This window comes from Trachypithecus francoisi, unplaced genomic scaffold (genome assembly GCF_009764315.1).
Source record: "Trachypithecus francoisi isolate TF-2019V2 unplaced genomic scaffold, Tfra_2.0 Lachesis_group2, whole genome shotgun sequence".
Lineage (NCBI taxonomy): Eukaryota > Metazoa > Chordata > Mammalia > Primates > Cercopithecidae > Trachypithecus > Trachypithecus francoisi.
In genome coordinates this window covers 139,286,720-139,427,600 of record NW_022681465.1, presented here as the reverse complement: position 1 = coordinate 139,427,600, position 140,881 = coordinate 139,286,720, and the positions used below count along the sequence as shown (strand labels likewise).

Below are 140,881 nucleotides of genomic sequence, written 5' to 3'. Positions count from 1 at the left end.
TTGACCAGTTGGAAGGCCTTCCCTCCCTTCCTTCCCTCCTTCCTTCTTCCTTCTTTCCTTCCTTCTTTCCTTCCCTTCCCTTCCTTCCTTCCTTCCTTCCTTCCTTCTTTTCTTTTTCAGACAGAGTCTTGCTCTGTCACGCAGACTAGAGTACAGTGGCATGATCTCAGCTCACTGCAACCTCTGCCACCCAGGTTCAAGCAATTCTCCTGCCTCAACCTCCTGAGTAGCCGGGATTACAGGCGCCTGCCACCGCACCCAGCTAATTTTTGTAGTTTTAGTAGAGACGGGGTTTCACCATCTTGGCTAGGCTGGTCCTGAACTCCTGATGTCGTGATCCACCTCCCTCGGCCTCCCAAAGTGTGAGCCACCACGCCCGGCCTGGTCTTCCTTTCTTTTGAGGAGCTGGACTCTACATTCCTGGAAAGCTACCACTGGTAGCTTTCCAAGACAGCTTGGAAGACTGTTCATCTTCTCCAAGTGCTCCTGACCCAAGAGCGACTTGAGGAAGAAAGAGGAGGCGTGGGGTGAACTGGAGGCTGCATCCAGCCTTGCCCAGCTTCCAAGCCCTGCCTGAACTTGGGCTCCCCCAGAAATCCAGGTTCCCAAGGTTCCCTCCCTCTCTCTGCAGCTGCTTCTTTAAGAAGCACCGTGGGGGCTGGTCCTTGCTACTGTTCTTGGATCCTGTCCAGGGCTCTGATTTAAAAGGTATCACAACGTTTTTAAAAAACAAACATGTGTTGTAACCCAAGGCCCTGGTAACCACAACACTGCCGGCCGACCGCTAGCTGCCGCCTCCCAGGCTAAGAGTAAAGGAAACTGCTCTCCGCCTACCCAAAGGCGCCCCACACTGCTGCGCACCGTAGTTACCTTATTATATCAGTCCGGGAGCTCTGTGAGAACAGGGCCCAAGCTGGACCTCAAGGCTGCAATCATTTTGCACCAAAGTGCCTTTGGGATCCTCACCCACACTTTCATGAACCATTCCAGCAGATGCTCCACTGCTCCAGGACAGCGTTTCCTCTCCATTCTCCACGTGAGCCCCAGAGTGACCTTGGATACCACCAATCTGACCACACCACTCCCACTCCTACAGGATAAAGGAAAAATGTCTTGGCCAGGCCTTCAAGGCCTCTGCCTATCTGTATCTTCCTCACTCCCTGCATTCCCCCAGCATTCCAGCTGCACTGAGCCTCTGAGAGTGCCATACTGGGCATAAAATGTTCTTCCCACTTTGTGGACAAGCAGAACCCCTGCTTAATCTACACAGCTCAGCTCAGATATCACATCCTTGGAGAAGCCTGCTCCGACCTTCACTCTCCCAGACAGAGTTAATCACTGCTTTTGCTTCCATGGTATTTTTCCATAACCCTTGTTGCATTGTTTGTCTACCTGGAATACAGGCGATGTAACCTCCTGCAAATATTTTGTTTAGCTTACATGGTGATTTGTGTGCTTGTGTTTGTGTAAAAGAGAAAGATTTTACATTAAAAAGGAGTGGGGGGTGCTGGACACAGTGGCTCACACGTGTAATTCCAGCACTTTAGGAGGCTGAGACAGGAGGATCGTTTGAGCCCAGGAGTTCGAGACCAGCCTGGCCAACATGACAAAACCATATCTCTACAAAAAATACAAAAATTATCTGGGTGTGGTAGCATGCACCTGTAGTTCCAGCTACTCAGGAAGCTGAGATGAGAGGATCGCTTGAGCCTAGCAGGTTGAGATTGCAGTGAGCCATTATTGTGCCACTGTACTCCAGCTTGGGCAACAAAGTGAGACCTTGCCAAAAATAAAAATAAAAAGATTGAGCTGGGCATGGTGGTATATACCTAGAGTCCCAGCTACTTGGGAGGCTGAGGCAGAAGATCACTTGAGCCCTGGAGTTTGAGGCTGCAGTACACCAAGATCGTGCCTGTGAATAACCACTGCACTCTAGCCTGGGCAACACATCAAAACCCTATCTCTTAAAAAGAAAGAAAAGATTTTCAGTTTCACTTAGAAAATTAGAAGGTCAGGCCAATCAGGGCCTCCATTTCCTTCTAACACCAATCCACTGCAGTGCAGCCACCTGTGCTCCTTTTGGATGGGTATATGGCCCCCAGTTTGCACCTGTCCCCAACTTATACTAGCCTTTTCTAATTTAGGTACCTACCTAGCCCTATAGACATTTGGGTTTTAACCTGCAGACCTAGGTGTATCTCCCATATGTTCTGGGCCACTCCTGTTTACAAATATTATTCTATCTCCTTATCCCTCTACATGTCCCAGAAATTCCAATATTTTGGCAAACAGTAATGCATGAATAGAATCAGATCAATAAAAATATACATAAGTCACAAAATTTCTTTGCTAACTCATGTGGTCCAGTTTTCAGTCTGGAAAGCCCAGTTGCTGACCTCACCATCCTCCAACTCTCATTCCCATTGTTTTGTGTGGGTAAGACCCTCCCACTAGGGTAGGACAAGGAAGATGCATCAGGACCCAGCACCAGTAAATGCCAGGTTTTCCAGAAGGAGGGGTCAAGGCATAGTTGTCTGTTGGAAAAGGGTTGCTTAAGTTATGATTAAATAGCAGGTTATATAGGTTGAAAAATATTCACTTTTCAAATCAAAGAATGAAGTGGGCTGCTGGAAATGAGGATCCACTGAACAAGCCTACACAGTTAACGTGTTTGCAATTGGATACAATTGAGAGCATGACGTCAGTGGGAATATGCAGAAGGTGCAGACAGTCCCCTGATGAGATGTATATCAGGGGAGGCAAGGTAGAGGGGTAGGGAGTTTACTGACTGTGTGCAGCCAGATAAGTGAATACCCAGCTCTGCTATGAGCCTGGAAAGACCCAAGCTAATGTTGGAGTCCTGCTCACTCAATTGCATGTAAATCAACATGCTGCTCATCAGAAGACTGTATCCAAAAGGGAGCCTCAGAATCTCCAAAGCAAGGAAGGATTCTCCTATGGTCTCTAGATGTGGGGTGGCTCAGGGCCTGGCTCATGGAACAGTCCACCATGTTTCATACGAAGGATGCAGGTAGGGGTGGTCTAGACACTAGACACCCAGTGCTGCCAAGGATGTCTCAAACCTAGAAAATAGTGCTTACCCCTCAACTCACTGAGCCCTGGACCCTACTTTGTCCCTTATCTCTGTGTGCATTTTCTTTAAGTCTACCAGACATCTATCAGACATGAGGAGGACATGAAGGTCTAAAGCAGTGGTTCTCAAACATAAGCACACATCACAATTATGGGGAGAAGATGTTAAAACACAGATTGCTGAGGCCCACACCCAGGGTGTCTGATGCTTTTGTAATAATTTCCCAAGAGATGCTGATGCTGTTAAACCCTGGTCCACATTTTGAGAGTCACTGATGTAATGAAATCTTCACTCCTGTTCATTCCTAGTGGCCTCCAGACCCTAGAGCTCACTTAAGGCGGGCATGTGCAGTTTCCCCTAGAGAATATTCCCAAGCAGCTGGACATGGTGGCTCACACCTGTAATCCCAGCACTTTGGGAGGCCAAGACGAGAGGATCACTTGAGCTCAGGAATTTGAGATAACCCTGGACAATATGGCAAAACCCTGTCTCTACAAAAATATACAAAAATTAGCCAAGCATGGTGGCACATGCCCATAGTCCCAGCTACCCAGGAGGCTGAGGTGGGAGGATCACCTGAGCCCCGGAGGTCCAGGCTGTAGTGAGCCATGATTGCATCACTGCACTCCAGCCTGGGCAACAGGGCAAGACTTTGTCTCAAAAAAAAAGAGAGAGAGAGAGAGCATTTCTAGGTGATGTTCTGTGCTCCTCCTACTCTTACCATCCAAGCTCCTTAAGGATCTTTATCGGAACCTCACTGAACAGAGAAAGCACTGGGCGACCATGATTTACATGAATTGACTGTTGGTAAAGAAAGTGGTAAAGTGAATCTTTTGATGCCTCTCCCACGGCAGCCCAAATCCCAAACCACAGCTCTCCTGGGAAAGTAGGCATGGTTGGCTTCTTGCTAAGTAGTGTTACTCAGATTCAATTCTCCTTTCCAAGGACTTACCCTTTTATTTAATTCAACACAATCCAATCCAATCAATGTAGTAATTCAGTTCCCTGGCAAGGAGACCCACACAAGCTTTGGGGCAGTAAAGCTCAACTTTGAATGTGAAGATTCCTCTGACTCAGTCCTCCCAGTCCTGATTCAGTGGATGGGGAAAAGAGAGAGAATTCCGAGAAACTGCATTTTAACCAATCCCTGATGCTTCTGAAGCAAATGAGCCTGCCCATACCTTGAGAAATACTCCAATAGAACTCTAAAGACTCAACAATTTTAGGTGTTCTCATTCTTCAAGTATATTCCAAGAGGAGCCTGTCAAAACCAACCTTTCTTTTTTTTTTTTTTTTTTTTTGAGACGGAGTCTTGCTCTGTCGCCCAGGCTGGAGTGCAGTGGCCGGATCTCAGCTCACTGCAAGCTCCGCCTCCCGGGTTCACGCCATTCTCCTGCCTCAGCCTCCCGAGTAGCTGGGACTACAGGCGCCCGCCACCTCGCCCGGCTAGTTTTTTGTATTTTTTAGTAGAGACGGGGTTTCACCGTATTAGCCAGGATGGTCTCGATCTCCTGACCTCGTGATCCGCCCGTCTCGGCCTCCCAAAGTGCTGGGATTACAGGCTTGAGCCACCGCGCCCGGCCCAAAACCAACCTTTCTTTATAGGCTGGGGTGCAGAGGTACAATCTTAGTCCCTGCAACCTCCGCCTCCTGGGTTCAAGAGATTCTCATGCCTCAGCCTCCCGAGTAGCTGGGATTACAGGCGCATGCCACCATGCCTGGCTAATTTTTGTATTTTTGGTAGAGACAGGGTTTTGCCATGTTGGCCAGGCTGGTCTTGAACTCCTGACCTCTAGTGATCCACTTGCCTCAGCCTCCCAAAGGGCTGGGATTACAAACATGAGCCACCGTGCCTGGCCAAAACCAACCTTTCTATCCAGAGTCCAGAAAACCCAGGAAACCTTAATCAACACAGCCTCATTTCCCATCTCCAGAACTGAAGCTGGAGCTTTACAGAGTGTCCCTAAGAGTAAATTATTCTCATTAAATTTAATATAACCAATCTTAATTAGTGACATATGTATTGGCTAGAAATTGCACTCTGTTGCAAGTAACAAAATCTCAACAGCACTGGCTAAAACAAATTTCAAAAAATTTTTGTAAGTTGATATATAATAGTTGTACATATCCGGGGTATACATGTGATACATGTGCTATTTCATACATGTACACAATGTGCAATGATCAAATCAGGGTAATTGGGATATTCATCCCCTCAAACATCTATCTTTTCTTTGTGTTGGGAACATTACAATTCTCTTCCAGCTATTTTGAAAAATACAATTAATTATTGTTAACTATAATTTCCCTACTGGCTTAAACTAATTTGTTGTTCATTATGTGAACACGTTTGGAAGTAGTTGATCAAGGCTGGTATTAGGACACCATAAGTTAATCAGAGATCAAGACTCCTTCCTTATTTTGGCACTGGGTAATAAGATGGCTGCCAGGATTCAGCCATCCGGTCTGTATTCCAGGCAGGAAAAGGGGAGCACAAAATAGGGGAGTCCTGCTTCCAGCTGAGTCATCCTCTCATTAAAAGTTTTCCTGGAAGCCTCAACCCATAATTTCCCCTTCTATGTCCCTGGCCACCCCTAGGTGCAAGGAAAGCTGCGTAAGTAGCCTGTTAGCCCAATACTTTGCCGGCCCAAAGAATGATCAGGATTCTGTAATTACGGAAGAGAGAAGAATGGAAGTTGAGTAAGGCAACTAGCAGTCTCCCAGTGGGATGGGATGGGGTGAGGAGGGAGGAGACAGAGCTGTATAGCCCTTCATCCATTAGGGAGGAAACCCAGAGCACACAAACAACTACAACTCAGAGGAAAACTGCCACGTGTGCTCATAGAGCCACAGAACAAGTGCTGCCAGGCTCTTGGAAGGAGAGAGCATTGGAACCGCTCCTCGATGTATGGATAGAACTATAACCCACAGAGGTGGATTGTGAAGAAAGTCACTCTGGGCAGAGGACATGTGCTTGGGGAATATTTGGGCCCAATTAGAAGAACCTACACAGAAAAAGCTTTAGGGCTAGAAAGACCTTTAATAATTGTGCATATTTTGGGCATACATGTGATATATCATACATGTACACAATGTGTAGTGATCAAATCAGGGTAATTGGGACCATCGAGCTGACCACTCAGTGACCACTGAGCCGAGAGGTTCTTCACCTGGGATCCAAGCACAGCCCCACTGCATGGGCTGCGTGGGGTCCCTGAACTGCCTGAAATTCTATGCAAAATTTTTTACGTATGGGTATATTATATTTTTCTCATGAAAGATGCTGAGAATAATCCTTGTATTATTTCCAATATGCCCCCCCAAGAGCCCACACCACCAACTTTTGTTCTTTTACACACAACATGAATCCCTCCTTGCCTAACTCACCAGCCTCCGTGCCCTAACCCGACTTGACTCATGCTGTTCTTCCCTCTTATAATCACTCCTCCTTGCTTCTCCCCTCCCCCAAGATATGAAAAGTTGGGTAGTGATTTCCTCATCACTGAAAGTATAAACATAGGCTGCATAAGCGCCTAGAAAGGAAATTATAACAAGAGATTTATATTAGTCAGTGTTCTTAATTGCAAGCAGTAGAAGCCAAGCATCAAATTCCAATCCAACCTGATATTCTAGAATTCCTTTTGGTATGAATATCCTTTGGCTGTAGTATTCCCCCATGAAGTCCTCCTTGACTATCCCCACTCACCTTGGTATCTTGTCTCCCTTTAATGCCAATACCTCCTGCACACAACTTGGTATTAGCTTTATAAAACCTATTTCGTATTGTTTCCCATTTTTTCTTATGTATAGATCAAATGTCAAACGAAAGCACCCCAGATTATAACTCATTCAAGAACAAGAACTGAGTCTTCTCTTGCACCTTGACTATGCCTTGGCCATAGGGTGACCAACCATCCCAACATGCCTGGGACTGAAGAGTCTCTGGAGACATGGGACTTCCAGGGCTGAGTGGGAAAATCCTAGGCAAATCAGGATGAGTCACGCAACTTGCCCAAGAAGTAGTAGCTGCTTGTTAATTGCTAACTATGGTAGACATTATGCTATTTGCCAATATTTCTGATTCTCCTCTCCTTCTGCACACACATTGCACTTTCCTGTCCTCTTAAAGTTGAGCATGATTGTGTGACTTGCTTTGGCCAATGAAATGTGAGTAGACCGAATGTGTGTCCCCTGCAAGTGGAAGCAGTTAAGGCCCTATGCACTATTCTCTGTACACTCCCTTTTCTTTGCGCAGCATATCCTAAAGCCATCATGTTGAGAAGGCTGTGTTGTATGATGATGTGGAACTTCTCTGTGAAGCAGAGCCCTCTGCCTGCCCATTCTGGGCATGTAGTGTGAGCAAAAACTTAGCTTCTCTTGTGTTAAGTCACTGAGATTTTTATGCTTTTTATTATCTCAGCAAAACCTAACCTGACTGGTATGCCAACCACCAAAAATCTCATTGGCAACTTTGTCAAACTCATGCTACTCAAGTTTCTCAGGCATGAACTTCAAACACATAACCAAAAATCCAGCAGTGGGAAAATGTGAAATCTGAACCTGCTCTCCCAGGAGGCTTAAAGAGGCTGGAGGCAAGACGTCTTGAGAGCAGAGGCTCCAGGGAAAGGACTTGCCTCCTAGTTCCCACCCACCACTCCAAGCTCTTCATTTTATTTTCTTCTACTTTATTTATTTTTAGAGACAGTGTCTTGCTCTGTCACCCAGGCTGGAGTGCAGTGGCATGATCATAGCTCACTGTAATGACAAACTCCTGGGCTCAAACAATCCTTCTGCCTCTGCCTCCTGAGTAGCTGGAACAACAGGCTCGTGCTACCATGCCCAGCTAATTTTAAAAAAATTTCTTTTTTACAAGGTCTCATTATGTTGTCCAGGCTGGTCTCAAACTCCTTGCCTCAAGTGTTCTGCCTGCCGAGGCCTCCCAAAATGCTGGGATTACAAGTGTGAGCCACCACGCCTGGCCCCAAGTTATTAATTTCAATTGTAGACATTAAAATTTGGGGTCAATTTTGGAGAGTTCGACTCTTCAACATATAGACGAGAAACTCTCAGAAAGGAGAAATGACTGGTTCAGGATCACTTTATGGGTTTGGATCTCATGCTCACAGTTCAGCCATCTTTGCCCTTTATGTTGCTTTTCTACCTAATTAATCACAGTCATTGTCCATTTCTTTAGGATTTCATGGAACTGCCCATGGCTTGATGATGAAAAACTAATGATAGTTTCATGCATGGGTTTAAAAACATATTAAAAGTGAAGTTTTTCATATTAAAATAGTATTTTTTATTATAACAGTAACAAGTGCATACTTTTTTTTTTTTGAGATGCTCTGTTGCCCAGGCTGGAGTGCAGTGGCGCTATCTTGGCACTGCAAGCTCCGCCTCCCAGGTTCATGCCATTTTCCTGCCTCAGCCTCCCGAGTAGCTGGGACTGCAAGCACCCACCATCACGCCCAGGCAAATTTTCTGTATTTTTAGTAGGAAAGGGGTTTCACCATGTTAACCAGGATGGTCTCAATCTCCTGACCTCGTGATCCACCTGCCTCGACCTCCCAAAGTGCTGGGATTACAGGCGTCTTGAGCCACTGCGCTCGGCCCTCATTTTTTAATACAAGAAAATGAAGCCAGGCTCAATGGTTCATGCATGTAATTCCAGAACTTTGGGAGGCTGAGGTGGGAGAATTGCTTGAGGCTAGGAGTTCGAGAACAGCCTGGGCAATATAGTGATACCCTCTATAAATTTTGTTTGTTTGTTTGTTTGTTTGAGACGGAATCTTACTCTATTGCCCAGGCTGGAGTACAGTGGCACGATCTCAGCTCACTGCAACCTCTGCCTCCCAGGTTCAAGTGATTCTCTTGCCTCAGCCTCCCAAGTAGCTGGGATCCCAGGCATGTACCACCAGGCTTGGCTAATTTTTGTATTTTTAGTAGAGACAGCGTTTCACCATGTTGGCCAGGCTAGTCTTGAACTTCTGACCTCAGGTGATCCACCTGCCTCAGCCTCCCAAGGTGCTGGGATTACAGTCATAAGCCACTGAGCCTGGCCTACAAAAACGTTTTTGTTTTGTTTTGTTTTGTTTTTTTGAGAGGGAGTCTCGTTCTGTTGCCCAAGCTAGAGTGCAATGGCACAATCTAGGCTCACTGCAACCTCCGCCTCCCAGGTTCAAGCAATTATCCTGTCTCAGCCTCCCGAGTAGCTGAAACTACAGGTGCGTGCCACCACACCCGACTAATTTTTGTATTTTTAATAGAGACAGGGTTTCACCATATTGGTCAAGCTGGTCTCGAACTCCTGACCTCAGGTGATCCATCCACCTCGGCCTCCCAAGGTGCTGGGATTACAGGCAAGAGCCACTGTGCCTGGCCTACACATTTTTTTTTTTTTTTTTATTAGCTGGGCTTGGTAGCATGCCCTTGTGGTCCCAGCTACTCAGGAGGCTGAGGTGGGAGGATCACTTAAGCCTGAAAGATTGAGGCTGCAGTGAGCCATGATCACTCCACTGTGCTCCAGCCTGGGTGATATTGCAAGATTCTGTCTCAAAAAACAAACAAACAAACAAAAAACAGTTTTAAAATTTCAAAATCTCACCAATACAGTGGTAGTCACTCAATACTTTTTTTTAATGAAAATGAATTTGTTACGTTTTGTAACACAAAAAAATTCATCCTCGGTATTTTTGCTGGTTATGTGGCATCCTATTTTTATGGATATAGCATAAGGTATGTAACCAAGCTTCTTTTCTTGGCTGTTTAGGTTGTTTTGTGTTCTTTGTTTTTAATCACGAGCACTGCTCCAATAAACATTGTTAATTTAAGTATAATTTAAGCATACTCTGTTTCTTCAGGACCTGTAGAGCACGTCTTATGGCAGGGGTTCTCAAATGTAGCCCGGGCCAGACATGCCTGGAGTACTCACGAAGCTATAGATTCCTAAGCCCCGTTCCCAGAGTTTAGGCCAGGGGTGGGGCCTGAGAATTTGCATTTCCAACAAAGGCGGCTGGTAGTGCTGACACTGCTGATTTGGAAATCACACTTTGTGAGCCACCATTCTCTATTATACCTGCTTTTGAGAACCTAATTTCACATTTCCTTAGTTTCCTTTCTTACACACTTTTGCAATTGGTTTTGTACTCTATGGAGGGAGCAATTTTTTTTGAGGTCTCATATTCTTTCCCCATTCATGAGTCTAAGCACTTTTCACAGCACACCTTTCCAAGAGTTTTGGCCCTGAATCTAATATTCCAATATACATGCAAATAGGCATACACACTGATTTTCAAAATTAGTTATCTTTTTCCTGCATTGCCATTCCAGAAACCTCAGCTAATAACAAAGGGAAGATAAACAAAAGCTCCTTTTCCTAGACACTGACATTTTATGTCCCATAGTCCTACCATACCTGGCCTGCCTCAAGCGGTTATTGTGATGAGTAACATCCATCCAAGATGCATAGAGTCAAATATTACAGATGCTTGTGAGGTGGAAAAAACTATCAGCCCAGAGTAAGGAGGTATTAAAATTAAACTTAGTATTATTGGCCAGGCATGGGATCCTAGGACTTTGGGAGGCCAAAGCGGGCAGATTACCTGAGGTCAGGAGTTTGAGATCAGCCTGGTCAAAATGGCGAAACGCTGTCTCTACTAAAAATACAAAAATTAGTTGGGTGTTGTGGTGCTTGTCTGTAATTCCAGCTACTTGGGAGGCTGAGGCAGGAGAATCACTTGAACCTGGGAGGCAGAGGTTGCAGTGAGCCAAGATTGTGTCACCGCACTCTAGCCTGGGCAACAGAGCGAGACTCTGTCTCAAAAATAAATAAGTTAATTAATTAAATAAACTTAGTATTATTATTTATTTGTAGGCCATTGAGTCAAAGCTTAGGTTCTGGAGTTAGAACTGTATTCTGTGCAGTGGCTCAAGCCTGTAATCCCGACGCTTTGGGAGGCCAGGGTGGGAGGATTGCTTGAGGGCATTCGTTCAAAATCAGACTGGAAAAAAGAAAAGAAATTAGTTGGGTATGGTGGTGTGCCTCTGTAGTCCCAGCTACTCAGGAGGCTTAGCTGGGAGGCTCGCTTGAGCCCAGGAGTTTGAGGCCGCGGTGAGCTATGATAGCGCCAAAAAAAAAAAAAAAAAAGGAACTGGATTCTATCTGGGCTGTGGTAACTTACTAGCCATGTGACCTTAGGCAAATCATTTTGCATCTCTGAACACCATTTTCCTCACCTGTAAAATGGAGGAAGTAATACCTTTGTTGCACGGATATGGCAAGAAATATAAATAAAATGTATAAAACAACCGGGACAAAAACAGCCCTCAATAAATGATAGCTGTTAGTTTATCAAATAATTGTTTTAATTATTTTTTCCCATGGCCCTTGCTTAGCTGAGGGTTTGGAAAAGCATCTGTTGCTCCTCAAGGTTTTTGTTTCTGCCCTGACCAGAGCTTCCTATTATTTAGAAAGATTCTGGTCACCTGCCTCTGGTGGTCGCTCCGCTGGCCCTGCAGGCTACGCGGAGGCCCCGCTCTTCGGGTATTTACGGCGCGCGGCAGCCCCAGCTCAGGCTCAATACAGCGCTTACAGGTTCAGTTTCAGGGTCTCGCCGGCAGCCGCAGCCGGCGGGCGCGGAGCGGGCAGCGGGGCCCGGACCGCAGGCTCCTCTGGGGGCCCCGGAGTTGGGAAGCGGCGTCCGGGAGCCCCCGGAGGAGGATGGGCTGCAGACATAGCAGGCTGAGCAGCTGCAAACCCCCGAAAAAGGTAAAGGGCGCCGGCGGAGAAGTTTGCTTTCCGAGGAGAGGGGAGTGCGGAATCGCTCTGCCTAGGGGACTCGGCGCCCCAGGTTCTCTCTGGTCGGCCCAGGGTACCGGACTGAGAACCTGGAGAGGCCGGCTCAGAGACGAGGGAGGCTCTGCTGGGAGGCGCCCTTTACCCCGACCGGAGCCGCACCAAGCAGCCGAGTTTACAAACACGGCACCCGGGCCAGGCAACTGCAGCTGATTCCCGCTGCCTCGGGTGGGGAGATGTCGTGTGTCTGTGGCAGGTGCCCTCTGCTTTCGGTCTGGGGCTGTTCGCTGTGTGGCCATGGACAAGTGACTTGACCTCTCTGGGCCTTCGGCTTCCTCCCCGCGGCGTTAGAGGCTGATAATCTCAGGGCTGCTCGAAGAGTGTGCCACAGACTCGCAGTATCGGCATCACTCGGGACCTGTTAGAAATGCAGAATCTCAGGCTCTGGCCCAGTCTTGCCAAGAGAGAAGCTGCGTTTTAACAATATGCCCAGGTGATGACGCTTTAAAGTTTGAGGCGCTGGTCTTAGGGCTCTTGCAGGCCCCAGAGCTGGTGAGTGTGGGCTGCCCTTGGGGTAACTGGGAGGGGCCAAAGTGGGAGGAGATCTACTGCCTTCTGTGGCCCTCTCCTCCCTTCCTGTCCTTCCCCCAAGGGGCCTTGGAGCTGGGTTAGGGCCCAGGGGACAATTCTCAGGTTTCTTGTAGTGAGACCAGCTGCCCCTTGGGGTCTGCCGAGCCCAGAAGGTCGGAACCTGGAGCTAGAAGGATAGTCTTCTGGGGGACACTGTGAAGCAGAGGGGAAGGAGGACCCTCAAATTCTGGCCCCCTTTCTTACCACTGCCTGCCCCCTAGACAGGTGGGATTAGATGATCCCCATAAACATTATTATCATTCCCCCTTGAGACCCAGAGAGGTCCCAAACTGTGACAATATTTAATAGTTTTGTAATGAACTTTAGTTCTCCCTCTGCTCCTGCTTTGCTTGTGCCCTGAGTACAGGTTTTTCTGCCTAACAGTACTGTCCTAGCCTGGAGGATTCTACTCCCTGCTCTGTCTGATACCTCCTGGCTTTCCTTGCTCTCCCTTTATTACCAGATCGAAAATCCTCACCAACCCCTGACCTAGAAACCCTCATGTCTTTCCTCACTCCAACAGGGAAACTGAGGCTTGGCTCTATCAGTCGAAGGAAGGGGCTGGCTGACGGATAACAAGGTGGAGAGACCTGAGCCTCGGCTGAGACTTGTAACTGAGCAAGTGGTAGGCAGACATGAGTCCTGGGTGTAAGTCCTAGTGGTGCCACAAACATACTGGGTGACCCCAAGCAAGCCCTTGTGGTTCCCTGGGTCTCAGTTTCTCCCTATATGGGAAGTGATGAGCAGGATGATCCCTAAGCATCTGAGAGTCTGTGTTCTCTACACCTGTGTCAACCTTGTAGCTTGCAAAGTGGACCAAGGTTGAATTCCGTCTACCCAGAGGTAGAGGAAGCAGGGAAGAGCTTGACCCTTCCACAGGCTGGAAGAGGAGGTCACAGTAAGCACAGCTTCTTTGGCTCTTGCTTCTTCTGAGAGACTTACCAGCTGTTCCTGCCTGTCCCTGGCACAGCCAAAGCTCTGAAGGGCAAGTAAAGCTGGCACAGCCTGTCTGAGTTTGAAAGGGCCTTTAGGTACCACCTGGGCTGATGCATCCGCTATACAGATAGGAGGTTAAGGCCTAGAAAAGGGAAGGGGCATGACTGAGGTCACAGAGCAACGCAGAGCAGAACGCAGGTGTCTAGTCCCCTGGCCCCATGTTCTTTGTCTCCACCTCATCCCGCTGTGCTTCCAGTGGCTTCTTGATGACTTTAGCATAAAATCTTTTACTTTTGTTGCCTCAGAACAGCCTGGCATGCCTTCTTGGCCCCAGCCATGCCAGGCCCCTGCCCCTATATGGCAAGATTTATGGGCTGGTTTTGTTTAAAGTTGCCACCCCTGTAGGCTGTGCTCCTGCCCAGTTTCTCACCCAGGTGCCAACCCCTTGGAAGGCATAAGCTCCCAAGTTCATCCCCAACAGGCTCTCAGCCCCCTGGGAGACAGGGGGACTCCAGGGATGGGATGGACAAAAATGAGCTCAGGCTACAGAGGGGTTAGGTTCTGATAATCATGACTCACCCTGCATGTTTGCAGAATGCTTTCACATCCTGCCCAGTCTCGCAGAAGCCCTGAAAGCTAGGCTGAGCTGCAGAATCTTTCCCACTTTACCGAGGAAACTGAGGCTCAGTGAGGAATGATGGGTCCAAAGTCACACAGCCAGTTGGTGGCAAAGCTGTGCAGATGAGCCTGGCTTTCTGCACTCTCCATCTGGTGCTCATTGCCTTATGCAGACCGCGGAACAGGTGCTAAGTAGATGTTTGAGTGAATGAGGGACAAATAAGAGCCATGCTAGGGGTTGGCCCACGGAGCAGCAGGAGCATCACATTCAGCCTTGAGAGATGCAGGAAGGGTTTTTGAAGGGAGGGTGGTTTGGAAAGTATGGCAGGAATTACCCATTCATGGCCAAGGCCTAAGCAAAGGCTGAGCCACTGAAAGCACGGTGTGAGGGGGTTCTTTGTGGAGAATGGAGGTGGCAGACAGCGAGGAATGAGGCTGGTGCTTTTAGCAAGGATTACCCTGGCTAGGGACTGGAGCTTGACTGTGATGCCTTCTCATGTCCCTCCAGGTTCAAGGATCTGGGGGTCTGCTGAGTTCTGTGGTTTATGGTGCCTATTGGGCTTGGCCGACGAGATGTTCTAGACCACCCTGAGAGGTCTGTCCTGGGACTAGGTCACTGCCTTATTGGGACAAGTTGAAATGCTGGGAATGAATAAATGGGGTTCCCGGCAGACTGGGAGTGGGTACTGAGGAACCATCTGAATCATGTGGTCCTGCCTAAACCCTTCTTCTTGGCAAAGACCATGGCTAATGTGGTCACATGCCCCAGGAGGACTCAGGAGAAGGCCAGGCAGAATGGGTAGGGGTCAAGGAAACAAGCCTTCTGGGGGCTTGCTGGTCATGGTGGTAAGGAGAGGCCTTCCTATCCCCAACAGGTTACCAGCCTCCCTTGGGCAATAGGGTAGAACGGGGCGGGGTGGGGGCAGGGGAGCGGTTCAGGAGGCACCTCGTGGCTGACTCCCTTTGTGTGACTCTGCAGAGTACCAGGAATGTTTGAACTCTCCAGTCCCAAAGGCTGTGGCTATGGCTCCATAGTTCCAAGCAGGGCCTCTGAGAAGGGGCTCAGCACCGCTGCCAAAGCTGGGCCTCAGGTGACAGGTACTCGGTGGGTCAGTCATTCAGCAGCCCTTCATGAGCACGTCCATGTAGCAAGCCAGGTGACAGGCGTGAATGATATGGAAGAGGCTGGTGCAGGCATGGGTAATTCTGAAATCAACCAGTAGACACCAAGGGCATGGCCTTTAACACGGAGTTCACCTATTCGTTTACTAACTTGGCAAACATGTGTGGGTCGACCACACTGGGCTGTGGGTTGGATGCTGGTTCAGTCCAGACTACATGCATGGAAGATCCATTAAGTGAATTAAGAGTGGCCTGGCTTCTCCATGCCTCCGTTTCCTCATCTGCAAGACAGGCGTGGTATTAGCTCCTATGTCATAGGGTTGTTCTAAAGATTAGATGAAAGACTGTATGTGACAGAGTCCCTAATACCCTAACTGGCAGGAAGGATGCCTTTGAAAGAGATAAGGAGGCATAGGCTTAATGTTATGTTTTAAGGACATCACTGCCTAGACTGTACCCAAGGAAAGTACCTTGGGACGTGGGAGGTAAAGGATATTAGTGTCCTTGGAAGGCTGATGTGGGCAGGGTGGGAGGATGCAGCCTAGCATCTGGCCTCTGCCTTCAAATCTCTGAAGTCTTATCAAGGGGCATGGAAAGCAGCTTTGTTTGCTGTTGTTCCAGAAGGCAGCACTGTGGCCAGTGGGGGAGGCTAAAGCCAGCAGATTTCTACTCATGAGGAAGAAGTGGCCAAAAAAAGGCCTCAAAGGGTAGTGAGTTCCCGTCACTGGAGGGTTCAAGCAGGGGTCAGGTGGCATTTTGGCAAGGATATTAGAGGGGATGCAAGCTTACGACTAGCAAATATTTACGATTCCATTAAAAGATGGAATTGTTCTGATTATTAGGTTTTGAGTCAAAATTTCAAAATTTGGGAAAGTATAAGAAATTTAAAAATCTGTTAATCTCACCATTAAGAGATAGCCACTGTGTACATTTCAGTGTCATTCTTTGTACTATTTTTTCCTATGTATATTATAGATGTGAGTATGACTATCTGTATAAAGCTAAGAATATGTTTTATATGGTTATATTCTAGTTACTTAATATTCTTCCGGGGGCATTTTCCCATGTTAAGTAGTCCATGGAAACATGGACTTTTTAATGGCTACCTAATGTCCTGTGGCTGTTCCATGGCTTATTTAACCAGTTTGGACACGTGGTCTGCTCTCCTACCCTGGTAATCGATGAACATCCCTTGTGTTTTCCTCCTGCCTGGGGCCAGTGTGGCTTTGGACACAGAGGTGGTCAAGGAAGGCCCCTTAGAGAGACAGCATCTTGGCTGAGTTTTGAAGATGGGCGGGGGTTAGGCAGTTGTGGGGCAGGTAGGTTATACAGGAGGGCATCCTAGGCAGAAGGAATTTGGGAGCAGCCCTTGACCTCCGGTCAGGAAGAGTGGGCAAATCTGATCTTCTAGCTCGGGTGGTAAGGGCGGGGCAGTCGAGGAATGTGCAGGAAAGCTGCCTCTGCAGCGCTCAGTGCCCTGCCCCAATCATCATGGAGACATTGGCATGTACATGGCCCCCAAGCCGGTGATTTTGCCCAACCTAGAAACTAATGCCCACCAATCTTCCTAGCTAAAGCCAGTACAGGCTTCCATGCACGAGGCACCCTGGAAGACCTGTGAGATTAAATACCAGATTTTTGTGTTTGGCAACCTAAAACACATTAGAATAATTCCCAATACCCTCTGCGTTTTGAGATACGACCTTTGGTGATATATTTTCTGCACATGTACATGTTTTCAATTCTTTTCCTCTATTGAATTCATGGGTGGCTAATATAGGTCCCCTGGGAGCCTGACGAGTTCCTAGACACCTAAGGACTCCCATTTTTGCTTCAGTTGGCTGTTAGGCTTGGGACCTATGCTTCACGTCAGCACTGTGTTTCTTTTTGTCATAAAAAGGGCATAAAAGATGAAATTTTAAATTAATTGCACAGAAGCAGGCTGCTCTATAAATCAAGACAGGGAAACTCTGGGTAGGAGGGGCTGCCCCCTGACATCTCAGGGTGCATAGATCAGCCAGTGAACAAGAGTCTGAGACCTGCCTAGCAAAGCAGCTCTAAGAGGTCTCAGTATGAAATTCATGAATGTTCATATTCAAAAAATAAACTTGAAGAGTGTCAGGACCCTCCCAGTGAAAGGAAGAGCCTCTCAGATGACCCTAGTTCTGGCTCTGACACCTCAGGGTGTGCTTGGGCTTCCATCTGCATGGCTGGCACTCTATCCCCTGCATCCTCCACCCTCAGCACTGTAAGCTGTCCCCAGTGACCAGGGGAGAGGGCCAGCCTGGGAGCCCCACTGCAGCAGGACTGGCAGCGGGGAGGGAGCTCCTGCTGCCCCACCTTGGCAGAGAGAAGGAGCAAGAGAAGATCCATCTATCTTTAGCAGATCTAAACCCATCCATTACCTGAAGACAAGCCATCCTATTTGTCTTGCCAGGTGAATCTTAATCCCTAAAAATAGTTTATCTTGTGTCACCTTATTTTCAAATCTGAACCTTCCAGAACATCTAGGCCAAACAGTGTACTACACCTAAAACAGCCATCCACGTCCATGCATCCCCCTCAAGACAAGTGACATGCAGTCTGACCTACTTCCAGATTTCCTCCTCTCTCTGCAATGGAGTTTTTTTTCACTGAGTGTACAATGACCTTTGTGGCCTTCCTCGCCATTTTCTACTGCTCCATGTGACCCTGCCCCTGTCCCTTCCTAGTGGCCTGGACATCAGAAAAGCTGTTACCTTTACTGGATTCAGCGGTGTCCCCTCCTACATTATGTTCACCCAGAACCTGTAAATGTGACATTATTTGAAATAAGGTCTTTGCAGAGGCAATCAAGTTAAAATGAAGTCACACTGGATGGGCCCTAATCCAGTGACTAGTGTCCCAGCAAGAAGAGGGAAATTTGGACACAGACACACAGGGAGAAGAGCAGGGAGTGGAGTGACGCATCTTCCAAGCCAGAGAACTGAGGATTGCCAGCACCCACCAGGAAACAGATCCTCCCTCAGAGCCTCCAGAAGAGCCAGCTCGGCTGACACCTTGAATTTGGACTTCTAACTTCCAGAACTGTGAGAGAATACATTTCTGTTGTTTTCAGCCACCAAGTGTGTGGTAATTTGTTACAGCAGCTTTAAGAAACTTTCGTATCACAAGGTTAACTACTCCTTACCCACCCTCTCACCCCCTATCCCCATCTTGCCAGCAATCAAAAATGACAAGAACCCAGTGCCTCCCCTTTGGAACCCAGCTTGGCAGCAGAAGAGGCAGCACTGTAAACAAGGAGGTGCTTGGACAGGGCCCATTGCTTTTGGACACCAGCAGCTGCTTCTGTAGAGGAAAGAGCACTGGACTGGGAGTCAAGAATGGGGCCTGCTTCTTTATATTTTTTATTGATATATAATATTTTACATACTTACAAGGTACAAATGATATTTTGTTAGGTGTATAGACTGTGTAAGGATTAAGTCAGGGTGTTTGGAGTTTCGTCACCTTGAGTATTTATCATTTCTGTGTTTTGGGAACGTTTCAAGTCCTCTCTTCTAGCTATTTTGAAGTATACAGTTCATGGTTGCTATGGAACATTAGAATGTAGTCCTTCCTTCTGGCTGTATGTTTGTACCCCTTGACCAGCCTTTCTTCATTCCCCGCACCCCATACACACGTCCTTCCCAACCTCTGGTATTCGTCATTCTAAGAATGGGTCCACTTCTGCCTCTTTTGCTAACTGTTCTCTTCCCCAGCCTTGATTTCTCTGGCTGTACCATGACTCTGTTGGAGGCTTTCAGGTTCCAAGAGAGGTATCATTATCTTGTTGTTGTTCATTGCTTTGTGTACAAGTAATTCTTGAATGTATTATTGCTTTTAAAATCCTAAGAATTGGCCAGGCGTGGTGGCTCACGCCTATAATCCCTGTACTTGGGGAGGCTGAGGCAGGCAGATCACCTGAGGTCAGGAGTTTGAGACCAGCCTGGCCAACATGGTGAAACCCATCTCTACTAAAAATACAAAAATTAACCGGGCATGTGGCACATGCCTGTAATCTCAGCTACCCAGGAGGCTGAGGCAGGAGAATCGCTGGAACCTGGGAGGCAGAGGCTGCAGTGAGCCAAGATTGCACCACTGCACTCCAGCCTGGGCAACAGAGTAAGACTCCAACTCAAAAAAAAAAAAAAATTCCTAAGAAGTTAGGTAAAATGGAAGCTACCCTTCCTTGACCACAATAATTTTACTCCATTCTCTGGAGATGACAACCGTTATCAGTTTGTGCTTTTCCAGGTACTTTTTCCTGTGCGTTTTTAAATCATTAGTAATAGTTGGCCAGGCACAGTGGCTCATGCCTATAATCCCAGAACTTTGGGAGGCTGAGGCAGGCAGATCACCTGAGATCAGGAGTTCAAGACCAGCCTGGTCAACATGGTAATACGCTGTCTCTACTGAAAATACAAAAATTAGCTGGGCATGGTGGCACATGCCTACAGTCCCAGTTACTGGGGAGGCTGAGGCAGGAGAATTGCTTGAACCTGGGAGGTGGAGGTTGCAGTGAGCGAAGAATACGCCACTGCACTCCAGCCTGGGTGACAGAAAAGAAATAGTTTAATTTGGATATTGGTATTCTACCAAATGCCTTTCCGTGTTTGTACGTAAAGGTCTACTTCACTCTCTTAAACATATGAATGAAATGTATTAGTATTATGTCCCTGAGTGTATCCAGCCAGTCCCTAGTTTACAGCGTTTCCCTACTGCAAACGGTCCTGCCCTGAGCATCCTGTGCATCCTCTTCGTCCTCACTAATGGGTACTTATTTCTGCTGACAGTGCCACTGTAGAATTGGGAGCATGCTGCATGCAACTTGGGAGGTGGCTGAGCTCTGTCATTCTCTGCTTTCAGGCAATCCTGCCCTCTCTTTTACAACCACCCTTACACTGGCTGCTGAAGAACAGGTGATGGTGTGGAGGGCTGAGGGCTCCAGGTTCTCACCCAGGCCTCCTGAGCAAGGGCCCCTCCTTTCCTGCTCTCCAGAGAAGCCCCCTCCATGACCAGAGCTAACAGCTGAGTGTGTCAAACTGCCCCTGCCCTGCCCAGAGCAAACAAGCAGAACAGGATCAACAGAAGATGAGATAGCAAGATGACCTCACTGTGCCCCTTCTTCCCCATCCACAGCATGTCAAAACCAGAAGGGCTCTTACATATCCCATTGCACAATTCCATGCCATGCAGGGGAGGGAACAGAAGCACAGAAAAGGAAGGGTGCCCACCTGAGGTCACACAGCAAGCAGATGGCAAGCTAGGACTTTGGCTCTGGACTCCCAATTTGCCATTGGACTGTGAGACAGGTATCTGGGCGCTCAGTCTCAGATGGCAAGCTAGGACCTTGGCTCTGGACTCGCAATTTGCCATTGGACTGTGAGACAGGTATCTGGGCACTCAGCGTCAGATGGCAAGCCAGGACCTTGGCTCTGGACTCCCAATTTGCCATTGGACTGGGAGACAGGTATCTGGGCCCTTAGCCTGTCTCTTCCCCCACCCCCATCCAGCTACTGACACCATTTTCTGTCCAGCTCCTTCAGGGTCCTGCCTGCCAGGCTGACCCAAATGCTAGAAATAATGTCTAGTGCTTTTGCCAGCTCCAGGCCCTCTGAGGCAACCAGAACTAGCAGACACCCTGGGAAGCTGATATGGGACAAGAAAATGGGAGCTCTAGGGAGGAAGAAAATAAATAAGGTGTATTAGAAAGGCTTTCTCTAGGCCTCAGTGTCACCGTCTGCGAAGTGAGGCCTTGTACTCAAGGCCTTTCTGATGCTTGTCTGCTGTGGTCTGGCTCAGCAGGTGCAGGGGTGTTTAAGAAGGAAGTGGTCCTTTCCTCCCCTGAGACACCGCATCAGTGGGTCAGATAGCAGCAGTGGAGACCACATCCGCCCCTGACTTGTGTGCTCTGGGGGTCCTGCAGGTGTTCAGAGCGTAGACTGTGTCCTCGGTGCAGCTGAGTGGTGCAGCCTGGCACTTCTAACCTTAAGTTGGTTGTACAGTCACATTGGACTGTCCTCCAGCCAGTGAGGAAATGTTGACCACACACTGTATGATATGAAGGGGATGAATTAAATCTTTAATGTCCCTGGCAGTGCTTGATTTTCAATGAAATCAACTTCAGGCATTACTTTGGCAGAATATCTCTGCCCATCTTAGAGATGGGGAGGCTGAGGCCTGTATTTATGGTGTTCTTCCTTCTGAGCTTCTGTAATTCGCGTGTGAACACTAATGTTTCTCAACAGCCCTGAACATTTAGGCCCCGCCCTTCCTCCCTGAAGGCCCTGGAATGGGGCCCCTTGGGCCTCCACCCCCACCTCCTTCCTGCCTCTACCCTTGGCCAATGGGCTCTGACTGTGGTTACTTAGCTCCCAAAACTAGTGGTACTGGGCCAGACACCGGAAAGGCAGCTCTGATATTGAGGAGGGTGTGCCCGGAGCCCCTTGAGACTCAGAATCACCTCTCCCCTTCAGGCTTAGCTACTCAAATAAAGCTGGCCCTAGCATCAGGGGGATGGAAAGGACTCCAGCCTCAGCTGTGAGTCTGGATTCTCCCCAGGGCTCTGCTTCTCTGCTTTGCAGCTTCTGACAAGGCATCTGCCCACCCTCCTCTGGGCCTCAGCTTTTCCATCTGGTAAAAGGAGGTGGGGATTGGAGTCAGCTGCCACCTGGGGCCCTTCCAATCCTGCTCTGAGTCCCCGTAAGCCTTCCTCAGCCAGGATAGATGTGATAGAACTACATGCCAGAGGAAGCCAGGCCTGTGATGTATGGGACAAGGAGAAGCTGGGTGAACGGGTCTTCTTTAATTACTAAATTCTCTAAGTTAAGCAGGAACAATGAGGATACAAAGCACTTAATCCGAAATACACAAGCCTTGAAGGCTGACAAACAGAATGGAGTGATGGTTCCCAAAGAGGGCTAACTCAAGTGTCTGTAGGACAGGCCGAACCTCCCTTGGGGCTACGCTTGCCTTCCATCCGACTAGGATTCCCAAGGTAGGGAGTAGCTGGGCGGCTTCTATCCAAGTTGCTTCTGCCTAATTCACTCTTGCCTGGTGAGGCTCAGAATTTGAAGGAAGTTTAGGAGTCTATTCCAAAGGCTTGAGTATGTGACTACAGCCATTCACCCCAAAATACTGCTCCCTGAATAGCATTCAACAGAGCTCCCTGAGGTGCCATTAATGCTGGTGGTCTTTACATACCACCTGTAGTAGATAAATTTTTTATGCTTACCAGAGGCCTTCACTTGCCGAACATCAGTGATGCTTTTTAGAATTACAGACTGTTAGAGTTCAGGGTTCTCAAAGATCACTTAGTCCAATCTCCAGCATGAAGTTGGACTCTCCAACCTCTTCTTGCATGCTTCTAGTGATGGAGTGCTCACTTCCACCACCATGCCCCATCCTCCAATAAGGCGGCCTACCTGTTTGTGATGGTTCTGAAATTTTTCTTCATACTGAACTGAAACTTCTGGAACCTCCTCGTGTTTAGCCACAATTCTGTCCTCCAAGGCTATAGATGACACACCAGCAGCTTCTACCCATGACAGTCCTGCTGAGATTTGAAGACAGTAGTCAGGTCTTCCTGCCTGTTCTCAAGGCTGACCAACCCTTGTTCTGTTAACAGCCCCTCCGATAATTTGGTTTTGAGTCATCTCCTACATCCTGTCAGTTTCTTTGGGACATCTTCCAATGTATCAGTTTACCCTCTAAAAGGAGAGCATACTCCAGAGCATCTCACCAGCCCCAGTCTGAGCTCATGTGGCTCTCCACGGCCCTGGACCCGTCTTCTCATTCTACCCTGACTGTGTCTGCTTTTGACAGCTGTGTCCTACTATCTCAGGTTTGCTTCAGGTTGAACCTACTGCAGGGCTCTGGTCTGCTTGACAGCAAGGATCTGGGCCCCAGAGTTGTGAGTGTCACCTGGGCATAGGGGCTCTATTTCCAGACTTCTTAGGAGAAGGGCTGCCCTGGAGCTCAGGAGGACTGAAGAGAGCATCTCTTCCAGCCCTGACCCTTCACAGACAGGGAAACTGAGAAGGAACATGACTTACCTAAACTCACACAGTAAAGTTGGAATTGAGTCTCCTGGCCTTAACCCCAGGCCTGGGTTCTCCCTGCATCCTGTACTGCCGGCAGCCTCCTCTGCAGCTTTCTTGCTCCCAAGTTTCCGTTGACTCAGGAAGCTGTCATCCCTCTTGCAGAGTATAGTCCGGATACCCCACCCCAGCCCTATGTTCCCCACCCCTCTTTTGGAAGGGAAAATTCTTATGTCCCCCTCCCAACTCCCCCAACAACCACCACCCACACACACACACTGCAGGTGCCCTCTGCTCCATGACCTCTGAGGAGGAAGTGGTCAGGGCCACAACCTGGGGATTTTCCACTCAGTAATTGCTTGTTGAGACCTACCCAGCTCAGGGTCACGTATCCTCAGGCTTTTGTGGGCACTAGGATCACCTGGCTAGACTGCTAAAGATGGAGATTCTGGCCAGGTGCAGTGGCTCATGCCTGTAATCTCAGCACTTTGGAAGGCTGAAGTGGGTGGATCACTTGAAGTCGGGAGTTTGAGACCTGCCTGGCCAACATGGTGAAACCCTGTCTCTACTAAAAATACAAAAATTAGCCTGATGTGGTGGCATGCGCCTGTAATCCCAGCTACTCTGGAGGCTGAGGCAAAAGAATTGCTTGAGCCCGGGAGGCAGAGGTTGCAACTGAGCTAAGATCGTGCCACTGCACTCCAGCCTGGGCAACAGAGCCAGACTCCATCTCAAACAAACAAACAAAAAGATGTAAATTCCCAGCACACATACTGTAGGTCTAGAATGCAGCCTGGACATTCGTGTTAAGCAGGCTTTCCAGGTGGCTCTAGTACAGGAGGTCCATAGACCACATTCCTAAGAAATACTGTTCTGGGCATCATAACATACTGGGGCAAGTCCAATATAGATTTCAAAATCCTGTCCTCAAGGAGCCCCTTGGGCTAACAGGAGAGATAGATAGCCAACCAGATGTGGATACTGTCAGGGGTGCCTGGAACATGGAGGAGACAGGAACTAACTCCGCCCTGGGGCAGGCCAGGAGAGAAGCAGAGAAATGGTGAGTGCACTGAGCCTGGGGGCCTGAGGTAGACCTGACCATGTGTCACAGTGGGATGGTCTTGAGCAGTGCAGGATGTCTCGAACACATAGATGTCTGTGTTGGGGGCAGGCATGTAATAGGTAGCACTAGGTTATTTTGGTTTGGTTTTGACCTAGCAAATTTGCCAACGTTTTCTTAAAAAGTGATAATATTCCACATTGGCAAGGTTGTAGTGAAACTGGTCTTTCTTCTTCTTCTTCTTCTTCTTGAGACAGAGTCTTGCTCTGTTGCCCAGGCTGGAGTGCAGTGGTTCAATCTCAGTTCACTATAATCTCTGCCTCCCAGGTTCAAACAATTCTCGTGCCTCAGCCTCTCAAGTAGCTGGGATTACAGGCATGTGCCACCACACCTGGCTAATTTTTGTATTTTTAGTAGAGATGGGGTTTTGTCACATTGGCCAGGCTGGTCTCGAACTCCTGGCTTCAAGTGATCCTCCTGCCTCGGCCTCCTAAAGTGCTGGGATTACAGGTGTGAGCTACCACACCCAGCTGAAACTGGTCTTGTGTGCCATTTGAAGGTGAGTAAATTGGTCAAAACTTCCAATATTAGACATGTAATATTAGATGTGTATAAAATTTTATAAATCAATGTTTATTTTTTAATTTTAATTTTAATTTTAATTTTTTATTTTTTGAGACAGGGTCTCACTCTGTCGCCCAGACTGGAGTACAGTGGTGCAATCTTGGCTCACTGCAACCTCTGCCTCCTGGGTTCAAGCGATTCTCCTGCCTCAGCTTCCCAAGTAGCTGGGATTACCTGTGCATGCCATTACCGCCTGGTTAATTTTTGTATTTTTAGTAGAGACGGAGTTTCAGCAGGTTGGCCAGGCTAGTCTCGAACTCCTGATCTCAAATGATCCACCCACCTCTGCCTCCCAACGTGCTAGGATTATAGGCGTGAGCCACCGCACCTGGCCTAAATTAATATGTTTATTAAAGCATAATCTGCAAATTAAAAAGTGGAAACAATTTAAACACTCAACAGTGAATGACTAAATTCATCCATAGGGATGTTCTGCTCATCATTACAATTAACACATTTGCAGAATAGTTAATGCTGTGTAGTAAATGCTCATAATGTATTTGAAAAAGTAAGATATGAGGCAGTATATGTAATATCATTGAATATGTGTATGTAGATGAACAATATATGCCACCAGGTTATGGGGTTCTCTCTGGGTCGTGAGATTTTCTTTCTGTATATTCATGTATTTTCTACAACAAATGCCTACTACTGGTGTAACTGGAAGAAGATGTTTATAAATATTTAAGTATTAAGAAATTGGGGCTGGGTGCCATGGCTCATGCCTGTAATCCCAGTACTTTGGAAGGCCGAGGCAGACAAATCACTTGAGCCTTGGAGTTCGAGACCATCCTGAGTAGCATGGCAAAATTCCATCTCTGCCAAAAATACAAAAATTAGCCAGGTGGGATAGCACATGCCCGTAGTCCCAGCTACCTGGGAGGCTGAGGCAGGAGAATTGCTTGAGCTTGGGAAGCGGGGGTTGCAGTGAGCCCTGATGACACCACTACACTGCAGCCTGGGCAACAGAGCAAGACTCCGTCTCAAAAAAAAAAAAAAAGCCAGAAAAAAAAAAAGAAATTGGCGTGGGGGTAGACTGGGGACAGATGGTGATAGCCTTGACTGCCATTCTGAAGGAGTTATCTTGTTTTGTCAAGAGCTGGGGACTCAAATACAAGGCCACGTGCTGCCTGTGGTCTGAAAGCTGTTTGTGGAGAAGAGTTCTCCACCATTCTCTGGTGGTGGTTATCTGAAAGAAGGCAGCATTTCATGAGCTTATGACCTTATTTCAGATGACAAAACCTGAGACCCAGGGGCAGCCCAAGAGGTCTGCCAAAGCAGATCACGTGGGATCTTTGTTCTTGCCGTGTTTCTGAAACGTGGGTATCGTCTCATGCAATATTTGAGTTCTTAATATGTACCAGACACTGCAATTGCGTTACTTCATCTCATCCTAAAAGAGCCTCATGAGAAATCCGAGGCATAGAGAGGTCATACAGTCACATGGTGTTGGATTTAGTATTTGAACCCAGACCTATGTGATTCTAGAATTCTAGAGTTCTTAACCACTTTGCTCTGCAGTCTCTAATATTCTGACACCTGGTTCTAATGCTGATTTGAACATTAAGGCACAGTGTGACAGTGTCTTAAACCTCCTTGAGCCTCAGTTTCCTCGCCTGTAGTGACCTTTGCCTCACAGTGCTGTTGAGAGGAGCTGAGATGAGAGCTTAGAGTTTGAACACCATGGGATCCTCATCCCCGCCTCACAGAGGAGGAAGCAGAAGACAGAGTGTGAAGGGATTTGCCCAAGTTTGTAACAGAGCCGGAACTAGAATCTAGGCCTTCTGGCTCCCATAAAAACATTGTCTGAGTTCAGCTAATCAGTGGTAGCAACAAGGAAGAGACAACCATTTGTGTTTATCTCCCTCCTTCCCCCAGCCCAGGGTGGGGAGGCTGGCTGCTATCACTTCCCCAGATTCTGGCGTTGACAGCTTCTCTGAGTCGTGCCTGGACCAGGCTTCCTCCTCTCCCCTGGAAAGGGAAGATTGAGTCTTCACCAGGGTGGTGGGGGAGCTAAATTGTCAGGTCTGCCCAGTCACTCACAGATTTGGGGCACGAGGACCTGGGGGAGGCCCCATGCCTCACTCAGTCCTCCACGGGCTTACACACGCCAGGCTCTGTGCCCAGCACCATGGGGGAGAAGCAGACTATTCTAGAAGACTTCCCTTGATACATCTTCCCACCCCAGTGAGAAGCATGCTTTGTAGAAGTATTTCAGTGGTTCTTCAGTTTAGGACATTTTAAATAATTTTTGTTGAACATTTTCTTAACCTCTTCATAGTTTGACTTGTGTTTTTGTTTGTTTGTTTTTTGAGACAGAGTCTCACTCTGTTGCCCAGGCTGGAGTGTGAGATCTCGGCTCACTGCAACCTCCACCTCCTGGGTTCAAGCAATTCTCATGCCTCAGACTCCCAAGTAGTTCGGATTACAAGTGTGCGCCACCACACCTGCCTGATTTTTGTGTTTTTATTAGAGAGGAGTTTTTGCCATGTTTGTCAGGTTGATCTCGAACTACTGACTGCAAATGATCTGCCCACCTCGGCCTCCCAGAGTGCCAAGATTACAGTCATGAGCCACTGCGCCCAGGCATGAGCCACTGCGCCCAGGCTTGACTTGTTTTTCAAAAGTGTCTCTTAAAATTGAGTCTAGAACATCTTCCTTCCTTCCTTTTTTCCTTCCTTTCTGTCCTTTCCCTTCCTTTGTCCCTCTTTCTTTCTTTCTCTTCTTTGTAAGAGCATCTTGAAAAGCATACAAAAGGGCTTACATTTTTTTTACCCAAATCCTGGTCCAGTGACCACCGCCAGACTTCAACCAACTTTTTACCTCTCCAGCATGAAATGAGAAAATGATAGTGTGAGCGAGTGTGTAATGTTCAGTAAGCATGTCAGTTCTCCTTTCCTGGAAGACTGTTCTTAAGCTTTTCCTTACTATATTTTGGAAGATTAAAATGTCCTTTATTTTATAAAATGATGGTAATAATCTACAAATAGTTAGGCCAGGTGCAGTGGCTCACACCTGTAATCCCAGCACTTTGGGAGGCCGAGGCAGGCGGATCACGAGGTCAGGAGATCGAGACCATCCTGGCTAACATGGTGAAACCCCGTCTCTACTAAAAATACAAAAAATCAGCTGGGCGTGGTGGCAGGTGCCTGTAGTCCCAGCTACTCAGGAGGCTGAGACCGGAGAATGGTGTAAACCCGGGAGGTGGAGCTTGCAGTGAGCTGAGATCAAGCCACAGCACTCCAGCCTGGGCAATAGAGTGAGACTCCGTCTAAAAATAATAATAATCTACAAATAGGTTTTTTCAGCATCCTTGTTTATCAGCCCATATCAACTCTCCCATTAAAAAATATTACTCATTTGGCCAGGCACAGTGGCTCATGCCTGTAATTCCAGCACTTTGGGATGCTTAGGTGGGCAGACCAGTTGAAGCCAGGATTTCAAGACCAGCCTGGCCAACATGGCGAAACCCCGTCTCTACTAAAAATACAAAACTTAGCCAGGTGTGGTGGCACATGCCTGTAGTCTCAGTCACTCTGGAGGCTGAGGATCACTTGAACCCAGGAGGCGGAGGTTCCAGTGAGCCGGAATCATGCAATTGCACTCCAACCTGGGCAACAGAGCAAAACTCTGTCTCAAAAACAAAACAAAAAAAAGGTCGGGCGCGGTGGTTCACACCTGTAATCCCAGCATTTTGGGAGGCTGAGGTGGGCAGATCAAAAGGTCAGGAGATCAAAACCATCCTGGCTAACACAGTAAAACCCCATCTCTACTAAAAATACAATAAATTAGCCGGGCATGGTGGCACACGCCTATAGTCCCAGCTACTCAGGAGTCTGAGGCAGGAGAATCACTTGAACCCAGGAGATGGAGGTTGCAGTGAGCCGAGACTGCACATCTGCACTCCAGCCTGGGCAACAGAGCAAGACTCAGTCTCAAAATTAATTAATTAATTAATTAATTAATTAAATTTTTAAAAAATTACTCATTTATGAAATCTGGGAGCCACTGACACTGCTTTGTGATGCAGAAAGCCCTTTTGTATTAGTTATTCCTCTTAAAGGTTTGGGACTTTCAGCCCCACCCGACAACCTCTTGGGAGGGGAGAGGGGCTAGAATGTCAAGTTGATCACCAATGGCCAATAGTTTAATCAATCATGCCTACGTAATGAAGCCTCCATGAAAAACCCAAGAGGATTGGGTTCAGAGAGCTTCCGCGTAGCTGAACACGTGGAGGTTCCTAGATGGTGGCCCCCAAGGAAGGCATGGAAGCTCCCGCCCTTTCTCCCATACCTTGTCCTATGCATCTCATCATCTGCATCCTTTGTACTATCCTTTATAATAAACCAGTCATTGTAAGTGTTTTCCCAAGTTCTGTGAGCCACTCCAGCAAATTAATCAAACCCAAAGAGGAGGTCAAGGAAACCTCAACTTGAAGCCCATCTGTCAAAAGTTCTGGAGACCCAGACTTGTGACACTATTTCCAGGTAGGTAGGGTCGGAACTGATGTCCGCCGCAGAACTGATTGTTTAGCGGTGGGGAGAGCCCCTCCCACACACATGCAAGTCTTCTTCCATGTGGATGCTTATTCTGGTGTGAGAGCAGAAGAAAAATGGTTTGAGTTTTCTCCAAACAAAACTCATCTCTGAATTGAGGGTTGGGAGGTTTTTAGGGCACCTCAAGTGCATAGCTGGAGTGAGGATAATAGCAGGTCTGGCCAGATCCTGGGAGAAGAAAGGTGGTCTGGAAGGCCCCCAGGGATGGCAACAGGAGCCAGGCTGCAAGGATCTAGGGACAGGTCAAGCAGTGTCAAACTCCCCCTTGGGTTTCCCTGACAGGGATGAGAAGTCCTGTTCTAGGGCCCCTCCCCTGGTAGAAGGTCTGCTGCCTGGGGCTGCGAGGCAGCCCTAATGCGCAGGGCGTGGGGCAGGGTCTAGTGTAACTGAAGGTCCTGCCTTGCCTTTGGAAGAATCCCACTGTAGCAGCCCATCCTCGCTTTGATCTCCCACCCTCTACCCACACCTCACTGTTATCTCATTTCTTCCAGAAGCGCCAAGAACCAGAACCAGAACAGCCACCCAGACCAGAGCCCCAGGAATTAGGTCCCCTCAATGGGGACACAGGTGAGTAGCCAGCCCTACAAAGGCCCCAACTGCCATCTATGAGGTTTCCTACCTTATAATCAACACAGATGATATAGCTACTGAAATATCTTATGAGATCTTAGATAGGTTACCTTAATAGGAGTATTGTGTCTAAAATCAGGGAGGTAATAGTCCTAACCTGTGCTTCCCTATTCTGGGCTGTTGATACCACACCTAGAGTGCTATATATGTTTCTAGAAAGTACATTTTTAGAGGGATCCAGACAAAAATTGGAGGGAGTACAATGGAGCAAGATCAGACTGGTGAAGAATCTGGAAAACATGTCCTATAAGGAACAGTTAAAGGAACAGAGAATGTTCATCTGGAAAGAAGATGTGGCCATAGGGAGGGAGGGATGGGAGCAAGGGTTGAAAAACTGTTGGGTACTATGCTTAGTACCTGGGTGACAGAATCATTTGTATCCCAAAACTCAGCATCACCCAATATACCCAGGTAATGAATCTGCATGTGTACCCCTAAATCTAAACCAAAGTTGAAAAAGAAAATATATATATATATGAAATAAGTTAAAATCAATTTTAATTTGTAATGGATTGTCTGGGAACCTTCTAACTTAAATACGTAATTTTCTTTTTCAAATGAGTAGAGCTAAATACAATGAAATAATATTTATTTTATTTTGTGTTCTTTTCTTTGAAATTTGCATGGTATGAAAATAAAAATGACTACATCCAGAAAAACATATATGTTGCCATAAAACAACAGTTTTCTCCACGTGTCTGAAGTGCCCTAATGGAGAAGAAAGATGAGCCTTGTTTAGTGTGATACAGAGGTCGGTATTAATGCTTCAGGGTAGCAGCAACATGCAGGCAGAATTCAGCTCATTCTCAAAGAATGTTTTGTGTGGTTGTTGATTTAAAACCGTCAGAGCTACCTGGTAATAGGAGGAGTTCCCTATCTCTGAAGGTGTTTAGTTACAGCCTAGAGGCTGTTGGGAATATCGTAGGTGAAGTTCAAGTACCGCATAAGTAATTGGACCACAAAATCCAATCTGATTGTATATAAGAATTATCCAGGCCAGGAGCAGTGGCTCTTGCCTAAAATCCCAGCACTTTGAGAGGCCAAGGTGGATGGAATGCTTGAGCCCAAGAGTTCAAGACCAGCCTGGGCAACATGGCGAAACCCTGTGTCTACCAAAAATACACACACAAAAAATTAGCCGGGCATGGTGGCGTGCCTGTAGTCCCAGCTACTTGGGAAACTGAGGTGGGAGGATCACCTGAGCCAGGGAGGTTGAGACTGCAGTGAGCTGTGATTGCACCACTGCACTCCAACCTGGGCAACAGAGCAAGACCCTGTCTCAAAAAAAGAAAAATTACCTGGAGAACTTCAAAGATGCAGATTCTAGGGACCTACCATAGACCAAATAAATAAAAATCTCAGTGGGGCTGAAGAAGCTGCATTTTAGTAATATATATATATATTCATTTTTTATCTTTATTTTTACTTTTTTGAGACAGAGTTTCGCTCTTGTTACTAGGCTAGAGTGCAGTGGCAGGATCTCAACTCACTGCAACCTCCAACTCCCAGGTTCAAGCGATTCTCCTTCCTCAGCCTCCCAAGTAGCTGGGATTACAGGCACCTGCCACTGTGCCCAGCTAAATTTTTTGTATTTTTGGTAGAGACAGGGCTTCACCATGGCCAGGCTGGTCTTGAACTCCTGACCTCAAGTGATTCACTCACCTCGGCCTCCCAAAGTGCTGGGATTATAGGTGTGAGCCACCGTGCCAGGCAAAGAAGGAAAGAAAGATTAGATAAATAGATAGATAGATAGATAGATAGATAGATTTCTAATAAGCTTCTCTTCAGTTGGGGTCAATCTGGTACTAATCTTGTGAACCAAAATTTGAGCCAAATGAATTGTGAGAACTCAGGGCTCTCTGATCTTAACTGTTGCCATCACCTGACCTCTGTCTATCTGCTCATGGCCTCTGGGACTGAGTGGCACCAGCTCACTCCTCCTGTCCTGACAGGACTGACCAGCGTTGGAGTCATCCTCATCCTCACATTTCTTCCATATCCATTGCCAGACCTTGCTTATGGAATTTTCTGATAATAATGCTAACATTAATAATAATGCCAATAACACTAGTATTAGGTTCTAATGCTTGTCATGAGCACTGATAAACATTTAGAGAACATTTCCTGAATAATAAGGAACATTTATTGAGTACTTCCAAAGTGCCTGGGCAACCACCATGTTGCCCAGACTGGTCTCAAACTCCTAGGCTCAAGCAATCCAGGCTCGTTGGCTTCCCAAAGTGCTAGGATTACAGGCGTGAGCCACTGCAACTGGCCTGCACCAAGTTTTTTTGTTTTTTGAGATGGAGTCTCTGTGGCCCAGGCTGGAGTGCAGTGGTGCCATCTTGGCTCACTGCAACCTCTGCCTCCTGGGTTCAAGCGATTCTCCTGCCTCGGCCTCCCGAGTAGCTGGGATTTTTTTGTATTTTTAGTAGAGACAGGGTTTCACCATGCTGTCCAGGCTGGTCTTGAACTGGGCTCAAGTGATCCACTCACCTCAGCCTTCCAAAGTGCTGGGATTACAGGTGTGAGCCACCGTGCCTGGCCTACATTTCCTTTTGTGCACAAGCAAGCAGGATAAGGTGGTAGTTAGAAGTATTTGCCGTGGAAACAGATTGTGTAGGTTCATATCCTTGCTTCCTTAATTTTGAACTGGGTGATCTTGAACAAGTTGCATGACTCCTCTGAGCCTCAGCTTCCTCGTCTGTAGGTTGGGGGTAATAACATTACTCACGACTATTGGGTAGCTGTGAGGAGCAGGTGAGTCAGTCATCCCTCTGAGGTACTTGGAACAGTGCTGGACATGTTGCAGGCATGGTAAGTTCTCAGTCCTCCTACACTGCTTTTGTTATTTTTATTGCCATTGTTTCCTGATTTAATCATCTCAGCCTCACTCATGTGGTAGGTGCCATAATTATCCTGATCCCATGTATTAGGTAACTGAGGCACAGAGAGGATGACCACCAACTTAGGTCATACCTAGCATCTCATAGACTTGGTGGTGTGGCATTGGCGGAGCCTGTTTTGGAGTTTCCTTAAGCAGAGGCTAGACTTCCTGGTTGTGTTTGCTTCCTGCTCTCAAGTAGCACCCTCTACTGCCAGCTGAGGAGATGATAAAGGTGAGGGGCCACACGCTCAGATGCTCATGGGCCCCAGCAGGTAAAGCAAATGACATGTGGCCCTTTGTATACATTTTTAATAATAGCAGGAGGTAAAGACTGTAGCCAGCTGCAGAGCCACATCTTGGCCAGCCAAAGAGGACGCAGCTGCTTCTGGCTCCAGCCCATGGTTGACATGAAGGCATACTTTGCCAGTTCTTCTTTGGATTCTTCAAGAAAAATTGGAAATCAGAATTATTGAGTAAAAACTCCCCAGTTGTTAAGCATCAACAACTAATTTTTAAATTATTATTATTATTGTTTTAGAGACAGGGTCTTGCTCTGTTGCCCAGACTGGAGTGCAGTGGTGCAGTCATAGCTTACTGCAGCCTCGAACTCCTGTGCTCAAGCCATCCTCCTGCTTTGGTCTCCCTAGTAGCGGGGACTGCAGGTGCATGACATCATGCCCAGCCTTTTTTTTTTTTTTAAAGAGACAGGGTCTCACTATGTTGCCCAGTCTAGTCTCCAACTCTTGGTCTCAAGTGATCCTCCCACCTCAGCCTCCCAAAGTGCTGGGACTACAGGTGTGAGCCATCATATCTGGCCAGCAACTGATTTTTTTTTAAATGGGATAGAACATGGAGACCGGGGACAAAATGAGACCATTGGCTTATTTCTTGAAAGAGGATCTCCAAATCCAAAGAGACTTGAGGGGCTGTTTCTGGAGACTGGTCCCACCTGAGATCATTCTTGAGGCAGAGACCAGAGTTCTCATTCCTTAGCCCCATTTCCCACACTCTCTCTGCCAGCTCTGACTGTACTTCCACTCTGTGAGATTTTTTTTTTTTGCTTTTTCATCTCTAGCTATAACTGTCCAGCTCTGTGCATCAGAGGAGGCTGAGCGGCACCAGAAGGATATAACCAGAATTCTCCAGCAACATGAGGAGGAAAAGAAGAAATGGGCACAAGAGGTAAGTCCAGGTGCCCCCACCCCCTGTCTTTCTCCTGCTCAGCTAACCTTGGTGAATCCCAGAGTGAGTGCCTACCTTAGGTTTTTGTTGCTGTTCTAAGAGTCCCTTACTCATTTTGCCAAGAATGGAGTCCTTTATCTGTTGAACACATATTTTTATCGGGGCACTATGTGCTGGGCACATTGGTTAAAACAAGCAGAGCTGGCAGCTGCTTTCATGAAGCCAAGAGTTTATTTGGGAAGAGTAAAAGCTGTTGATGGTGCTAGATTAATTGCCTTTCTGGGCCCACCTCATGGTTGGGTGGGACCACGGAACTCATTCTGGCTGATGTGTTGTACAAAGAAGAACCAGTGTCACTTCTAGGGCAAGTATTTAGTTGCCAGTTCAAGACCCTCAAGGTCTTTCTGTCTAGCTAAGTGACAGGACTGTTGGAATGGCTGCTCCATCAGCCTCATCTCTGGATGATTAGCCCTGGATAATCCCTGGGCAGCAGAGCTCCCTGCCACACAAAATGGGTAGGTAGTGAGGGCAAAATAAACCTTTTGTCTTAAGCCACTGAGACTTTGCCATTGTTTGTTATGGCTGCATGATTTAGCCTGTGGTGACTGAGACAGGACATCAGACGCTAAACACAATCACACAGAACTACTTATTGCAATTATAAGTGGTATGAAAAGTTTACAGTGCCATGAAAGGACACAATAGAATCCTTAACCAAGGCTGTGGGATCAGAGAAGGCTTCTCTAAAAGGATGATACTGAGGCTTTAAAATTACCCAGAAATGAAAATTGAGGGACATTCTACAGAATGTCCCGCCTATATTAGTCAAATGTCAAGGCCATGAGACATGAGGTAAGACGGGGGAACAATTCTAGATTGAAGGACACTAAGCCATGGGATGACTGAATGTAACCTGCAGTCCAGGATTTCCTTTTCCTCATTCTAACTTAGTCACTCATCCTTCGCCTCTCTTTGCCTCCATTTCTTCCTTTACCAGAGGGAGTAGAGCAGCAGGAGAGATTTGGTGGTGTACACAAGTTTTCTCTAAATTTTCTTTAGTTTAAATTATAAATATGAAATATGTTCAGGTAAATATTCAAAATTCTGAAATTTAAAGTCACTTCTTCAAAATAGATCTGGGCCAGGCACGCCTATAATCCCAGCACTTTGGGAGGCCGAGGCAGGCAGATCACCTGAGGTCAGGAGTTCGAGACCAGCCTGGGCAACATGGCGAGACCACCGTCTCCACAAAAATACAAACATTAGCCAGGCGTGGTGGCGCATGCCTGTAATCCCAGCTACTTGGGAGCCTGAGGCAGGAGAATCACTTGAACCCGGGAGGCAGAGGTTGCAGTGAGCTGAGATCACACCACTGCACTCTAGCCTGGGTGGCAGAGCAAGAATCCATCTCAAAAAAAAAAAAGAAAAAGGCTCTGTAGTTATAAACTAACCACTCTATTAAATTGCATGGTTATTTATTACTAAAAGATTTTCTGCTAGATTTTATCCACTCAGTCGACTTGCTGGGGGAGATTACTGTGTGCAGGGAGAGTGTGGCCTCGGCACTGCCAGGGGTACAGGGAGAAATCGGGTCCAGACCCTGCCCTCAGGTGTTCGCTGGGTGGAAGACTGCAGGGAGTGCCCCCACACACATTAAAATGGTCTTAGCTTAGACGCATTTTTCAGAAACACACCTTTTATGAAAGGTAGGTTAACTGTATGCATCTGCCGGTCTTTAGTGTTTTGGTAGAGTTACCATGGTGATGTCATTTGGCCCTGACCATTACCTGTTGAATCCTTAACCTTGAGACTTGTAAGGGCCCTAGGAATTGTCAAATTGAGTCCCTTCATTATACAGGGGAGGGAGCTCATTACACAGGAACTCAGTGGTATGCCGGGGCTAGAACCCCTTTAAGTCATGCCTTGCCTCTGAACATGCCCCATCAGCTGGACCTTCCAGGTGGCAAAGGGACTGGAAAACATCTCAAGTGCAGGACAGTGAGTGTGACTGGCAGGGTTCAGCCTGGAGAAGAGAAATGTTGGGAACACGGGCCACTGTGCTCAGATCTCTGAGGGGCTGCCTGGGTTGAGGGAACAGCCTGGCTCTGTGTGACCCCAGAGGGAAAATCTGGGACCTGATGGTAGAAGTTGGAGGTCACTTGCAACAGTAAGCCTTATGCGAGCAGAGGAACACCATAGGAGGCTTCCTGCCTTGAGTAAGCATCAGGATTAGAATTCTCCTAAATCTGGCTGGGCGCAGTGGCTCACATCTGTAATCCCAGCACTTTGGGAGGCCGAGGCGGGTGGATCAGGAGGTCAGGAGATCGAGACCATCGTGGTTAACACGGTGAAACTCCGTCTCTACTAAAAATACAAAAAATTAGCTGGGCGTGATGGCAGGTGCCTGTAGTCCCAGCTACTCGGGAGGCTGAGGCAGGAGAATGGCGTGAACCCGGGAGGCGGAGCTTGCAGTGAGCCGAGATCATGCCACTGCACTCCAGTCTGGGCAACAGAGTGAGACTCCGTCTCAAAAAAAAAAAAAAAAAAAACTCCTAAATCCTTTTTCATGTAGATCATTCTATGGGAACCCCCTGCTAAACCCTAAAGAAGGCAAATTCTGCCATGCCTGCTGTGTCTTGGAAGTCTCGTGTCCTCTCTGGGCATGGCATCCCCGTCCCTCAGAGGAAGGGTTAGGACTCCAGTCACCAAGTTCCACACAGGCCTAGGTGAGTAGATAAGAGATGCTGTGCTGATCCTGCTCAACTTCAGTCCTGCCCGGGACTCTCTGCCCCCAGGTGGAGAAGGAAAGGGAGCTAGAACTTCGAGACAGACTGGATGAGCAGCAAAGGGTCCTGGAAGGAAAGAATGAAGAGTCCCTGCAAGGTAAGGGTAGAGATGTTTCACTGGCCAAGGTGTGGGAGGCGCTTCCTTCTGGCCCCACCTGACGAGTTCACCTGGGCACTCCCACTGGTCCCTCCCTCTCTGTCTGGTCCACAAGCAGTTGACTCAAATCAACAGGATCCTTGGCCCTAGAGGGATGATAGACTTTTCCTTTGGGGCATGGCTTTAAGAGGCTGGCATCAAGCTTTCTTTTTCCTTATTTGAGAGATGTTTTTTCTTTCCACTTAAAAAGCAATGCATATTTATTAAGGGGAATTTAGAAAACTTAGACAAATAGAAGAATTTTTAAATACACATATTTCATCCTCACAATGATGGTAGCTCTTATTTATTGTTAGATTGATTATTTTGAAAAATAACTTTCTTTCCTCTTATATCACCAAATGTGATCATCATAGAAAATTTGGAAACTATAGATTAGACAAAAAGATCTTACAGCACAGTGGTTAAGATCTCATTCTTGGCTGGACATGGTGGCTCACGCCTGTGTTCCCAGCACTTTGAGAGTCCAAGGTGGATAGATTGCTTGAGCCCAGGAGTTCAAGGCCAACCTGGGCAACATAGCTACATAGCAACATGCTGTCACTATGAAAAATAAATAGATGATTGATTGATTGATTGATTGATAGGTAGGTAGGTAGGTAGATAGATAGATAGATAGATAGATAGATCTCATTCTCTAGAGCTCCAGTCCCTGGGTCTAAACTTCAGCTCCACTGCTTACCAGCTCTGTAACCTTGAAGAAGTTACTTTACCTCCCCAATAGGTTCTTTGTAAGAATTAAACAATTTAATGATAGACAGAGATAGAATTTAGAACAGTGCGAGATACTTAGCAATAACTTTTAGCACTGATTTTATTATTGAGAAAATTTAAATCATAATTCCACCCAGAGTTAACCACTGTTACCCCTTTGATATAGATTCTTTCCATTTCTTTTTCTGTGTATATACATAGAATATACATCTATACACACACACTTTGGCGAGGGGCGGTAAATTATTTTTTTCACTTTGTGTTGCATTAGCGTCCTCTCATTAAGCTCTTCTATACTAAGAGTTTTAGTAACTACATAGCATTCCAGTGTGTACCCCTTGTTCATTTAACTGAGTCCCTTTGTTAGGCATTTAGGTAATTTCAAGATTTTTGTCATTGTTTATAACAGCAATGATACTTACATAATAAACCCCATTTTGTAAAATCTTTGTCACGTTCATTATTTCAGTTTTAGAATAACATCCTAGTAGAATTGGTGTGGCAAAGTTTATGTATGTATATATATATATATTTTATTTTGGTAAGGTAGGCATAAGATTTACCATTAGTGACATTTAGTACATTCACAGTGCCATCACTCCAAAAGGAAACTCCCACCCACCAAGCAGTCACTTTTTTTTTTTTTTTTTTTGAGACAGGATCTCACTCTGTTGTCCAGGCTGGAGTACAGTGGCGCGATCCGACTCACTTCAACCTCCGCCTCTTGGGCTCAAGCAATCCTCCCACCTCAGCCTTCTGAGTAGCTACAGGTGCATGCCACTATGCCTGGCAAATTTTTATATTTTTTTGTAGAGATGGGGTTTGCCATATTTCCCAAGCTGGTCTCAAACTCCTGGGCTCAAGTGATCCACCACTTCGGCCTCCCAAAGTGCTGGGATTACAGGCATAAGCCGCCATGTCTGGCCTAAGCAGTCAGTTATCTTACCACTAGCCCCTGGCAACCACCAATTCACTGTCTTTCTCTATGGCCTTGTCCATTCTGGACACTCATATAAATGGGATTGTATAAACCATATGATCACCCACATCTGACTTCTTTCACCTTGGAATGTTTTCACCTTGGAATGTTTCCAAGGCTTATCCGTGTTGCAGCACGCATCTATACTTTGTTTCTTTTTATGGCTGGGTAATTTGCCATTGCACAGACACACTACACTCTACCCATTCATCATTAGTTGATGGACACCTAGGCTGTCTCCACCATTTAGCCACTGTGAATAGTGCCACTGGGACAAGCACCTGCTTGAACAGCTGTTTTCAGTTCCGCCTGGGTGTACACCCAGGAGAATTGCTGGGTCATACGATCATTCTGTGCTTAACTTTTTGAGCAACTGCCAAACTGTTTCCACAGGAGCTGTACCACTTGTGTTCCCATCAGCAACCCACAAGAGTTCCAATGGTGGCACATCCTTGTCAACACTTGTTATTTTCTGCAACACTTGTTGCTATCCTAGTGCAAGTAAAATGGTATGGCATTGTGGTTGTGATGTGCGTTTCCCTAATGCCTAATTCTGTTGAACATCTTTTCATGTGCTTCTTGGTGACTTGTGTATCTTCTTTGGAGAAGGTCATGTATGTTACTGATGTTATTGAAATTGACCTTGAAAATGCTCTACTGATTTTTCCTTTCATCATCAGTATTCGCATGACCTTTCCTCAGAATTATTTATCTACTTAAAACATGGCTATGGCTGGGTGTGGTGGCTCATGCCTGTAGTGTCAGCACTTTGGGAGACTGAGGCGGGCAGATCACAAGGTCATGAGTTCGAGATCAGCCTGGCCACCATGATGAAACCCTGTCTCTACTAAAAATAAAAAAAAAAATTAGCCTGCTGTGGTGGTGTGCACCTGCAATCCCAGCTACTCTGGATACTGAGGACGCTGAGGCAGAATTGCTTGAACCTGGGAGGCAGAGGTTGCAGTGAGCCAAGATCTCACCACTGTACTCCAGCCTGGGGGACAGAGCAAGACTCCATCTAAAAAACAAAACAAAACAAAACCAAAAAAAAAGGTTGTGATTATTTTATACATAAAAGTTTATATCCTATTCTTTTCATTTAACATTGTATCAAATATGTTTCCAAGCAATTATGCTACTAAAATTTTTATAAAGGCAAGACTATATAAAGTACATGGCTTTCCTTATTTCTTGTGAGTCTAGACCTCTAGATCTCAAAACAGCTTTTGCATAATGTTGCCCATATTTCACATTGTGTGCTTTGATTTACCCAAATGGAATAACTAGAACAGAGGTCTGAATGATTTTAAGAATCTTGAAACATATTGCAACATTAGCACACATTATTGCAAACATTGCGAAATGGAATTAAAGTCTTTGCCTGGAAATTGAAGCATTGTTTTTTTGTGGGGGTGTGTGTGTGTGTGTGTGTGTTTGTTTTTGTTGTTGTTTTTGTTTTTATTTTGAGATGGAGTCTCGCTCTGTCACCCAGGCTGGAGTGCAGTGGCGTGATCTCGGTTCACAGCAATCTCTGCCTCCCGGGTTCAAGTGATTCTTCTGCCTCAGCCACCCGAGTAGCTGGGATTACAGGCGCCCGCAACCACGCCTGGCTAATTTTTGTATTTTTAGTTAAGACAGGGTTTCACCATGTTGGCCAGGCTGGTCCCGAACTCCTGACCTCATAATCCGCCTGCCTCGGCCTCCTAAGGTGCTGGGATTACAGGGTGAGCCACCTCGCCCAGCCAAAGAATTGCGTTTTAATAATACCATACCCTGTTGAACTGGGGCTATCACCCTTGAATCTCGGTGCAGTTTCTCTCTCTCTAAAATCTACCTTCCGTACCTCACAAGACTTTGTGGGAAAACAACTTTATTCTCCAAGCATTGCTTTGATATTATTTTTAGTGTTATAAGAAGAATTTCCTACTGTAAAACCCAGGGGAGAAGAGATTGCCTGTCTTGAATTCTTCCCATCAGTCATAATTCTTCTATAGTTATTTTTAAATTGTTTGGCACATATTACGTGCTACATAAGTCTATAATGAATGAATGAAAGCATAGCATGGTGGAAATATATGAGATTTTTATACGTATGGGGAGAGGTACACAGGTAAGAGACTAGTGGTAGTCTTCCACATTCGAGGACCCTTTGTTGTCTTTTTTTAATTATCACATAGTAAAATTGACTGTTTTTGAGGGGGTGTGCATTTTCATAAATTCTAATGCATGTATCGATTCCTTTTTTTTTCTGAGACAGAGGCTCGCTCTGTCGCCCAGGCTGGAGTGCAGTAGTGCGATCTCGGCTCGCTGCAACTTCCGCCTCCTGGGTTCAAGCAGTTCTTTGCCTGAGCCTCCCAAGTAGCTGGGATTACAGGCACGTGCCACTATGCCCAGCTAATTTTTGTATTTTTAGTAGAGACAGTGTTTCACCATCTTGGCCAGGCTGGTCTTCAACTCCTGACCTCGTGATCCACCCGCCTCGGCCTCCCAAAGTGCTAGGATTACAGGCGTGTAATCCTACAGCCATTGCCCCCAGCCACATGTGTAGATTCTTGTAACCATCGCCATAATCAGGATACAAAACAGTTTTATCACCACCAAAAAGCTGTCTCAAACTACCTTTGCATTCACATCCTCCTCCCACCCTAACCCCTGGTAATTATTGATCTGTTCTCCATCTCTGTAGCTTTGTCTTTTCTAGGCTATTACATAAATGAAATAATCCGATATGATTTTTTTATATTGGCTTCCTTCACTCATCACAATGCCTTTGACTTTCATTCCAATTGTTGCATATCTCAGTAATTCATATTTTTTCATTGTGGAGTTATATTCCATTGTTTACTCATTCACTGTTGCAGGACATTTGAGGCAATTATGAATATAGCTGTTCTAACATTCTTGTGCAGGCTTTGTGTGGACATAGGTTTTCATTTATCTTGGGTGAATATGCAGGAGTGGGATAGGTCATATGATAAATGTATGTTTAGCTTTATGAGAAACAGCCAAACTGTCTTCCAGAGTGACCACTATTTTGTATTACCATCTGTGATATATGAGTTATGCTGTTCCTACTCCATGCCAATACTTGTTGTCACTGGTTTTTTATTTTAGCTGTTCTAATAAATGTGCAGTAATCTTCATGATAGGTTTAATTTACATTTCAGTAATGACTCATGTGCTTATTTGCTGTCTACATATCCTTTTTGATCAAATGTGTGTCCAGATGTTTTTCCCATTTAAATTAACTTGCTTGTCCTTACTGTAGAATTTTGAGAGATCTTTATATATTTTGGACAAGAGTTCTTTGTATTTGCAAATACTTTCTCCTAGCCAGTGGGGTTATTTTTTCACTCTTTTAATAATGTCTTTCACAAAGCCAAGCTTTTAATTTTGATAAAGTCCAATTTATTTTTTTTCTTTGATTATACTCCTTATGTCATGTCTATGAACTCTTTGCTAAACCCCAAGTAACAAAGATTTTCTTCAATGTTTTCTTCCAAAGACTTATGGTTTTATATTTAGATCTAAGATCCATATAATCATGTGGTCTTTCTTTCTTTCTCTCTCTCTTTCTTCTTTCTTCCTCTTTCTTTCCCTCTCCTCTCCTGTCTTCTTTTTTTTTTTTTTTTTCTTTTCTTTTCTTTCCAACAGGATGTCACTCTGATGCCCAGGCTAGAGTGCAGTGGTGCTATCTTGGTTCACTGCAGCCTTGACCTCCAGGGCTCAGGTGACCCTCCCACCACAGCCTCCCAAGTAGTTGGGACTATAGTGCACATCACCATGCCTAGCTAATTTTTTTTTTTTTTTTTTGATAGAAGTGGATTTTTGCCGTGTTGCCCAGCCTGGTCTCTAACTCCTGGGCTCAAATGAACCACTGGCCTTACCCTCCCAAAGTGCTGGGATTGCAGGTGTGAGCCACCACACCTGGCCTGGTTTTTCTTTAGATGGTTAATATAGTGGATCACATTGGTTTGAGTTTTCAAATATAGTTATCCCTAGGTATCCATGGAGAATTGATTCTAGGACCCACTTTGGGTACCAGAATCTGCAAATGCTCCAGCCCCTTATATAAAATGGTGTATTATTTGCATATAACCTGTGTACATCCTTCCATACATTTTAAAGCATCTCTAGATTCCTTATAATACCTAATACAATGTAAAAGTAAGGTGAATAGTTGTTAGACTGTATTTTTATTTGTATTATCTTTTATTGTTATTTGGCATTTTTTATTTTTATTTTTTCAAATTTTGTTTATCCACACTTGGTTGAATCTGAGGATGAGAAACCTGCAAATACAGAAGGCTGCCTGCATTGAACTAGCCTTGCATTCCTGGCATAAGCTCCACTTGGTTGTGTTATATTACTCTTTTTACGTATTGATGAATTTGATTTGCTAATGTTTTACTGAGGATGTTTGTGTCTATGTTCATGAGGAATGTTGGCCTGTAGTTTTCTTACACTATCTGGTTTTAGTATCACGATAAAGCTTGCGCCATGTAGTAATGTCCTCTCATCTTCTCTTTCTGGGAGAGATTATATAGAATGGGTGTTCTATGATTTTTAAATGTGTAATAGAATTTCTCAATGAAATAATCTGTGCTTGGACATTTCTTTCAAAGTGTTTAACTACAAATTCAATTTCTTTTTAATAGTGATAGGAATTTCAGGTTATATACTTCACCTTGGGTGAGTTTTGGTCTTTTTTTTTTTTTTAAGAATTGGTACATTCATCTAAGTTGTTGAATCTAGGTGCATAGGATTGTTCAGCATATTTCTTTAATATCATTTCATATATCTGCTGTGTCTGTAGTGATATTTCATTCCTGATATTGGTCATAAGTGTATTCTCTTTTTTCTTTGTCCGTCTTGCTTGAGGTTATCCATTTTATTAATTATTTCAAGAACGAGCTTTTGGTTTCATTGATTTCCCTGCCCCACCCCCCTTATTTTATCATTTTCCATCTCACTGGTTTCTGTCATTTTTATTTCCTTCCTTCTGTGTGCTTGCTTTATGTTTGGTTAGCTCTTCTTTTTTTTCTTTCTTTTTTTTCATTCTTTTTTTTTTTCCTGAGACAGGGTTTTGCTCTGTCTCCCAGGCTGGAGTACAGTGTCATGATCATTGCTCAGTGCAGCCTCAAACTCCTGGACTCAAGCAATCTTCCCGCCTCAGCCTCCTGAGTGGTGGAGAATATAGATACCCCACCACACCTAGCCAGCTAATTTTTAAATTTTTAATAGAGGCGGGTCTCTCTGTGTTAACCAGGCTGGTCTCAAATTCCCAGCCTTAGCAGTCCTCCTGACTCAGCCTCTCAAAGTGATGGGATTACAGGTGTGAGTCACTGGGCCTGATCCCTTTTCCTGATTTCTTCAGCTTAGAATATTGATTTGAGACCTTTCTCCTTTTCTAATATAAACAGTTAAAACTATAAATTTTTGCCTAAACTCTGCTTTACCTGAATCCCACACATTGATGTTTTTATTTTCATTTTGTTGAGTTCAAAATATTTTCAATCTTATTTTCCTTGAGACTTCCTCTCTGGCATTGAATATGTGAATTGTATTCCCAAGTGTTGGGAGATTTTCTGGTTCTCTTTCTATTATTTGATTTCCAGTTTGATTGCATTATAGTCAGAGAACACAGTTTGTATTTTGCTGCTTTTATAGTTTGTTAAGGTTTGTTTTATGACTCAGGGTATGGTCTATCTTGTTTCATGTATACTTGAAAGGAATGTGTTTTCTGCTATTGTTGGGTTGAGTATTTTAGAAATAAATCAATTAGATAAAGTTTGGTTGATGGTAGTATTGAGTTCTGTATTCTTGCTAATTTTCTCACTGTTTTATGTGGAATGCTGAGGAGTGTTGAAGTCTCTAATTATAATGCATATTTGTCTATTTCTTCTTTCAGTTCTTTATCTGAAAATAATATAGCTACTATGACTTTCTTTTGATTAGTATTTCTTTTTCCACCCTTTTACTTATTACCTACCTATAACATATATTTAAACTGGGTTTCTTGTAAATAGTACATAGTTGGTGGGTGGTTTTTTTTTTTTTTTTTTTTCCGACTTTACTTTTAGATTCAGGGCACACATGCAGGTTTGTTACATGGGTATAGTACGTGATACTGAGGTTTGGGGTGTGAATGATACCATGAGGTGGGTTTTTAAAAACCCATTCTGACATCCTCTGTCTTTTATTTGGTATGTTTAAGCCATTTAATTTACTGTTGTTATTGATAATGCTGATGTTCATAATGTTGGGTTGAGGTCTACCATTTTAGGATGTGTTTTCTGTTTGTTCTCACTGATCTTTATCTGTTTTCCCTTTCCTGCTTTCTTTCAGAGTATTTCAACATTTTTTAGTATTCCATTTTAACTTATTTATTGTCTTACTGTATCTCTGTATTTTTTTTTAGTGGTTGCTCTAAGAATTATGATATACTTAACAATCTACTTAGAGTTGCTTTTTTTTTTTTTTTTTTTTTTGAGACAGAGTCTCACTCCGTCACCCAGGCTGGAGTGCAGTGGCATGAGCTGGGCTCACTGCAAACTCCGCCTCCTGGGTTCAAGCGATTCTCCTGCCTCAGCTGCCCAAGTAACTAGGATTGCAGGCACCCACCACCAGGCCCAGCTAATTTTTGTATTTTTAGTAGAGACCAGGTTTCACCATATTAGCCAGTCTGGTTTAGAACTCCTGACCTCAGATGATCCACCCATCTCGGCCTCCCAGAGTGCTGGGATTACAGGCGTAGGCCACCACGCCCGGCCTAGAATTGCTATTTTATCACATCTCATGGAATGTAGAAAGCTTACCATCATGTAGGTTCCTCTGTTCTCTCCCGTTTTTGTTACATTTATCTTATGTATTACATCTACATACATCTAATGCCCCATCAGACAAGGTTATAATTTTTGCATTTAATCATCAATCATATTTTAGAGAGCTCAAGAGAAGAGGAATAGTCTGTTGTATTTACTTAGTTCTTTACCAGTTCTGTTACTCTTCCTACATTCTTGAAGTTTCAAGTTTCCCTCTGGTTTCATTTGAAGAATTTCCTTTAGCAATTCTTTTAGAGCAGGTTTGCTGGTGATGAATTCTAAGTTTCCTTCATCTGAAGATGTCTCAATTTAATCTTCTTTCCTGAAGGATATTTTCACTGCATATGGGATTCTGGGCTTATTGTTTTGGTTTTGTACTCCAGAAGAAAGCAGGAAAGGGAAAACAGAGAATAAAAGTCAGCAAGAACAAACAGAAAACACATCCTAAAATGGTAGACCTCAACCCAACATTATGAACATCAACATTTTCCAGCAATTTTTAAATTTTTTTCTTCTGGTCTCTAAGGTTTCTGATGAGAAACATACAGTTATTCAAGCTGTTGTTCCCTATATGTAGTATACCATTTTTGTCTGGTTCCATTCCACACCTTTTCTGTGTCATTAGCTTTTGAAAATGATGTGTCTGGGTGCGGATTTCTTTGGGCTTACTTTGGAGTTCAGTGATCTTTAATCTGTAGGTTTATGTTTTGGAAAATTTGTGGAATATTCATTCTTTCTTCAATTTTTTTTTTTTTTTGGACTGCACCCTTTTTCCTCCGATTCTTTGGCTGTGATGATAGAAATGTTAGATATTTGGGCATTATCTTACAGGTCTCTGAAGCTCTGTTCTTTTTTTTTTTTTTTCTAATCTTTTTTTCCTCTCTGCTGTCCAGATCAGATAATTTCTATTGATCTATTGTGAAGTTCACTGGCTCTTTCTTATCTCATCTCCATTCTGCCACTGATTCTACCTAGCGAGTTTTTATTTCACTTATTGTACTTTTTAGTTCTAAAATTTCCTTTTGGTTCTTCTTAATAACTCTATTTATTTCCTAAGACTTTCTATTTTTCTATAATTCCTAAAAGTATGTTCACTCTTACTTTCCTTTTCTCTTTTTCCTTCTTGCCATCAGTGGCAGAACACCCATACTTCTTGGAGTCTTTTTCTACTGGTTACCATAAAAATTCTGTTAATAATTCCTACATCTATAGGATCTCAGTGTAGGCATCTGTTTAATATCTTTTCTCAAGGAAGTTTTTTTTTCTGCTTCTTTTTAGGCTGAATAATTTTGTATTGTATGCTGAGAAATTTGGGGTTGTATCCTAGACATTTTAAATCTTTAAATACATGAGATTCTGGGTTTGTTTAAATCTGTCGGGTCAGTAGTATTTCAAATTCTGGTCTTCTTGCTCAGTCTGCTGCTACCATTTACTTTTCAGTCTGCAAATAACTGCAGAATTCATTCTGTCCAGGTTTTGTAGCTAATTCAGTAGGAAAACCAGGATGAAGTGTGCTTCCTTCATCTTACCTGAAACCAGAACCTGTCTTGATAGGCAAATTAACAAATTAGGCCAATATTTTTAAAAAGTTAAGGCTATAATTTTTGTATAACTATTCTTATCAATTTTTTACTACTCTACCACCATTATACTACTGAACATTATTTTTTTCTTTCTTTTTTTTTTGGAGACAGAGTCTCTGTTGCCCAGGCTGGAGTGCAGTGGTATGATCTCAGTGTACTGCAACTTTTGCCTCCCAAGTTTAAGCCATTCTCCTGCCTCAGCCTCCTGAGTAGCTGGAACTACAGATTTGTGCCACCACACCCGGCTAATTTTTGTGTTTTCAGTAGAGACAGAGTTTTGCCATGTTGGCCAGGCTGGTCTCAAACTCCTGACCTCAAGTAATCCTTCCACCTCAGTCTCCCAAAGTGCTGGGATAACAGGCATGAGCCACCGCGCCCGGCCTTGAACATTATTTTTTTCATCACTGCCGTATACCTGGCTCTTTGGCTGTATTAAACTTTCCTGTCTCCTCTGTTCTGTTTCCCATTCTGCCCGTGGATTGTCATCTGCCTATTGTCTGTTTTCAGCTGAGACAAGGTTGGAATTTTCCAAAAGGAACTTTATGAAGGAGGTGGGATGATACATACAACTGTATTGATTTGGGGAATGACGATAATTTCAGCTGTGTACAGCACTGCCCTGTCTGTAAAGCCCTTGCACGTCCTTCTCATGTTATCCTCAAATGACCCCTTTGAGACAGTCCAACCCAGTTTATTGATCCCATTTCACAGCTGAGGTAACAGGACTTTTAGATGTCTGATGTGATCTTCTCAAGGTCTCTCAGTTTTGGAAAGGCAGAGCCAGGACCAAGTGGATTTCCTAGCCACAAATCTAATGTACCTACCACAGTTTTGTGCTTTAGTTTGACAACCAAGGATTTAATGATTTTGTGATTTGGCTAGTCCAGTTTACAAAGCATTGTCCTCTGCATTTTCCATGGCCTGAGGTGGTCTTAGATGAACATGCTTGCTGCAGGATCTTTGGATCTTAGCCTTAGTGAGATGTGGATGGCACCCGCAATCTGGTAGGCTTCCTCCCAGGCTATAGTTTATTTCATTTTCCGTGAGGTTTTATTAAATACCTAGTACATTTCTGGCACAGCCCCCAAGCAAGCCTAGGAGACAGAAGGATGAATAAGACCATTCCCAGACTCCTGGCCTCTATGGGCCCCAGGTAATCATCTGGACCTTTCTGACCATCAAGGGGCCTGCCAGAAGGCTTTGGGGAGAGGTGTCTGAGTTTATGGAGTTCTCCTTTCCCTACAGTCCTCCGGGCCTCATATGAACAGGAGAAAGAAGCACTTACCCACTCTTTCCAGGAGGCCAGTGCTGCCCAGCAGGTAAGAGGGGCTGGGTCATGTCAGTCTCAGGTGAGGGTAGGGAAGAACCAGTGGGAAAGCAGCATGGAGCCCCAAGGCAGCCAAAACTGATTACGTGTGCCTAGGAGTGAGGGGCTGAGGTGACTGTCTTCTGTGTATCCAGGCCCCTACATGTGGTAACCAGGCTATTTGCTCAAGAAGGCTGGGTTTGAAATTGAGTTGGGCCTATTTTTCCAGGGACTATTAGGAAGATCTTGGAGAGGCATGGGCCAGGTGCCACAGTGTGATAGATTCATGGGTGGATGCACATAGACCTGTGGAAGGATGCAGGGAAGCATCTGACTCAATGTGGCTGTACAGAAAGACTTCCTAGAGGGAATGAGATCTAAGCTGGAGTCTGAAGGATGGGTTGGAATTCTTTGGTAAAGAAGGATAGGAACGGTGCCCCAGGCAGAAAAAAAGCAATGTGTTCAAAGACATGGAGAAAAAAGGGAAAATTTGGGATACCTGAGGAACTGAAAGATGTCCAGGATGCATGGGGCATGAGTTTCAGTGGGAGAGGGGACTAAGGCTAAGGAAGTGAGCAAGGGTCAGAGTGGGAGCTGGCGAGCCATCTTAAGGAGTTGTGCTCTATCCTAATGGTAATGATCACAGTTGGTTCAAGTAGAGGAAGTTCTTGGCAGTTAAACAGTTTGGAGATAAGAATGTACCCTGAAGCTGGGGGAGTATTGTGATGTTTGGCTGCAGTAGAGGATGTATAGAAGGAGCAGTGAGGGATGAGCTTGGAAAAATTCATTGAGCCTCATTTGGATGGGTTTTGAATGCCAGGCTAACAATGATCTTTTATACCAGGACATTGTCCCCTACAGTATGGGGAGCCATTAAAGGCATTAAAGCAAGACGTGGGGTTGGTGTGTTCCTTTTGTCTCCTTTCCTTCTCTCTCTCCCTCCCCCTCCCTTTCCACGTCCCCCTCCCCCTTCCCCTCCCCTCTCCCTCCCTCTCCTTCTCCTCTTCCACCGTCTCCCCTTCCCTCTCCCTCTCCTTCCCCTTCCCCTTCCCTCCCCCTCCCCTCCCTTCCACTCTTCTTTTCTTTCCTCTTTTCTTTTCTCTTCTTTCTTTCTCTTTCCAGCATGCAATTCTCACTGTAAGGGCTGGTAGATCTCAAGCAGTGGTCGAAGTATGTTGATCTTGCATTGTCTTGTAGGGTAGACCAAAGACAGATAGAAGAACCCAAAACTGTTCTCCCTCTGGGATGTGGCGAAGTTCACCTATAGCCTTTATGAGGCAGGCTTTGATTGTCTCCATCCCACTCCCTGCTCCAGGAGACCATAGACAGACTGACCTCACAGCTGGAGGCTTTCCAGGCCAAAATGAAGAGGGTGGAGGAGTCCATTATGAGCCGAAACTATAAGAAGCATATCCAGGTAAGTGGCAGCACCCTGGGGGCTTTTCCTCCTTGAATCTCCAGGGAGGTCAGGGCCGGGCAACAGGAAACACCAGCCCCTCTTCAAGGACAAGACTCAGACCTGACACTCTTACCTACACAAGGGCCTGGAAATAAAAGAGTTCCCATTTCACTGATGGGAAAATTAAGGCCCAGAGAGCAGCATCTGGAATAGTAAAGTGCTCACGTTCTGCATTCAGAGAGAACTAGGTGCACATAGCAAACCTTCCACTTAGCATAAGTGACTCAACCTATCCAAACCACAGTCTCCTCATCTGTGGTGCTAGTGCATGTCTCAAAAGGTGTTATTCGGATACAGAGATAAAGCATATTAAGCACTTAACATAGGCTGAGAGACGAAGGTGGGTGACTTGTGAAAGTCCAACTGAGTTTCTGGCGGAATGGGGAGGAGGGAGGTAGCCTCCTGGCCTAATGAGGTCACTCTCTCCCTGTCTAGGATTATGGGAGCCCCAGCCAGTTCTGGGAGCAGGAGCTGGAGAGCTTACACTTTGTCATTGAGATGAAGAACGAGCGTATTCATGAGCTGGACAAGCGGCTGATCCTCATGGAAACAGTGGTCTGTGGCTGGGAGTGGCTGGGGGATGCAGCCTCAGGCTCCCGCTTTCTGGATGTTTCCTTTGTAAAGCGTGCAGAGGGGAGGTGGTTTAAGGAGGTCCCAGCCTGGTTCACTCCAGCTTTGACCTGCCACCTGTGCTGACCACTGAGCATGGTCTGTGGCCAGGCTGGGTCAAGCAGTGGCTCCTTATCATCTGAGTCCTGTGCCTTTCGAGGCTACTGATATTGCTGTAGCTTGGGTGACACTAGGGCAGGTAGCATTGAGAACACAGGAGGACAGAAGCCTCAGAAACCCTAGGGTTGAATCTAAGCGGAGATTATGTTGCTCTGGAAGAAGTGTCCCTGGCCTCCTGTGTGCCATACAACTTATAATTTAAAAAATAAAACTAAGGAATTAACAAAAAGCTGCTGACTTTTAATTTTGACACAGGAGAATTTAAAAAAAAAAAAAAATCTTACAGGCACTACCATCTCATATCACCATCAGTTCTTTTCTCAGGAAGGAAACAGGGTGGGAGTGAGATGAGGAGCCAGGGTGTGTGCCCAGTGAGCCCTGGGGGCTTGAGTCACATGACATGGAATCACCCACAGAGCTTTATTTTAATCAGATCATCTCAAACATTCCCTGTAGATTTTGTTCACCCATTTTTGTGGAAACACATAACAGACAAACTTAATTTTATTTATATAGATCATATCCTTCTGACTTTTGGAGAACAAAAAATATTCTTTCTTCCATGAACTCATGGTGATATGAGATGGTAGGGCCTGTAATTTTTTTTAACATTCTCCTGTGGCAAAAAGTCAGCAGCCCTTTGTTAATTTTTTAGTTTTATTTTTTTCTAAGTTACCTTATTGCTCCATGAAATGTAACATATAGTCTAGAATGAATCAGTGCTTTCAGTGACCACAGATAAGAGGGAGGTGACAGCACACATCGTGCAGCGTGAGTTTGGCAGCTTTCTGAGCTCATTCTGATGTGTTACAGAAAGAGAAAAATCTGATATTGGAGGAAAAAATCACGACCCTGCAACAGGAGAATGAGGACCTCCACGTCCGAAGCCGCAACCAGGCGGTCCTGTCAAGGTAGCTGTCTTCCTGCCTCCTTTCCTCCCGTCCCTACCCTTTGTGCCAAAATTTCCAGTTGGGAGAGTCTTAGAGGGACCTGAGGAATGGACTGACAGGTGGGCCCGGGGCCTATTTAGGGAATGTGGCTCCTCTTTCCCTGGGAGTCAGGAAACCCAAGGGGGCAGCTCTGCCCGGAAACCAAAGTCCCAATGCCTTGGTGAGTATCTGTTTGTCTCGGTCCTGGCTGAGTGTACTCCATGGGAAAGCCCAATATAGGGAAGAGGAAACAGGAAACTGATCGTGCACCAGGCCTAAGTGGAATGAATCAGTTCTTAGAACTTAGTAAATAAGAGCTAGTATCATGTGTCAGACATAATTTATTGAATACTGTACATATTTTCTCATCTAATCCTCATAATTACTCTAAAAGCTGGGTCCTATTCTTCTTCTTCTTCCCGTTTTACAAATGAGGAGCCTGAAATTTAAGAATGAATAACTTGTTCAAGATTATATAGCTAAGTGGTGGAGCAGAGATTTGGAGCAGCTCAGAACTGCCTGCCTGTCTGTGAGGCCCACGCTCCTTGGTCAAGAGATTGAATTGCCTCTTGTATACAGGCCAACAAGGAGGGCGGTGGAGACCCTGCAGCAGGCTGCTGGTCCATCTAAGGAAGGCTCCCTGGGGGAATGGGTCGGTCTCTGTGGTACCTGCTCCCGGTAGGCAACCCTGGGCTCTGTGTGCATCCACAGGCAGCTCTCAGAAGACCTGCTTCTCACGCGTGAGGCCCTGGAGAAGGAGATGCAGCTGCGGCGACAGCTCCAGCAGGAGAAGGAGGAGCTGTTGTACCGGGTCCTCGGGGCCAATGCCTCGCCCGCCTTCCCCATGGCCTCTGTCACTCCCACTGAGGTCTCCTTCCTCGCCACATAGGGTGCAAGGCCTGGGCCTACCACGAAGCCTGAAGTCACAGCTCCTGCCAAGGTTTTTCTGGAGAAGACAGCAAGAGCCTCTCAGTTCTTTTCCGGGAAGGAACAAGGGTGGGAGCGAGATGAGGAGCCAGGGTGTGTGCCCAGTGAGCCCTGGGTTCTTGGGTTACATGGAATCACCCACAGGGCTTTGGAGGCCCCTAGAAGCATCTTCCCTTGAGTTGGCCTAGGGAATAAGCAAGAGGAGACATTTCCTCCCTCCCCCGCCACTCTGTCCCAATCCGAGAAGTTCCGAGGCTTTCCCAGGGGCAGCCTGTGTCATGTTGGCCATCTAACATAAAGGAGACAGCCCCGGGTCCCAGCTTGTCAGCTCTGCTGCCAACTTGCTGACTTGTCAACTTCCTCTAGGTGTTCCCACTCCACCCTGGCCTGCTCACAGCCTCAGTTTATCCCCTGCACTAAAATGGTGGGGGGACTATTCAAATGACTCTTCTGTCACTGCAGTGTCCCATTCTAGGATTGTCTGAAGGCCAGAGTAGGGGTTGGGGAGGAGTGTGGACAAACACGGCAAATCAGAGTGGGAAAGGTGAGTGGCAGGGTGGGGGTCTCTGAAGGCCCTTGGGGCTGACAGGGCCAGGCAGCCTCCCCAGCTGAGGCTCCATTCCTGGGCCAGAGTTGGGTCTACTAAGGGGCAGTAGCCAGAGCTCCTCTTCCTTTACCAGGCAAGGCACATCCCTTCAGCACTCCTGGCCCTTTGGTCTTGGTGCCACCTGGGCACAGCGGCCAGCTTGGTGGTTCTGAGTCCATTCATCTGTCAGAGCTGGAACCTCATCCCTGCACAGATGAGGAAACCGAGGCATGGAGCAGTTCCCAGAGTCAAATCTAGATCTCATCTGTCGTCCAGGTCTTATCCTTTGCTCTGTTTTTCTCTTCAGGCTCTGGAAGATCAGATCTGTAACTTAATCTTCCTGACTTAATCTTCCTCTCCCTGGCCCTCACCCACTTAGTTTCTTTTTCACTCCTGCTCTCTGCCTTAACTCTTCCTCCCACTGCCCCTGATCCCAGGCCCAGGCTTTTACAACCTGGCACTCAGCTTCCCCATCAGTGACAAGGGGTAGCTAGAGTAACTAACCTCAGCAGGCCGACCAGTCCTGATAGTCTGTGGATTTCAGATCCTTCTCAGGAAGCTTCAGATCTACTGGAGACTATAATTATAACTCCTGTTCTGCATAGAGCATTTGCATCAAAGACTTTCCATGCCCCTTCCCCCCCCGGTCCTCATAAGATCCTTGAAGCAGGTTCCTATTTCTCATTGGCAACAGGGCAAACAGATCACAGGAGTCAAAGGGCCTTGCTCAAGGTCCCCAGCTTCAGCCCCAGGTCCTAAGCCAGCATCAGAACAGTCAATCTGCATCTTTCATCAGTCATTCTGTAGTGACATTATCCCAGACTGCCTTCTGTATTCCCCTGTGTACAGTCTCCTTCTGTTTCTGGGTTTAGAAGTTCAGAGGTGACTGTGTTTCTCCATTTCCCCAGCCAAATGGGGGAAGAGGTGAGGCTAGGGGAGTGCTGTGCCGATTTTCCAGCCTTGGTCAGACAGGTCACCCGGGAGCCTCGAGGAAAGCTCTGGAGGGAATCACGTGTACTTTTTCATGAAGCTTTTTGCAAAGTACATCTAAGATACACTAGTTTATTGGACTAATGTCCAGGAGTAGACACGATTGGTGGCCAAGTTATCTGGGGACACCTAAACAGGTCAGCGACCTGCATGACTTCTTGGAACCTTTAATATGCCAATGTGTGTGACAAACTTACAAGAAGGGAGCTGAGTATCCAGCCTCTCCCAAACCTCTTTGAGCAAAGCTTCTGTCCCTCCCATACCTCTCACCTCACAGGCACATCAGGCTGCAGAATGCGCTTTAGAAAGCATTGTTGTCATTGAGAGGGGCGGGGCTGGAGAAGGAGCAAGTTGTGGGGAGCCAGGCTTCCCTCATGCAGCCTGTAGTGGATGTGGGAAGGAGATCAACTTCTCCTCACTCTGGGACAGACAATGTATGGAAACTAAAAAGAACATGCAGCACCTTATTTACATGGCTTCTGTGTTTTTCTGGGAGTGGGGGAGGGGGGTCTTCGCTGAGGACTTCTGCCAGTGGCAGGGATCTCTGAAGAATAAATCCTGGGGCCTGGGTAGCCTACTCATGGTTCTGGGCACCCTCCTCAAGTACCAAAGCCCCACTGGCCCTTGCTTTGCCCTAACTGTGGATGTGGGGCCTGGGGCTAGGGTGAAGCCTGGATTAAAGGATGACCTTCAAAATAGACCAAGGCTTGGAGTGAGGCTGAGGTTGAAGTAAGCAGTGAAAACAGAGTGATGGGGTGGGGGAGTGTGAGGAATGAATGAGAAGCCACCTTCTGCACTGCGGGGCCCCTCTTTGGCATCAGAAACACTGAGGTTCCCACAGGTACCTACCCCTGATTCTGCCTATTGCTCCACATCCAGATGCCTGTGGCCAGGGAGGGAGCTAGGAAGGGGTAGAGGAGACACCAGGACCTCGAGTCATGTGGATATGGGTGGTGGCCAAACCAGTGCCCTGAAGGTTGGTGGCCCAGCAGGTTTAGACGTCAGCATCCCTGGCCCAGGTCTCCTCCACATACAGGGTGCCCTCTGCCTCCTGCTGTACCTGGCCCTCCCGGTGTACCACGTGAGCCCGTTCATTGATGTAGAGCGGTCAGCCTGATGGTAGGGGATAAAAATGGACTGCACATTAGCTGTCCCAGGTGCATCTCTGACTCACGCACCAGGGTCAGGTAAGAGGCACTATCCCTTTGGGGAAAGGAGAAGCGACTTGCCCAAGGTCACACTTGGGCTTGGTGTCAGAACACCTTAAAGGCCAGGTTCTTTGTGAAAAAACGTTAAGCTTCTCAAGTCTGCAGAGAGAAGCTGGGGTTCCCTCCCCTACTCAAAGAGTGTCCAGAGGTAACGCAGTCCAGGGAAGCACTTCCCAATGTGGGTTTTGGGGTCCTCTGCTCCTGTAGGGATGCTACCTCCTCAAAGGGGAGGAAGGGGAAGACTTCTGTTAACAAAGGTGTTTGAGAAACATTAAGAAAAGCAAAGTGAAATTGGGTAGACTCCAACCACTGAGTCTGTTACATGTACACATGTATTTTGAATCTCCAAGACAGATAATCGTTATAAAAGAAAGTGGGGTAGGGTGGGAGGGAACTTTCTGGTATTCCACCCTTCTAAAGAACGTGTTGGGAAAATCCTGGTGGAGCCAAGCCAGTGTCTCCTGACCATCTGTGTGCTCCTTTCCCCTTCTTGGGTCTCAGTTTCCTCTTCTGACAAGTGGGAGAATGATCCCTTACCCTTTCCAACTCCTAAGGCCTCTGTGGAGTTCACCTTTATCACATCTTTGCAGCCACTGCAGGGAATGGAGAGATGAACTTGAGAAGTAGCTATGTGCTAGCTCAGGCTACACAAATGACTGGAGCGAGGTGGAGCCAGAGCATTTTAAGTTCAGGGGGAACAGGGCACCCTCACTGGGTTCCACTGGCCTCCTTTTCAGGGCTGCTGAAAGTGGTGATCCTATCAAGTCACAGCTTGCAGAGCACCTTGTTTCTCTATCCTATACTTTTCTTAAATGGCCTCCAGCTGGGTGATAGCCCCTCACGGGTCTTTCTGACCACTCTTTCCCTGGGACCCATACAAGATCAGCTCACTGCTCAGACGTCATTGATGGCTCCCGGGAGTCTCAAGAGTGATGCTTGAGTTCCTGGGCCCACATGCTCCCTGCATTCTCCACAGGTGGCAGTGGTGGGACAGATGAGTCTCTGGGTCTCATGTGGGTGTGACATGTTTGCCCTTATTCTTTCTCCTAGTATCACAGGTCTGGATCCTCCCCCTCCATCTCCCTAAGGCTCCTATCAAATTCCAGCTCTTCCAGGAAGTCCTTTTACAAATTCCTCAGGTCCTAGATGTTGGTAACATACCTTTTAGCACAGCTGTTCTCTAGATGTTTGAATTTCATGGGAGTAAGTTCTTTGAGAAGAAAGAACCACTACCTCTCCAAAACCACTTGGGAAGGTCTGATCTCACAGCAGATGCCAAGGAAACAGTTGCTAATGTTCATCTCCTGTTACACATACACACCCAGCCACAGAACCTGAGCATTTGCTCCAGCCCCATGTTGGTGTGACTGAGGCCAGTCTGGTCTCAGCTTGAATGTCACCTTGGAGATGACTCCCTAACCACCATATCTTAGGTAGACCCTATCACATTGCCCTGTTTTATGCTCATTGTAGCATTTGGCATTGTCTACATGGTCACTTTTGTCCATCTTTCACTTCCTCCTTCCTGCTTAGATGATAAGCTTGCAGATAGCAGAAGCCATCTCTTTTAGACTCATCCTCGTAACCTTAGTACCTAATCCAGTGTCTGGCATGTGGCAAGTGCTCGTTTTTGGTTAAATTAAGAAAGGAACAAATTATGCATTCTTACACAGTAACCTGAGAAGTTACTATTTGACAGATGAGGAAACTGGGGCCCAGAGAAGGGAAGTGATTTGCCCCAGGTCACTCAGAGAAGCAGCATCAGTGTTGGGACCAGAATCCAGGTTCATCAGGTTCCCAGTCAAGCAGTAGCGCCATCCCACCATGATTGCTCTTGGTCCTAACTAATCCTTCTCTCACACCTCACTGCCCCAATACTCTGCCACCATGTACACACATACACACAGCCTCCATTACCCGCTGCTTACCTTCTGCCCTGGATATCACCAGCTAAAGTTCACAGCAATCTCTGGCTCGCTTAGAACCATGCCGGTCACACTGAAGTTTTCTCCTAATTATACTGATGTTGCTGAAGTTTGGATGGTGGGTTTGAGGGAGGAGGATGAGTCTGCCACGGTTAAGAGGGTAGAGAAGTTAGAGACAAACATCTTGACTTGATTGTTAAAATTGTTGAACTGATGGTAGATAGAGGGATGGAGAGATGGATGAATAGAATGAATGGGCAGAATGGCTAAATGGGTAGAGGGTGAATGATGGAGGTGGTTGAATTGATGGAGGGTGTGTAGATGTATGAATGGGTAAAATGAATTAAGGGAGTATGGGCAGGTGATGGAATGATTGACTGACGGAGGATTCATGCATGGAACAGTTTGACTTGATTGTGAATAGGTCAATGGATAGAAAGGCTGAGCTGATACCAGCTGGTTCCATGGCTGACCAGCTGGCTGGACAAAATGACTGACTACATGGAGCATTATTGAAAGCTGATGTTGTTTAGAGCTCCATGATCCACAGAGCCGACACCAGAGGTTCCTGAAGAAGGTATATCTCTCCATATCCTCCCCTTCCCTGCCCACCCAGAGCCCCAGACCCATGTGCAATTGATACAGACCAGCATGTACTTGGGTAGAGATTTGTCTCATGCCGCCTAGGCTGGCCAAGCAGAAGAGGGAGCCAGCCAAGGAAGCCTGGGCCTGGTGGATAGTGAAGCCCTTCTTCACATCAAAGGAGATGCCTGTCCCCCACTGGGACCTCCTCGGTGGGGAACTCCCTGTATAGTGTCATCTGGGCCAGGGGATTTTTAACTTGGAAGGGAAGCAGGGCTGGATGCTGAGTGCGCAGCTGTACCGCCTCATAGTAGTCATCTGTAGGGACAAAGAGCTCCTCAGGGTCTGGGAATGTGGGGGAAAGACGTGTTGCTTACCAGTGGCTCTACCACCACCCAGGAACATGAGGTCTTTCTTGGGGACCTGAAACCTCACTTTCTCTTCCCATCCCCATTCTCTGTGCTCTTTTCTGTCTCATAAGGAAGGGGTCCTGGACTGAGGATGCTGAAGACAAGCCTCCTAGTTCTAGCTCTGTCATTAGTTTGCTGTGTGTATTAAAGAAATCTTTCCCTCTCTGCACATGCAATCATACACAATTCAAGGATTCAGACTGCTTGATCTTTAAGGGCCCTGCAATGTAAAAAATGCAAAATGATAATAGGACGGCCAGGCACAGTGGCTCATGCCTGTAATCCTAGCACTTTCGGAGGCCGAAGCAGGCGGATCACAGGGTCAGGAGTTCAAGACTAGCCTGGACAAATAGTGAAACCCTGTTCCTACTAAAAATACAAAAATTTGCCAGGCATGGTGGCATGCGCCTGTAGTCCCAGCTACTTGGGAGGCTGAAGCAGGAGAATTGCTTGAACCCGGGAGGCAGAAGTTGTGGCGAACTGAGATCACGCCACTGCACTACAGTCTGGGCAACAGAGTGAGACTCCGTCTAAAAAAAAAAAAAAAAAAAACAATTACAGGAAATACTGAACTTCTTGAAGTCAAGGTTTGATCCCCAATCCTACCACTTGCTAGCTATAGGATCTTGGTTCTCAAATGTCAGGTGGGAGCAATAATCCCATCCCAGCCTACTTTGTAGAACTGATAAGAAGCAAATGAGATATTGGCTATGAGCATGAGGCCCATGGGACAAAGACATTCATTAAACTCTATCAAGGGACTTTTTATTTTATTTTTTTGAGAAAGAGTCTCGCTCTGTCACCCAGGCTGGAGTGCAGTGGTGTCATCTCAGCTCACTGCAACCTCTGCCTCCCAGGTTCAAGTGATTCTTGTGCTTCAGCCACCCGAGCAGCTGGGATTACAGGCGAACGCCACCACGCCTAGCTACTTTTGTATTTTTAGTAGAGATGGGGCTTCACCATGTTGCACAGCCTGGTCTCGAACTCTTGACCTCAGGTGGTCCACCCACCTTGGCCTCCCAGAGTGCTGGGATTACAGGCATAAGCCACCACACCCGGCCTTCAAGGTACTTTTTAACAACACAATCTCAGGTCAGATTCTTGGGTACACTATGATATAATGAGCAGGACTGGTCTGGGGACCAGCTTTTTAGAGTGGTGCTATCCAGTGGAACTTTTTGTGTTGATGAAAATGTTCTGTATTTATGTTGCCCAATATGTAACCACTCAGCATATGTGGCTCCTGGGCACTTGACATACAGTTAGTGCAGCTGGGGAACTGAACGATTAATTTTCTTTAATTCTAATTAACTTAAATAGCCACATCTGTTTAGTGGCTGCTGTATTGTGTGAAGCTGGAATCACCTGAGGTACTTTTTAAATGACCAATTCCTGACCCCCAGACCAAGTGAATTAGAACTTGCCTTGGGGGAAAGGGGATTGGTGTCTGTGCTTTTAAAGTTCTACAGATGACCCTAATGTGCAGCCAGAGTTGAGAAGCACTGACCACGGGTTCCCACAGCTGTCTGAAGACTGGAATCACCTGTAGGGTTTTTTGACATGACAGGTGCCCAGACTCCACACAGTCTTAATGGGAGTGAGGTCCAGGAATCTGTGTTTTCAACAGGCTCCCAGGTGATGCTTGGTCATAGGGGATCATGAACCTCTAGATAGGGCCAGGCACAGCGGCTCGTGCCTATAATCCTAGCACTTTGGGAGGCTAAGGCAGGAAGATAGCTTGAGCCCAGGAGTTCAAGACCAACCTGGGCAACATAGTGAAACCCCATCTCTACAAACAATACAAAAATTAACTAGGTATAGTGGTATATACCTGTAGTCCCAGTTACTTGGGAGACTGAGATGGGAGAATTACCTGTTCTCAGGAGGCCAAGCCTGCAGTGAGCTGTGATCATGCCACTGCACTCCAGCCTGGGCAGCAGAGTAAGACCCAGTCTCAAAAAAACCCAAAAGCAACAGCATCTAGATTGGATAATTATTACCGTTTTGGTTGCATCAAATGTCTCTTACTCAAAGTAAGAGACATTGCTGACTGTGAAAAGTGCTGTGTTTTCTCTGTTGGACAAAGCTGGACTCTATGACTACTCGGTTCTCCATGGAACTAGCCATAGAATCTTAGACTGTCCACGAAGGATCTTGGAGGACTACTACACTCCCCTCATTTTACAGGTGAGTCTAAAGAGAAAGCCTGAAGAAGGTTATGTTTGGAGGACTTTCCTGGATGCAGGTTCTTGGAGACCCTGACTCCAGGGCACCTATGAAGAAGATGAAGGTCTTTCCCTGGTGGGCCTGGCACTCGGCACATGTGCCATCCTGGCAGTGCGGAGTCCAACAGCTATATTCCCCAGTATCCAAGCCAGTGGAGTTCACCAGCAGCAGCTGGCTGCACTGGCTGAAGTGCTTGATTCTGAAGACAGATGGTAGGGGCGGGCCGGGCAGGCGATGGGGATGGCCCGAGACTCCTAGTGGGCAGCATTTGGTCTGCTGATAGTCCTCCCTCCCATCACTGACTCTCGTCACCCACCCCCCCAATCTTTCCCCCTTTCTCAATGGATCTGTTAGGATTTGCATTGGCCCCACCCCTAGTTTCTGATTGGCACACCTAACCTGCCGGCCTCATGCACAACTTTTACCTGGTCCACCTACTCCTTCCCTTTGACTTTGCACTTCCCAAATGGAATGCCACAAGCGCCTTTGTGCTCCTCGGCACCTTCCTTATGTCTCTTAGTGCAAGCCAGCAAATGCTTTCCATGCACCTCCACCCACAAAGGAGGCAGAGTTCCAGGAGATCCCATCTTAAGAGGCTGGAGTGAGAGAAGATAGGCGAATATTTGGAACCCAGTTTTCTACCCCAGCCTCTGCCTGGTTTACTTCTGGATTGGCAGAGGGAAATGCTGGTGGGGTCAACTTTGCTTTCATTTTTGGCCCCCCTCTTATGGTGTCCTTGGCAGAAGAGTGGTATCCAACCTGCCATCCACCACAGATATGTCAGACAGACAGGCAACCTCTTGCCTTTCTATTGGCACCTCTCTGCCTAGAGGCACTATTTGTGGCCCACCCCCTACCCCAATTTAAGTAGCCCAGGATTGTGGGAAGGTTGCTTGTCTCCTACTCTGTTCAAACGCTATGCATCTGATGGGGCTCGCGGGCCCATCTTACTGTTTCTTTTAGGTGCCCATGGTTGTACATAACAGGATGCCCAGTATGGGTCCTGAGCCATCTTAATCCCTGTAAACTGTTGTCACTGTGCTTGTGAACTGCTGCCCAGCATCCTCTGACACACTCCTGGACCCATTAAAATTTTGCCAGAGTTCTTCCACCCCATACCTCAGGCGTCCCTCGCCCTCCTCCTCCAGATACACAGGCACCCTCCAGCAGACCACCTTCCCGCTGCAGTGCATTTCCAGGGGCTCGCAGTGCAGTTCCAGGGGCTCGCAGGCCCGCAGGCTCACAGAGTCCCCCACCTTTGGGAATCGGCCCTTGCCTAACACCTGGGTCAGGATGGAGGGGCGTTGGGGGCTTGGGGTTGCAGAGGCCATTGCCTCCATGGGGGTCTTCATCTGCATGGACTTCTGGTTCCTGTCTGCTTTGTGTTTTCTCTGGTGGGTGGCTCCTGAAAGCTTCACCTCACTGGGGCCAGTTGCTTTGGAGCCCTTCATTTTCTGAGCCTTTGGAGTTCTGCCATGCTCCGGGATTTCACCTGCAGAGAAGACAGGGTGGGTCTGGGATCACCAGCCTTCACTTACCTCAGTGGAACCTCAGAGTTCTGTCATCTTTTACATTTATTACTACCACAAATAATTCTTACTCAGAGAAAAAATTATACAGTCGACCGGGCGCGGTGGCTCATGCCTGTATCCCAGCACTTTGGGAGGCCAAGGCGGGTGGATCATGAGGTCAGGAGTTCGAGACCAGCCTGGCCAACATGGTGAAACCCCGTTTCTACTAAAAATACAAAAATTAACCGGGTGTGTCGGCTCATGCCTGTAATCCCAGCTACTCGGGAGGCTGAGGCAGAAGAATCACTTGAACCCACGAGGCGGAGGTTGCAGTGAGCTGAGATCATGCCACTGCATGATCTAGCCTGAGTGACAGAGAAAGACTCCATCTCAGAAAAAATAATAAATAAATAAAAAATAAATTATACAGCCAAACCAAGACAAAGGATTAAATTTCCTTGGAAGCTTACCATCTAGAGATAACCACTGTTAATATTTTGAAGCATATTTTTCCAAGGCTTTCAAATGCAAATATTTTAAATATTTGCCCCACCCCTAGTTTCTGATTGGCTCACCTAACCTGCTGGCCTCATGCACAACTTTTAATTGGTCCACCTACTCCTTTGACTTTGCACTTCCTGAGTGGAATGCCACAAGCACCTTTTGACCTAAACAAAAAATATAAGACAATTGTTAATCTGCATTTTCACTTAGGAATATGTTATGATTGTCATTCTATGTCAGGAAATATACATGCACCAAATTTTTATTTTATTTTATTTTATTTATTTTATTTTTTGAGACAGAGTCTCACTCTGTTGCCTAGGCTGGAGTGCAGTGGCACTATCTCGGCTCACTGCAACCTCTGCCTCATGGGTTCAAGTGAGTTCATGCCTCAGCCTCCTAAGTAGATGGAATTACAGGCTCATGCCACCACACCCTGCTACTTTTTGCATTTTTTATAGAGATGGGATTTCACTAGGCTGGTCTCGAACTCCTGACCTTAAGTGATCCACCCACCTCAGCCTTTGAAAGTGCTGGGATTACAGGTGTAAGCCACCACACCCTGCCTACACCAACTTTTTTTTTTTTTTTTTTTGAGACAGAGTTTCACTCTGTCACCCAGGCTGGAGTGCAGTGGTACGATCTTGGGTCACTGCAACCCCCGCCCTTCAGGTTCAAACAATTCTTATGCCTCAACCTCCCAAGTAACTGGGACTACGGGTGTGCACCACCACACCCAGCTAATTTTTGTGTTTTTAGTAGAAACGGGGTTTTGCCATGTAGGTCAGGCTGGTCTCAAACTCCTGACCTCAGGTGATTCGCCCACCTCAGCCTCCCAAAGTGCTGGGATTACAGACATGAGCCACCACACCTGGCTCTGCACCAACATTTTAAATGACCTGCATGGTATTTTATGGTAGGGATATATCATGTTTTATTTCTTCATTGTTGAGTATTTAGGTTATTTCATATTCTTAACCGAAATAAACAATTCTGGAATAAACATCTTGTGTATGCATCTTTGAACAGATCAATTCCTTAGAATGAATTCCTTAGAAGGAGAACTACTGGTGGGTCCTGGAACAGATTTTACACATTGTTTTTTCCAAGCTTCTACCAAGATTTCAAAACCTTCTAGTACATGCTACAAAAGAGGTCATTCAACGTGAGGTTAAATATGTCTAATGATATGGAACTCAGCACTTAACAATATCAAGAGCTATCACTGGCAAAGCCTACAGTATTTCTGGGACAGTACTAGCCCCTTAAAATACATTTTCTTATTCCACTCTCTTAATGACTGCAAAGAAGGTATTATTCTGATTTTACAGGTAAGACAACCTGAGGCTTGTAGAGACTAACTTTTCCAGAGTCTCTTGTACTGTGCCAAGAAGGAGGCCCAGAACTCAAACCCAGGCCAGCCTAACTCCAGAGTCCATGGCAGTCCCATCTGTGGCCTTAGTGCAGAATGGGTCCAACTGCTAGGAAGCCCTTTTAGATATTGACTTAGTGATCTCATTTTTCTTCCTTGTGGAAGAGGAAGAAAAATTGTCCTTAACTTTTACCCACTGATCTCATTTTTCTTCCTCATGGAGGAGGAAGCAATACTGTTCCATATGCCTCTCTGCCACCCCAGCCCCAAATCATCTCTGCATACAGAGAAGGTTGCACAATTTGTGCCAAGTCCTGAGGCTCTTTCTTGTCCTTCCTAATAGTTCACAGAGGCATCCTTTTCTCTCCATCATTACTGCTAACACCATCTGTGCAAGCCCTGGTCAGATCGCATCTGGACTATTACATTAGCCCCCCGTTTGTCACCTGGCCTCTAATCTGCCTCACACACAATATCACATACATATTTTTTTTTTTTTTTTTTTGAGATGGAGTTTCACTCTTGTCGCCCAGGCTAGAGTGCAATGGTACGATCTCAGCTCACTGCAACCTCCCTATCCCTGGTTCAAGCGTTTCTCCTGCCTCAGCCTCCTGAGTACCTGGGGTTACAGGCACCCGCCATCTTGCCTGGCTAATTCTTGTAGTTTAGTAGAGACAGGGTTTCACCACATTGGCCAGGCTGGTCTCAAACTCCTGACCTCAGACGATCTTGGCCTCCCGAAGTGTGTTGGGATTACAGGTGTGAGCTACTGCGCCCGGCCTTTTTTTTTAAATAGAGACAGGGCCTTGCTTTTTTGTCTAGGCTGGTCTCAACCTCCTGGCCTCAAATGATCCTCCCGCCTTGGCCTCCCAAAGCACTAGGGTTACAGGCATGAGCCACCATGCCCAGCCCTCATCTTTGAAATAAAGAGATGAGACTAAACCGGAGGTTTTCGAGTTTAAAAATAAACCAGTCAATAGGTTGATTATAGACAGAAGCACAATTCCTTGAAATATTGAAAGGTCAATGTTAAAAAAGAAATAATAGGGTTATTCCGATTGGAGAGGGTGGGAGCTGGCGACCTACCCATCAGCTTCTCAGTCACCACCCACCCTTACTCTAAGGCAGGCAGTAGGGCAGCCGAATTCCTCAGAACATAGTTTTAAATCCTTGCACTACATGAGCTCTCAGGGCTCCTTCTCACTGCTCACGACCTATCTGTCTGAGATCACCTCACTCCCAGCACCCCCATTCTCCAGTTCCTTCTCCTTCCAACAAACCCACCAACCCCAACCATCAGCCCTTTGCTAAACTGCTTTCTTACCGTGAAGGTGCCTGCCCCTTTCCCTCCATAGAGGCTCCCTGCGGAGCATCTGACAGCCAGGCAATATCTAGAAGAGGAAATCTGGGATGACAACATCTCTCTAACTCCTGTTCTGAGCACAGCCACGCTTTTGCAGAGATTGGTGTGGCCCCAACCTCTTCCTAGAATGTCTGGAAACTGAGAGACAGAGGTGATAGCTCTCTGGGGCCTCAACCTCTCCTGGGGATCTATCTGCTATCAAGTTCTGGGCTATAAATTCTTCAGGCCCTGCCCCGATAAAGCCCTAAAACTGTTGATTTTTGTGAACAAAATTATAGATGCTTAGATTCAAAGAAGCTAGGAGTAAACACTTAGGATCGTAAGATTGTATAATCTCAGTATGATGAACTCAGGGTGTTTTTTGTTTTTTGTTTCACTTGTTTGCTTGTTTTGTTTTGTTTTGTTTTTTTAGTGACAGGGTCTCTCTCTGTCACCCAAGCTGGAGTGCAGTAGCGCAACCATAGCTCACTGCAGCCTCGAACCTCTGGGCTCAAGTGATCTTCCTGCCTCAACCTCCTGAGTAGCTAGGACCACAGGTGAACAGCACTATGCCTGGCTAGACTCAGGGTATTTAAAATTAAAATAATATTGCTATTATTTATTGAGTGTTTATGTACTAGGCTGTAGGCTAAGCATTTCTATACACCATTTAACTTTAAAACCACCCTATAATTTTGAGGTTATTGTTATTCCCATTATATTCCTAAGTAAACTGAGTCTTAAGACTCGGTATCATTAAATCTTGCCAGTTAGTGGAGGAGCCAGAATTAGTTCCATCAGATTCCAGAGTTCCATGCTCTCCAAACCATGACATGAGTCCCAGATTGCTAGACTAAAAATGATCTTTCAGATCAGAGGGGACAATTAGGTCTGGAAAAGACCTGGAAGAGCACCCAGTCCAACCCTGTCATTGCACAGACGAAGAAGTTGAGCTCAGAGAGGTGATTTGGCCAAAGCAGCACAGTGAGCAAAGGAGCTGAGCTGGGAACTCAGCTTCCAGTGCTCATTGCCCTTCCTTCTGCTCCTGCAGGGAAACGTGATCACACCACTGCACTCCAGCCTGGAGTGCTTCTGGGAAATGAAGAGATGGGGGTCTCAGGACACTGCAGGGGAGTGAAAAGATTTGCTGAGATGGAAGATGTCCATACCTGAAATGACACAGATGAGCAGACAAGAGGCCAAGAAGCAAAGAACTCTGGGGTCCTTAGCGGAGCAACCAGGAGCCAAGACACAGATGTTGGTAGCAGGGAATGCAGGAGAGAGACTACTGGGGCATGGGCAGGGAAGTGGCCAGGGACCCTTGCGCATGGGAGGGGAGGAGACCTGATTTCAAAAGCAAATCAAAGTCCTGAGTCCTGGTTTCTCCAGGACTCCAGACAAAATTCCTTTCTCTGGATTCCCCCTGCCAAGGCAAATGGAGCTATTCAGAGTCCTGCTTAGGAAAAAACAGTCCTGCAGCCAGGAGAAGAGGGTCCTCAAGGGCAGACAGACAGGGCTGGGCAGCAGCTGGAGGGGCCACTGAAGGTCACAGGAAGGTCATGGGGGTGCTGTAGGACAGGAAGATGAGAGGACAAAATAGGTGAGTGGGGCTAGGAAGGTGGTGAGGTAAACTGACCTTGAAGCTGCGGGCCAAATCTGGCTGGTTGTCTGCTTTTGCATAGCCTGTGAGCTCAGAATGGTTTTAACATTTTTAAATGGTTGAAAAAAAAAATTTAGTAACAAGTGAAAATTGCATGAAATTCAGATTTCAATGTGTGTAAATAAAGTTTTATTGGAACACAGCCACACTCATTCCTGCACATCCTGTCTATGGCTGCTTTTGCATTACAACAGCAGAATAGAAGAGTTGGGACAGAGACTGTGTGGCCTACCAAGTCTAATTTATTGTCTACATTTTTACAGAAAATGTTGACACTTGTGCTGAAGTATGGTATTTCTAGAAAACAATTTCATCTAAATAACATAGAAATAAAATTCACTCTAAAAAAAAAAAATACAGATAAAGCTTAAGTTCCAATTGACCAACCCATCAGCCCCCTCCCAACGCACATGGCCATCTCCACCTTTCCTCAGAGGTTGGCACCTTGGTGTGTTTCCTTTCAGACCTTTTTTCTGCATTTATATACGGATGCGTGTATCTACAGAAAAATACAATATTTTCATGAGTTCTTTTTTCTGTAAATGGTTTTACACTGTATATGTTTTTTTTTAAGTTTGCATTTTTTTACTCAACAATGTGCTTTAGTGCCCTATATAGACCTACCTTTGTTCTCCCCCATCCCCTGCCTTTTTTTTTTTGAACAGGGTACCACCATGCTACCCAGGCTGGAGTGCAGTGGTGCAATCACAGCTCACTGCAGCCTCAATCTCCTGAGCTCAAGCAATCCTCCCACTTTAGCCTCCTGACTATTGGGACCATAAGTGCACACCACCAGGCCTGGCTTTTTTTTTTTTTTTTTTGTAGCAACTGAGTCTCACTATGTTGCCCAGGCTGTTGCCCAGGCTGGTTTCAAACTCCTGGTCTCAACTTTCATTATTTTTTAAATGCTGCGTTGTACTCTGAGGCTGGGCTTTACCACAGTTTATCCATTCCTTTGCAAAAGGAAATTTAGATTGTTTCAGTTTTTTGCTACTGGAAACAACACTGCAAAATGCAAGAACTAGCATTTCAAGGCTCAAATAGCTACATTTTCCTTGAAGAAAATGTTTATTAAATGAAAGAATGCTATTCAACCCAAATATGTCACCCGATGTATTTTCCCTCATGTGTGTTTGTGTCCTAAGTAACCACCAGAGGGCAAACCCCTCCAAATGTAGCTGTAAGATTCTTGCCCTCCTGCAGAATGTTGTCTATCTCCTAACTATTGCTTGTAGCCAGCGGAAAACCTCCCAGATTCTGGTCGAAACAGTATTCCCTCTATAAAATCAATGACCATTCTTGGAACAAGGGAGGTAGGGTAGAAAGCAGCAGATAATGGGGCGCTGGGGAGCTTGGGTTCTCGTTATCGCTTTGCCCCTTGCTGTGTGACCTTGCACAGCCTCTTCTCATTAGGCCCCCGTTTCCTGGTCTGTTCAAGGAGAGTGTCAGGCACCTAGAGTTCCGGCCTTCCAGGGCTTTACCATTCTCTTTTCAGTGACCAAGTCCACTGAAAAGGAGGGGAAGGGCTTTGAGAGGTGATTGCTTAGCTTCCAGCCTCACAGGATTACGAATCTCAAGGACAGTGCTGGCAGCGTGGCAGGCCACCACCTTGAACCCAAGTTCTAGCTGATGGTTTCCCAGGGCAGAGATTCCACAAGAAGAGTATCCACGTGTCTCAGATAATGCTCATGTAGAACCCGCCCAAGGCCCCGTTGTGCCCTTGAGCCCAAGGTCCTGGATCTAGACTGTGAACTGTTGTATGCTCTCAGAGCACCCTGTTCCTCTCCGTCCCACAGCACTTACCATGGTTTGTAATTTTATGAGAATTCGTGAGATTGAGTCATGAATGTCTGCCTCTGGGCTTCTAGGCTCTGAGCTCTCCAGAAGCTGGGACCAGGTCTGCTTTGCTCATGCTTTGTCCCCAGTACCTTAGCACAGCACCTGGCACTTTGTGGGCACTAGACAAATATATACTGTGAATGAATAGCTGCTGCAGGCTGGTTTCAATAGCAGAGATGTGGTTCAGCCTTCTCTTCTAATCCAAGGCATCCCAAAGAGGCCAATAACGGAGGGGTGGGAAACCAAGCGGGCAGGGCACACATGATCCAGGCAACATTATGAAACTGGAAAGGTCACTCCCTTCCCAGGGTCAACCTTGAGGTGGGGCAGGTGGTGTGGAGTGTTTGAAATAGAAGACCTTGGGAATAAACACTCATGGAATCTTTGAATTGAAGAATTCATTCATTCATTTATTTTCATTCAGCTGATAGTTATTATCTACTTTACCAAGCAATGGAAACATAAAGAAGACAGGCATTAACCAAAATCACATAAATAAAAATATAATTACCAATTAAGATCTGTACAATCATGGAAAAAACCAGAATTTTAGGAGAGACGATGGGAAGGGATGTGTAAAGGACCACTGAGAGGATGAGCGCAGTGGCTCATGCCTGTAATCCTAACACTTTGGGAGGATGAGGCAGGCGGGTCGCTTGAGCTCAGGAGTTCAAGACCAGCCTGGGCAACATGGCAAAACCCCATCTCTACCAATAAATAAATAAACAAAAATTAAATAAATAAAAAAGGACAGTGGAGGGCTGGGCACAGTGGCTCATACCTGTAATCGCAGCACTTTGAGAGGCCGAGGCGGGCAGATTATTTGAGCCCCTGAGGTCAAGACCATCCTGGGCAACATGGCAAAACTTCATCTCTACAAAAAATACAAAAATTAGTTGGGTGTGGTGGCACATGCCTATAGTCCCAGCTCCTCAGGAGGCTGAGGTAGGAGGATCGTTTGAGCCCAGGAGATGGAGGTTGATCATGCCACTGCTCTCCAGATTGGGCAACAGAATGAGACTCTATCTCATAATAAATGAAACAGAATAAAATAAAAATAAAAGACATAGGAGGATGAATTAGGAAGGAATTTCTGAGAAGGGCTGTTTAAGGCGAAATGTGCAGTAAGAGCTAGTGAGGCAAGCTCTTCCAGGCTTGGAAGAGCTTTCATTCTATGCAGAGGGAATAACTTGTGCAAATGGAACCTTTCGGTAGAATTTTGAGTGAGTTATAGAACCCTGGAATTCCAGAAAGAGGATCTCAGAGTCATAGAATCTTGAAACAGGCTCTTCAACCAGGAAATGGACCCTTAGATGGTTAGAGACTCAGAATCATCATGTCTGAACATAAAAAGAATCTTAAGACATAATTCATTCTCATTCCCCTCTCTGTACATATAGAAACAAAACTCAACAGCAAGGTAATAGAACACAGTTAGAACTAGCTCTCACCTCTTATGATGAATAGGCCAGGACTTCATCCATTAAATTCATAGTAATAGTAACGCTTACATTTATTCTCATTATTATGTGCTAGTTGCTGCTAAATGATTTGTTGTCATATCAGTGCATTCCATAACAATCTTACAAGGTGGATACTTTTATAGTACTCATTATTATAACTGAGCTAACAGAAACTCGGACAAAAAAAATAAATGGTTCACAGTCACTGAGCTAGGACGTCGTGGAATCAGAAGCCCAGGGCTTTTTCGTTCATTTTCTTTTAAATGTAAAGGCTGTACTGTAAAGCATTGTACTACCCTGCTTTTTCTAACTACAGCTGTTTTCAGGCCTATCCTTCTCCCAGGGGCTTCTGCCATCCTACAACTTGGCCTCCCGTTGCTGAGACCTCATAGTAGAAAATAATCTGTTTCATGCCAAGTGGTAGGAATCTCCTTATTTTCTCTTATAAAAACAAACAATCCTTAACCCTTATGGAGGAATTCCAGACACCGAGAGAGAGGTCTTAAGGGGACTTTTTGTGGAGGAAGCGGGTGTTCCAGGTCGTCATTGGAGCAGTATTCCCTGGGGCCCCTTCCTCTAGTGAGCTTAAGGTGAGACCCATCTCTGGGAACATACACCCTCTTCTGAAGCCAGGCCGAGCTGGAACTTGCCAGCAGGTGGCAATATTTGACCACTTCCAGCTTCCTCAGTGGGCAACTGGGAGATCTTGAACTTTCTTTTCCTATAATCAGAGAAACTATAGCCCTGACAAGGGAAGTGAGAAAATCTGGAATCTCAGTCCATTGTTCCAGCCCAAATCACAGCATCATGCCATCTCCCTTACAGACACCTGTAGATGGGCCACTCTACAGACGAAGGGGCCTGGGAAGTGCCAAAAAGATGATGTCATCTTTACGTGTTTCCAATCCACATATGCTTCCTTCCAGGGTTTGTTTCCACCTGGAAGCAAGGCTGCGTGACCCCGGCTTTCTTGCAATTCCACAGCTCCTGGATGTGTAGGCTGTTTCCCTTTTGCACTTCAAAAATATAGTGTTGCTGCCAGTGGGGGAAGGTAAACTAGTACAACCACTATGGAAAACAGTATGGAGATTCCTTAAAGAACTGAAAATAGAACTACCATTTGATCCAGCAATCCCACTACGGGTATCTACTTAGAGGAAAACAAGTCATTATATGTAAAAGACACTTGCACATACATTTATAGTAGCACAATTTACAATTGCAAAAATATGGAACCAGCCTAAATGTTCATTGACCAATGAGTAAATAAAGCAAATATGGGCTGGGAACAGTGGCTCACGCCTGTAATCCCAGCACTTTGGGAGGCCGAGGTGGGTGGAACACCTGAGGTCAGGAGTTCGAGAACAGACTGGCCAACAAGGTGAAACCCCGCCTCTACTAAAAAAATACAAAAATTAGCTGGGAGTGGTGGCAGGTGCCTGTAATCCCAGCTACTCAGGAGGCTGAGGCAGGAGAATCGCTTGAACCTGGGAGGCAGAGGTTGCAGTGAGCCAAGATTGCACCACTGCACTCCAGCCTGGGTGACAGAGCAAGACTCCATCTCAAAAAACAAACAAAAAAAGAACATGTAGTATATACACACCATGGAATACTACTCAGCCATAAAAAAGGAACAAAATAATGGCATTCATAACAACCTGCATTGGAGTTGGAGGCAATTATTCTAAGTGAAGCAACTCAGGAATGGAAAACCAAATATCATGTGTTCTCACTTATAAGTGGGAGATAAGCTATAAGGACACAAATACATAAGAATGATATATATAATGGACTCTGGGGATTCTGGGGTGATGGGGGAGATGTAAAAGACTACACATGGCCAGGCGCGGTGGCTCAAGCCTGTAATCCCAGCACTTTGGGAGGCCGAGATGGGCGGATCACGAGGTCAGGAGATCGAGACCATCCTGGTAACACAGTGAAACGCCGTCTCTACTAAAAAAATACAAAAAACTAGCCGGGCGAGGTGGCAGGCGCCTGTAGTCCCAGCTACTTGGGAGGCTGAGGCAGGAGAATGGCGTAAACCCGGCAGGCAGAGCTTGCAGTGAGCTGAGATCCGGCCACTGCACTCCAGCCTGGGCAACAGAGCGAGACTCCGTCTCAACAACAACAAAGAAAAGACTACACATTAGGTACAGTGTACACTGCTTGGGTGACAGGTGCACTAAAGTCTCAGAAATTACCACTAAAGAACTTATCCATGTAACAAAAAACTACCTGTTCCCCAAAAACTGTTGAAATAAAAAAAATTTTAAAAATACAGTGTTGGATAGTGAAACCTCATCTCTACAAAAATAATGAAAAAAACTAGCTGGGTGTGGTGGTGCGCACCTGTAGTTCCAGCTACTCCGTAGGCTGAAGCAGCAGGACAGCTTGAGCCCAGCACGTTGAGGCTGAAGTGAGCTGAGATCATGCTACTGCTCCAGCCTGGGGGACAGAACAAGACCCTGTTTCAGGAAAAAAAAAAAAAAAAAAAAAAAAAAGTTAGGCATGGTGGCTCACATTATACCAATGCTGGTGTCATCCCAGTATTTTGGGAGGCTGAGACAGGAGGACGGCTTGAGCGCAGGAGACCAGCCTAGGCAAGACAGTGACACACCATCTCTACAAAAAATATAAAAATTAGCCTGGCATGGTGGCACACACCTGTAGTCTCAGCTACTTGGGAGGCTGAGGTGAGGGGATCACCTGAGCTTGGGGAGGTAGGTCAAGGCTGCAGTTGAGCCATGATCACACCACTGCAGTCCAGCCTGAGTGACAGAGTGAGACCCCGTCTCCAAAAACAACAATAAAACAGTGTTGGGCCTACAGCTTCCTCTGTATTTTAAGTTATTCTCTTAGGATTGATTCTGGTAAGTGATGATTAGCTCAAAGAGAATGAGCATTATATTAGTATTTAGTCCTAATTGCTGCTGCAGCTCAGGAATTAAGGCCCTGGGCTCTGCAGTCAAGGGAATCTGGCTTTCAATCCTGCCTCAGTCACGTGGGCTGAATTTGGGCACAGTCCAAAAATTTCAGTTACTTTTATTGCAAATTAAGAATAGCCCTAACTTTGCACAGTACAGCCCATTCTGTCTCCAAACATTGCTGCAGGAATTCTCCCTTCTCTCTCCTCCATCGATTTTTTTTTTACTTTCTATCGGATATTTCCCACTAGCATACAAATATGCTGTTATGTCTTCAGTCTTTAAAAAAATCAAACAAAAGCCCTTCTCTTGACACCAACTCCCTTGCCAGACACTGCCTCATTCCCTTGCTGGCCTTCGCAGCAAAACTCCTGGAATAAGTAGTTTACACTTATTATCTTACACCAGTTCCTATCAGGCCTTTTCCCCCAACATTCTGCAATTCACAGCAAGAGATATGTTGGCTTTCACATTGCTAAACCCAATGATAGATTTGTAGACCTTGTCCTACTTTACCTAAAAGCAGCATTTGACACAATTGATCACTCCTTTATTTTTCACTTTGCTACCACATTCTCCTGGGGTAGTTTCCTCCCATCTTACTACAGTCACCTTCCCAGTCACCTTTGCTGAATTCTTTTCTTCTCCCCAACTCTTTTTCTTTAACACTTATTTTATTTTATTATTATTATTTTTTTTTTTAGAGTCTCACTCTGTCCCTCAGGCTGGAGTGCAATGGTGCCATCTCAGCTCACTGCAATCTTCACCTCCTGGGAGTGATTCTCCTGCCTCAGCCTCCCAAGTAGCTGGGATTACAGCATGCACCACCACACCCAGCTAATTTTTTGGTTTTTTTTTTGTTTTGTTTTTTTTTTTTGAGACGGAGTCTGGCTCTGTCGCCCAGGCTGGAGTGCGGTGGCCGGATCTCAGCTCACTGCAAGCTCCGCCTCCCAGGTTCACGCCATTCTCCTGCCTCCGCCTCCCAAGTAGCTGGGACTACAGGCGCCCGCCTCGTCGCCCGGCTAGTTTTTTGTATTCTTTAGTAGAGACGGGGTTTCACCGTATTAGCCAGGATGGTCTCGATCTCCTGACCTTGTGATCCGCCCGTCTCGGCCTCCCAAAGTGCTGGGATTACAGGCTTGAGCCACCGCGCCCGGCCAATTTTTTGTATTTTTAGTAGAGATGGGGTTTAGCTATGTTGGTCAGGCTGGTCTTGAACTCCTGGCCTCAAGTGATCCACTCACCTCAGCCTCCCAAAGCGCTGGAATTTCAGGCATGAGTCACCAGGCCCAGCCTCTCCCCAACTGGTAACATAAGAGTGTCTCAGACTTGGTCTTTGGTGTCATAGGTGATCAGCAACCATTTGGGGCTGGTGGTACAGGCAGGTACCAAGGCAGTTGTAGGTAAAGAAAGGCAGATTTATTAGAGAAAGTATGAAAATACATTGCTACCAGGCATGGTGGCTTACGCCTATAATCCCACCACTTTGGGAGGCCGAGGCGGATCACGAGGTCAGGAGTTTGAGACCAGCCTGACCAACATGGTGAAACCCCATCTCTACTAAAAATACAAAAATTAGCTAGGTATGGTGGCACGCACCTGTAATCTCATCTACTCAGGAGGCTAAGGCAGAAGAATCTCTTGAATCCGGGAGGCAGAGGTTGTGGTGAGCTGAGATCGCGCCACTGCACTACAGCCTGGGTAACAGAGTGAGACTTCATCTTAAAATAAAGAAAGAAAGAAAAGAAAAGAAAATACGTTGCAAGTGTACAATGGGCAAGTTAGCAAAACAGAAGCTAACCGCAAGAAAACAAAGTCTGGCTAACGATTTTATAGGATGGTGCTTGTGCTGTGTGCTGGAGGGCTTTGTGCAGTACCGATAACATCAAGGGTGCAGGGAGCTTGCGTGCATTTTTCTATCAGCCGAGGGTCTGGTGATAGCTGGGCGCAGATAAGATTGTGAGTTATTCGCACAGGACGGCTATGCATCCTGGTCCACGAAGAAAGGCAGACTTATAGCTTATCTGCTTTCTCTTTTTGCTTTCCCTTGGTCCCACCAGCCTGATTGCTTTTCCCAAATTAGGACTCCATATTTAGTTCTCTTCTCCCTTAAGGATCTTATCTCTTGAACTCCAGACTTGACTAGCCAGATGCCTACTTGACATCTCCTGTCAGGTGTCTAACAGAAATGTTCAACAAACTGGTCAAAAACCGAACTCCTGATCTTTTCCCCACTCCTAACTCCCAAAATTGCTTTCCCTGTAGCCTTGCTCATTTCAGTTGATGTCAACTCCATCCTTCCAGTGGCTCAGGCCAGGATCCCTGAAGCCATTCTTGACTCTTTCTCCCCTCCCAACTGATCCTTCAGAAATCATGTTCAACCTTCAAATACATCCCATCTCCAACCACTTCCCCCACCTGCATTTATACCAGGCTGGCTGAGCCACCCATCATCTCTTGCCTGGATTACTGCAAAATCTCCTAACAGATCCCTTCTTCTACTCTTCCCCCTAACAGTATTCGGTATTCTCAACACAGGAGACTTCAGTGACCCTTTAAAAAATACGTCTTGGCCAGCGCGGTGGCTCACACCTGTGATCCCAGCACTTTGGGAGACCAAGGTGGGTGGATCACCTGAGGTCAGGAGTTCAAGACCAACTTGGCCAATATGGTGAAACCCTGTCTCTACTAAAAAAAAATATATAAAAATTAACCGGGCATGGTGGCTGGTGCCTGTAATCCCAGCTATTTGGGAGGCTGAGGCAGAAAGAATTGCTTGAACCCATGAGGCGAAGGTTGCAGTGAGCCGACGTGGCACCATTGCACTCCAGCCTGGGCAACAGAACGAGACTCTGTCTCAAACAAACAAAAAAACACCAAAGTCTTATCCAGAATATATAAAGAACTCATATAACTTAACAACAAAAAAGACAAACAACCCCATTTAAAAATGAGCAAAAGGCATGAATAGATATTTTTCCAAAGAAGATGTATAGTGACCAATAAGCACACAAAAAAGATGATCCACATCATTAGTCAGAAGGGAAATGAAAATCAAAAACACAATTATAGGTGCCATTTCATAATGACTAGAGCACAAGTTTTTTGTATTTTAGTTTTTTTGAGACACAGTCTCACTCTCACCCAGGCTGGAGTGTAGTGGTGTGATCATCGCTCACTGCAACCTCTATCTCCCAGCTTCAAGGGATCCTCCCACCTCAGCCTCTCCAGTAGCTGGGATTGCAGGCATGCGCCACTACACCTGGCTAATTTTTTGTAGAGATGAGGTTTCGCTATTTTGTCCAAGCTGGTCTCAAACTCCTGGGCTCAAGCAATTCACCCACCTCGGCCCTCCCAAAGTACTGGCATTACAGGCATGAGCCACTGTGCCTGGCTGGATACAAATTTTTAAAAAATAAAATACAAGTGTTGGCAAGGACATGGAGAAATTAAAAGCCTATGGCCGGGCGCGGTGGCTCAAGCCTGTAATCCCAGCACTTTGGGAGGCCGAGACGGGCGGATCACAAGGTCAGGAGATCGAGACCACCCTGGTTAATACGGTGAAACCCCGTCTCTACTAAAGAATACAAAAAACTAGCCAGGCGACTAGGCGGGCGCCTGTAGTCCCAGCTACTTGGGAGGCTGAGGCAGGAGAATGGCGTAAACCTGGCAGGCGGAGCTTGCAGTGAGCTGAGATCCGGCCACCGCACTCCAGCCTGGGCGACAGAGCCAGACTCCGTCTCAAAAAAAAAAAAAAAAAAAGAAATTAAAAGCCTCATACATGACACGGCTGATGGGAATATAAAATGTTGCAGCCACTCTGAAAAAAATGTTTGGCAGTTCCTCAAAAAGTTAAATGTAGAATTACTATATGACCCAGCAATTTCATTCCTAGGTAAATACACAAAGACAACTGAAAACAGGTACTCAAATAAGTATTTGTATACAAATGTTCATTAGCAGCACTATTCACAATCAGCAAAAGGGGGAAACAATGCACTATCCATCAACGGATGGATAAACAAACTACGGTGTACTTATACAATGGAAAAATATTCAGCCATTAAAAGGAATGGAGTGCTGGGCCGGGCGCCTGTAATCCCAACGCTTTGGGAGGCAAAGGCGGGTGGATCACCTGAGGTCAGGAGTTGAGACCAGCCTAACTAACATGGTGAAACCCCATCTTTATTAAATACAAAAATAAACTAGCTACGCGTGGTGGCGCATGCCTGTAATTGCAGCTACTCCGGAGGCTGAGGCAGGAGAATTCCTTGAATCCGATAGGCGCAGGTTGTAGTGAGCCGAGATCACGCCATTGCACCCCAGCCTTGGCAACGAGAGCGAAACTCCAACTGAAAAAAAAAAAAGTAATGGAGTGCTGATACATGCTACAGCCTGGATGAACTTCAAAAACATGCCACATGAGGCCAGACGCGCCTGTAATCCAGCACTTTGGGAGGCTGAGGCAGGTGGATCACCTGAGGTCGGGAGTTCAAGACTAGCCTGACCAATATGGAGAAATCCTGTCTCTACTAAAAATATAAAATTAGCCGGGTGCGGTGGCGCATGCCTGTAATCCCACCTACTCGGGAGGCTGAGGCAGGAGAATCGCTTGAACCCAGGAGGCGGAGGTTGTGGTGAGCCAAGATCATGCCACTGCACTCCAGTCTGGGCCACAAGAGTGAAATTCTGTCTCAAAACAACAGCAAAGGCCGGGCGCGGTGGCTCAAGCCTGTAATCCCAGCACTTTGGGAGGCCGAGACGGGCGGATCACGAGGTCAGGAGATGGAGACCATCCTGGCTAACCCAGTGAAACCCCGTCTCTACTAAAAAATACAAAAAAACTAGCCGGGCGAGGTGGCGGGCGCCTGTAGTCCCAGCTACTGGGGAGGCTGAGGCAGGAGAATGGCGTAAACTCGGGAGGCGGAGCTTGCAGTGAGCCAAGATCCGGTCACTGCACTCCAGCCTGGGCGACAGAGCGAGACTCCGTCTCAAAAAAAGAAAACAAAAAAAAAACAACAGCAAAAACAAACAAAAAACAAAACAAATTAAAAAAGGCCACATGAAAGAAGTCAGACAAGAAAGGTTGCATATCACGTGATTCCATTTATATGAAATATCCAGAACAGGCACATCCATAGCAGAAAGCAAATTGGTGGCTGCCAGAGACTAGGGGTAAGGGGAAGTCAGGAGTGGCTGCTTAACGGGTATAGGGTTTTCTTTTTCCGTGATGAGAATGTTTTGGAACTAGATAGAGGTGGTGGATGCACAACATCATGTCTGTACAAAATGCCACTGAATTGCTGACTTTAAAATGGTTAATTTTATGTTATGTGGATTTCACCTACCCAAAAATAACGGGTAGGTGGATTTCATCTGCCCAAAAATAATGTCCTTCCTTTGCTAACCTGCAATGGCTCCCCAGTTGACTCAAAGTAAAAGAGTGCCTTCAAGGGCCCCGAAGGTCTCACCTGATTGGGTCCCTCTCATCTCTCCTCTCCCTCCCACTCACTCCATTCCAGCCACACTGGCCCCCCTGCTGATCCTCGGAGGCGCCAGGTCACTCCCTGCTAGGAGCATTTGCTCCAGCAGTTTCCTCTGCCTGGAACACTCTTTCCACAGGTATCTGTCCAATTCTTCTAACTTCCTCATCTCCTTACCAATACCCTGGGGACAATAATTCTGTTTCCTCTGTATTGTTTATCAAATTTTCCTGTTCTAGTGCTGGATTACAACTACTGGTCTCCCTGCCTACCTTACCCTGCTTCCCAGAGCACGAAGGAGCGTGCCTCCGCAACTCACTATTTGTGTGACCTTGGTCCAGGAACTGGACTGGGCTCTCCTCCTGAAAGTGGGTAAATAATGTCACCGACCTGATGAAGCTGTTGAGGCATGGAATCTGATCTGGCAGATAAAGTGCCCCTGGTAAACCTCAATTTTCTGTTTCCCAACAAAGCTTTGGTGAGTTGTAAGGATTTGCGGGAAAGTGTCCAGAACCGGGAGTCAGGAGCCCTGACTTCTTAGCCCTGAAGGGCCGCGTGACCTTGGCCAAAGCCCCTACTCCTTCTCGGTCTCCGGTCCGGGGGCTGGGAACTGAGGAGGTTCTCCCGGCGATCCCCTCTGGCTAGTGACATTCTAAGATTCCAAAAGCAAAGGAGCTGGAGGGGTGGAGTGGAGGAGGGAGGCGGGCGCTCTGGATTGGCCTCTGCGCGCCACGTGTCCGGCTCGGAGCCCACGGCTGTCCTCCCGGCCCGCCCCGCGCTGCGGCTGCTGCTGGGCTAACGGGCTCCCATCCAGCGAGTGCTGCGTCCTCGAGTCCCTGCGCCCGTGCGTCCGTCCGCGACCCGAGGCCTCCGCTGCGCGGTGAGTGGGCTGAGGCTGTAGAGGGGAGTCGCTCTGGGAACCCCCTCCCGGGGGCTGCAGGGACACAAGCAATAAGCGCCCAGTCATCGGCTGATCCGTGCCCAGCGCCTGGAGCTGGGACGGGAGGGCGCGGTAACCTGAGAGTGTCGCGGACTGGGTGTGTCTGGGGGGCGCAGCGGAGCAAATCTGGGGCCGGGGCGGAGAGGCGTGGGCGGAGGGCGCCCTGGCTGGGGGAGGGGAGGGGAAGGGAGGGAGTCCTGGCGCTGCAGAGGGTCTGGTTGAGGGTGGGGGGGCTGGGGCTAAGCCGGGGGCTGGTCCTGCCGGCCTTAACTTGGGGGGGCTCAAGAGACTTTGAATGTCCAGGGTTGGGTCAGCTGGACGCCAGTCAAAGGACCTGCAGAGAAGGGTGTGGCTGAGGCCCAAGGCTGAGAGCTGGAGCGTTGGACCCTCCAGCTGCTTATAAAATGGCTTGTGTGTGGTGTCGGGGGAGGGCTGTCTGCGTGCAGACACCCTCAAGGCCTCATGGACCCCATCTCCTTTGGGCCACTGCTCGTCTATGAATGCAAACTCCCAACGGGGCTCCGAGGATTCCTATGGTGAGGCAGGGGCACTACCCTTCTTTCTGCTTCCCCTAAGAGATCTAGGCCTTCCCAGAGTTTGGGGGCTTCAGATGATTCCCCATATACCAGCATGGGAGCGAAATACCCTGAATCGGAATCCCAGCCCCTCTTGCAGTGTGACCTTGGGCGGTGGCTTTCCCTCTCTGAGCCTGGATTTCCTTCTCCAAGTCCATAGTTGAGAAACCCAGTCTCTTTCAAAGGAAACAATGGCTTTGCAAATTGATTTGTTTGTGAGCTGTATGGAATGATTGCAGGTTTGGGAGTCTTGATTATAGGTTTGGGAAGCCTGGCACAACCCTTGTAGGCCCTACAAGGGGAAGGGGCAGGAGGTCCTTGGGGACAATTAATCTGGCCATGGCTTCCTGCCTCCTCCTCCTTTTCCCTAGATTCTAGTGGGTCTTCTCTGACAATTCCAAATTTGGACATATGGCTCCTGGGTTTGTGAAAGGACTCTGGTTTCCCCCCAAGAGTCCGCCCTTTTCCCTCCATTATTCCTTCCCCTTGCCCAAAACGTGCTTGGAATTGCTCCCATTGACAGGATATCCTGACCTGCTTAACCCTTCATAGTGAAGCGAACAACTGCCCCAGTTTCAGCCCCTGTGGACCCTGACCTTCTAGCAGCAGGCCCTGAGTCATGCAGAGGGCACTGGCCTGGGGTCAGAGGAAAGCCGGGTTACAGTCCAGGTGTGCTGGGGCTTCTTGAGCAAGCCCTTTCTCTAAGCCTTTGTGCCCCATCTGGAGCAAAGTCTGCTGAACTGCCTGCCACTTCCAGTGCAGACATTCTAGGGTTCAACTGTTCTAAGATTTAGGATTCTGGGAGTTGGGTGGAGCTGGGGAGGGCAGGAGGCAGAGGCTTTTATCCCCCTCTGCAGCTGTGACAATCATTCATCCATCCTTCTTTGCCTTATCTACCCTTTGTTCCTAAGACGGCGTCTGCTGAGATACAGAAAATATTTGCAGTTTCTGGATAAGGGCCACAGCTGTTGCTGGGGCAAAATGTAGATGTGAGTGTGCAGAGGAGGGGCCAGGGAAGCCCAAGGCCTGGCCTCTTGAGACTGACTCCTGGGATGAGGCGGGGGAGACTGCAGTGCTGGGTAGCTGCCAGTGACTGGCACATCTGTACTGCAGCACCCAGAGGGAGCCCTGGGCCGCCAGGATCCAGCCTCAGACCCAGCCCCTGCCCTGCCACTAGCCAGCGAGGCGCCCTGGGCACGCCTACTACCCCTCTGGGGCTTAGCCCTTTCCTCTCAACAGGGATAGGACATACGCGCGGGACGCCCCCACTGCTATTATTTAAATGGGTTGGGTCTGAATGGTTCTTGCTCTACCATTCTAGGATTTTCTGGGGAGGCCCAGTGGAGTCACCAGCCTCACCCCACCCAGCCCCTCCGACATACTTCCTGGGTGGCGACAAAGCACAGGATGTGGTCTCTACCATGATTCCTGAGCTTGCATGTACCTCTTCTGCCAGTAGAGGAGAGGAAGTCGGAGGGGTGTCTTTATGCCTATAAACTTGCCTTGGAATCCAGCCTCATTCCCTTTCCTCCTGGAGTTGAGAAGCCCCCACAGAGACTGGCTGTGGAGGAGTGACTGTCCATAGGTTCCTTGGACGTCCCACCTATCTGCAAAATGAGAATGAGATTGATACCTTCATGAGGCTGTAAGATGGCAGATATGAAAGTGCTGTGTTATCTCAAAAGTGTGTGGTGCTTGAGAAGGCAGGTGACCTGATTGAGTTCCTCTTCTGAAAAACCCATATCCTGGAGGTCCTTAAATAATAGCAATAAAATGGTAACCACTGGGGAACATCACACACTGGGGTCTGTCGTGGGTTGGGGGGAGCGGGGAGGGATAGCTTTAGGAGATATACTTAATGTAAATGATAAGTTGATGGGTGCAGCACACCAACATGGCGCATGTATACATATGTAACAATCCTGCACGTTGTGCACATGTACCCTAGACCTTAAAGTATAATAAAAAAAAAAAGAAAAAATATAAACAGAGATGAATGAGATATAAAGGTGCAATTTTCTTGAACTGTATTAAATACCTGATAATTAACAACAATAAAAAAATGGTAACCACTATTATCTCTCAAACCCTTAAACTTGCCAGGCCCCGGCTGAAGCCTTGATATGTTAGATGCTGTTATTAATGCCCATTTTGCAGACGTGGAAACTCCAGCCCTTAAAAGTTTAAGGAAGAAATAATAATGACAAATGCTTATAAAATATAGTGCTTCCTGTGTGCCAGGTCCTCTTCTAAGCTCTAGACTTGTCTTAATTTTTTTTATCCTCATCATAACTCCTATGAGGAAGGTGCTATTTTTATCCCATCACTTTTTTTTTTTTAAGTATGAAACAGGCACAGAGAGGCTCAATACTTGCACAACACTACACAGCTACTAAATATCGCCCTCAGGCTTCAGTCTCAGGCAGTCTGGCTCCAGCCTCTACACTGTGAGACACTACTTTGCTACCTCTCACAAAAGTGACCTGAGCTGGAGTTCAAACCTAGGCTAGACTAGTTCCAATCCTGAAGCAGACAGATGATCTCGTAAGGCCTTGTCCAGCCCTAGGATCAATGGTTCTGGGTCAGGAGAGGAAAAGACATTGCTCTCTAAGAAAGCTGAGTGCATCAAGCTGGGGGATGTGCCCACGCACAGAGCGGGGGGATGGCATTTACCCCAGCTTCATCAGAATCAAGGCTCCTGGAGGGTTATGGAGTGCGTCTTGGGTGTCTTCCTGCAGACGGGGGGAGAAGCCAGCAAGAAGGGGGAAAGAGGGAAGGATCTAGATTTTATAGGCCAGGGGCCTTCTAAGTGGAATGGATATACCCCAGGAGTCACTGAAGATCATCTTTTGGGGGTACAGGAAGACACTATTGGACTCCTTATTAAATGTACTTTCAATGTCATATTTTAAAAGTGTATTTCTGTTTATCATGGTAAATACTCAATTTTTCCTTGGTTATGGGTTGGGTATAGGATCTATATGTATATACTGCAAACTGCTGTGTAACATCACCATGTCACCAGCTTTGTGGGGCGAGGAGCCTTGTCTGTCTCATTTTCTGTTCAACCCCCAACTCCTACCAGTGGGCCTAGTCTGCAGGAGGTGCTCAAATAAATGTTTATGGAAAAACATGCCCCCGCTTAATGACTGATTTTCTTCTGATGTTGGGTAAGTGACTTAACCTCTCTAGTTTATCTCCTGGCCAAAGGAAGAGGAGTAAAGCACAGTTTGAAAACCAATAGTAGATGGTTCCATTTGCTGAGGTCACTAAAGAAAGCATGAAAGTCATTTAGTGCATTTTACGCCCAACCATCCCTGGGAGCCACGCCCTGTGGGAGGGGGTGCAGGAAAGAGGCATATGCAGTAATCTTCTAAAAAGGGTAAAATTATGACTCATACATTTACAAAAATGATCATGTGTTGTTCTACTTATTAATCAATGACCGCACCAGGCAGATGTTATAACCAGCTCAAAAGACACCTTGTATTGAAAGCAATGTGCAATTAGAGATAAAACTGGTTTTTCTACCTGAGGGCGTGGGAAATCAATTGGACCTTTACCAGAGAGGGCAAGGAGTATATATTAGAATTACTTTGTGTTACCATCAATTATCTGCAACTTACTGATCTGTAAAATAGCTCAAAGACAATGAAAGTCTAGAGTCAGACAACCTGGAGGGTTTTCCTTTGAAGTACAGATTTTTTCCCATGATACCTTGGAGGCTAGCAGCCCTTATCTATTGGAGAAATGATAAATCCACAGTGGTTGACCAAAGCCCGTCAAATCAAGGTGGTTTCAGAGCACCCGAGGGAGGAATACCTTCCGGCTTGTTAGAAAAGGTAGCGTTTGAATCCAGCAGATAACAGTGGTTCTCAGGCTCCTTGGTTGCCATGAAAATCACCTAGGAAAGTTTTTAGAAATTACCAAGGCCCAGGCCTCACCCCAGTAGTTGAGTTAGAATCTCTAAGGTCTGACCTTAAATCTTTGGTAATTTTGAAAATTTCCCCAGGTTCTATTAGTGAAGCTGGAATTGAGAAGCACTGGTATAGATTCTGGAAAGCTGGATTAAAAATGTTGGTGGAAGGCGTTCCTGGTTTAGCAGGGGAGAGAGGGCGAAGAGGAAGGTGGTGATGGCAAAGAAGTCAGGAAGGAGAACCAAGGGCCTTGACTGCTGAGCTTAGAAGCCCAATATTAAGGGGCACCACTGGAGACTTGTGAGCAGAGGAGTACTGTGGCTCAGGCTGTAGCCCCTCAGCCACTCCCCTGAGGCAGAGGTCTGGGTAGGTTTTTTGTTTGTTTGTTTGCATGATTTTCCATACTATTTCTTTCTTCTTAAATCACCCTCCCACCACACCTGGTTTCACCCCCTTATGCTCAACATCTCCTTTCCCTCAAAAGTGCACTCTGTTCCTCCACAGCCCAAGCTACCTTTCAAGGACAGAAATGCTTTTTCTTAGCCTGGTGTTACTATTCTTCCTGGCATGCCCCGTCCCGATTCCATTGAATCCAAATTTTGACTGTGCACCTCTATCAGCCTGTAACCCTAATATTTTCTTTAACTTTATACATGTGTAACAAATAAAAATGGAACATAAAAGGGCAAGATTAAAACATTTGGAAAGGTGATATTCTTGTCCTGCACCCCAGTGGATTGTCATACCCATTACCCCACTTTGGAGACTACCGCTGTAATAATGATGATTGTGACAATAGAAGTCACCGTTTATTAAACACTTAATCTGTACCTGGCCATGCTAAGTGTTTCACCTGCCTTATTTCACTGAATCTTCACAAAAACCTTAACAAGAGTGTCATTTCAGAGATGAAGAAACTGAGGCAGAGAAATTCCATAACTTGCCCAAGTTACTGAGCTTGGAATTTGCACAGTCAGGATTTGAACCTGGGCATTGACCACAAAGCCTGCATTGATTCTAATGCCACATTGCCTCCATTGTAAATGTTTGGGCTTATCATAATAAAAGCCACCATTTCTTGAGCCTTTACTGTGTGCCAGGCACTGTGCTAAGTGTTTTCCACCTGTTATTTCATTTATTTCTCAGTATCTGTAGGTATTTCAGTCTGCATTTTGCAGGCATGGAAATTGAGATTCAGTTTAAGTAACTTACTGAAATAAAAAACTGCTTTGCAACATCTGTGCCTCAAAGCCCATGCCTTCACATGACTTGGACAAAACCCTTCCCCTATCCACATCTCTGTGGTTGAGCCGTTCCTTCTAGAGTCAGCCTGGAGCTCTCAAAGGGGAAGGAACATGATTGATTGCAGGCAAAAGGATGAGGCAAGGGATGGCCAGAGCAGCACAAAGCCACCCAGGCCATTCATTCTGCTCCTGTGTGGGTATCAGGAATGATCAGTCATGATAAGTCGTCACAATGAATCTCATCTAGATCTGAGAGAATCAGGGTTCCTGAGAGGAAAGAGGCACAGATCTGGAATGACCCTGTTTACTAGTCTTGAACAGCTCTTTCAACCAAGATGATGAACGTTGCATATTGGCGGGTGGAGATGGGGAGCAATCCTGTGTCCTGGGAGATAACCCTCCTAGGACTGATATTCTGCTGTGAAAATCCTGGGTTGAAATCTCTAAAAGCCTCTAACGATAGATTCTACCAAAGAGGGGGTGATGTATTGTTCCCACTTTAGAGATAAGAAATTAAGGCTCAGAGAGGGATCTGGCTTGCCTGGAGTTACATGGGGGCAGACTGGGAACCAAAACCGGGGTCTTGTTCTTTGGACTCTTCCTGGTGTCCCATTGCAGCCAAGACCCACAGTTATGTGGGGGCTTGTTATGATCAAGGGCTGCTAGGCAGAGATGTTGGCTGCTTCCTGGGCCCTGGCAAGTCACTTTCCCTTTCTGAGATGCCTTTACCCCATCTAGAGCATGAGGGACTTGGAGTCGTGGATTATTAAGGGCCTTTCTGGGATTCTGAAATGCTGGATGTAAAATATTCAGCCAATTGGAGCAGTATGGTCTGGGTTGCTCTGGAAGGGATCAGAAGCCATCTTAAAGCCAGGGTAAATGGTGTGTTTATGATTAGCTCAGGAGCTTCCCAGAGCCCTCAGAGGAGGGGCTGTGGAATCAGCAGGGGGACTGGCCCTCAGAACTGCAGTCTGAACATCTAGTTCTGGAAGGAGCTTGCTTTTTACATATGAACCGTGCACTCACACAAGGCACATAGAAACTGCTTTCAGAGCTGAGAATATCTTCCCAAAAAGTAGGAAGCACCTCCTTGGAGCCATCTCTCCTTGGAAAGGGATGTTCCTCCAGATGTGCCTGGGCTGCAGCGAGCAGCTGAAATTTCCAGCAACAAGCCCAGAGGAAAGTGCTTCAAGGCTGGAGGTGCAGGTGACAGGCCTCAGCCCTACCTCTGCCTGTGTCAACCAACTTCCTGGGTTTCATTCAGTCCCTGGTTCTCTGCTAGCGTTGGGCTTCCTTCACTGTCTCCCCCTACCATCCCCCAGGTCAGAGGAAACCCAGAGCTGGCCTCCAGCCTTATCCTGGGGTAGATGTGGGCCCCCCTCCCCGCAACACACACCGGAAAGGGGGTACAGTTTCCATTTCCTGGTGAGAGCTGCACAGTTGTACCAACGGGCTCCTGGTTGCCAGGGAAACCGCAAGGCTTCCTCGAGCTGAGCTGAGCTGAGCTGCATTTATTTGCAGGCAGATCCGTCCTCTGCCTTTCACTTCCAACCCCATCTGATGACTGTCCTCTACTGACTGCAGCTTGGGGGACTCATAATCAGCCAGTGGGGACACAGAGGCAACACAACAGAGCCCCTGTCCTCAACTTCCCACCAGCACAGTGATAATCACCATTTACTAAGAGTGGGTCTCGCGCCTGGGCCTCTTATGTGCTGCCTTTGACATAACGTAGGTCTTATCCTCCAACAACCCTACAAAGCAGGAAAGAGAAAGCTTCAGTTTTGTGCTTGAGATCGCCTTGAACTCAAAAATGAGCAATAAGCCCATGGTCACATGGCTAAGGTTTTCCCTTAGTCTTAGGGGAACGGGGAATATGTGGAGAACTGGAAGGCATTGAGCTGAAATGTCTCCATGATTTCTAGTCTCCTAGTTCTGTTCCTTTTAGGTCTTACTGGGTAAATCTGATTGACTTTGTTATGTTTACCTTTTTTCCTTTTTCTTTTTTGAGTCAGAGTCTCACTCTGTCACCTAGCCTGGAGTGCAGTGGTGCCATCTCTGCTCACTGCAACCTCTGCCTCCCCAGCTCAAGCGATTGACCTGCCTCAGCCTCCTAACTAGCTTGACTACAGGCACACACCTTCACACCTGGCTAATTTTTGTATATTTTAATACAAACGGGGTTTCGCATGTTGGCCAGGCTGGTCTCGAACTTCTGGTCCCAGGTGGTCCTCCCTGCTTGGCCTCCCAAAGTGCTGGGATTACAGGCACGAGCCACTGCTCGTGGACTCTGTTATGTTTACTTTTAAAAAGCAATGCATAGACATTGTTAAAAGACATCAGGCCGGGCTTGGTGGCTCACACCTATAATCCCAGCACTTTGGGAGGCTGAGGTGGGCAGATCACAAGGTCAGGAGTTCGAGACCAGCCTGGCCAACATAGTGAAACCCGTCTCTACTAAAAATACAAAAATTAGCCAGGCATGGTGCCGTGCGCCTGTAATCCCAGCTACTCAGGAGGCTGAGGCAAGAGAACTGCTTGAACCTGGGAGGTGGAGGTTACAGGGAGCTGAGATTGCGCCATTGCACTTCAGCCTGGGTGATAGAGCGAGACTCCATCTCAGAAAAAAAGAGATCAAATTGCCCAGAACTGCTTAAAGTGGAAAGTAGTGGTCCTTTGTTTCTCTTCTCCTTGTCTTAAGAAGATTGTTAAACTTTCCTCTGTTGCCCTCCTGAGTGCTCATTAGTCAACTCCCCACCCCCTTCTTTTCTTCCCAAATCAGTTACATCTCTTTTTGCATTTATTTTTACATATCATATCTTTGTTCCTTCACTGTAGACCCTGTCTCCTGATACCTCCACCTCCATTCCTTATCCATTTTCAATGAGATATGTGTCCTATTTTCCTGTGTGTTCCAGTCTTTTTTTTTTTTGAGACAAGGTCTTGCCCTGTTGCCCAGGCTGGAGTGCAGTGGTGCAATCTTGGCTCACTGCAGCCTCCTGAGTTCAAGCAATTCTCCCACCTCAGCCTCCCAAGTAGCTGGGACTATAGGAATGTGTCACCATGTCCAGCTATTAAAAAAAAAACTTTTTTTTAATAGAGATCAGGTCTCAGTATGTTAACCTAAGCTGGTCTCGAACTCCTGGGCTCAAATTATTCTCCCACCTCAGCTTCCCAAAGTGCCAGGATTACAGGCATGAGCTACCATGACCAGCCTGAAAAATCCAGTCTTTATGGTGGCCGCAGGCACTGGTCCCAGACCCTACATCCTACCACACCATTCCCTGCTACCACATCAGCCACACTGAGCTCCTGGTGGTTCCTCACTTGCACTGCCCCCTGGTGTGCCCCCAGTTGCATTCGTGAGATCCTCTGACCCCCTCCACCTGGGACTACCCCCCTTGTCACTCTCCTCACCAACTCTTGTCTTTTCTCTGTAGTTCTTATCTCAGCCTGATGAGTGCATTTGTTATTCATTCCCATTACAGCATAAGCTCCAGAGAAACCGAGTTTAAAAAAATCTCTCATAATTTCTGTATGCACAGTGCCCAGAGCAATGCCTGACTCGGAGTAGGTGCTAAATGAGTGCATATTGACTTGTTCAGGAATGACAGTCCTTCAGATACTGCAGCAGGTGGTTGAAAGCCCTTTGAGTCCTGTCTGCAGGCGGTCAAGCTCTGGGTTCTGAAGCCATCCTTGTTGACTTGAAAAGAGGGTATGCATGGTGCAGATAATATAGACTCTGGGATCTAGAAATTGTTGAATTCAGTTCTAAGCTGTGTGATCTTGGCTCATTTATTGTGATGCTCCAGCCTCAGTTTCCTCTCTATAAAAAAGGAGAATCTGATGTGTGGAAGGATTTCTGTGAGTATTAACTGAGATGGTGGTGAGACAGGTACCCTGCCTAGTCTGGAGGAGTCAAGGGGTCAGTGGTGGGTCAGTGCCATCTCCGCCCTCCCTCGGGGTTCCACGTCCCTTTCCCATACTGCTGTGAATGTCTGGATACCATCTAGTCTGTCCATTGTCTTCTGAAAAAAATGCGATCGGCCCTGAGCTGGATCATTGGGTCTGATTTAACCTGAAGGGCTGGGGGCGGCTGGAAAACAGCAGAGGGAGGAAATGTAAGGGAAAGAAAGGGGCTGATTAGATATGGGGGGAGTCTCATACGCTCTCTTTCTTTTCCACAGTGGATTCTGCTGCAGAACCGGAGACCATGGCCAAACCAGCACAGGTGAGGGGCCTCTCTTTCCTGAAGGTGGTACTCTGCTTTCTCTGGGCCTGGGATCCTCCTGGAGTCACTAGGCCTGCTGCAGAGACCCCTGGTACCTTCAGCCTGAAAGAAGGAGGAAAGGTTCTTAGGCTTTGCTTGTTCCTGTTACAAGTCACGGCTCTTCAGATGCAGGTCACCATAATGTAATATCACCCACAATATCCTAAGCAGAAAAGGATGTATATTGGCTTACCTGACAGAGAGGCCCAGGACTTCAGGTCTGGTTGAATCCAGGGGTTCAAATGATAGTGTCAAGATTCTGCCTATGTGAGCTGGGCTTCTTCTCATGGCTTCATTCTTGGGTAGGTTCTTCCTTGCATTGACATGGTAGTCATCAGCAGCTCCAGGCTTCCACGCTGCTGTCTTGGCAGCCCAGGGAGTAAACAACGTAACTCACGCCCAGTGATTCCAGGGGAAGGCCCAGGCCTGGTTCTCATTGGCTGGGCCTGGGTAACCTGTTCTTTCTTGGAGCAAGGAAGTGGAGTTGGTCCCACCTGAACTGTTTGGCCTGAGGAAGGGAAATAGAAACTTGACAGGCAAAAAGGCAATAGAGGGGTTTCTCTCCTCTGGATATGCAAATGTTCTCTGTCACACCCATTTGGGATTGAATTTCCTTGGCTTGGGAGACTCTAACCTCAGTCTTTCATGTCTGACCACTCTGCTGGGCAATAGAATTGGAGGCACATGAGAACTTTTACTCCCATGTGGCTGAGACTGGGTTCTGGCCATGGTTAGAGGTAGGACTCTGACCTCGACTCTACTCTGTTGAGGCTGGGCACGGTGTCTCTCACCTATAATCCCAGCACTTTGGGAAGCTGAAGTGGGCAGATTACTTGAGCTCAGGATTTCGACACCAGCCTGGACAATATAGCGGAACCCCATCTCTAGAAAAAATACAAAGGTGGCATGTACTTGTAGTCCTAGCTGCTTAGGAGGCTAAGGTGGGAAAATCACCTGAGCCCAGGAGATTGAGGCTGTGATGAGCTGAGATCATGCCACTGCACTCCAGCCTGGGTTACAGAGCAAGTCTCAAAAAACAAAAAACCCCACTCCACTTTGGGGTTTGCCTGAGGGTGCTGTCTGTTGGCTGGCCTTGGAGAAAGTGATGCAGTCAGTGTGATGATGGGATTGGCCGGGAGAAAAAACTCAGGGATCTTGAAGAAAATCATAGGACTTGGGCCCCGTTGTCCCGTACTCCAACCAACCCAGAACTGCTGGCCACTGAATGCACAGACAGAAGCTGTCTGTGAGGTCTCTGGGCCTCATGTTCCCCTTACGGAATGGTTGAACTCAGTAGTAACAAAACTCCATCCATCCTTGACATCATGAGTGCCCCCAGTGAACCTGGGCTTATAGGATATTCACAGTTTCTGAAGAGCACAGGATGTTATAGGATCAGTACCTTCAGAGAAGTCCTAGCTGTGGCCTTCATCTCAACCACTGAGGAGTGCACTGTGTGTACAAATGGCCTGTCTGCCTAGAAGGAAAGACTGTTACTGATTATGGGCAAAAATCCAAGGTGGAACTTTCACTGTTCCCCATTTCCTATGTGGAGTCATACTAGAGCTACTTCCTGAAAGCCATTTGAATTGCAGGATTCTAGATGATCGAAGTGGACAGGACAGGCCCTGGGAGATCAGAGAGGCCAGGACCTAGGGTGCAGATCTTTGGACCTTGGTCCGGTGCTCTTGGGCCATGCATTCTGCCTGGCTGATCTGTGGTTTCTTATTGCCACGGACCGGGGGCCAGCAGACCTCCTGCAAGCAAGTCCCAGGGTGGCAGGGCCTTAGGGAACCCTCCTCCTTTGGGGTGAGTTGGCACCCTCCATGCACAGTGTTCTGGTGGGGCAGTAAAGGAGCTCTGGGGCACATAGGAGGGCACCCCACCTAGGTTGAGGAGAGAGGGGAAGTTGCCTAGGGAGAGCTACTCAGGGGAAAACAAGGGGGCTGAGAGTGGTCTAGGTAGGGACAACTGGGACAGGCTAGAGGGAAAGTAAATGCAGCGTGCTCAGGGGAGTAAAAGTAATTTGGTGTGCATGGGGTGCAGTGGTTTGGGGGAGAGGAGGGTTGCAGAAGACAATAACAAAGAAATGTGAGAAAAGCCTCCCTGCCGTTGAGCTGACGTTGTTGCTTCCAGTTTTTAGCTGGGTTTTTAATTATTAGCTTGAATCTGGTGTCCTCCAAAACCCCAACACATGCACACGTGCATGCACGCAGCAAACTGCTCCCTCTTTTCTGGCCTAGTCACACTCCCCAATTCCTTCCACTGTGGTTATTGTGCTGTTCTCCCTATCTCTCTTTTCGGAAGAGGAGAACTTGAGGCCCAAAGACATGAAAAAATAGGGTGGTGTCATGGAAGACCCAGGAGGCATGGCGCTGTGGCCTCCATTTCACAGAGACGTTCTGGGTTTGAATGCAATAATGAACTTAAAAACACCTTGAGGACAGGACAGGATAGGCAGGTGCTTGTGCCTGGGACTTCTGGGAGCTGTGGAGGTGAGGCCTGGGTCAGGACCAGCCAAGGCAGCTCTCAGCTGGAGTCCTGGCCATGTACCTGTCTCTCTGGGGACATCGCCTCTGCTCCCAAGAGGCCACCAAGACTCCTGCTCCAGCAGCAGCCTGGGTGGGGCCCAGCCCTGCAGAGCCCCAGGGCCCAGCCGCTCACCATCTGGCACCAGGACCTGCTGAATATTTCAGGGTGGAAAGTCCCTTCTCTGCTGTCCCCTGCCTTGATCATGGGTTCCTGCAGCCAGGAACCTGTCTGCCGGAGGTGCGACAGGCAGTCGGGGTGGGGTGGGTGAGAAGCCTGTGCAGCTGCGCAGGTGGCGCTTAGAGATGTGGAATTCACGAAGCTAGTGTGAGAATGACATGGTGGGAAGCCAGGGCCTGGATGATTTGAGGGGCTGTCTCTGTGTCTCCAAATGTGACCAGTGCTAAGCCCCCTACCTTTGCTTCTAGTGGCTATGATCCTGGGGGGTCCCAGGACAACTAATCTAGTAGGTCCTCACTTGGAAGATCTTACTAGTCCTGTGCAAAGAACTGTGCAGGAGCCCAAGCTTGCTGCTCAAGAAGCTTGTCTCTAAGTGAGCGTTTTGATCAAGGCTTGTATAGGTCATTAGGCACCCTTCCCTCAGCATGGCACTTCAGCCCCTTCCCCAGACACTGCTTTGACCACCCACATTGTATGAGGGGGAGAACAGTGGAGGGGGAGGAGCGGCAATAGGAAAGGGGGTCTGCGTGCTGCCTCATCCCCCGTCCTTCCTCCTGGGGACACGCTTCCCTCTTCTCCGCATCCCTTCCCGGCAGCTTACAATCCCATGACCTTAGCGACTCTGGGCGTCTGGCTGTGAGCTCTGAAGAATCTGGACTCACACTCTCTCTTGGTGCTTGTCACCACCAGCACACCTCCACCCCAGCAGACAGGTTAAAATAGTTTCTAGATGCTACATATCAACCAGACAGGTATTGATTTGAACCATTTGAAATCTAGTGCTATTTGACTGTTTTTAACCTACCTACAAGGCAAGTTACATGGCTCAACCTAGTAAAGAATGCCAAATACTAGGGACAGGGTTTTGAGTGGCCAGCTTTGTTTAATACATAAGGAAAACTAAAGCTGGCCACTCAAAACCCTGTCCCTAGTATTTGGCATTCTTTACTAGGTTGAGCCATGTAACTTGCCAGCTTTGTTTAATACATAAGGAAAACGGCCGGGCGCGGTGGCTCAAGCCTGTAATCCCAGCACTTTGGGAGGCCGAGACGGGTGGATCACGAGGTCAGGAGATTGAGACCATCCTGGCTAACACGGTGAAACTCCGTCTCTAATAAAAACTACAAAAAACTAGCCGGGCGAGGAGGTGGCGCCTGTAGTCCCAGCTACCCGGGAGGCTGAGGCAGGAGAATGGCGTGAACCCGGGAGGCGGAGCTTGCAGTGAGCTGAGATTCGGCCACAGCACTCCAACCTGGGTGACAGAGCGAGACTCCGTCCAAAAAAAAAATAAGGAAAACAATGCCAGGGTGCCAGAGCCTTGCCTCACCCAGATCCTGGTTTAGGTGTTGTGCACAGGCTAGCCCAGCAGGACTAGAGCTGCCCTTGCCAGCATTACAAGAGTCTGAATTGTTTATCCCCATCATCTTCTCCAGCCTCATCTCTTTGCCTTCCCCGCTTCTAGTGGATGATCTTAGTGACACCCAGTGTCTGCTCTGAGCACTGGAGACTCTGGGCTGGCTTTCCCAAGTGCCTCTTGCTTCCCTCCAGGCCTTTGCGACGTGTCTCCTCTGTGTGATGCCTTCTTCCTCTTCACCTTTCCCCTCCCTCCTCTACTCCTTGGGGCTAGCCTGTTGCTCATCCCTCATGAGTCAGCTTAGACATCACCTCCAGAAAACCTTCTCTGATCTGGTTGCAATATATTCACAGTCATTCATCCATCCATTCATGAAACAAATATTCAGTGAGTGCTTGATTGCTCCAGGCCCTGTACTTGGTGCTAGAAATGCGTCAGTGAGCAAGAGAGACACAGTCCCTGTCCTCCTAGAGCTTCTAAGGGAAATATCTCCTAGCTCCCATGCTGCCCTTAGCCTCGTAGCCACCACACCGTCTTGTAGTTGAAGTTGTCATGTATCTCTCTACCAGATTCTGAGCTCTTACTGGTCCTTGGTCCTAAGCATCTACTTAGTAGACTCTCAGTAAATGTCACTTGCTTGCTTGATTGATTGATTGAATGAATGGTAGGGTAGCCCTAGCTGCCCTCAAAGTGTGAGTATCTGAGTGTGAGAAGCACTTAGGATGCTGTGGATTGGACAGCATTGCTGCCTTTTTATATCCTTGAATATAGGGTCAAAATGGCATAGAGGCAAACAGCACAGGGCAATAACTCAAATGTTTCAGTATTCAAGGAGAGGGGCAGGCTGGTGTGGTTGACCAGGAGGAAGCACTGGGCTGTGTGGTGGTTGCCCCTTCTTATCTCCAGCTCTGGTTGATATGTGGGATCCATCTCCCACCCAGATGGAATCTGAGGGGAAGGGAGAGATTGGTCTGTTAGAAAGAGCCTTGGATTCCCTTCCTAGCTGGGCCTCTGACTTGCTGTGTGGTCTTGACATGTCACCTGCCCTCTCTGTTCTGGGTCTTCTGGGACACAGGTGGTAATATTGAGACCAACTTTCCTCATTTAGTTCTCAGCTTGTGGTTCTCAAAGTCCTTTCCCTCTCTTTTTCCAAGTGAGCCGTGGGAGGGACATCCTACTACTGAGGTGGATTAGAGGCTGGTGCTACTGTGGATTAGGACAGGTTGGTCCAGACAGGTGGAAGGAAAAACAGCCATGAATCATGGCAACAGGCCAGTCTGCAGAGGGCCCGGACAGACCCTGGAGGACCTGCCCCTGGTGGCATCTTTCAAAGCTTAATATTTCCACACTGGTCCCAGGAGGCCCTGGCATTGGAGACAGCATTGCTAGGGATCCAGTGCCAGGGAGGTCTCCCTTCACTGTCTTCCCCTTCAGCGTCCTCCATCTCAGAGCTTGGGCCATCATGGATGTCTCCATCCATTCATTCAGCCCAGTCACAGTTCCTTCCAGCCTCTGTGCCAAGCCTGTGCTAGAGCTGGGGCTCCACGGTTCTTCTTAGGCAGAATGATTTGTCTTATTCTCAACAGTCTCTGTTCTCCATGGACTCAATAACTGAGTGGGAAGCTGAACTAAAAGGTCTTTAAGGATCCTTGCAAAGAAATAATTTTGAGCCTCTGAGCCTTCTTGTTTCTCTCTCTCTCATTTTTTTTTTTTTTTTTGAGACAGAGTCAGTCTCATTCTGTCGCCCAGGCTGGAGTGCAGTGATGCGATCTTAGCTCACTACAACCTCTGCCTCCCAGGTTCAAGTGATTCTCCTGCCCCAGCCTCCTGAGTAGCTGGGATTACAGGTGCCTGCCACCATGACTGGCTCATTTTTGTATTTTTAGCTGAGACAGGGTTTCATTACGTTGGCCAGGCTGGTCTCTAACTCCCGACCTCAAGTGGTCTCCCGCCTAGCCTCCCAAAGTGCTGGGATTACAGGCGTGAGCCACTGCGCCCAGCCACCTCTTGTTTCCCTATCCATCTGAGAAGCTAATCTTGTCTGCTGTACTTTTTTGATGTTGCTGGGCTGGAGGTGTCCAGAAAGAAAGAGAAAAGAATTTAGAAGTGAAATTCCTGGAGGACCCCAGTTGTTCCGTGTTCTTGTTCATTTATTCATGTGGCAAATACTTGAGTGCCCGCTTTGGTCAGTCTCTGTGCAGTGGGCAGAATGGATCTGGTATCTGCTCTCAGAGGTTTCTGGATCAAACTGCCTGCTGGGGTGGAGAAGGCAGCAGGAATGTCTCAGGCTCTGGTTGTGAGGTCTGAAGTAAGGCCAAGGGGAGCACTGGCAGTAAAGCCCCCATCCTGCCCTCACCGAGCTCCTTGCAAGGCGCCCTGCTCTGGGCGCCCTGCTCTGGGTATGTGTTACTCTTTACGTCTCTCCCCAGGGGTGTGATCAGGTTGCAGGGGATTCCCAGGTGGCAGGAAGACAGCTGTGTTCCTTTCTGGTCAGAACTTTAAATAGTAACTCCACGCCCACGCATGCATGCCTCAGAGGAGCCAGCCTCTGCAGACAGACCAGAGAGCATCCAGAGGCCTGGCCAGGATCCTGCAGTGCAGACACTGGGAGGCACGGAGACGGGGAGACTGGGAGGTGGGGAGGCAGGGAGGCGGTCCAGTCCAGTCCAGTCCAGTCCAGGTCCAGGTCCAGGTCCAGTCCAGGTCCAGTCCAGTCCAGTCCAGGTCCAGTCCAGTCCAGGTCCAGTCCAGGTCCAGTCCAGTCCGGTCCAGTCCAGGTCCAGTCCAGTCCAGGTCCAGTCCAGGTCCAGTCCAGTCCAGTCCAGTCCAGGTCCAGTCCAGTCCAGTCCAGGTCCAGGTCCAGTCCAGGTCAGTCCAGTCCAGGTCCAGGTCCAGGTCCAGGTCCAGTCCAGGTCCAGGTCCAGGTCCAGTCCAGGTCCAGTCCAGGTCCAGTCCAGGTCCAGGTCCAGGTCCAGTCCAGGTCAGTCCAGTCCAGGTCCAGGTCCAGGTCCAGGTCCAGGTCCAGTCCAGGTCAGGTCCAGGTCCAGGTCCAGGTCCAGGTCCAGGTCCAGGTCCAGTCCAGGTCCAGTCCAGGTCCAGGTCCAGGTCCAGTCCAGGTCCAGTCCAGGTCCAGTCCAGTCCAGGTCCAGTCCGGTCCAGTCCGGGTCCAGGTCCAGTCCGGTCCAGTCCGGGTCCGGTCCGGGTCCGGGTCCCGGGTCCGGTCCGGTCCGGGTCCCGGGTCCGGGTCCGGGCTCGTTCTGCTCCACCTCTGCCTCCCTGAAGGCAAGGTCTATGTGGACCACCCTCAATTCCCTCTTTTTTGGATTCTTTCCTGATTTCCCACAGCTGGATCAGCCTCTGCTGTTTTCCCACATTACCTTTTTTTTGTCTTAGTGTATTTACTACAAGCTTTATAGTAATTGATGTGCTTGTCTGTCTCTGCCACTGGGCCAGGAGCTCGTGAAAGACAGGAATTGGGTCCCCTTTTTCCCTAGTTCCTCAGCCATTAGGGTAGGGCCTAGCACAGATGAAGTGCCTTGTCACTGTGCTGTGTGCTCAGTGACAGGCTCTGGCATCCTCCACTCTGCCAGCTCTCGGCTGCTCTCCCAGACCCTCCACTTCTCAGTGGCATGTAACTGACCCACATCTGACTTCTCTGTGAACCAGTCCCATTGTGCATTCAGGTTCAGGTTCGATATCTAAGATCCCCTGGCTCTCTGCCGCTTCTCTCCTTCCCCTCAAAGACCAAGCCAGCTTGTCCTCAGATGCCAGTTCACAGCGCAGTTTACTGGGCCCAGGGGGGCAGCACCTCATCTTGGCATTGAACTGAGAGTGTCTCTGGACCCCCTGTGCCCAGGACCCCACCCTCAGTAGCTGACACCTGCAAGTTTCCTGGAGCTGGAGAGCAGGGGGAAAAGATCTGGGTTCTGTGTGACCTCCCATAAGTGGCTCTTCTTTGGGCTTGGCTTCCGCAATAGAAATAAAATTAAGAGCGTCTACAAATGGCTACACTACTCACATTCACAGAGGTGAAAGTGTAAACATAAAATGCTGTACAAATATGAGGGGCTGGCTGCGTGCACTGGCTCATGCCTGTAATCCCAGCACTTTGGGAGGCCAAGGTGGGAGGAATGTTGGAGGCCAGGCATTCAAAACTAGCCAGGGCAATAGAGTGAGACCCCATCTCTTTATCTCTTTAAAAAAAAATTATGTATATATATGTGTGTGTGTGTGTGTGTGTGTGTGTATGTATGACTCTTGCTATTTTTGCAGGCATCATTTTCATCTCTTACACTCAGCCAGGTTTTTTTATCCTCTCCTGGATGCTTTGGAAGGTGGTACAGGGCTGCAGGCCTTGGCCAAGCCCCTCTCCCTTGGGGAAATGGCGCTGTCCTTTGGGCAGGTTGCAGCAGGTGGTATGGGAGAGTCATCCACACCGCTACCCAGGGTGTATGTGGCCAGCAGTCGATTTTGCAGGGAAAGGAGCTCAGCCTGGACCAGGGTAGGCATCTGACCCGAGGTTGGGGGACTGGGTACTTGGTCTCAGTCCGGGGTTGGCAGCTCACCCTCTACTTTTCTCTCCACAGGGTGCCAAATACCGGGGCTCCATCCATGACTTCCCAGGCTTTGACCCCAACCAGGATGCTGAGGCTCTGTACACTGCCATGAAGGGCTTTGGTGGGTGCCAGGCTTCACGGGAGCTTGCGGGGTATCCCCCAAATGTAGACACAGGCCAGAGCCCTTCTGGTGGTGGTGGTAGGATCTGTGAAATGGTGGCGTGCACTTATTCATTGTTTTTGGTCTCCTCTTTTTATTAATTTTCATGATGTTATAATAAAATGTTTCAGAAAAAAAGGTATAAAGAGTAATAGAAATTTCACCCATAGATTTACCACCAAACTAAAGAACTAGTGCTTCATTAGTGTAGCTGAAATTTCCATGGTAAATCCCCCTCCTGATAATGCTGCCTGCTGCCTTTGCCCAGAGATAGCCACAGTCTGAAGGTGGTGCTTATATTCTTCTTTGTCTTGTGGTGAAAAGAACCCTGTACTGGGTGTTAGGACACCTGGGTTTTCTAAGCCAGGTTCATTGTGAGACCTTGGACAAGTTCTTTCCCCTCTCTGGGCCTTAATTCCCTGATTTGTGCAGTGAGGAGCTGGATCAGGGTCTTCTGAGCACAGACAGTGTGTGTGCTGTGTCCGCTTTCAGTCGTGACTTAGTAAGTCCCCACTGACCCTCTCCCCTGACACCAGCACCTGATGAGTGGAAGGCTCATGCTGAGGCCTGCAGGGAGCTACTAGGCCTGTGTCCAGGGAAGGAAGCGGCCCTGGTGGGCTTCCTGGAGGCAGGGTGGGTAGGATGATGATTGCTGTCCCCTATTCCAGGCAGTGACAAGGAGGCCATACTGGACATAATCACCTCCCGGAGCAACAGGCAGAGGCAGGAGATCTGTCAGAGCTACAAGTCCCTCTACGGCAAGGTAACCACGGCAACCGGAGGGCCCATGGGATGCGGGGCTGGTGGAAGAATGATTTCATTCACCTGTGTGCTCATTCAGGTTATTTCCTGGATATGGCACTGCAGGTCAGCCTGTGGGCTGACACCTTACCCTGCTCTTTTTCTTCTCATCAGCTGGGGTCTTTCAGCCTTTCATACACCCACAGCACCTGCTGTATGCGGGGCTCATGCTAGGGGTTAGGGCTGCAGTAGTGAATAAGATGGCTGAGGTGTCAACTCTGTGGACTGCCAGATAGTGAGAGAGATACACGGTAAACGAGGAAGCAGACAGTGGTGGGGAAGTGGCACAGGGCTGTGGACTTGGCCCTGCCCTGCTGTTTGCTAGCAGCATGACTTGGAGTAAGACCCCTGTTGTCTCTGAGCCTGTCTCTTAGGGTTGGTAACAGTACATATCTCCAAGGGTGACGATTTAATGAGATTACTTAGCCCAGCACCTGCCAGAGTAGGTGCTCATTAAGTGTAATTCTTACCATTGTAACTACTCTTCCTCTTTCCTCTTCTCTCTCCTCTTTCTCCCCACCCGCCAGGACCTCATTGCTGATTTAAAGTATGAATTGACGGGCAAGTTTGAACGGCTGATTGTGGGCCTGATGAGACCACCTGCCTATTGTGATGCCAAAGAAATTAAAGATGCCATCTCGGTAAGAAGTGGGGGGTGTATGTGTGTGCTGCGGTGGGGATGTGGTTAATGGCAAGATTCTGGGCTCTTCCAAAAGCAACTGGTGAGCCCCATAGCCACCCAGCAGACGTGAGATGTGTCCTGCTTCACAGGCACATCTCAGTTTATCCCAGAGGAGCATCCCGGTCTTCACACAGACAGATGCAGACCGATGTCAGTGTGATGCACACCCCATGAAAGGGGCTCTTGGCGCAGACCCCCTTACGAGGAGCTTGTAGTTCAAGGATACAGGTTATAGGGACATGAAGACAAATTGTGTCTAACACTCCTGAGGCCAAGGGCACACTAAAGGTAATCAACACGACCCTGGGCCAGGGGTTGAGAGGGCATCTTAAAGGATAATAGGATCAAGGTAAGCCCCAAATCCCAGAGAGGATTTGGTGGATAGGAGTGTCAAGGTCATTGCAGGGGGTAAAAATGGCAGGAGAAGTTGTGGTCCCGTGTTTAGGGTATGAGGAGTAGCTCAGCCTGGTTGAGGTAGAGGTAGAGAATTGCCCCCTAGAAAGAAGAGAGACAAAGCCCTTTAGGTATATCTAGCACTTTACAGTCTATAAAGTGCTATGATCTTTGTCTTCTATGAGCTATTAAGCATGAGTTCATTTTATAAACTGATGAACTTAGCAATGTGAGATTATTATCTTCTCCTTCTCCCTGTGAGTTTGGCAGAGCAACTACTATATCATCTACATTTTACAGTTGAGAAAACTGAGGCCCAAAAAGATAGTTTCTGAAGAGAATTCACAAAGCTGGAAGAGGCAGAACTAGAACCTATGTGTTTTAGTCCGTTCTCATAGTCCATTCTTATTCATAAGTCCATTCTTATTGCTATAAAGAAACACCTGAGATGGGATAATTTATAAAGAAAAGAGGTTGAATTGGCTCATGGTTCTGCAGGCTGAACAGGAAGCTTTGTGGCTTCTGCTTCTGGGGAAGCCTCAAGAAGCTTCCAATCTTGGTAGAAGGCAAAGAGGGAGCAGGCATCTCACACGGTGGGAGCAGGAGCAAGTGGGGAGGTGGGGAAGTGCTACATACTTTTCAACAACCAGATCTACAAGAACTTAAGATCATGGGAACAGTACCACAGGGATGGCGCTAACTATTCATGAGAAAGCGCCCCCATGGTCCAATCACCTCCCACCAGGCCCCACTTGCAACATTCAGGTCTACAATTCAACATGAGATTTGGTGGGGATGCACATCCAAATCATACAACCATGTCTTAGGAGTCTCAGGGCAGCAGTTCCCATTCGGTGCCTAAGAGCTTGATAGGAGCCTCCTGAGTGCTGGCTATGACCTGATCTCAGCCTGTGTCCAGTGGCCTCCCATCCCTGCCCTTAACTCATGTGCTCCTTTTCTTCTCCCAGGGCATTGGCACTGATGAAAAGTGCCTCATTGAGATCTTGGCTTCCCGGACCAATGAGCAGATGCACCAGCTGGTGGCAGCATACAAAGATGGTGAGATGGGCAGGAGGGGCCACTTAGGATCTTCAGACACAAAATGAGGATGATTGCAAGGGTGGGGACACTAAGATTCTAGCCATCTACCTTCTCTCCTCCTTTCTCCTGATCCATTTGTCCACCCATTCATCTATCCAATAAGTACTTACTTCGTGCTGGGTGATGTGCTAGGTTCTCAGGATATGGTAGTGGATAAAACCAAAGGGGTCCCTCTCTCTTAGACCAATGAGATAATGAGATAATGAAGGAGACAGACAATAAACAGGTAAACAGATAAACACAATGATGATGTATTTTAGCTAAGTGTTATGAAGGAAACAAGGTAACAAGAATCAAACTTTTACCAGTGAGGTCTTGGGAGGAAATGAGGAACCAATTATATACAGAATAGAGAGAAGATCTTTCCAACAAAGGGCATGCCAAGTGCCAAGGCCCTGAGATAGAAATGAGCCTGGTAGCTGGTACGAGGCTAGACGGGTAGAGGACAGAGCAGGATCACACAGGGCCTGCAGGTCAAGAGACAGATGGTGTTTTATTCTGAGTCTAATGAGAAGTTGAGGAGTATCATGATCAGTTATGGGTTTTAAGACAGCCACCCTTGTTGCCATGAATTGTAAAGGAATTGAGAACAGGGGAGGAGAGAACCGTCAGAAAACTATAGCCACTGTCCAGGTGGGCCATCCTGGTACAGGTGGGGTAGAGAGAGTGGACAGATTCCATTTCATCACATCATGGTCAGTACGAAGAGCTGTGAAAATACACCCTGGGTCTTGCCATGATGGTCGCGTAGACTGGGTTTGGGAATTTTAAAAAATATCTGATCATTTTGGGGGCATCAGGGGCCTTTATCCTGGATCCCTGAGGTCTCTGGGGATGAGACTAGAGCTTGCGTTCCTTTCTGCAGCCTACGAGCGGGACCTGGAGGCTGACATCATCGGCGACACCTCTGGCCACTTCCAGAAGATGCTTGTGGTCCTGCTCCAGGTTGGTTCACAGCCTGTTTTTTTCCTCTGGAGTTTGGGATGGCTTCTGTCTGGCTCACCTGGGTGTAGATCTGAATGTCCAGGGGTCTGGTCAGCTTCCCCTGGTTTGCGCAGGCAGGTGTATTTGGCTAACACGCTTTCTCTCTGGCACACAGTCCTCTCGTGCCCAGGAGTGTCTTCTGCTGTGACTTTTTTCCTCTCTCCACACTCACTCCTCCCGCTCCTCTCTGGGCTTCCTTCCTGCCATGGCTGCTGCAGCTGCACATGCAGCATTTCTGGACCCCAGCATTCCTGGGGCTGCTGTGTGGAGTCTCCCACGTCTGAGCCTTATTGTCTCCTCACAGCCCACCCAAAGTATATCACAAAGAGACTATTAGGAGGCTACAAATTGGTGTCTGTGGCTGAATTCAACCTGCCAAGTTGGATTTTTTCCCCCATACAATGTGTTTTAAGAAGCAAAGTGAAACAAGTTTGAGTTAGTTGCTAACATTTGGAAACTGTGAGATTTTGCTCAAAAACCAGATTTCTGTATTATTTTGATGTATTGAAAGTTATGGTAGCCGCAGACCTGCATTCTGCATGACTGCAGTGGGCTGGAGATCATATACCTCCTGCTCACTTCACCATGAATGTTATCTCCCTGGCCCTCTAGGTATCTCTGTGACCACAGGCACAGTGGGAACAGGCATTGAGATGTCTCAAGCTCAGCTCCAAGGACCAGATGGTTATGAAACTTTGCATATAAATTAAGCCACCACTATGTTTCCTCTCTCCCCCATTTCCCATTTTATACCAGCTTCTCCCAACTCGGTTCCTCTCATTGCCATAACAATCCTATATTAACCAGCTGGGAAATGATCAGGAGAAACCTCAGGAGTGAGATAGTGTGACCTGTGCCCCATTTTCAAAGTTGCTGCTTCTGGAAAGGAGCGTCGTATCCCTGTATCTTGGAGTCAAGCGTTTTGTATCCTCAAGGGCTAACAGTAAGCAGCAGCGTGGCGCACGTTGTAAGCTTGCCAGCCCTGTCTTCTGCTCAGTCCCAAAGAGAACCCAGGGGATTTGCGATTCTGGAATGCACAATCCAGGGGGAAGAATGGATGGCCGTAGACCTCTCCAGGCCACCTGCAGACCTCTGCCCATGCAAGAAGGAGTTGAGTACTGCTCTCCCCTGTTTCCTTTGTGCATCCTCCCCTATTTGTAAGCCTCCTTATCAGGTGGGGCAAAGGGCTTGGGCAGAACAACAGAAGCACCGTTAGGATTTGGTGACTTTGTAGCTTGTGAGCTCAGATCTTGGGCCCAAATCCTTATTGGTGAATTCTTGAAGTTAGGCATAAGAGCTCCTAATAGAATGCAAATGTTCAGATCCTTTGCCCCTGTGGAATCACTGCTGGAGGAGTGTCATAGGCCATGCCAGGATCTGTGGCAGGGACCCTCGAGAACCTGGGGCCCTGTCCTCAGAGATGTCCTCAGGACAAGGCTCTGCCTACCTCTGGGCTGGGGACACCTGGAAGAACCTTGGTTGTTCTTGGGACTCTCCTGTGTGGACCCAGCCCTGATGATGAAGGGAAAGGCCAGAGGGAGGGACCCTTTCATTGCCTCACAAAATAGATACTGTGGTCTTCATGCAATAGCAGTCACTGCTTCTGGACACATCTGGGCCACCAGGTTTTCCTGCTTTCCCTGTCTCCACCACTGGCATCCAGGCCTCCCTCCTGGCTTGGCTTTGCAGTGTTTGAAACACATATTCTTTGTCTCTCTGCCCAGGGAACCAGGGAGGAGGATGACGTAGTGAGCGAGGACCTGGTACAACAGGACGTCCAGGTAAATAAGCACCATTGAAAGTCCCTGAGGCACAGCAGAAGAGCCTCGGGAGGGGAGAGGTTGGGGCCCTGGGAAGGGCTGGAGGTGAAGTCATTTGCATCAAATACCAGAAATAACCCAGCCACAGCTATCATGTATACTGGTGCTTTGTTGAAGAAAAGATATGTTATCTTTCAAAGGTACATCCCATATGTAATATTGGTGAGATGTACTTTGGACTTTCTTTATTCATTCAGTTATTTAATATTATTGAAGTTAAATACCTAGTATGTGCTAGGCACTCTGCCAAGCGTTGGGAAATCACTAATGAACAAAATCAAGTGGTACCGGGAGAGACAGGCATACATTAATCACACAAACACCTTCTCTATCAATATATTGTATATTGCAGGCGTTTTGAGTACCCAGTACATGCCAGCAGCACTACAGGGGCAGATACAGAGAATGCTATGACATAGTCCCTGTTGTTAAGGAGCTCATACAATAGTGTGGAGATAGACATGTGAAGAAGTCATTATCATATACAGTAGATCAAAGTGATAATGAAGCAGAAAGCTGTGGGAGCCTAGGAGAGGGAGGAAAGGAGGGAAAAGAACTCTACCTGGGAGCATCAGGAAGTACTTTGAGAAAAAATGGAATACTTAATCTGGGCCTTGAAGGTTGAGTAGGAGTTTCTCCAGAAAGAAAGGAAGAAAGGCATATAGGTATAGTCATATACCACGTAATGACGTTTTGGTTAATGATGGACCACATATATGATGCTAGTCCCAATAGATTATGGACCACATATATGATGCTAGTCCTATAAGATTATAACCCCATATTTTTACTGTGCCTTTTCTATGATCATATGTGTCTAGGTACACAAATTCTTGCCATTGTGTAGCAGTTGCCTATGGTATTCGGTAAGGTAACATGCCAAACAGGTGTGCTGACTAGGAGCCATAGGCTATACCATGAAGTCTGGGTGTGTAGTAGACTATGCCATCTAGGTGTGTGTACATGCTCTACGATCCTCACACAATGGCGAAGTCGCCTAACAATGGCAGTTCTCAGAATGTATCCCTATCATTAAAAGACGCATGACTGTTTTATACGCAGAGGTCCTCAGGCTACCAATTACTGGTGTGTCATGGATCAGGCAGCAGTTCTGAGTGGCCTGGTCAGCGTGTCTTGTCTCCTGAGGTTTCCTCTTTCAGTCAAGTGCCACCTCTTCCCCTTTAGGACCTCTACGAGGCAGGGGAACTGAAATGGGGAACGGATGAAGCCCAGTTCATTTACATCTTGGGGAATCGCAGCAAGCAGCATCTTCGGTTGGGTAAGCTCCAGAGAAGACCTAAAGCTGCTCCCTTGGGTTTATGCCAAGAATTCCTTTCTTCATCTCTCTTCTTTACCACTAATGGAACACGACAGCTACTTCAGTCCCAATTCAAACTCTAGTCCTGAGTTTATTAGGTTGTTGCGAAAGTAATTGTGGCTTTTACCATTACTTTAAAAAAAAAAAAAAAATGGCAAAAACCGCAATTACTTTTGCACCAACCTAATATTAGACAGTGGTTTGTACAGTCCCTCAGCAAAGTCATTAACAGGATGCTTGGCCTTCCATCTCCAGTGCCAGTGCTGTCTCCATGTTAGGGGATGAGGTGCAGTCCCTCACCAGCTATGAAGCTCATCTGCACAACGCTGGTGATGTGCGTGATCTCCCAGTCGCCTCCATCAGAGCACCAGCCCTAGCTTCATGGTGGACAGTCAGGTCCTGGCCACTGCGCCCCCCCGCTCTTGAAGTCCTCATTTCTTCTCGGGGTTACAGAGGCACTCTCAAACCTGCCTGTCTCTCTGTCTGACGCAGTGTTCGATGAGTATCTGAAGACCACAGGGAAGCCGATCGAAGCCAGCATCCGAAGGGAGCTGTCTGGGGACTTTGAGAAGCTAATGCTGGCCGTAGGTATGTCCTGACATTGGATTCCTGCGGGTTTTAGGGGATTCTGGAACACTGGCCTAGGAACAAGGAGCTGAGAATGGAAAGGGGAATTACTTGGTATAGAATTGGGAAGGAGAAAACCAGGTGGGCCGTGAATTCTAAAAGTTTCTCCAGGGCAGCATGGCTGAGGCTGGGGAAGGGAAAGGGGCTTGAGCCTCAGGTACTGACTTCCTCCAGCTCCCTTCTTCACCATGGCAGGTGACAAAGAGCTCTGAACTTGGGCTGAGGATAATGATGATCATAATAGTTGACTTTTGCGGAGCATCTGCTACGTGCCAGGCACTGTGCTGAGTGTGTAATCTTTATAAAAGACCCAGGAGTGGCCACTGCCATGATCTCTATTTCACAGATGAGGAAACTGAGTCTCACCAAGGCTGATCATTTGCTGAGGGGTAGTTTTGTAATGAGTTGGGGGTACTGAGAATGTGAGGATGTGAGGAGCTGGCTAGTCAGTGGTGGAGCCAAGATTCAAACCAGGGCTTCTCCCAAACTGGCTTGGAGCAAGTCACTTCTGCTTACTGGGCCTCAGTTTCCTCATCTATTAAGTGGGGTGGGGGGTGGGCAGGAAGGATGGACTGCCTTAATTGCCTCCCCAGAAGCCCTTGCAATTCCAGCATTCCAGCAGTTAGCATGTCTGAGTCAGGAATATGTTGTGTGTTTGTATTTCTTGGGGGAAACCTGCAGCTCCTTTATTGTCCCTCCCAGAGCCATCCCCTGCCCTCCCTGTTTGAAGTAGTCAGCCAGTGGGACTCACAGTGATTCAGTGGGATTCACAATGAGTCAGCTGCCAGTACCTTTCTGGTGTAGCAGGTCTAAACAAATGCGTTTTCCTCCTTCACCCCAGACCCTTCCCCCACCCCAGCTCAATTCCCTGTGAAAACCAAAAGGACTAGAAAGATAAAGGGGATCTGTCTTTGTGATGGACTTCAACAGGATTATTTCAACAAGATTATTTCCTGTTTATTCCCTGGGTTTGCGGTAAAAGTGGGTTGGTCTGGGGTGCTCTGGGGCTGTGAGCTATCAGGAACCACGGTTCTTCCTGTATTGAGCTAGGTGGTCCTCAAGGAACAGAAACAAAGAGGGAGTCAGGCCATCCCATCCCCCTTCAGAGGAAGCCAGAATAACTCTACCTCTTCCTCCCTCTTCACAGTGAAGTGTATCCGGAGCACCCCGGAATATTTTGCCGAAAGGCTCTTCAAGGCTATGAAGGTGCGTGGCGGGACTGATGTGAATGAGGTTTGGGGAAAGGACTATTGGCACTCTTTGACAAGTCCTTGGGATCCAGTGGCCAAAGAGAGCCCTTCAGGGATGGCCACAGGGCTGACCCTGGTGAAGGTGCTCCATCCCAGGTGAGCTCTAGGGCCAGGAATGCTGCTGGTCACATGTCCTTCCATCTGCACACCTGGCTGATGTCATGAGTCAACAGATGGACTTAGGGTGGCAGCCTGCACCTGATCCCTCCAGCCAAATGGGTTGGCAGCTCGGACTTTGAAAAAGTATTAACCAGAATGTTTATATACAGCGTATGTAGGCAGGACCACTTTGGCCTTGCCTGCTAAGACTCATCATGCTCACCCTGTGACAGTTCCACTCTGGGTGTGTTTCTGAGAAAGCTTCCCAGGCTTTTACACATATGACGCACAGAGAAACTAGTATTTTTGTGATGCACCGGAGGAAATGAATGCAGTCATTTGCTGCCAGAGGCCAGAGGCCTGAGGCCTGAGACCTGAGACGCAGGAGCTTGCGCCTTCCTGGCCCTGGTTGGCCATTCCAAAAGTGCAAAGTAGATTGTCGGCCATTCTCTGCCCACCAGTGTGCCATAATGAGGTGGGGCAGCTCAGCCCTAGAGAGATGTTTGCCTATATGCATGAATTCATAAGAATGCCCATCACAAGGCTGCGTGCATGCAGTGGCTCACACCTGTAATCTCAGCACTCTGGGAGGCCAAAGTGGGAGGATCACTTGAGGCCCAAAGTTCAAGACCAGCCTGGGCAACATTGTAAGACCTTTGTCTCTACAAAAATAAAAAACAGAACTAGCCAGGGGCTGTGGCACATACCTGTAGTCCTAACTACTCGAGAGGCTGAGGCAGGAGGATTTCTGGAGCACAGGGCCCATAGGTTTGAGGCTTCAGTGGATGCAGTGTGCTATGTGATCGCACCACTGTACTCTAGCCTGGAAAACAGAGTGAGACCCTGTCTCTTCAAAAAAAAAAAAAAAGGAATACTTATAACAGTATTGCCTGTATTAGGAAAAAGCTAGAAACAACCCAGTGAGTGACCATCAAGAATAGCATGGCAGGCCGGGCGCAGTGGCTCAAGCCTGTAATCCCAGCACTTTGGGAGGCCGAGACGGGCGGATCATGAGGTCAGGAGATCGAGACCATCCTGGCTAACATGGTGAAACCCCGTCTCTACTAAAAAATACAAAAAACTAGCCGGGCGACATGGCGGGCACCTGTAGTCCCAGCTGCTTGGGAGGCTGAGGCAGGAGAATGGCGTAAACCCAGGAGGCGGAGCTTGCCGTGAGCTGAGACCCGGCCACTGCACTCCAGCCTGGGCGGCAGAGCGAGACTCCGTCTCAAAAAAAAAAAATAAAAAATAAAAAATTAAAAAAAAAGAATAGCATGGCAAAAAAAATAAATGCACAGCGGTATATTTGCAAAGTTCCAAAATGTATACATCTAAGTGTATTGCCTAGAGTTACAAAGCTATGGTAAAATTATAAGGAAAATCAAGTGTGAAAATTATACATGAAGAGAGAAGAAGAGGTTTATAACAGTGAGAGGGCTGGGCGCGGTGGCTCACGTGTGTAATCATAGCATTTTGGGAGGCCAAGGCAGCCCTTGAGGCCAGGAGTTCAAGAGCAGCCTGGCCAAGGGCAAGACCCCATCTCTACTAAAAGTACAAAAATTACCTGGGCGTAGTGGCGGGTACCTGTACTCCCAGCTGCTCGGGAAGCTGAGACAGGAGAATTGCTTGAGCCCGCAAGGCAGAGGCTGTAGTGAGCTGAGATCACACCACTGCACTCCAGCCTGGGCAACAGAGTGAGACCCTATCTCAGAAAAAAAAAAAAAAAGCAAAGCAATAAGAGGAGCATAGATAGAGCTTCAATGGGAATGGCAGTGTCTGCTTCTTTTGCTCTAATTTTTAACTTTTTATTATGAAAATAGGATTTTCAACTAAGCTGGGAGCTATCGGCACTCTAGCCTCCTCTCAAGTCCATGTTCCCCAAACCCACTTGTCTTGCAGGGCCTGGGGACTCGGGACAACACCCTCATCCGCATCATGGTCTCCCGTAGTGAGCTGGACATGCTCGACATTCGGGAGATCTTCCGAACCAAGTATGAGAAGTCCCTCTACAGCATGATCAAGGTCAGCAGAGCTCATGGGGGCAGAGAAGGGAGCACAGAGCTTTTCGCCAAGACAGAGGGCTTAGGGACTGACTATTCCCAGGGAAAGGAAATGTCCCAGGAAGTGGGAGTCTCTTGGACATTCCAGGAGCCCCTGTCTTGTGGCTCATTCAAGGAATTTAAGGATATTCAACAGAAAAGCAACTGTTAGGGGTGTTTGTAAGTGGTAAGGCTACAGACGGAGGCAGGAGCTGGGTCATGAAGGACACACAAGCTGAATTAGGGGAGAGGACTCTGCCCCAAGGGCAGTGAGAGTTCACAGTCTCCCGGAGGAAGGCTGGGAAACACCGAAGAACACAAATGAGGGTTAATGGGGAACCTTTGGCCTGGGCCGGGTGATTGGTGATGACCCTGGGACATCCGGCCCCTGAGGCTTCATCAGGAGACAGATGTAAAGTTAGGGAAGTTTTCCCTTTTTTTTTGGATGACTGAAATAAAGCTTTATGGGTTGACAGAGAAAGAGATCCAAGTTGTGTTCTCCAAAGTATGTTTCCAAAGGGTAATTTTTTTAGGTGTTATGTGCAAAATGTTCTATGGGAAAATAAGTTTGTAACAAACCAGAATAAGCAAAGATAAATAAGTCAGTTTCTTTACCTCAGAGCTTCTCACAGCCTTTCATATTTTGAAGTCCATTATGAAGCCCCAAGAGGGATATGGAATATGCATCTATATGGATATGTGCATCTGTGTAATATATATATTTGTTTAATTTTTTGCATTTCCCAACGTTTTTGCTCATGGAACCCCATTCCCATGCATATTTCACGTGGAAGGGCTGGGCTGGGGACTGTCTGTCTGGTGGCACTGCTGTGCTGGGGCACTGGCTTGAAAGGGCAGCTAGCATCTCCTCTCAACTCCGCACATTGGTTGTGAAGTCATATTGGTAACTTGAAATTGTCCATTGCTGGAAGTATTTACACCACAGAAATTGGCAAATGCTATAAATTAGGGCTTCCCCCAACCTCCTGCTGAGAACCAGTTATTCAATATTAACCAGCACAGGAGGGCCAGGGCTGCTATGAATAAGTGTTCATTCAGCCTTCCCTTCTTTTAGGCTGTGCAGAACCTTCACCTCCTTGCCTGAGAGGAGCCCAGGGCTGGATGAGAGGTAACCTTTCTTTCTTTCTCTCCAGAATGACACCTCTGGCGAGTACAAGAAGTCTCTGCTGAAGCTGTGTGGGGGAGATGATGAGTAAGTGGCTTCTTGGCCCCTGGCTGGAGGGCATGGCCTTGGGGTGGCAGGCAGGGACTCTCCTGGCTCGCATCCTGATGGGTGAATTGGATGAGCTGGGGATTCCCCTGAGCCAGGAGTGTCGCAAAAGTGAAAGGCGGCCTTTGCTGGTACTTTTTGTGCTTGTGGATCTGTGTGTCTGAGCATGTGGTGGTCTGAACGTGAGCGTGGTCTCCTGTATATGGAGATGTCTGCTCTTGTGAACCTGGAAAGTCAGTCTGGGGTTGTGGACCAGGAACCAGATTATGAGCATCCAAGCCCTGCTATTTCATAGCGGTTTTTCGGTTTCATCACCTGTTAAATGGGGAAAGGAAACATTCCTGCTCTGCATATTCATTTATGCAGCATGTATGTGTTAAGTGTCTTCTGGGTGCAGACCCTGTGAGGAAGCCCCTGATGAAGGCCATAGCCCAGAAGGAGATATAGACCAGTTTCCAGAAGGGAGCAGTCCTGTGCTGGGGAGAACTGGCTGTGCCATGTAGAAAGCGTATATAAAAGCACACAGAGATGCCCTAGCCCAGACCAAGGGGAGACTCTTTGGAGATACAGGGTGAGACCCAAGGAAGAAGGGGAAGAGCCAGGTGAAGTGAGGGTCTGGGGACAGTGTTTGGGTGGAGGAAATCACCTACAGAAAAGCCTAGGAGTGAGAAGGAGCAGCCTGATTCATTCATATGTCCCAGGTCATGCATTTATGGAGTACTAGGGAGAGAAATAAGGCAGAGAAGTGGGAGGACCTGGGGGCCTCTTCCCAGAGTATTAAATTGGGGCATTACTTGACCAAATTTGTGTGCTGGAAAGGGAACAGGAGGCACTCTGATTTCCTTTCTCTGGGACTTACAAAGATCCAATTACGGAAGGGATGCAAGAATTTCCTGTGAACCTTTGGTAAGGACCATAGAGATTGATGCAGTTCAGCAGATATTACTGAGTTGATACATCCAGGCACTTTGCAGGAGGAGATGTAGGGCTTGCATGGCCATAGCCTGCTCATTGGCCTGTTTGAGAGGGAGAGTTGGATAGAAGACACTCAAATTCTAAGGAAGAAAGGGGAGGCTGAAAGATTGGAAAAATCCTATCCTGCTTGGACCTTGCAGCCAGGAAGGCTGCCCTTAAAAGCCAGCATTGGTTGGGCACAGTGGCTCACGCCTGTAATCCCAATACTTTGAGAGGCTGAGGCGGGAGGATCACCTGAGGTCAGGAGTTCAAGACCAGCCTGGCCAACATGGTGAAACCCTGTCTTTACTAAAACTACAAGAATTAGCCAGGTGTGTGGCCTGTAATCCCAGCTACTCAGGAGGCTGAGGCAGGAGAATCGCTTGAACCCCGGGGGCAGAGGTCTCAGTGAGCTGAGATCGCGCCACTGCACTCCAGCCTGGGTGACAAGAGCGAAACTCCATCTCAAAAAAAGAGGCAGCATTGCAGGGGGTGTCGAGAGATGGAAGGTTCTCAGAAATGGAGGGAGGACCCTGGTGAATGGAGGAGGCATAGGCTGGAGAGAAAGAAAGCTTAACGTGTATGTGGTGTGTGCACGTGTGTGTATGTGTTGGGGTGTGTGTGTGTTGTGTGGAGTGTTGCCCGTGATGACATTCCTTCCTGTCCTCTCCCTAAACCCCTCCATTCCAGTGCTGCTGGCCAGTTCTTCCCGGAGGCAGCGCAGGTGGCCTATCAGATGTGGGAACTTAGTGCAGTGGCCCGAGTAGAGGTCAGACCTTCCCCTCCTCCTGCTTGACCTCTTGACCACAGCTTTTCTGCTTGCGCCTTCCTGCTGCTCTGGTTGGCACCCAGCTGCCCCCTGGCGGCCAACCTGACACGTTGATTCTCACATCTGAAGCTTCCTTTTCTCCCTTGGAGTGATGAATCGGTGGAGGGGCACACCTGGTTTCTGCATTAGCTTCTGACACGCTGGAAAGGGTTCTGGCCCACTTACTAACAGGGCTTGCTGAAATGGAGACCTGGCTGGTTCCATGGAGGGGCCTGTCCCACACGGGGTCCAAAGAGTTGGCCTCAGAGACACGAAAGCTGAGAACAGATGGGCGTCCCTGGGTGCACTGGAGGATTTCAGGTTGTCCTCCGGAGCATCCTCAGACTGGGGGTCCACAAAGGACAGGAATGAAAGGTTTCACTAAAGTACTTTAGGCAACCATTCCAGAGACTGCAATGCTTGGCCCACACAAAAATGTGTAGGACCTTGGAGCTCTCTGTTACTTACTCACTATGCCACCTTTGGAAGATGCCCCCTCCCTCTGGGCCTCTATGTCTCCATCTTTAAAGTGAGGGGTTAACATGGCAATCTCGGTGATCTCTTAGGGCTCTTGAGCTCTGATGTTCTAGGACAGCGTTCCCCAAATGATAAGTCAAGAGATCTTTGCAGATGATCATAGGTGATGTGAGAAGTGAATTTAGTTTGGCAGGGTTGAATAACACAGAACTCCACATAGTGAATGAGAAAGGCACTCCTTTTCAATTTCATCAGCGTTTCTGATTATGTCAAAGAGGAAGTCTTGGTTTGGTGCCACCATCCCTGCAACACTTGCTGATTTTCCTGTTTCACAAAGAGAAAGCTGAGAGAGCTTGCTTTAAGTTTCAGAGCTTCTGGCAAGCAGAGGAATCATGTTCAATTTCATGGCATTTCACCTCTTTTGTTTTTATTACATTGATTTTTGTGGTAAATTGTCAGTTTATGATACATGGTATCAACTTCCTAATTCATGGTAGTAATATTCATGGTAGTAATATAAAAGTAATTTCATCCTTTTTTTTTTTTTTTGAGATAGAGTCTCACTCTGTTACCCAGGCTGGAGTACAGGGCCACGATCATGGCTCACTGCAGCCTCCCCAGGCTCAGATGATTGTTCCACCTTAGCCTCCCAAGTAGCTGGGACTTCAGGTGGACACCACCACACCTGGCTAATTTTTGTAGAGACAGGGTTTCACCGTGTTGCCCAGGCTGGTCTTGAACTCATGGGCTCAAGCGATTCTCCTGCCTTGGCCTCCCAAAGTGCTGAGATTACAGGCATGGGCCATTGTGCCAAGCCTCATTAATTCACTTAACAATTATTTTTTAAGTGTGTCTATTATATGTCAGACACTGTTGTAGGCACCTGGGATATATAACAGGATAAAACGGATACAATTCCTTGCCCTTTGGGAGTAATTTTAAATGCACTTCAAACATGGATGTATTTAAGTAAGTCAGAAAAGAAGTTGAATTACATAAAACCATTAAGAGATGGCATAGTGTGTGTGCTGATTTGGAAAAGTGAAAGTCCTTCAGGAGTGACTGAAATTTGGGAAACTCTGTTCTGGTATTTCAGAACATTTCTGCTGCCTTTTCAGGGGGAATGACTCTTTAAGAGGCAGAGGGGGTCTCGGGGGCAGAGTAGGATTCAGAAGAATTGGGGAGGCTCCGGTGGAATAAGTAGCCAAGGGGCACTAGAACCGAGGCAGATCCTGTGGCAGGCAGGAGCCTAGCCAATTTCCCTTGACCAGGACTTGCCCTGCTCCCAGCCCTGAGTCCCTCTCTCCCTCTCTCTATCTTCCTGTCTCTCTCTCTCAGCTCTTGTGCAGGGGTCTGTCTGCTGTGGCTTCACCTCTGCCTCTTTCCCCACCCACACCGCTTGGTTTGGGGCTCGTGGGGAGAGCTTCCCACCCTCGCATGCTATCTCTCAGCCTGGCCCCTAGGGGGGCCTTCAGACACCTGCTGAGTCTCTTTCTGCTTCTCACAGCTGAAGGGAACTGTGCGCCCAGCCAATGACTTCAACCCTGATGCAGATGCCAAAGCGCTGCGGAAAGCCATGAAGGGACTCGGTATGGGGGATGGGAAGGGAGCAGGGTTGGTCTCGGGTCAGCAGGTGTGGTGGGTTCAGCCATGGGCTGGCAGAGGACAGAGTGAGGTTTCAAATTAGAGTCTGCAGGATGAGGAAGACTTGATCTCAAGTTTCCACCCTCCTGGCTTCTGGAGTATAAGGAGGAGGGGCAGGAGAGGGTTCATAAGGAACTTGACAGAAGCCCTTCCCAGGGACCAAGGTGTCCCCCAGCCTCCTGGGAGCAGTATTCTGGCACTGAAGAGAGTATCAGATCATAGAATTGGTGTGGTGCCCTGGCTCTGCTGCCGACTCACTGTATGACTCTGAGTGAGCCTCTCAGCCACTCTGGGTCTGAATTTCCCGACGTGTAAAATAGGACTGTGGACCCTGGAACCCAAGAGCCCCAGTTCTATGATGGGAGTGTGCCCTGCTGGGCAGGTCTTTCAGACCTACATTTGGCACCAATGGGAGGAGTACTGCACCCACAGGTTCAGATCAGCTGGGCCTGTGCTCAGAAAGTCCAGCCTGGGACTGGCCATCTAGGGTTTGGCTTTCTTTGCCTTTTCTGCCCTCTCTGATAGCAACTCCCGGGAGGCTTTAGGTTAAGTCCATCACCTCCTGGGCTTCCTTTCCATGTGTCTCATGGGAATGATGATATCTGCCAAGCTCAGCTGGGACTATAGGATGATAGAGGTAAAAATGCCATGAAGGACCCCCGTGCTGGGTCTGCGGTTGATGGCATTAATCTGAGAAGCAGGAAGTGGTATCCTAATGCCTTCCAGAGTCAACCTGCCGTGGTTAGAGGGACTCAGGGTCCAGCTCCCAGACAGTTGAAGAGAAAGGACATAGAGTCGCTCACAGGACTTGGACTGTCAGGGTTGGAAGGATCCCTTGGTAACTACTCCAGCCTCTTCATGTTACAGATGTGGAAACCAAGTCCCATGAAGGGAAGGGGACTTGCCCAGGGTGGGTAGCCATTGCCAGAGTCAGAACTAGAACTCAGAGGCCCTGACTCCCAACCCAGTACTCTCTACCTCCCAGCTGTCCTTGTTCCTCAGCGTGTCAACAGGAAAGGGAGGGAGGAGCCCAGCAGAAATCAGTGGCCTGAGCCATAGGCAAGCAGACTGCAGGGACTCAGAAGCACATGGCCGCCTAGCCAGGCTTCTTTTTTTTTTTTTTTTTTTTTTTTTGAGGCGGAGTCTCGCTCTGTCGCCCGGACTGGAGTGCAGTGGCCAGATCTCAGCTCACTGCAAGCTCCGCCTCCCGGGTTTACACCATTCTCCTGCCTCAGCCTCCCAAGTAGCTGGGACTACAGGCGCCCGCCACCTCGCCCGGCTAGTTTTTGTATTTTTAGTAGAGACGGGGTTTCACCATGTTAGCCAGGATGGTCTCGATCTCCTGACCTCGTGATCCGCCCGTCTCGGCCTCCCAAAGTGCTGGGACTAGCCAGGCTTCTACCCTGACAAAGATTGACGAGGGACCATCAGCAGGCGGTGTATGGGGAAAGCCGAGAGCCACAGGCCTTCTTCTGAGGCATGTGGCTTTGGTGACTCAGGGACTGACGAAGATACAATCATCGATATCGTCACGCACCGCAGCAATGCCCAGCGGCAGCAGATCCGGCAGACCTTCAAGTCTCACTTTGGCCGGGTAAGGACCTCCTCCTGGGCTCTGGGTGCGACATGCATGCACCTTGCCTGACTGAGCTCAGCCTGTCCCCATCGGTTCTGCACAGTTGGGCACCAGGGTCTTCATGGCAGTGGGACCCTGTGTGGTCATGTGATCTCAGAGTGTGTCCAGCACTGGGTTTGGGCAGATGTATCTTTCCATTCCCCCAGTTCCTTGTGATGGGCAACACGTGTGTGAGATGCTCAGCGGCCTCAGAGGCGCAGCATGGGGCCAAGATCAGGGCTATGAGTTGTTTTCAACGTGCTTTGGGCGTCTTGCAGTTCCTCCGCACAGAGAGAGCTGGCTTCAAGGCCCCAACTGAGTGTCAGTGATTATTGCACATTGGTGGCATCTGGCTTAGGTGGGGTGTGTTTTCCCCTGGATGGAAACAGTGTCCTTCAGCACTGCTCCCTTCCTGTTCCTGTCTCCTGTGTCAAGGAGAGTGGGTCTTCCTCCTGGTTGTTTTTTCCCTACCCTCTTTGGCTTCATCTAAATAATAAGTGCAACATCAGCAAAGACAGACACAAGCTTCCACGATCCCTCATGTGGAACCCCTGTTTTCTCTCTCCATCTCCCCTATCCTGGGTCATGTGTGGGCAAGTGTTCATGTTGGCATGACTGGGGCTCTGCCCTTTGCAGGACTTAATGACTGACCTGAAGTCTGAGATCTCTGGAGACCTGGCAAGGCTGATTCTGGGGCTCATGATGCCACCGGCCCATTACGATGCCAAGCAGTTGAAGAAGGCCATGGAGGTACAGTTGGCACCAGAGGGTCTAGTGTCTGCTGGTGCCGGTGGGGATACAGGTGGTCCTCAGAAGCCCAGGTGGATTAGCCATAACTTCTTGGTAGAACTCCTCCCACACTCAGTTCAAACTGGCATAAACACAGAAGGAGATGTTGGCTCCTATAACTGAAAACTACAGGACTAGATCTGAGTCCAGAGACTCAAATGATGTTCTGTGGACCCTTGGCTCACCCCTGTCTCGGATCTGCTGTCCTCTCTTATGGCTTCACTCTCAGGCAGCCTTTCTCCCCATGGTGGCAGGGTGACTTATGTCCATCCTGCCAGCTAGCAGCTCCAGCAGAAAGAGTTCCTTCTTCCTAGGAGTTCCAACAACAGTCTTGGCATTTACTCCAAGTTGATTCAGCTTGAGTCACACGCCCACTGGTGTCAGAAGAGTCTCGTGGAGCCGCTGGAGGAAGTGGGGTGGGTCTCGAAGGAAAGCAGCAGCAGTTGGAGTCTGTACTCCAGCCCAGCCCTGCCACTCATTCATTCATTGTGTGACTGGGCCATTCCTTACATTTCCCAATCCTCTGTGCCTTCATCTGGGAAATGGAAATGGTCACCTCTGCCCTTCAAACTAGGACAGGTCAATCAAGGTCACAGGTATGAAGGGCATTGTTAACTCTGAAGACCTGACCCTACACTAAACAAGAAAGCATTATGTTCTGGCCCAGAAGTTGCTAGAACTGCTTTGCTTCCCAAGGTACCAACTGTACTAGTGGATACTGTTTATAAGGAGCATATGGTAACTATCCTAGGCTAGGTACATTAGTTCAATTAGTTGCCTCCTCAAGCCACAAGGCAAGACTCTTATTTTGTCCCCATTTTACAGATGAGGAAACTGAGACTTGGAGATTAGGTTGCTTGGTCAAGGTCATAGAGCTATGAAGTAGCAAAGCTGAGGTTCAGACCAGTCTGTCTGACTCTAGAGCCTGTCTTGACAACCACATAAAACCAGTAGTGCTTTTGGCCCCTTGAGCATTAAGAGGAAGGCAGCAATGGGGAGCTAGAGGACTTCATAAAAACGTTGCCTAGGCTAAGCAGATTAAGATGATTGTTTTTTAAAATACCTAAGCCAAAAAGCAAATGATCTAAAGACATGGGGTTCAGAAATAGAAGAGATCAACGAGCTAACCCAACTCAATCCTTTCCATTTTCAAAGTTTCCAAGTGGGAAACAGAGGCTCAGAGAGTCAGTGAGTTTGGGGGAGACCAGGGCTAGACCCTAGTCTCGGCACTTTCTTGATTGCCTCACCACACACCTGCTTCTAACAAAGAAATGATTGAAGATCTCAATCAGGATGAGTCTCCTAGGATCTGAGAAGGCAGTACCATTAGTGACCTCTTTGAGGACAGAGAACATGTCTTGCCTCTTGCCTTTTTTTTTTTTTTTTTTGAGACGGAGTCTCGCTCTTTCACCCAGGCTGGAGTGCAATGGTGTGATCTCGGCTCCCTGCAACCTCTGCCTCCCAGGTTCAAGTGATTCTCCTGCCTCAGCCTCCTGAGTAGTGATTACAGGTGCCTGCCACCATGCCCAGCTAATTTTTTTGTCTTTCTAGTAGAGAAGGGGTTTCACCATGTTTGCCAGGATGGTCTTGAACTCCTGACCTCAGGTGATCTGCCCGCCTCGGCTTCCCAAAGTGCTGGGATTACAGGCATTAGCCACCATGCCTGGACTTTTTTTTTTTTCTTTTTGGTAGCTGTAGCCCCAGCACCTTGCACAGTGGCTAACACATAATAGGTGCCTTAACAAGTATTTGAATGAGTGAATTAGTCATTGACTCAATCAATCAATCTTGCCTGCCTTCTCTCTTCCCTGATAGTTTTCCCCACTTCCCTGTATGCAGATATTTGCATAACAGGTCCCCAGCCTGCGGTAGTCCAGGGCATGTAATGTCTCCATTCACAAATCACTCCTCAAATCCAAGAATAAACATGTAAGCCAGCCATGGTGGCTCATGCCTGTATTCTTTTTTTTTTTTTTTTTTGAGACGGAGTCTCGCTCTGCCACCCAGGCTGGAGTGCAGTGGCCGGATCTCAGCTCACTGCAAGCTCCGCCTCCCGGGTTTACGCCATTCTCCTGCCTCAGCCTCCCGAGTAGGTGGGACTACAGGCGCCCGCCTCGTCGCCTGGCTAGTTTTTTGTATTTTTAAGTAGAGATGGGGTTTCACCGTGTTAGCCAGGATGGTCTCGATCTCCTGACCTCGTGATCCGCCCGTCTCGGCCTCCCAAAGTGCTGGGATTACAGGCTTGAGCCACCGCGCCCGGCCTCATGCCTGTATTCTTAAAACTTTGGGCTTGAGTCCAGGAGTTCCAGATCAGGCTGGGCAATATGGTGAAGCCCTATCTCTACAAAAAAATATAAAAATTAGCCAAGCATGGTGGCATGCTTCTGTGGCCCCAGCTACTTGGGAGGCTGAAGTAGGAGGATCCCTTAGTCTGGGAGGTTGAGGCTGCAGTAATCATGCCACTGCACTCCAGCCTGGGCAACAGAGCAAGACTCTGTCTCAAAAGAAAACATAATGTAGCATTTTATCTTAAGCACAAAACTTTTTTTCTTCTAACAAAATAATACATGTCCACTGTGAAGACTTGAAGAAATATAGAGTAAAAAAGAAGAAAATAGCAATCGTCTGTGATCCTTCACTCAAGCAGAGACCACACCACTAGTTAACACCGTGAGGCCTGTGCGTGTCCTTCTGTTCTCTTCAAATACTTACATGTGGATATTTCCATTCAGACGTTCATGTGTGTGTGTGGTGTTATACACACATGCCTATATACCTTTTCTTTTTGGGGGGCTGGAAGGCAAAGCAGTTCCCATGGGAGGTTCTGGGAATCTTGACAGGCTGGCACAGTCAGCCTTGGTTGTGCCACGGTCTCGGGCCTGGGGGCCATGTCTGGAGGTGAGGAGAAAATCCAGGAAGGCTTGGCCTGAGCTTTAGCCATCCGGGCCCCATGGACCTCTGCACAGGTGGTCGGAACTATGGCTGAGATCATCTTTGTCTTGACATTCCAGGGAGCCGGCACAGATGAAAAAGCTCTTATTGAAATCCTGGCCACTCGGACCAATGCCGAAATTCGGGCCATCAATGAGGCCTATAAGGAGGGTGAGTTTGGGAGGCCTGGGCCCAGATGCTGGGAGGAGAAGACCCAGGCCCCCCAGCTTCCAACCCCAGCTCTGCCCAGGACTCTGGCCTATCTCCTTTCCCTGAGTCCTTGAGGATTTGATAAGCCCCTTGGGTGTGCCCATTCCTGTGTCTAGGGAAAGACAGGTGCCCTGGAAGGACAAAGGCCTGGAGGTATAAGAAGGCTTGGCTGGAAGTGGGAGGAGAGAACATTCCAGAGAGGGAGGGCAACTTTAGGGGTGTGTAGTCCATGCAGTTCTACATGACCCCACAGCCAGAAGGGCCCCACACTTGGTTGTATGCTATGCTCTCACTGTCCAGAAATTCTTTTTTTTTTTTTTTTTTGAGGCGGAGTCTCACTCTGTCGCCCAGGCTGGAGTGCAGTGGCCGGATCTCAGCTCACTGCAAGCTCCGCCTCCCGGGTTTACGCCATTCTCCTGCCTCAGCCTCCCCAGTAGCTGGGACTACAGGCGCCCGCCATCTCGCCCGGCTGGTTTTTGTATTTTTAGTAGAGACGGGGTTTCACCGTGTTAGCCAGGATGGTCTCGATCTCCTGACCTCGTGATCCGCCCGTCTCGGCCTCCCAAAGTGCTGGGATTACAGGCTTGAGCCACCGCGCCCGGCCGTTTTTTTTTTTTTTTTTTTTTTGAGACGGAGTCTCTCTCTGTCGCCCAGGCTGGAGTGCAGTGGCCTGATCTCAGCTCACTGCAACCTCTGCCTCCCGGGTTTACACCATTCTCCTGCCTCAGCCTCCCGAGTAGCTGGGATTACAGGCGCCCGCCACCTCGCCTGGCTAGTTTTTTGTATTTTTTTAGTAGAGACGGGGTTTCACCGTGTTAGCCAGGATGGTCTCGATCTCCTGACCTCGTGATCCACCCGTCTCGGCCCCCAAAGTGCTGGGATTACAGGCTTGAGCCACTGTGCCCGGCGCAAAAATTCTTAATTTTTAAGCAAGTGGCCCCATATTTTCATTCTGAAGAATCTTGAGTACCGGTCAAAAATGTTTAAATTGGCTAGGTGCAGTGGCTTACACCTGTAATCCCAGCACTTTGGGAGTCTGAGGCAGGTGGATAGCTTGAGCCCAGGAGTTCGAGACCAGCCTGGGCAATGTGGCAAAACCCCATCTCTACAAAAAATATAAAAATTGGCTGGGCGCAGTGGCTCACTCTGTTAATCCCAGCACTTTGGGAGGCCAGGGTGGGTGTATCACTTGAGGTCAGGAGTTCGAGACCAACTTGGCTAACATGGTGAGACCCAATCTCTACTAAAAATGCAAAAATTAGCCAGGCGTGGTGGCATGCGCCTGTAGCCCCAGCTACTCAGGAGACTGAGGCAGGAGGATCACTTGAACCTGGGAAGCAGAGGTTGCAGTGAGCCAAGATCATGCCTGGGAAGCAGAGGTTGCAGTGAGCCAAGATCATGCCACTGCACTCCAACCTGGGTGACAGAACGAGATTCCGCCTCAAAAAAAAAAAAAGTTAGCTAAGTGTGGCGGCATGTGCCTATAGTCCCAGCTATTCAGGAGACTGAGGTGGAAGGATCACCTGAGCCCAAGGAGGTCGAGGCTGTAGTGAGCCTTGATCATACCAACCGCACTCCAGCCTGGGTGACAGAGTGAGACCCTGTCTCAAAAAAAAAAAAATTAAAAACATTTTTAAAAAGTTTAAATTTTTTATCTTATAAGCAGCTTTAAAATGGTAGAATTTTTGAGTACATGAGTGACATAGTCAGAGCTCTGCTTTTGGGTTTAGCAACTGCCATGCAGGAGGGAAGATAGAAGAGAGAATGACAACAGGAAGGTGACTTAAGAGGCTGTTAAATATTAAAGGCGAGATGCAATGGGACCTCAAGTGGCACAGCGCCAAGGGGATGGAGGAGAGGTGATGGGTTGATGAGAATGCCCATTGTCTTACAAAATCAGCAGGAGGATGACTGGATGCCCCCCTGAGCCAGTTACAAACCCTTTCATTCCCACCTCCCCCTGGCTCAAGCCTGAATTTCCTGGACCTCCCTCCCCACAACGAAATCCTTCTTGGCCAGCAGCTACCCACACCTTTTCTCTGTCTCAGACTATCACAAGTCCCTGGAGGATGCTCTGAGCTCAGACACATCTGGCCACTTCAGGAGGATCCTCATTTCTCTGGCCACGGTGAGTGAATTCATGGGCCTCAGGTCTGCTTGCCCATCTGGAGGCCTGGGAGGAAGGGAAGGTTCACTGAGTGGAGGGTACAGGGGAGTTAGAAGTGCACTCCTGATGGAGAGGGGGTGTCTCCCCACTTGCCTCCTTAGAGTCCCACCAGCCATCCCTGGTGTTCACTTGTCAGAGCTGGCGTGGTACCACCTTCTCCAGACAGTCCTTCCTGGTGGCCCTTGGCCTGGCTTTTTGGGCCCCCAGCTCACACAACAAAGCCATGTGGGTGACCCTCTCCTGTGTTGTTACCTGGGAGCTTCTGTCACCATCTCTTGAATTCCCATAACAAAAATGGCAGGCCCTGGTTGACGGTTACTGAGAGCTTTCTGTGTGTCAGGCATTGGTGCTGAGCGCCTTGCACACATTCTCAGTTAATGACCCCAACAGCCTACTTATGGAGGCAGGATTTTCATCCCTGTGTAACTGATGAGGAAGAGCATTCAGAAAGGTGAAAATGAGCAGGGTATGTGGTGGTGCAGAGATGGAGATGGGTCGATGCTTGGAGTCTGACCTTTCTTGCTGCTCCTGCTGCAGGGGAATCGTGAGGAGGGAGGAGAAAACCTGGACCAGGCACGGGAAGATGCCCAGGTAAGACCCCCAGCCCACCCCAGTCACCTCTGCTGGGTGTCCCTGAGAAGTAGGTCCAGCTTATGCGTGTCTACACCAGGCCTTGTCTGCGAGTGAAGGCTCCTGGCAGGGGCATGGTTGGTTTGATTGGCTGATACTTAGACTGCAGAAATGAGGTTTAGGAGTGTGGTGCTGGTATTACTGACATTTCCTAGGGGAATAGCAGGACCTTCAGAGCGGGCAGGGACCTGCAGGTCACCCAGGTCAAAGCCCTGATGTTACAGTGGGAAAATGGAGGTCCAGAGAGGGCAAATGACTTCTGAAAGTCACACAACAAGTCAGTGGCCCCGGTAGAACTGACCCCTAGAGAGCTGGCCTGGGAACTTGCTGAGAAGGGTGCTAAAGGTCTTGGTTTATTATCTGTAAAATGGGACTGAGATTGGAGGGAGTGTCCTGGGACAAGCCTAGAAAGTAAGTTCCTCAAGGGCTGGACTCTTCATTTTGTTCACTAATATATTCAAAGTAACACATGATCAGTACTCAATAAATATTTGTTGAATGAATAGCAGGGAAAAGGGTTCTCTAGGAGTCTCTTGGCTGCTCTGCTTCTGCCCTGCTCCTTAGCCTAGTGAGCTTGAGGTTTGGAAATGGCTTCTTACGGTGGTTGGACAACCCCAAATTCATTTTCCCTGAGGGTTCCTGTGGCTGGGCAGTCCCTACTGAGGCCAGTGCATTGTCCTCCACTGACCTGCACCTTGATCCCAGCACCCAGTAGCTTGACCCAGGTCCATGTCTCCATCTCTTCTGCCTGCCTCATCCTCCTGCCCCCAAAAGCTGTGTCCAGAGATGTGGGGGAATGGACACCACAGACTGTGAATCCAGCCCCCATGTTTTATAGTTGGTGAGTTAAAAAGAGCACCGATGGATTGAGAGGGAACCAACTTTTGTGTTCCCAGGTCCCATAACAGAAGTGTGGTATATATTACAACAGCATCTGAACTGGAACCTGACAGTTACAGAACTGTAATTATAATTATTAGAATGCATACTATGATGCCAAGATTATTCTATACGTTTTTGTGTTCCCCCTTTTTACTAGAGGAAAATGAAGCTCCTTAACCTATTCAAGGATACAGTTTCTAAGTGGTGGTGGTTTGATCTGAACTCAGGCTTGCCTGACTCCAGAGTCTATGCTTAATTCCATTTACAGTAATATCCTCCAAGACCCAGTAGGGTTAAGGTCCCCTGCAGCTTCCACATCAAGTAGCTGTTGTTGTCCAGTCGTCCAACCCTTACTTTGGAATATAGTTGTCAAAAGCTGCATGGTTACACTTAAATGTATGGTATTTCAGCTACATTGTGGGCACATGGATGGGGGCTAGGCTGAGAACCCAGCCAGACACTAGGGTGACTTGCTGAGCCACATTTCATTCACTCATTCAACGGATGTTTATTATTACTGTGAACAGCCTTGTGTGCTGCTGAGAGTTTTTTTTTTTTTGAATCTCAGCTCTCACCCCAAATCTATCCTCCAACCCTAAATTGATCTTCCCAGGAATGTTTCTGCCTGTGCCTGGTTTGCCAATGAGGCTGTGCTTCCAATTGCCGCTAGCAGGGGGCAGTGGTGGGCCTTGCTGATACCTGCTTCGCAAAAGGAGAGAAGTGGAGAGAGAGAACCCGGGTGGAAATAGCTAAGGGACGCTTGAGCCAGATCCCTGCCCAACTCGGCTACTTCTCCAGATTTAGGATGCTAGACCCCAGCTCATTTTCTTGTAACTAGCAGTACATTCTTTTATAGAAACTAGAAAATAAAGAGAAGCCAAAAAAGACTCCATAACCTAATAGTAATAACCATTGTCAGTATTGTAGTATACATTATTCTAGTTGTTTCTCTATGTGTATGTAAAAGTGGATTCTTTATTTCTGACAGTTAAAAATTAATACTATGTGAATATTGTTGCACTTTTTAATCAACAATATCATTTAATGGCTATATACTGTTCGTATCTGAATCTATCATGTTATTTAACCAGGTTTCTTCCTAGTAGCAAACTCTTTTATCACATTCATGAATTATTCCTTAGAATGAATTTCCAGAGATGAAATGGAAATGTGGGAGCAAAATGTATATAAAAATTAAGGGCATTTGATAGGGCCAGTCAAGCTCCCCCTTAGATATTGCACATGAGTACTTGGCAGTTTGTATTTGCCTGTTTTACACTGCCTCCCTGGCGGCCTCTCACTCTGGATGTCTAGAACACCCTCAAGCTCTTAGAAGTCTGGGTCTGTTATTAACCAGTTGAACATATGTCCAGTTTCCACCTGTGGCCCCACAGTAATTGTTAATAGCTTCCCCTTTCACTCTGTCGTCCAATTTGAGCAATAAATTATAAATAACTAATTATTATAGACCCACCATGAAATGAAGGATTGTGGTCGTTTTTAGATAATCAATACTCAGACCTTTTTTTTTTTTTTTTTTTTTGATGGAGTCTCGCTCTGTCACCCAGGCTGGAGCGCAGTGGTACGATCTCGGCTCACTCCTACCTCTGCCTCCTGGGTTCAAGCAATTCTCCAGGCTCAGCCTCCCAAGTAGCTGGGATTACAGGCACCCACGACCATGCCCAGCTAATTTTTTTGTATTTTTAGTAGAGACAGGGTTTCACCTTATTGGCCAGGCTGGTCTCAAACTCCTGACTTCAAGTGATCCACCTGCCTCAGCCTCCCAAAGTGCTAGGATTACAGGTGCGAGCCACCGTGCTCAGACCAGACTTTTAAAAATATAACAGCTTTCTTGAAATAGAATTAATCTACCATATTATTGACCAGCTATATTGAAATAGAATTCACCTACCATACTATTGACCAGCTTTATTGAAATGGAATTCATCTACCATACTATTGACTAGCTTTATTGAAATAGAATTCATCTGCCATACTATTCACCAGCTTTATTGAAATAGAATTCATCTACCATACTATTGACCAGCTTTATTGAAATAGAATTCGTCTGCCATACTGTTGACCAGCTTTATTGAAATAGAATTCATCTACCGTACTATTGAACCATTTAAAATATTGAAATAGAATTCATCTACCATACTATTGACCCATTTAAAGTGTGCAATTCAGTGGTTTTTAGTATCTTCACAGACTTAATGCAACCATCACCACAATCAATTTTAGAACATTTCATCACCCCCAAAAGAAACTCCATACACATTAGCTGTCACTCCTTATGTCCTCCTAACCGCCCCCAGCCCTAAGCAACCGCTAATCTACTTTCTGTGTCTCCAGATGTGCCTCTTCCCAACATCTCATGTAAATACAGCGATATAATACGTGGCCTTTTGGACGGGCTTCTTCACCTAAGAAAACACTAATTTAAACATTGTGTTAAACACTTAACAGTGTTTTCAAGGGTCACCCGTGTTGTAGCATGTTGGGACTCCCTTTTCATTGCCAAATAATATTCCATTATCCATTCATCAGCTGTTGGACATTTGGGTTATTTCCACCTTTTGGCTATCATGACTAATGCTGCTCTAAACATTTGTGTACAAGTTTGTGTAGAGTTTTTGTGTGCACATATGTTTTCATTTCTCTTAGATAGAATTGCTGGGTCATATGAGAACTCTAAGTTTAACCATTTGAGGAACTGTCCAGATTAATTTTTGCATGAAGTAGCTAGGCTAATAAGAACAAGCTTTTGTGGTGAATATTAATTTAGTGCCCCACCACTTTTTTTTTTTACATTACAGATATTGTTATCTTAAAGATGCTTTGAAAAACCTAATATGTCTAGGGTTCTCTGACCTGCGTAAGTGAGAAGGATTGGGACTTTTGAGTCTTTTCTGTTAAATCTTTAAAACATGTCCCTCTCCCTTTCCTCTTAAAAGTGATACAGTTTTGGCCGGGTGCGGTGGCTCAAGCCTGTAATCCCAGCACTTTGGGAGGCCGAGACGGGCGGATCACGAGGTCAGGAGATCGAGACCATCCTGGCTAATACGGTGAAACCCCGTCTCTACTAAAAAAAACACAAAAAACTAGCCGGGCGACGAGGCGGGCGCCTGTAGTCCCAGCTACTCGGGAGGCTGAGACAGGAGAATGGCGTGAACCCAGGAGGCGGAGCTTGCAGTGAGCTGAGAGCCGGCCACTGCACTCCAGCCGGGGCGGCAGAGCAAGACTCCGTCTCAAAAAAAAAAAAAAAAAAAATGATACAGTTTTATTTAGCGTAAGTTTTTACAAATTTTTGATAAAATACATATAAACTTTATCATATTAATCATTTTATTTATTTATTTTTGGAGATGGAGTTTTCCTCTTGTTGCCCAGGCTGGAGTGCAATGTCGCAATTTGGCTCACTACAACCTCCACCTCCCGGGTTCAAGTGATTCTCCTGCCTTACCCTCCTGAGTAGCTGGGATTACAGGCACCCACGACCATGCCCGGCTAATTTTTTTGTAGTTTTAGTAGAGACAGGGTTTTACCATGTTGGCCAGACTGGTCTCAAACTCCTGACCTCAGGTGATCCACCTGCCTCAGCCTCCCAAAGTGCTGGGATTACAGGCATGAGTCATCATGCCTGGCCAATCATTTTAAAGTATACAGTTCAGTGGCATTAAGTACATTCACATGGTGGGCAGCCATCACGACCAGCCATTCGAAAACTGTTTTCATCGTGCAAAACCAAAACTCTGGACCCATTCAACAGCCACTTCCCATTCTCCCTTCCCCCAGCCCCTGGCAACCACCATTCTTTCTATGTCTGTGAATTTGACCACTCTAGGGACTTCATGTAAGTGGAATTATACAGTATTTATGCTTTTATGACTGGCTTCCTTTACCTAGTATGATGTCCTCGGGGTTCAACTAGGTTTTTGTTTTGTGATGTTTGAGACATAACGGGGTGACAGGTTCTCACACTGTCACACAGGTTGGAGTGCAGTGGTGCAATCTTGGCTCACTGCAACCTCCGACTTCTAGGCTCAAGCAATCCTCCCACCTCAGTGCCCCAAATAGCTGGGATTACAGGCATGAGCCACCATGCTCAGCTAAGTTTTTGGTAGAGCAGGGTTTCTCCATGTTGTCCAGGCTGGTCTCAAACTCATAGGCTCAAGTGATCCTCCCACCTGGGCCTCCCAAAGTCTGGGATAACAGGTGTGAGCTGCTGTGCCTGGTGTAGGTTGTTTTTAATACAGAAAAATATTTTAAAAACCAGAAACAGCCTATAATCCTAGTAGCCTTGATAAGTCTTATTTAAGATTTAAATTTCAAATGAAATAATATTTTTGCATATTTAAGAAATAAAACTTCAGGAAGAATAAAAAGAAATGCAAAAGCTTTCCTGCATAGTACCTCTCCTCAAAGGTGTCTTGACAGTTTCTTAAGTACTTCCCAGGAAGTATGAGAAAGTGAGTGTTTATTTATTTATTTATTTTTTTTTTAATCTAGATGAAAGAAATACTATTTTACACAAAAATATGCTATACTTCTTTACTTAATTTAAATGGAAACTCTTGTTATCAGCATTGTAGATTAATCTCATCCTTTGTAAGAATTGCATGGATTGTTTCCATTGATTGGATAATCCATAGCCTGTTTAACAAGTCAATCTCAGGATGGTTTACAGTTTTTCTCTGTTACGAAAAATGCTGACCGGGCGTGGTGGCTCAAGCCTGTAATCCCAGCACTTTGGGAGGCAGAGGCGGGTGGACCACCTAAGGTCAGGAGTTGGAGACCAGCCTGGTCAGCATTGTGAAACCCCATCTCTACTAAAAATACAAAAAAAAATTAACTGGACTTCGTGGCACATGCCTGTAATCCCAGCTACAGGCTGAGGCAGGAGAATCGCTTGAACCTGGGAGGTGGAGGTTACAGTGAGCCGAGATCGTGCCACTGCACTCCAGTCTGGGCAACAGAGTGAGACGAAAGAGAGAGAGAGAGAGAGAGGGAAAGAATGGAAGGAAGGAGAAGGAAGGAAAGAAAGATGCTGCTATGGGAAGGAAGGGAGGGAGGGAGAGAGGAAGGAAGGAAGGGGAGAGAAGAGAAGAGAAAGATGCTGCCATGGGCCAGGTGCGGTGTCTCATGCCTATGATCTCCACTTTGGGAGACCAAGGCAGGAGGATCGCTTGAGGCTAGACTGGACAACAAAGTGAGACCCCTTCTCTACAAAAAATTAAAAAATTAGCTGGGTGTGGTGGCACACACCTGTAGTCCCAGCTACTCATGAGGCTGAGGCAGGAGAATCACTTGAGCCTAGGAGGTCGAGGTTGCAGTGAGCTGTGATTGTGCCACTGTACTCCAGCCTGGGCAATAGAGCAAGACCCTGTCTCCAAAAAGAAGAAAGAATGCTGCAGTGAATAGTCTTGTATTCTATCATGGAAGACTTTTGCCAGTATATCTGTAGGGCAAATTCCTAGCAATATAATTGCTTGATCAAATGTCATAGGCCTTTTAATCTTTAATGGACATTGCCAATTATGCAATGAAAACACGAGGAAGGTTTCCAGAGCATAGGCTGTTGTGAATTATAAAGAGTTCAGTCTATCCAATAGAATAAAGTCAGCAGAGTTTCTGGGGGAAAGGCGAAAGCAATACTCAGCCTAGGTACACGAGCCTGGGTATTTTGTTCCCAGGCTCTCCAAGTCACAGCTATTTGCCTAACAAAATTGTGTCCTAACCACAGAATTCTGTGCTCTGCATAGTGCAGTGATTAAAAGTAACCCTTGTAAAATGACTTTCCCATCACTGTTTGCTGTGTGCCCCCAGACAGGTCAGCTCCCCTCAAGGCCTCAGCTGTCTGGTCTTTCCTGTCTTTAACACGAAAGCTAAAATTACATGTCTCTTGCCTTAGAACTCTGAATATGCTAAAGGGTGCGGAGAACTTTGCACTGCTCACATTTACATCTCAGTGGTTCTGTAAGGAAGTGGCAGCGATTATTTCTTTCCACTTTCAGACAAAGAAACCGAGGCCTGGAATCTGCTCTAGGTTTTGGGGTGCGAAGAGCAGAGTGTTCCCCGTTTCTGTGTCTTTCTCTTATCCCTCAGGTGAACACGTTTTTAGTTATTGCCAGGCCTTTCCCCATTCTGAGCTCCAGCCCAAAAGGTCATAGGAAGGTATTTTTCTGTTGTCCCTGCCCCACTTCCCATCGCATCCCGGGTTCTCTCCAGTATCTTGGGACATCTCCCACTTCCAGCCAGGCCCCTCACCCTGCACCCCAGGGCCCCAGCACCAGCCTCCCCGGCCTCCTCTGACTCTTGCCTCCCTTCTCTCCCTCCTCTCTCCCCTCCCTGCTCTCAGGTGGCTGCTGAGATCTTGGTGAGTGTCCTGTTCTTCATTTGGGTTTTAACGGCCTCTGAGTAAAGTCCACCTTTACTGGGCTGAGCGGGGCAGTATCAAGCAGTGATTTGGGAGCTTGCTATGCGGCTTCTCTCTCTCCCCTTCAGGGCGCCTTAAGGACCCTGCTTGGTAAAAGATAGGCCAGGCAAGTGTTTCCCAAACTTCAGCTAATCATCTCCGGCATGATTTGTACTATGTAACCACCAGCTGTTAATACTGATCTTTAAATCGACTCACTTTTAAACCCAAAATGAGTTAAGGGGAATTAGTATCAGTATAAATAGAACTAGTAGCTGGCTAGAAGACAACCGTGGAAACACTAATATGCAGTGTGATCGGGTATGTTTGCCCTTGACACCCCTTGGGGAAACACTGGCCAGGCCATCTTCCCTGCCTATGACCCCATACACACTTCCCAGAGGGCCTTGCAGAAAGGTTGAGGGATGGAAGGGGAACTCCCAGTTGCTATGCCCAGGGCCTGTGCGGGTCCTCCCAGGAGCCCCGGTCCCATGGCCCCGAGGCTAGGATGGAAGTTCCCAGTGCTAAGCCCATCTGTGTCAGATCACAGGGTCCTTGTGAACTGGAGAGGGGAATGTAGAAGCCATTGTGCTTGAGGAAGGAAGAGGGGACCAGTCTCAGCCCCCTTGGATGACTGTGTGAGCCCAGCTTCTGACTGCCCTCAGCCCAGGCAAAGACATGAAAGTGAATAATAACCAAGGCTTTCTCATGTCTCCCCTCCCAAATCCTTGCTCCAACCCGGGCTCTGCAGGAAATAGCAGACACACCCAGCGGAGACAAAACTTCCTTGGAGACACGTTTCATGACGATCCTGTGTACCCGGAGCTATCCGCACCTCCGGAGAGGTGAGGCCTGACCTCCTCCCTTCCCACCTCAGCAGGAAGATCCCAGAAGCTGATGAGAGCCTCTCATCTCTCTGTGGCAAGAGGAGCCAGTTGCCCACCCACCCCCTCCTTAACCCAGCAGTAGTGTATCACGGGTGACGGTGACTCTGGAGCCCTGGATTCTAGTCCTGGCTCTACCGCTTATACCTCACCTTCCTTCTCCTCCTTAAGGAAGCAGGTGTGATGGCAGGGATTAGGGATAGTAACTGGATTTCACCTCAAAGGCCAACTCTGACAGATTGGTAGCGGCTGCCTAGAATGCTGGGTTGAGAAGGATTCTGGGACCCCGCGTCATGATTCACTGGCGATGCCTGCCAGGAGCAAGGCAGTGAGAGGTGGTGGCAGCACAAGACCCACATAGACATCTTTGAACCACAGACTGCCACATGCACAGGGCACACCTGTATGCAGTGACCCTGGTGCTCAGTGATCATGAAGTGTCCTGCACTGAGACATTTACATTTTAACATGCATTTGTCTGGCACTTCGCAGTATTGAAGGTGCTTTAGCATAGTGGCTAAAAGAATGGACTTGGGCACTGGACCGCCTTGATTTGAATACCCACTTAACAGCCATGTGACCTTAGGCAAGTTACCGAATCTCTGCGCCTGAGCTCCCTTACGTAGGAATCAGGGTTTTAGTTCTACCTTACGTGACTGTTGTAAAGATACAAAAAACACAACACACATAAAGCACTGGCGCAATGCCTGACTCAGTGAGTGTTTCCTGAGTGTTATCAATGTGTCTTTATCCCAACCGGACATGGGAGGAAGAGGAGGCCCAGAAAGGAGAGGATTCACCCAAGGTCCCTCAGTGAGCTGGGGCAGAACCATGACTAGGACCCATGCTCCTTTTACTACCCCAGCCTGGGTTGCCAGAACTTGGCCGAGGTTCTGAGGCCATTGGCCAGGCACGGGGACTGACTTGGGACAGATTTGGCTCTGAGCCCACAGCAGCCTTGATGTCAGAGCTTCTCTATCAGGATGATCTTGCCCAGTGCATTTAGGCCTGGGCTGTGGCCATATCTGCTGCCCTTCCACTTTCTCAGGCACAGCCTGTGGGAGGCACTGGGTGGGGTGAGGAGGGGCCTCCCCCTCCTGCACTGAAGCTCACCCCCACCTCTGGGGCTTCTCTTGTGGCCAGTCTTCCAGGAGTTCATCAAGATGACCAACTATGACGTGGAGCACACCATCAAGAAGGAAATGTCTGGGGATGTCAGGGACGCATTCGTGGCCATTGGTAACTGGCAGGGACTAAGGGAAGGGCTGGGGGCACTGGGGACTTGCCCAGATTCTCTGGAAGAATAGAACCTTAGCAGCCTCCGAAGCTAGTACTGGAAAGTAAACACTGCCACAGTTCACCTCCAGGGACGCTGCCAAATGTGTGATTGTGCAGGAGTGTCATGAGGTCTGTTCCAGGCTGCAGGAGAGGGTGAGAAAATAGCTGTCGCTGGGGAAGGACCAGGAAGACTGGGGCAGGCGGGGGAGGGGGCACGCTGTCCTGCACAACTAGGGTGTGTACACACACACACCATACACACACTTGACACACTTAACATGTACAAGACACATACTGTACATACACACATTCTCACGTGACTTATACATAAAACACGTTACATATGCATGTGACAGGTGCATACCACACATACATACATTACATACACACATACTTCACACACAGAACACATTATACATGCACATACATGCTACGCCCCCGCAAGACACTACACCTGCACACACACACCACTCACACACTATGCACACATGACCCATGCACACCACATACACACACCACATATGCACACACATACAAGACACATACACGTTAGATGCAGACGACACACAAACACACCCCCTCGTCTCCTCTCAGTACCTGGCTTTTTGGTTACACTTACATAATTTGAGCTCTTGACTTTGAAAAGGTTTTTTCCTTTTGGATCTTAATTTCACCGTGTATAAATATGGATGAGTGGATATGGGTTGGGGCTGAAGTTAGTCTCATTAGTATTCATCATTAGTGGTATCTTGTTTCATTTACTGTAAAACGCATTGCATCAATGCACTTTTTAAAAATCTTACCAAGAGGTGTCGGGAAGATTTTCACATAATTGCTATCAATTATAAAACACATCTTGATTTCAGAGACACTAAAATGTGGGGGAAAGGTGTGTTAGATTGGGTGAAGCAGAGATGGTGGTAGGGGGGTTGTTTAGCATGTGATGGGCCTTTACCACCCAGGACCAATATCTAGGAGGCGGCATAGCCCAGTGGGTAAAAGCATGGACTCCAGGTTGAATCTCTGCTCTGCCACTTCCTCACTGTGTATCCTTGGACAGGTCACGAAACTTCTGTGTCTCAATTTCCTCCTTTGTAAAGTGGAGATAACAATAGTGCCCAGCCCATAGGGTGGATTTTGTAAGGCTGAAATTAGCTAATTATACGTAAAGCACTTGGAACGGTGCCTGTTGGCGTGTAATACTCACCGGGCAAGGGTTCGTTTTTATTGTTGTTTCACGCCAAGTCCTGTGCAAAGTTAGCTGCACACAGGTTTAGTTGCATTCTCACCGGGTGCTCTTACCAGCTTATTTTACAAAGAGGACACTGCATTCAGGGAGGTTTATAGTAGTAGAACCAGGACTCAAACCACAGGCTGCCTACGTCCTAAGCTCATGTTCTGTAGCCTTTGGAGACACTTTGAGATTCCTACCCTCCTCGTGTATTTCCCTCTTTCCTTTCTCCTCCCACCTTGAACAGGTCTACACATGTAAACACACACCACAACACCATTTCACACCTCTCCATCTAGTGGCAGGCATCGGGGGCCCTGTGACAGATGGACAGGCTCGTTTCTTAGGAAGGCTTGTGGAGTTGATGACAAAGGAGAGAAGTTTCTGTCCAGCATGCTGCTTAGCCAGACTGATAAAGCCCTAGGTCTGAAGTCAGGGGAGGCTTCCTGGAGGTGATGTCATGACTGGGGACGTGGACATCAAGTACAGCCTTGCAGGATGGGACTTGATTTAGAGAGAGAGTGTAGTGAAGGGCAGATAGGAAATGCATCTATCCAGGAAGGACGGAGGGACACAGGAATTTGCAGTTCTGGGGATGGAGGAACAAGGGCCATGAGGTTGCAAAGGAGGCCAGGAGCTTTGACGTTCAAGCCAAGGAGCTTGGGATTTGTTTGGGAGGTAGTAGGGAGATATGTAAGGAGCTGGAGATGGGAGATGTGTGATGTGATCTTTCCCACGGGATTCCTGAGCCTGTTGCAGAGGAGTCTCTTGCTTAACTCTGCCACTGGACTACACAACTCCAGCCTCTTGCCATCTCTTCTTGTTATATCCAGAGTCATTCCAGCTATAGTACTGGTGTCTGGTTTCTCCTTTTTAAGCTGTCTGAGACACCCTTGCATGGGCTCTGGAGCCTTGCAGTCAAGCAGCTGTGAAGGGCTAGAGAACCCTAGGCCTTGAGAAAGGGCGGGGTTGGTGAAACCAGGCAGGCATTATCTGGGGTCAGGGTAGGGAGCAGCGGCTGCCAATACTGCAAGATTGTTCAGGCCCTGGGGCAACACTCAGCCCCAGGGATTTACATGGTCCCTTAAATTTTACCAACGGACAGCCATTCTTTGGAGCAGTATTTCTCTAAATCAGTAACTCTCAAGCATTAGGCTGCACCAGAGCAGGTTGGCCAGCCATCCTGATTCGCACAAGGCTTTCAGTGCTGTTAGGTTGGTGCAAAAGTCATTGCAGTTTTGCCATTGAAAGTGATGGCAAAAATTGGAATTACTTTGGCACCAACCTAACAAAACCTGGAATGTTCCAGGCAAACTACCACAAGCTGGTCACTCACCTCCAGAGTTTCATATTCAGCATATCTGGGGTGATGCGTGAGAATCTGCCTTTCTTCCAAGTTTTCAAGCGATGCTAAGGTTGTTGGTCTGGAAACCACACTTTGAGAACCACTGCTCAAAATCTTTGTAAAATCTGAGTCTTCAGGGTGGAGCCTAAACCCTGAGTTTTAAACAAGCTTCTTAGGTGATTCCGACGCATTTAGAAGTTTTGAGGCCCTATGCTTTGGGTTCATGAGGAATTAATTACCTTTGAATCCTCTCCTAACCTTGGTCAGCTGTAAGCACCTTAGAAAGAAGAGAGTTGCAACCGAGTGAGAGCCAGGCCTAGGGATGAGCCAGAGGAGGAAGCATGGGGAAGGGGAGCGAAGGTGTTGCCTGAGCATGACCCTGGGGTTGACGATGATCTACAGACCCATGAAAGGGTAGACAAGGTGGGGAGATGGGGGAGGCCAGTCCAGAGTCTGGGTTCACAGCCTCTGACCACATTCCCTGCATCTCTCTGCTCTTCCTACCAGTTCAAAGTGTCAAGAACAAGCCTCTCTTCTTTGCCGACAAACTTTACAAATCCATGAAGGTAAGAAAACGTGCTGGCGTTCCTTTCCCTTCAAGCACTTATGTACACACACACACAAACAGATGTGCACCGTCCCCCAGATCAGGATTCCTGGCAGCTGTTTCTTCCCATTTGACATTTATCAGCATCTGCCCTTGTCTGGCTGTAGGATGGTATTTCCCCATTGGGGGTGATTTCCCCCGCCTTCCCCTCCAGAGGATATTTGGCAATATCCAGACACGTTTTCGGTCATCACAACTTGGAGGGTGTTGCTACCGGCATCTGGTGGGGAGAGAACAGGGATGCTGGTGGGGAGAGAACAGGGATGCTGGTGGGGAGAGAACAGGGATGCTGGTGGGGAGAGAACAGGGATGCTGGTGGGGAGAGAACAGGGGTGCTGGTGGGGAGAGAACAGGGATGCTGGTGGGGAGAGAACAGGGGTGCTGGTGGGGAGAGAACAGGGATGCTGTTAAACAGCCTCAGCGCACAGGATAAGCTTGCGCAACAAAGAATGATCCAGCCCCAAATGCCAAGGTTGAGAAGTGTGCTCTGGGGGCACAGGGCTGGGTAGGACACAGTCTGCCCTCTCAGAGCTTACAGCCTATCAGGTGACACAGAGTCTCCTATGACAAATAGTCGTCAGAGGTCACAAGCGCTCCCCTCTGAGTCTAGGCCTGCCCTTCTGGAAGAGCCCAAGCCACACTGACCACTCTCTCTGCCACTGGAGTCTCAACTGCTGACAGCCTGGGCAGGCAGGAGGGTAGGAAGGAGCCTGAGACTCTCAGCTTACTGTCTCCAAATGTGACAGCCGTTCATTGAGCACTCACTGTATGTCAAGCCTGTGCTAAGGGCTTCATCTCTCTGCCCACAGTTGACCCTCATGGCAGTCCTGTGAAGTTGTGGTAGCATCCTCATTTGATAGAGGAGGAAACTCAGGCCTAGACAGGGTAAAACGTAGCCCACATTTACGCAGCTCCTAAGAGGCAGAGCCGGGACTCGAACCTAGCTCTGACTCCTAGGCTGGTGCTTGTAGCTCCCTGGGGGCAGAGGCAGCTCTGGCTGCCTACACATTCTGTGCCCTGTGCCTACTCCTTGGGCTTGGTGATAATTTCATAGGGCTGGTATAACAAATTCCACAAACTGGGTGACAACAGAAATGTATTCTCTCATAGTTCTGGAGGCCAAAAGCCCAAAATCAAGGTGTCACCTGGGTTGGGTCCTCCTGGAGGCTCTGGGGAAGAAACTCTCCCCTGCCTCTCCTAGCTTCTGGTGGTTGTCAGAAGTCCTTGGTGTTTCCTGGCTGTGAATGCATCACTCCAGTCTCTGCTCTGTCCTCACCTCATCTCTTTGCTGTTTGTATGTCTGTGCTCTCCCTCCTCTTCTTATAAAGATATTGGTTATTGGTTTAGGCTTCAGTCTAATTCAGTATGCCTTCATCTTAATTCATTACATGTGCAAAGACCTTATTTCCAGATTACATCATATTCTGAGGTTCCAGGTGGACACGAATTTTGGAGGGGACACTATTCAACCCATGCACGTCTTTTTTGCATGTCAGTCTGGCCAGTCCTGGGCACAGGGGGATTTTGGTCAGGACTATTTGCAGAAGACAGAGGGAGAACATCCACCCTGTTGTTGGAAGGAACAAGGGAGAGAGGCAGATGGGATACCACTGTTTCTTGCCTGACTGGGCTCTGTCTCTTCTTCTGCCTGTGTCTCCCTCCTGCCTGGCTCCACCAGGGTGCTGGCACAGATGAGAAGACTCTCACCAGGATCATGGTCTCCCGCAGTGAGATTGACCTGCTCAACATCCGGCGGGAATTCATTGAGAAATATGACAAGTCTCTCCACCAAGCCATTGAGGTAAGCGGAGGGGTAGAGGTTAGTGGGAAGGGGGTGAGGGTCAGATCCCTAATGTAAGATTAGGAGTCTTCATTCCCATGGACTTTTTCCTAGTGGGTTACTGCTTAGAACAGCCAGGATATTGAAATGAAAGGGGGTCTGTATTGCATTGTTTATACCAAAATCAATTCCAGAAGAATCAAAGATTTATAATTAAAGATTTCCAAATAAAACAAGAGCCCATTTTTTGCTTTTTTTAAAGCAATGTTATGGAAGTGTAACTTACATACCATGGGTAGGCGTGGTGGCTCACACCTGTAATCACAGCACGTTGGGAGGCCAAGGCGAGTGGATCACTTGAGGTCAAGAGTTGGAGACCAGCCTGGCCAACATAGTGAAACCCTGTCTCTACTAAAAATACAAAAATTAGCCGGGTGTGTTGGCTAATGCCCGTAATCCCAGCTACTTGGGAGGCTGAGGCAGGAGAATCGCTTGAACCCAGGAGGTAGAGGTTGCAGTGAGCTGAGATCATGCCACTGCACTCCAGCCTGGGCAACAGAGCAAGACTCCGTCTCAAAAACAGACAAACAAAAAACTTACAAATCATAAAATTCACCTATTTTAAGGATACAATTCAACAGTTTTTAGTAAATTTACTGAGTTATACAACCATCCCCATAATGCAGCCAGTTTCCAAACACTTCTATCATCCCACTTCCATCCCCAGCCATAGGCAAACACCAAGCTACTCTGTGTCTCTGTAGATTTGCCTTTTCTGAATATTTCATATAAACGGAATCACCTAATATGTGACCTTTTGTGTCTGACTTTTGTTTTTTTGTTTTGTTTTTTTGTTTGTTTGTTTGTTTGTTTTGAGATGGAGTCTTGCTGTGTCGCCCAGGCTGGAGTGCAGTGGTGCCATCTCATCTCACTGCAACCTCCACCTCCTGGGTTCAAGCGATTCTCCTGCCTCAGCCTCCTGAGTAGCTGGGATAACAGGCATATGTCACTATGCCCAGCTAATTTTTGTATTTTTAGTAGAGACGGTTTCACTGTGTTGGCCAGGCTGGTTGCTAGCTCCTGACCTCAAGTGATCCACCTGCCTCGGCCTCCCAAAGTGCTGGGATTACGGGTGTGAGCCACCACACCTGGCTGTCTGACTTTTTTGACATATGGAGCTTATATTTTTGTTCTTTGAGATCAGCCAAGATCTTAAAGTTTGATGCTTGGTTCTACTTGGCTAATAAGACTATGGGCATCTCACAGGCAGTCTCTTACAGACTTAGTAGGAATGTCAGCAAATTGTTAGCACATTTTGATACTATATTATGTTTTAAAATCATACATCAAAAAATACCAGAACAAACAAAATCCCAAAAACCATGTCTCATAACAATGATAGGAGTCCCTCAGAAAGGAGATCCCTACCATATGGGTCAGGAAGTTTGGCCTCCCCAGTCTGAATGTGTGCCAGACCGTTGTGATGTGTGGTGAGCGTGATGGTGTTTGCACCCATTCCCAGCAATGGCCTGGCAGTTAGTGCTCAATAGTGTTTGTTCAAATAAGGAATCACCTGACACGATATGCCAAGGTGGAGGGTATCAGCAGAGTGCCAGAGGAACCAAGGGAGGCACTCTGCCCCCCGAGGCAAGAGGTCAGGGTGCTTCTCAGAGGAGAGGGCCCCGCTGGCAGACGGTATTGGGGGTGCACAGGGGCATGCTGGACAGGGGAGTGGCAGGTGGAGAGAGGACTGAGATGCTCCTGGGCCAAAGGAATAGGTGAAGCCACAGAGCTCTGCACCGGTCAGATCCCAAAGGCCCTTGAAGCCAGGCCGAGAGCTTGCACATCTTCCTGGGGATAAACAAAAGGGATGTGGTCACATTTATGTGTCAGGGAGATCCCTCTGGCCTACATGTGGCAGTTATGCTGGCCATGGAGAGAAGCCGAGGGAGATGTCCAGACAGATGGGCAGCTGGGAGGAGGGGCCATTGAGGCTGGAAGGACTGTTTTCACTCACTCTGCTCTCTGCCTCTGCCAGGGCGACACCTCCGGAGACTTCCTGAAGGCCTTGCTGGCTCTCTGCGGTGGCGAGGACTAGGGCCACAGCTTTGGTGGGCACCTCTGCCAAGAAATGGTCATCAGCACCAGCTGCCACGGCCAAGCCTGATTGTTCCAGCTCCAGAGACTAAGGAAGGGGCAGGGGTGGGGGGAGGGGTTGGGGTTGGGCTCTTATCTTCAGTGGAGCTTAGGAGAGGCTCCCACTCCCACGGGCCATCCAGGGCCCAGCACGACTCAGCGGCTGAAAAACCGTAGCCATAGATCCTGTCCACCTCCACTCCCCTCTGACTCCTCAGCCTTTCCCAGCTTCCTCCCCTTGCTACAGCATCTGCCCTGGTTTGGGCTATGTCAGATCCGAAAACATCCTGAACCTCTGTCTGTAAAATGAGTTGTGTCCGTACTTTGATGCGGTGGGTGGCAGGGGCCAGTTGAATGTGCTGAGCAGGGTGGTGGGAAGGATAGTAAATGTGCTGGGGCAAACTGACAAATCTTCCCATCCATTTCACCACCCATCCCCATCCAGGCCGCGCTAGAGTACTGGACCAGGCATTGGGATGCCTGGGTTCAAATCTGCATCTGCCATGCACTTGCTTTCTGACCTTAGGCCAGCCCCTTTCCCTCCCTGAGTCTCTATTTTCTTATCTACAATGAGAGAGTTGGACAAAAAAATCTTGGCTTCCCTTCTAACATTAACATCCTAAAGTATGCCTCCAATTCATTCCCTTGATACTTTTTGTTTCTAAGGAAGAAATAAAAAGAGATGCACAAACACATAAACACATTTCCAGCGAGGGCCTCTGTCTTCTGCCTAGAGCCTCATTAGGGCTTGAGGTTATAAAGTCTGTCCAGAAGACAGGATTTTCCTCATTAGAGCTTGAGGTTGTAAAGTCTGTCCAGGAGCGAGTTATGTCTTTCAATTCTTGCAAGGTGTTTCCCAGGAAGCGCACAGGAGAATCTGAGTTTGCAGCAAGCCTGGGAAAGCTGGCCCAGCTGTGCTCTGGGCCTTAGGTCCCCCTCATCCCCTCTCGCTGCCTGGACATTTCTGTATGCTCTTCATCCATTTCAACCAAGCCCAAACTTCCTCTTTTGAACTCTGCAAGGGCACCCGATGCAATCTTGATCTGGAGAGATGCATGGAAAATTTCCTTCATGCAGGTCACTGATAAGCAAGTAGGCGCAACTGCAGTTCCTCTGCCTTCCTTTCCCCAGCCCTACTTCTGGTCTGTGGCTTCGGTCTCAGATTGTCCAGTGACCATGGCATGGGGCTGGCTGCTGTCCAAAGGGCGCAATTCCCTACCCTGGCTTACCAGACTAGTTTATTGAAGGTTAGTGTGTGTTTCTTTTCTTTTCTTTCTTTTCTTTTCTTTTTTTTTTTTTGAGACAGAGTTGCGCTCTTGTTGCCCAGGCTGGAGTGCAATGGCACGAATTTGGCTCACGCCTCCCGGGTTCAAGCGATTCTCCTGCCTTAGCCCCCCGAGTAGCTGGGATT

The 140,881-nt window shown here is 47.6% G+C and overlaps 2 protein-coding genes and 1 long non-coding RNA gene across 9 annotated transcripts; 2 read left to right on the top strand and 1 right to left on the bottom strand.

Annotated features, from left to right (window-relative positions):
* The first annotated feature begins 11,646 nt into the window (after positions 1–11,646).
* On the top strand, positions 11,647–54,636 carry CCDC69 (coiled-coil domain containing 69). 2 transcript variants are annotated; one of them, XM_033180650.1, is made up of 9 exons: positions 11,647–11,864; positions 29,989–30,064; positions 34,090–34,196; positions 36,992–37,079; positions 48,485–48,558; positions 49,861–49,962; positions 50,440–50,559; positions 51,547–51,644; positions 52,374–54,636. In XM_033180650.1, the coding sequence occupies exons 1-9, from the start codon at positions 11,817–11,819 to the stop codon at positions 52,549–52,551; spliced, it is 891 nt and encodes a 296-aa protein (XP_033036541.1). In that variant the 5' UTR covers positions 11,647–11,816; the 3' UTR covers positions 52,552–54,636. The 2 variants fall into 2 exon arrangements, with proteins under 2 accessions (XP_033036541.1, XP_033036542.1); XM_033180651.1 differs by having other exon boundaries at positions 11,668–11,864; positions 29,992–30,064.
* On the bottom strand, positions 11,871–23,591 carry LOC117065618. 3 transcript variants are annotated; one of them, XR_004430002.1, is made up of 4 exons: positions 23,273–23,591; positions 22,643–22,773; positions 13,464–15,281; positions 11,871–12,309 (listed from the first exon to the last, which is right to left on the bottom strand). It is a non-coding gene; the product is annotated as an uncharacterized LOC117065618 (long non-coding RNA). The 3 variants fall into 3 exon arrangements; XR_004430001.1 differs by having other exon boundaries at positions 11,871–15,281; XR_004430000.1 differs by lacking the exon at positions 13,464–15,281.
* Positions 54,637–79,297: 24,661 nt separating the features above from the next.
* ANXA6 (annexin A6) lies at positions 79,298–139,777 on the top strand. Of its 4 annotated transcripts, none has more exons than XM_033180646.1 (26): positions 79,298–79,494; positions 89,478–89,521; positions 98,210–98,300; positions 99,008–99,102; positions 99,668–99,781; positions 101,184–101,274; positions 102,182–102,261; positions 104,025–104,081; positions 105,306–105,399; positions 105,931–106,026; positions 107,213–107,271; positions 109,314–109,436; positions 110,608–110,666; positions 112,329–112,407; positions 114,431–114,512; positions 116,067–116,161; positions 116,819–116,932; positions 119,983–120,073; positions 122,161–122,240; positions 122,817–122,870; positions 130,153–130,170; positions 130,961–131,054; positions 132,237–132,332; positions 135,455–135,513; positions 137,233–137,355; positions 139,373–139,777. In XM_033180646.1, exons 2-26 carry the CDS (start codon positions 89,504–89,506, stop codon positions 139,430–139,432), a joined length of 2,022 nt encoding a protein of 673 aa, XP_033036537.1. In that variant the 5' UTR covers positions 79,298–79,494; positions 89,478–89,503; the 3' UTR covers positions 139,433–139,777. The 4 variants fall into 4 exon arrangements, with proteins under 4 accessions (XP_033036537.1, XP_033036540.1, XP_033036539.1 ...); XM_033180647.1 differs by having other exon boundaries at positions 79,373–79,651; XM_033180649.1 differs by lacking the exon at positions 104,025–104,081.
* The last annotated feature ends 1,104 nt before the right edge of the window (positions 139,778–140,881 follow it).

What these genes read in the sequence shown, in the direction of transcription:
- CCDC69 (XM_033180650.1), top strand. Translation starts at nt 11,817, where the DNA reads ATGGGCTGCAGACATAGCAGGCTGAGCAGCTGCAAACCCCCGAAAAAG. An exon ending in GCTGCAAACCCCCGAAAAAG is followed by an intron (nt 11,865 to 29,988) that starts GTAAAGGGCGCC and finishes CATTTCTTCCAG; the next exon opens with AAGCGCCAAGAACCAGAACC. An exon ending in GAATGAAGAGTCCCTGCAAG is followed by an intron (nt 37,080 to 48,484) that starts GTAAGGGTAGAG and finishes CTTTCCCTACAG; the next exon opens with TCCTCCGGGCCTCATATGAA.
- ANXA6 (XM_033180646.1), top strand. An exon ending in CTGTGTGGGGGAGATGATGA is followed by an intron (nt 110,667 to 112,328) that starts GTAAGTGGCTTC and finishes CCTCCATTCCAG; the next exon opens with TGCTGCTGGCCAGTTCTTCC. An exon ending in AACTTTACAAATCCATGAAG is followed by an intron (nt 135,514 to 137,232) that starts GTAAGAAAACGT and finishes TGGCTCCACCAG; the next exon opens with GGTGCTGGCACAGATGAGAA.